This window comes from Glycine max, chromosome 6 (genome assembly GCF_000004515.6).
Source record: "Glycine max cultivar Williams 82 chromosome 6, Glycine_max_v4.0, whole genome shotgun sequence".
Lineage (NCBI taxonomy): Eukaryota > Viridiplantae > Streptophyta > Magnoliopsida > Fabales > Fabaceae > Glycine > Glycine max.
In genome coordinates, this window is record NC_038242.2 from 11,342,134 (window position 1) to 11,484,295 (window position 142,162).

The following is a 142,162-nucleotide window of genomic DNA, read 5'->3' on the forward strand; positions in this document are numbered from 1 at the left end:
ATGCCCTTGTCAGACACAACAAGAATGAAACAAGCGTGGATGTCTTGTTGAAGCATATCTTTGAAACAAGAAATTCCAAATCAAAATATGTGATTGGTACCATGTGATAGTTCAAAGCAACATTTTCCGTTGTCTTGTTTTCATGGATTGATTTGTGTTACGCATGTCAAGGAAGATTATATTTTAGGAAATAATTTTTTTTCAGAAAAAATAGAAAAAATATTTTCAAAATAATTTGAAAATAAGTACTTAATGTGTGGAATAAGTATGTAAAAAATATCATTTTAATAATTGTTTATATTTTTAATCGGTTATATAATATAATTTTTATGTTTAATTATGTAACATAAAAATGATTTTAAAATAATATATTTTGTAATTTTAAAAATGATTTAAATGTTTAGAGACCCAGTTACAAACTTTTAAAATACAGTAACTTATAAAAGAATTAGAACAAAGATATATTCTAGTACTAATATAGATGGAAAACAATATATAGTATATCATGTTGCAGTCACTAAAATTAATCGGAGGATTGTCCACTAGTTGAAGCTACTTAATTAGCCTTTATCTTTAAGGAGAATGTTTACTAAGCAAGATTTTAGTAACTTCAGACGAGTATGAAAATTTTGTGTATTTAAAGAAAATATTTAGTTAGCAATTTTTTTTAAGATTCCTTTTAATATTTTCATGAATAATACAAGACAGTGGGATTTGTTCTTCAATGTAACGAAGGTACATTGGAATTTTTACAATATGAGAATTTAACTTTAGCATCTGAAAAACAAGTTAAATATAAAAATGTGACTTTATTAACAATAAAATATATCCAAAAATATATTTTCATATCTTCGTTACTTGCATGAAAATAAATATTTCACCTTCATTTTCATAGAAATGACTATTGTTATATTTAAGATAAATAATTAAAAAACAGGGTAAATATTTATTGTGGTACATGGAAATATGATGCCATATCAATTTGAAAATTTAAAAAATAAAAAACATAAATTTAGGCTTATAAAAAAACAATAAATTAGACCATCTAATAATAAATTAATTTCTAAATTTTAAGACTTAGTTATTGAAAAAGATAATTTATTATCAAAAAGACAATTAGATGATAAGTGTAAAAAAGACTAGCAGTAGTAGAAGAGTGAGAAAAGAAATAAAAAAAAAAAAAAACTAGTCTCATCAGACAGTGCTGTAGAAGAAGATGGAGATTCTGAAAGCTGCAATTCCAGAAAACCTGAAGCGAGCGATAGCGGATAGCGATGTGGATGACCTTGGCAGCACATGCTCTTCTCTTCACCGCTTCTTTCTTCACTTCCACCCATTTCACCAGGTAAGCTCTATCCTCAACCAATCCCTAATTTCTTTTTCCGACACGTTCTTGGTGGCTGTGTTGTCAGATGATCACTGAACTGGCTGATCCAAAGTACGCTCTGTCCGGTAAGAATAAGGACGCTGCGTTGAAATCCAAGCAGCTTGGCAATCAGTGCTTCTCCAACGCAGATTATGCTAAGGCCTTGGACTGCTACACTCAGGTTTTTTTCTTCTTTTTAACTTTAACTTTCCTTCAATTGTTCTCTCTCTTGTAGGTGATTGAAATGGGCTGTGCATTCATCGTCGAATTGAGAGGGTGCTGATAATGGCTTTGCATTTGCATGTTGCACCGTTTTGGTCTCGATGAAATTACTTAAATCTAACTCTAATGGCGTTCTTAAAAGTTAAAACTGAACTTGAAGGATTCTTTTCTACGTCCAAACCTAATAGTGCATGCTACGCTTGGTAGTATAGAGTGACAGGAACTGGAGACTGGGAATGATAAGCTTTCTATTTTACAACGGAGACTTCTAGGCTTCTAGCATTCTTCTATCAACCATAATGTAAATGGAGACTGGGAATGATAGCCGTTTTACTATTTTAACCTAATATAAAACCTTTAAATTGGGCACTAATTTTTATTCTAATTTTATTTCGTGTTTTAGTGAAGAAACTTTGTTAAACGTGCTCTATCAAAATGAAGAATGGATAGATACAATATAACTCATTTATAGCTTTCTTCCTTTATCAAGAAAGCTTGAACATATTGTCTCACTGTCTTTATAACCGTTCCTTACTTGCTCTTCTTGTAATATGATGGATAGGCATTGCGTGAGGCTCCATTAGACACTGGTGATATGGAGAGTAATCTTGTTGCAACATTGTATATCAATCGTGCTACTGTATTGCATGTAAGTTTCATTTTAAAGTTAGCCCCAAGTTCCTAACTACACTCGCATTTTTATTTAAAAAAAATAAAAGGCTTGATATTGCAATAGAGTATTCATGCATGCATGTTTCCTGCAGAAAATGAGTCTTTTAGTTGAATGCTTACGGGATTGCACTCGAGCTCTTCAAGTTTGTCCTAGCTATGCAAAGGTGAAAATCCGCTCCAGTAGTTAACTGTTTTTCCTCTGAGCCTACTTGTTTTATGTAGTTATACACCATTATAGAACCGGTTGAATCCTTGCATTTGTACCAGGTTTGTTTTGATATGTGCAAAAAATGTTTGTAGATCCAGTCATTCATGAGTGGTTAAAGAAATATCAATATCATATTTTTTTCTCAATACTTCGTGATGGAAGTATACATAATACAAAAAATGAATTTAGCAACAAAAAAGGTGATTAGTTTTCTTTGCATTTTGCCTTATTGCAATATTTGCAATTTTATTGGGGTTGTCTTGGGATTTCAGTTACTAACATGATAATTCAAAGTAATGTATATTTTGACGTGCTTTGTTTCTTCTTCCTAATGATCAATTTTTATTGTGGCGCAAATGGAATTTTTAGGAATGTGTTGATATAAGTTGTTGTGGCAAAGAATATAGATGCAAACTTAAATTCTAGTTTCAGTTCTTCTTTTAATAATTTACTATTTTGGCCTCAGGCATGGTACAGGAGAGGTAAGGCAAATGCTTTGTTGGGAAATTATAAAAATGCAATCTGCGATCTAAATGTGGCCAAGAGTGTGGAACCTTCAATGGGTGGGAGGAGACAAATAGAAGGTGAACTTAAAATTCTTTTAGACCAATGCAGAAGCACAACTGCAGTAGTACAAATACAACATAAGGAGAACAACTGCAATACTGTGGGTAAGAAGTTTTCTTTGTTAAGAACTTGTACTGCAGACTCTAGTAACTATCCAGTTGGTGAAGTCAAGGAATTGTTGAGTGTAGTTTCATTATGTTTATAGCATTAAAATATGTGTAAAGTGACATCTTGCATTCTGAATTGTTAAGAGTATAAGCTCGGGCCTTACTTGTATACCTAATGTGTGAATAACTTCTGTTGGAAGCTTCTAGAAAGCTCTAACTTGTAAGGTTGAAAAGAAACTTACAAAAGAGTAAAATTTGGAAAAAGGCAATATTGTTAAAAGAAGCATAATTACAAAATATGTTCTTTCTTCTATCAACATTAAAAAAAAATTACATAATCTCTTTGTCCAAGTCAGATTGTCACAAAAAAAAGAAGCATCACTAACATTCAAAAAATCATGCTTCAATTTAGCCACATATCAAGTAACTTTCTGTTGAAGTAACTAGAAGACTTCAATTAAAGATTTCTACTCTGTGAATCCTGTTTGGAAATGATTGTAGGTTGATTTTATTTTTGCCCTGCCTGCTGGTCAATGTTCTTTTAACATTTGGTGTAATTCGTATGTAATTATGTGTCATAGTGTTATTGTTAGGAACCTAGATATGCAGAGAAAGTTTCAAAAAACAGGGAAAGGGAAGAAAAAATAATGCTTTAGTAGTGCTTATTGAATTAAACAAAGAACCTAAGCAGAGAATTCTCCTTCCAAGGTTTTCCCCTTTCTTAGAAGATAGAATAGAGCTAATTCTTAGTCCTCAAATGATAACAAAACAAACTGAGTGATCTTCTACTCTAGCTATTTAAGCAAGCTACATGAATAATTCTGTAACTAACTACTTTTAACCAACTCTATCTACTTTGCCTTCTATCCTTTTATTTTTTTTATCATGTTCATGGGTCCTATCACCAGCTATCATAGTATATATTGAAAGAACCTTTTTTTTTTCACTCTTCCTGAGATAATATGATGGTAAAGTGAATTTGTGGCAGGTGAGATGCCTCACATAAAGCTACAGTGTGTCTCCACACCTGATAAGGGAAGAGGCATGGTGTCATCATGTGTCATTTCACCAGGTTCTTTGGTTCATGTTGAAGAACCTTATGCTATGGTAAGAAACAACTACATTCTCTGTAATATCATGAATTATAAATGTATTTATTTGTCTAATGTCCAATTTTAGTGATGTCAATGGCTTCATTCTGCTTGGATGGTGCACACTTAGTTTTTTAATTATTTTTTTTCTGGCTAAAATATACATGACCCCCATCAACTTAGGTTCATGTGCTATTTTCCTTATTTGCTTTCAGTTGAATCCATTAACATCCTAAACCTATATCATTGCTGTTTTGTAAACCGAACATTCTGTTTAAATAGTTATAAAATTCTGAATGCTTTATATACATGATAGTGCATTTGACCTACCGTAAGCAAAGAGAATTGTCAGGGAAAAAACTTACTGTTCTTCTTTCTTCTCTTTTTTTATGAGGTGATATAGGAGTGTATCTACTCGATTTAGTCTGTTATTTTCTTAAGCTACTGTTTATAGGCTTAACTATGGTTTTCTGTACTTTCATAGTTAGTTAACTAACTGACTAGAGTCAGTTGACAGTTACAACTGTAACTGCCTATATAAGCGGAGGTGTAACTGATTCTCGTTTGGGTTGAATATCACAATCTTTCACCTCAATTCTGTTTGTGTTTTTCTCTCTTCTGAGATTCGTTTAGGTGAGATGATGTTCAAATAGAACTGATGTAAAGGAAGAAATTTTACTGGAAATATAAAAGTCAATTGTTTTTTGTTTCTAGTTGCTAAGATGGAGGGAGCTTAAATGCGTGTGCCTGTGATTGAGAGAGAGTGTGCCTGTGATTGAGAGACATTGTGAGTGTAAGATATCAACTAAAGAGATTCTTTGGAAACTATTCTTTCTTCTTTATTTAGGTTTATTGTAAATATCAGGTGCATGTCACATACTCACATTCACAATTCTCTTTAGCTATTTAAATAGAACGGTAGCAAGGTTTGATTTACACAATCATACTAGTTTTGGGAGTTGGTTGCTTCAATTGGAAGCACGAGGGGGTAAATTGCAGATGAAATAGGCTTCAACTTCTTCGTCTTTTTAAATTTCCTTTTCAGAGAACTGGGGACTCCTGACTGCAATTTACAGCTCAGATTTTAAAATTGATTTACACCCAAGTTTTATTAAAACAAATTAATGCTTGTCATCTTATTATATAGAATTTACTTACATTCACTATTTTTTGAGAAAATAAGGACATTGTTAAAATATGTATAAAAGAGAAAATTACAGCAACATCCCCTAAGCTTTTATCAAATTGCACATAACCCCACCCTTTTTTTTATTTTCCTACATTAACCTTTGAAAACATTACACTAACATCCCCTTATGTATAAAAATATTACACCAACACTCCCTCAAATCTTGCACTAACACTCCCTACAAAGGAGGTGAATGTAATGGTTAAAAGCAGGGAGTGCTTGTGTAGTTACATGAAACCTCAGGGCGTGTTGCTGTAATTTGCTTTATATAAAATCATCCATGTGTCTTGATCAAAGAACTTAAGCTTTGTTCTAGACATGGCGTAGAGGTTGCCGGTGGTAAGACGACAAGCTGAGAGGTCCACCGAGGACAGTAAGTCTCTGGTGGAGAACGACTTTTGTTATGCCTATGTCAAGAATAACCTAAGTTCTGATACCACACAACGTTACACAGTAAACACTGTTATATTTACGTTTCAAGTCCAAAGGGCTCTTGCGTGAAGGGGTGTGTTAGAAATGTAATTCTAATATGAAATCATTCATGTGTCTTCACCTAACAACTTGCTTTTGGGATCGTTGGTTAACGTAAGACAAGATTTTTGTTGTCACTAGCTTTAACTTATAAACATGAGTCCTCAGTTTTCTTGATGTCAACGAATTAATGGTTTTCCTGTTCTGTATATTTGTATTACTTTAGGAAAACAAACTTATTCTAGGAAGTTAACTTGATAGTTTTTTTTATCGTGCAGATAATATTAAAGCAATGTCGGGAAACGCATTGCCATTATTGCTTGAATGACCTACCTGCTGATAGAGTTCCTTGTATATCATGTTCAATACCATTGTATTGCTCCCACCAATGCCAGACACGGGCAACTGGGCAAATGTTCAAGATTTACCCAGACTATAATGGCTTTTTTAAAAACTTGCCCAGTGATCTTGGAGAATATGCTGCTGAAGTTATTCAATGCAATGATTCTGAACAGGAAATTGGGGATATAACTGAACATAAACATGAATGTCAAGGTGTACATTGGCCTGTGGTACTGCCGTCTGAGATAGTTTTGGCTGGTCGAATACTTGCTAGGTTTTTGCTAAATAGCTCACCTGAAGATATTATAAACTTTGTGGAAAGGCTGGTATATTTTAAATGCATGCAGTTTTTCAGTTCAATTGATTGTGCTGTTGTCATTTGATTCTGAATAGCTGCTTGCTTATGGCTTTTGTTCTTCTCGTGCAGGAGCTTTCTCATTGTTACAAACAATTGCCATCTGAAAGCAAATTGGATTCACATATATATGCCATTGTATTATTATATTGTCTTCAACATTCTTGTGGAACTATGTTTTCCATAGATGAAGTCTCCATATCTCAGGTTGTTTTGGCACTCCTTTGTGTGTGTGCATGTGGATGTGTCTATTTGTACTTCTATTCATAACAAAATTTAGAGAACCATCATACACCATGTGTAGTAGAACATTTTTACAATATGATGTGTTGGAAAAGTCCTCTAAATTGTGGTCACCCTAGATAGAGAGGGTGTGTTGAAAGTCCCACATGGTGGGTAGCCATGAGCAAAAGGGGATATGTTGATATCTCACATCGACTAAAGATAGTGCCGAGATAAACTATATAAGTGGGGAGCAAGCCTAACCTTACAAGCCTGTCTTGTAGGATTGAGTTAGGCTCATAACCCACTTTTTGACATGATGGAGCAAGTATTTGTTGAAAAATGTAATTTATGTTGTTACTTTCTTGTATTTGTTTAATTGAAATAATCAGGTTTCATCATCTTTTGTCGATGCAGGTTGTCATAATTATTTCTCAAATTAAAGTGAATTGTATGACTGTTGTTCGTTTAAAATCAATAGACGCCCATGGATCAGGTCATTTTGGAGATTTTCCATTTCAATCTGGTGCTCATTCAACTAGTAATGTGGAACAGGTAGATATTTTGCTCACGTATATTTGAGAATTTAATTAGAATGCATTGATAGCCTAAGGGTTTTTTACATTGTCTTTCAATTACAAATTGCTATATATAGTGAGTTTGTTGACATTTATTATAACTGTGAGTTTAATGTTTATGCACTGATGGTGTAAAACAGTTTTACATTGTCATCCAATCACTAATTACCGTTTGAATTACTTTAAGATAATTATTTTAAAAGTCAACAAACTTACCATACATGGTGGGTTGTGATTGGATGACTGTGTAAAACTTTTTACACTGTCAGTGCACAACCTTTTTTCTCAATAACTATTATCTACTTTAAAAGTCATACTTTCATTGCATCATATTTCTTCTGATATGTTTTTTTGCTTGTGCTGTAGTTACTTGTGAACATTATTGCAGGTCCTACAATTATAATTTAGACATTGTTGGTGATGGTAATCTTTTCTTAGTGAGTATTGTATCCTTGGTGATTCTAAGTCATATTCTGTTATTTCTCTTAGGTCAGAGTGGGTAAAGCTATTTATAAAGCTGGCAGTTTATTCAACCATTCTTGCCAGCCAAATGTTCATGCATATTTTCTTTCACGCGCTCTTTATTTACGAACCACAAATGTTGTAGCAGCTGGGAGTCAGCTAGAATTGTCTTATGGTCCACAGGTAACTTCCTTTTGGTAATTAAAAGCTGTATTTAACATTGCTTTGCTAGTCAACCTTTTTGTTTACGGGGTCTGGAATTGTATTAGTATGACATGTGGGTTCAAGTCCTCCTTCTCCTCTACATCCAAAAAGAAAGCATAACCAGGAAAGAAAAAGTGATTTACTCAGGCTTTCAAATGTCAAGTCTGCTGTATAAATGTCATTGTTCAATTATTCAATACACAGTTCTGTTTTGCAGGTTGGGTTGTGGGATTGTAAAGATCGGCTTAATTTTCTCAAAAACGAGTATGCGTTTCATTGTCTGTGTACTGGTTGTTCAGAAGTTAATCGATCTGACCTTGTCCTCAATGCCTTCCATTGTGTCAATCCAAATTGTTCTGGTGCAGTGTTAGAAAGCAGAGTACTTGATTGTGAGATGCAGAAAATCAAGCACTTCCCTATTCCTGACCATGTAAGCCATTTAGAGGACATTTGTAGATACTGAATTACCATTGTTCTTTGCATTATAAATGTAGGTAAAGTTTAAATTGTGTGGTTTTCCTTAAGTGGTGTATTGATTTTCTTGAAATCACCTTAACAAATAACTATACGGAAACCATTCTTGTGATTGAGACACATAACATTATATAGAAAAATGAATATTATTTCTGATGATCTTTACTGAAGCTAAATACAACATATATAGAGACCTAACAATAAATGCTAACTTAGTTTTAGGCTACAAATCTGTACATAATAGAGGGAATAAGGAAATAAGGGAAGAAATCTGTGCAAATAAGGAAACAAATCATGTGCTACAGCATAAGCGAATAATTCATGTATAACAACTCTTTTTCCTATCTGAATATCAAGCAGCCTACCTCCACCTTCTATTCATTTTAGGCGGTGTTCTGAAAATGTCTACCAAACCATGAATTAAATACAGTTGAAGTTTGGTATAATCGAGTCTTCTGATTCATCCATATTCATGGAGATGTTTACCAGAAAATAATATGGATTGGCAATTCTGTCAATTAACATTTTAAAACAAATCACTATCATTGAACGACTTAGCATTTTCCTGCTGACCTGTCACGGAAGTTGCTCAAGGGTTGGAAAACTTGGATAGATGACATTTATGATGCATGTTTTCACTCTTTCAGGAATGAAATATTTTTTCCCTTTAATAATCCTTCACTCTTTCAGGTTGACAAGAATGATGACATTTATGAAGTATGTCATCATGTCTTCAAACAAAATGGTAAATCTATTCATATTCAACCTGGATACTGTTTGAAATGTGGTTCTTACTGTGATTTGGAGTCTTCGCATGCTGCAGTCGGTAAAGCTTTAGCATGCATAACAAGGTATGCACTGTTCAATTTGGCTCCTAGTAACCTTGTCCTTAAGTACACCTTTCCTTTTACTCTGAATATAATCACAGCTAATCTTGAATATTTCACAATTTGAGGCTAGCTTGATAAATCCTCTGATTTTTAATTCTGCATGAGCTCATTGTAAATAGTTGATGACAGCTTAATTTTGAGCACTTTTCATTCTGAAATATGGACATTACAGGTTGCAGGATGCAATATTGTCACAACAAATTTCAAGTATTATCATCTCTGATGCGTTGAGATCTCTAAAATTGCTAAGATTAAATTTGCATGCATACAACAAGCTCACTGCAGAGGTGAGTTTCAGCCTTCTACACTTAAAAACTCCTCCATTTTAATTCTAGTTTTCTATGTTTCTGCTAATAGGGGTGTGTGTTGGGTAGTCTTGGAATACCCAGTATTCAATAACTTCATAAGCATTGAATTTATCGATGTGAAATTAACATAATCATGAGATAGATAGGCCTTTAAAAGTTTTAAAACCAAATTGATATACTCCATTTTAATATACAACCTTGATTTTTCAAATGCCATTTTTTACTCCCATCTTGTAGCTCTATCTCTTTTTTTTCATTTCCCCTTACAATTATTACTTTCTCTCTAGCTTTCTCTTCCCCCAAGGATGTATACACCCCATTAGGGGTGTGAAAGCATCATTTTTGTTTAATATATAATATGTATTTCAAACTAGGTACAAATGATTATGACAGTAATACTACAATTCACATGCCTGGACCCCCCCCCCCCCCCCCTTTCTCTTCCCGCCTCAAAAACTTGATTAATCTTTTTTGAACACAAAATAAGCTAATCCAAACATGCACTCAATTATAGGATTGGTGAAAAATAACTGTCTGTAACAAACTATTGAATGGCATATATTGGTAGAGAAACAGCGTCTTGTGTTTTTAATACGATTGTTTAACTTTCATTCCATGAACATATGATGCATGCAGGCAGAAGACAGCATTGCCCAGGCTTTTTGTTTAGTGGGAGAATTACAATTATCTTTGGATCATTGTAAAGCATCTATCCAGGTAAAACATTTATTAATAAGCCTACTGTAGTACTGTCTTACAGGTTGGCTTGTTTCTGCCACTCGGCAAAAACTAAAACACAAGGGTTGGGAAGGATAGATTTGTTTCTGACTTCTTTATGGTTTGCTAGTATCCGTTTCTGTATAGCTAGGACCTATCAGTTATCAATATCGTTTTTCCAGTGGCTGAAATATAAGTATTTTTTAATGGAACTAAGAAAATTGTCCTACTACAATATGTGGTGTAGCACTGTTAAATCATGATTATAAGAGTATACTGTACCTCAAATATTTTTACTTAATGTAGTTAGGAGTTTTTAGTCTGTTAGCTGTGTCAACTAACTCTGGTTAGTTGACAGTTAGGTTTGTTGGCAGTTACTCGCTGCAACTATATAAACTCTCTTTGTAACTGTTTTCAGTTAGGTTGAATAACAACAGATTCTCAATTTTCTCTCTCTCAAACTCTCTGAAATCTAATAATGATGCGTTGCTAAATGCTATACGGTGACCTTGTGCGTCTAGAAATACAGATATGTGAAAAGGAAGAAAGCAGATCATAGAGAAACTCTAATATGATTGAATGTGTCAGTGAATTTCACTGTGCTCTAATAATCTATTTATAATTTACAATGAATAAAGATACATTGAATCTTTATGGTGAAATATGTACATAAATGAGGAAACAATGAGAGTAAAGAAAATAAAAGTTAATAGACTTTGAACACTCCCCTCAACATTTTGCACATAAAGGAATTATTTGTTTCCATTATTAACTTGATGTATATACTGCAAAGAATTTAGGTGGCCAGAGTTGTCATTACATAATGGTGAAGATGTTTGTGAATTGCTAAATGATGACAGCTATTTATGGTAGACGTATTTTGTAGTTCTGGTTCTAAATTTGCTTAGATGCGATGAGTGGTAGAAATGAGATGTCCTGCAATGTGCATATTAGTTAACATTTTTTCTGAGGATTTTATTATGGTAATATTGTGGCTTGGGTGGTGAGATTTGTTGAGAATGATTGCAATTGCAGATTTATTGTGGTGAATGAAGTCTTCTTGTAGAGCCATGGATATAGATATATGCTTGCTGAAACTTGTTTGTGTTGATTATGTGTTGTTGGGCGCTTTAACCATTCAACCATGGATGCTTAGTGACCTCAAACATCAAACACGGTGAATAACCAACTTCCAATTGAAGTGAAATCTTTTGAATTAATCAATGCAATTTAGGAGGATTTGATGGAAGCACATCAATTCAAATCCTGAATTTTTTAATTGAGAGATCAAGAACCCTTGCTATTTCTTAGATTCATGGACCAAATTCACACACCCAACACCATAGATAAAATAGTGGAAGACAAAATTTGTGTTGGTTTGGCACCTCTTGCTTATGTCTACTGAAACACTTCAAATTCTTAACTATCTCAATCAAGATTTCAAGTTTTGTGAAACATGAAAAAAACTCACCAGGTAGTGTATCTCCCTACAAATCCAAGCATCCTATTTAAGAGTTACAAGGAATGGTAAAAACACTCACTCACAAGAGACACTCACTACTTCAAGTGATCTCTCACACTCACTTCTCTGACTTGAGTGCCTCAACTCTTCACAAGACTTGTAAATAATGCATATTAGTGACTTCTCACCCTTCCAAAGGCACTGGAATGTCATTTCCTTTTTCCAAAATGGATTGTGCGCTCCTCCATAAGTTAAAAAATAACTTCCAGAAAGCAATTTACATGCATTTGGAATCACTAATTAAAGTTTGGAAAATTAAACTGTTATTCCCATAATTGATGTTTTACTTGTGCATGAATGCATTTCAATATTGTCTTGTTATCAAATTTATAAGTCTTTCCAAGTAATAGGTCTAAAGTATTCTGTTCTTTTGTGTTGCAGATTCTGGAAAAGCTATATGATACTGATGATATTGTTATTGCTTATGAACTTGTGAAGCTTTCTTCCATCCAACTTTCCTTGGATGATGGTACTGCTGTGGAAAGTATAAGTCGAATAGATGATATCTTCTCACGTTACTATGGACTTCATGCAGACTTGGTCTTCCCTTATCTTCAATACCTTAGGAGAGAAGTTGAGAAATTTTCAATGAAGGCTCTCCAATAAAATGCTTTTCCAACAAAGTGAGCTATAAAATGTGAGGTATAATGTCAACCACAGCTTAAATGACAGGTCATTTGATATGAAAGATATACTATAGTCAATGACCTCAAGAAAGATTACTCAAAGCTCACCCAAGTTGTTTGATAGTCAAGACATATTTCCCTTGAATATTCTCTGATGTGATTAGGTAAACTCAAATGACTTTTGCCTTAAATAGCATCTATCACGAGCCTTTAAAAATTGCCAGGTGAGACTGTCTTGAATAAGTGCCCAAATAGGCTCACTTAAGCAAGGCCTTCAAATATGATATTGGCCTCTAGAACTTCTCTCACTTAAGCGAGGTTGCACTGCAGCACTGGTACCATCTCAATGCCTCAATTAAGCCCCAGGATGACTCGCTTAAGCGAGGCTGCATCTTCAAGGAGCTCGTGCTCCACCCCCTTGTCCTCGAAGTGGTTAGTCCCCAGGCATATGAGCCATCCTACATGAGCTACATAGTCCTCCTGAGATGGGAAAGGATAGTCAATGGCTCTATTGTTGGCCAATGTGCGTTAATCTCATAGAGATCACATCTGGCCTCTCATCTACTCTCGCAATGGCATGGTGCGAGGTGGTGAAGGAGGTGTTGGAGTCACTGAGTCATCATCATCTCTTGGACATTGTTGGTTTGAATCTGATGCATGGGCGGGCAAAAGCAGCATTCACATCCACTTCATTGTGGGCACACAAGACTGTGATCGAAGCTGGGTAACCAGTGAGTCTTAGTGGTGGAGGTGACATTATTGTGGAGGCCCTGAGAAATGATGCCTCCAAGATCAATGGACATGCCTTTGATGATGGCATAGAGGAGATGAGCCTTGTCAGTTGGAATGTCTTAAGTATGTGAATTAGGATAGATGTTGAAGAGCAGAGTGATCATCCAAATCTGTGACAAAGTGATGAGTTCAGATCTGAGGATCCATTGGCTTGCCCATCTCCTTAAAGCCATTAGTCAAATTATTTGAAATTTTAAAAAGTCTCAAATTTTATTCGATACGTCTGTTGTGTAATGCATCGAGGAATGTAAGAAAGAGCCGAGTGAAATCTCATGTTGGTTTTCATTAAACTGGAAGCAGGAGTTTTTTTTTTTCAGTTCATACAAAGTTGATAAAAATAAACTTATTTCTACATAAGTTGAACTATACAGAGATTCACATTATGAATTTTAAGACTATTTTGTGTGTACATTTACACTAGTATTATAACATTAATGACTTCATGGAATATGATTTTTTTTTAATCAAACTATTGAATTCTTGACTATTTATGTCAAATTTGTAAAAACTAAACAATAAGATATTCAAATGATTTATATTTTATCATTTTTAAAAGTATATATTACATCAATTTTAACAATTAATTAAAGTAAATTTTATCATCAATGTATAGATGAACTCTTTTCACTAAATGTATTGTATATAATTGTTAAAATACTCATTTTAAAAAACAAGTGTATATATTTACAAATTTCAGAGATTTGTGCGACTTATATTAAAGGAAATATTTTATTAAAGTAGAGTAAGTATATTATAAGAAAATCAAATTTATTACTACTATCACCCGTAAAAAAAAATTAAAAAAAAATATGCGTTAACAAATCCCCGTATAAATAGACATAATGATTGGGCTTACGTTTCGGTAGAAGAGAGGCATTGATAAAAAATAGAGTTGAACTCGATGAAAAAAGATTTGTTGTAGGTTTAAATTAAATATTTTTTAGACTTAATATTTTTTTCATTTTCTTCCTTAAAATATTTTAGATAGTGTTTTCTCATTATTTAAAATATTTTTTTACTTTTCAAAGTGTTATCTAGAGCATTTTAAGAAAAAAATAAGAAAAACACAACTTATAAGGATTAAAATGAAAAAAAAAAAACAGGAAAATGAAAAAATATTAAAAATGTATTTAAGTCTTTTTCATAATTATTAACTCTAGTTTGACCTGACAAAACTGATTGAATAATTAGATTGATTTTATTACACCCGACTCAGTTTATCATCAATTAGCTTTTATTGTTTTTATTTATTTATTTTGTCAAATTGAATTTAATATTCTCCCTAAATATTTAGTCTTATAACAATGTTTTAATATAATAATCACTTTTTTAAAAGATAATTTAAAACCCATCCAAATGTTATCATGTTTGGATTTTTATGTTAAAAATAATTCAACCCAATTTGACCGATTGTTTTCAGTTTCAGTATTATAAAGTGTTTTTGACGAATTTTACTTTTGGAATCTGCTTTGCGATGATTAGATGTTGGAAATCAATGCAATGAAAGCATGTTATTTTTTATTATATAAAAAATATGATGCAGAACTGTTTTAATACTATATTGAAGCATTCGTCACACTTTCTATTTTTTTTTTCCTTCTCTTCGTAGCCACCAAGGGTCACGGATAAAAGCTACGAATTCAGAGTGAGAAGGATAACTATAATTCAGTTATCTACAATGATCAAAATTTCGAAGTAACAGCACCATATTCATGAACGTTTGGGACAACATTACAACAAAGAATCCAGCTATAGGAAAATTTCCTAGGGAAAGCCAGATGATATAAATTATAATTTTTGAAATACCGCGTCACAATTTAATGAATTTACAGCATTCCCACCAAACCCCACATTGCCATATAATTTATAACATCAACGCACTGAAATTATTTCTGATTTAGCTGTAGTTGATGCAACTAGCAGAAGAAATAGGAAGAACTCCATATTAAACCTGACAAAATCCATGTGCCGGGATGATGGCAAAATTAATGGTAGTTTCCCATGGCACTAATGAAACTTTGACTCGGAGGGCTTGCTTCCCCTAAAAGCTGAAAGAGAAAAGAATGACCTTGACGCTGTAACATGAACATGCAAAACAAAACAGGAAGGAATTAATAAGGATCACCATTGGTGAAAAAGAAAATGTGGGATTCCATGGCATATAGGAGCACTAAAATCATATTTACAAGTCTTGGGGTCATGGAGTGAAAGACTGACCTCTTGTGGTTGAACCAGCACCTAAATCTCGTCCATCTCGCATCTTGTGAGAACCCTTGCCATCATCTCTACCTGCAGCATGGCACAAATCTATAGAAGATGAGAATATTATTGACATGAGGAATTAGTAAAAATACAGCTTACTGACTCTCAAGTCTCAATCAGTTGAGAGTAACATAAACAACAGCATGAAGAAACAAGCATAAAATTATGATAGCATTATCTTTTCGAGTTGACTTACAGTCCCTGCTAAGTTCCTTGTTCCCAAGGGTGCTATAGTTCATTTTCATAAGTTTAGCCAAGATGTGCCCCATATAACTGAACCAGAGACTTCCAGATAATATTAAGCATTAACTAAGTAGGGTATCACTAATTAACTACGTTGCAAGCAGGTATGCAGGCAAGAGTTTCACCTCAAGACAGATAGGGATGAGCACAAGGGAAGCATCTAATCTTTGAGCTTTTCTAGAATATGTTAGGAGAAGAAATAAAAGAGAAAGGTGAACAACATTGATGGATACCAAACTTTATGGCAATGGCATCAGGTTCGAATCAGAACAAAGCAAAAGGGGGAAATGTACTAGTACCTAAATTTCTTTCATATCCTTCATGTACTGAATTTTTCGGTTGTCCGTAGCTTTTCACATTTTGTGCGGCCTTTCTCAGTAGATTATCAGCATTCCTTTTATTAGAATTTTTAAATTCCTCAGCATCATCCTCTCCTTCAGAAAAAACAGATGGGCTAGACCAGCCAGTGGAACCTGTATCGCCCTTGCTCTTCCGAGCAAATTTCAGGAGTCTTTTCAAACCTTTGGGTGCATTTTTTTGGTATATCATGGCAGGAGGATTCTCAGCATTTCCCCACTCACATGTGTCAGGTTCACTACTTTCTTCTTGCAGCATCTGTGACAGAGAATGACGAACACGAGGACTAGCTGATCCCACTGGGGCAGCATTGGCTAGAGATGCAGATTGGAAGGTGTCATCCTCACATGGCTTGGGCATTTCCAGATCCTCTTCTGTCTCCAACCAGGCAGAAGGTGATATGGTTGATTCTTCTTCATTCCTTATATTTATGGAAGACTCTCCTGTGTATGTTAAGACCTCACCATCTGTAGGATTTTGGTCCAAGTTTTCTGTCTCACCGCATTGCAATTGGTTATGTATCTGTGGGTCTGGTTCTGTAGCAGCATTCTGATGAATAGGTGTCATTGTGTCCCCATCTGAATGCTGACTGACCAAGTCAGAAGCATTGACAACCAACTCACTTTCTTGATCTTCAATAAGATCTGCACTTACTCTCAGAGATTTGTCCATCTTAGGAGGACCTTTTTTCTTGTTAAGATCAGCAGTTCCATGCCCCATTCGAGAACCCTTGCGTAGAAATGGTTTTGATTCCAATGGCACCACACTGCTTTTCTTGGTTCCCTTGTTACCAATGCTAGTCTTTGAAGGAACAGAGGCTTCTTCAGAAGCTTTCGTCACTTTTGCTTTGACTGCCTTGCTCTTGTTTGGGACAGCTGGCTGCCGCTTCTCATTCATGCTTTTGAGGCTCCTGGCATTATTGGTCTGAGGTTCTTTCTCATTTCTGTTCCGGGGCAGAGATTTTTCCCTTTGGGTGCTTGGTTGGGGAACAGATGTTGACACTGGCTTACGATGTGTTGGGGTGCTGTTAGCAGATGAAATTCCACCACGAGCTTTGGCGGGGGATGTCCCAGCTGCCCTTGGTGAAGGTGTTGCTGACCAAGACTTACGTGTAGCAGGCATGGGAGATGTTCTAGATGATGTTTTTTTCATAGTTGAAGGTTTAGAGGTTTCCTTTGGGGAATTTGCAGGTGGAGTTGAATTTCTAAGAGAACTTTGGGGCAACCTTGGAGAACTTTTTTTACTTGCACTCACACTTTTGGACATTTCAACCTTCCTCTTATCAAGTAGTCGCTGCATTTGTCGAAATTGTGCTTCTTTTTCTACTTGTTTTCCAGCCTTTGCTCCTCGAAGTTTTGCATCACGTTTTTCCTTATAATTATCGTAAGACCCTCCTCTCTGCTCAAATGAAATATTCTGGTTTCTGCTGGGCTGGGACTTCCCAAATAAAACAGGCTTGCTTTCGACCATTTTTTTAAGAATTTGGTTGAACTCTTCTTGCTTTCGTTGATTCCACTCTGCTGATGCTGCTAACTTTTTGTTAGTTTCCTGTTTTACTGTTGGGTTGGTTTCATCTGGATTATCTACAGCAACATAACCTATATTTTCCTGTCTTTCTGGTTTTACATCATGATCAGTGATCTCATTATTATTGTGACATTCCGAAATAAAATCAGACACCACTCCTACTTCTGAATTTCTAGGAGCCTCAGCATGTACCACATCATTAGAAGTCACTGGAACAGGATCTTCAGGAACATATTCTGGCTGGTCTTGAACAGAGGTTTCCCCCATACCGGCACTCCATCTTCTCAATACAGATTTATTTGTACTAACAGAAACATCTGCTAATGACTTCCTCTTCTGAATATCTGTAGTTTGATCCCGCTGTTTGCTTTCAAAAAGACTGATGGCATCTTGTACAGTTATCCTCTTTACATCAATTTCTGACTTTTTATTGGGTAGTTCAGATACTTCCCCTTCAAAGTCATTTTCAGCAGCATCTTGTACAGTTATCCTCTCTCTGCCAGGAAAATAATTGAGGCTCTTGATAGTTAATGCAGCAGCTCTGCGGGGTCCAGCTCTTCCTATTTGGACCCTTCGCATTGGGGATGCTGACCTTCTGGGTGTTGCAGATCTTACTAGAGAACGACTTCTCTCGGCAGATCTTTGGTCCTCATCACTAGAGTTAGAAGATTCCTCACTTTCTGTTGAACTGTGTCTCTCAACTTGGGCCGCTTTTGCTGGTGAAACACCATACTTAACTGGTGTATCTGAAGGTAATGGTTTGGAAACCTGCAGGTTTTTAACAGCCTCGTTTGCATCATCTTTGGTCACATCACATGAGTGCAAGGTTGTTTCTTTGCTCAGGGGGGCAACATCCTGGCTCTTTTGAGTAAGTTCTATAAACTTGCATAAAGAATGCCTGAGAACATAGACACAATGCATAGAACACATGCTTAGCAATGTCTTAAATAAAAAATACACAAGTCCAATCCAGAACTTGCAAGTCTACATTCTTAGGGCCAATGAACATATTATATTAAATCAGTCTGAAATTTACTCTATATTAGTGGCACCAAAATGTTGAGAAAATTTAGCTAAACAAGTCAGATCTTCCGGGGAGCATGTAGCACCAGTGGCCTTGCTAAAAGTTTCAGCTAACTTGTCGCTCAAAGCTGTTAGTCTTAGGTCCATTGCTCGTAACAATTCATTCCTGGCAGCATATTTTCAGAAAGCTTAATAGTGGGTGCAGCCAATCTATATCTGCTAAATGTAATGTAACAGTCACAAGAACATACTTTGAAGCATCGGATGACACAATGTTAACTTCAGGCTGTTCATATGCAATAAATTGTTAGAGGAAACACAATGTAAAATCAAGTAAAAACCTGACAATTAAATAAGTTGCTTTTTTTATAATAGACTAATAGTGTGAATGAATTTGCAAAATGAACCCACTCTAAAGCATTGGAGAAAAGGCATTACTTTGGAGGTTGGTGCTTCACCATGAGAGCTATAGGTACCATCTGTCAAGTGGGAAATACAATTAAAATCAACAGAAACTACAGAGAACAATGATGAAGCTATTTATGGCAAATAAAATATTATCATACAAAAGATATCAGAAACCTGACACCTAGTCCCATTGGTTGGTGGTAACAAACAAGAATCAAGAATCAAGAATCAAGAATCAAACTACATAGAATTTAGTTAAAATTACCTTTTTCCCCACTTTCAAGATGATCCTGATTGCCCTAATTTCAGAAGACAAACACTAATCAGAAACTTAACACATCAAATTCCAGTATTGATTTAATAAAAGACAGAGAATCACCTTCCCATACAAAGAAACATGAAATTCCTTTGAATCCTCCAACTGAGACATCTCATCTAGGATACTACTGATGGCATGTATCAAATCTGGTGAACTAGCAAAATGAAGGAACCTAAGAAGAAAAATAATATTAGAGCTAGTAAGCTTTTCCTATAAGTAAATGCAAAGGAGAAATAAATAAACCATTCTTTGATAGAAACCTTTGAACAGTTGCTTTGGAAAACCATTCAGCACCATGCAGATTTTCTGGTAATTTAAGATCAAAGTTTGTATCAAATCCTTCAGCATGTAAATCATTTATTGCAGGTAAATGAGGCAACAAATGTTCCAAATGTCCAGCTGCTACTTTGTCGGATTGTTTCCCCTTACAGACAAATGCCTCATACCTATCCCACCACCACAGAGAGAAATATGTAAATATCCAGTAAAAAAACAAAATTTATAACATTCACATAGGGAACAGATTAAGCATAAACTATTTAATGCACAATTGATAGTACTGAAGGAAGCTAATGATATAATCTATTATTGATTTAAAAGTGAAAATTATTCACGTTTTATTTTACAGGTCTCTTTTAACCTCAGTGAAAATTGATATTATCCTTTTAAATGATGGGGTTGGATCTAGAGGTGGAACTGAACAACAACAACTACAACAAAGCCTTATCCCACTAGGTGAGGTCGACTGCATGGATCACACGATGCCTTTCGGCACGATTAAAAATCAAAGTTTCAAAAATATTATTAAGTCTAAGATCTCCCTTGATGATTTCCTCCAACGTCCTTTTCAGTCTCCCTCTTCTTCTTTTCCCGGGCTAAAAAACATGCAATCTACTCTTCTAATTGGCGCCTCTTGAGACCTTCTTTGTACATGCCCAAACCACCTTAATCGATTTTTTGTCATCTTTTCCGCAATGGGTACTACACCAATCTTCTCTTGTGTAACGTCATTCCGGTTTCTATCCTTTCTAGCAGGACCACACATCCATGTTAACATTCTCATTTTTGCTGCTCCCATCTTTCTCACATGTTGTCCCTTTAAGTCCAGCATTCACTACTACCATATAGTATAGCTGGGATATTTCATTTCATTTTATGATTAGGTTTTCATTTGGAATTCTCCCACAGAATATATTCCATTTTGAAATTCTTTAAAGGACATCATAAACATCATCTTTTACAATTAGAGGAAAATCATGCCCTTTGTTCCTTCATTTCTGCTTTCTACTATTAAAAAATAGAAATGTACATATACTAATACTATTTCCTCAAAAATATGAAGTTTTTCCAAGTTTTTAGTTCAGCAATGTCACATTTTGCAATAAAAGTCAAATACCGAGAACGGTTTTTACTTTAAAATGATAAAATGATAAGGGTTTTTTTTTCTCTGGATATAAGAGAAAAACTATCACAAAGAAGAGAAGGGAGGAAATGAACATCTAAAAGGAGGATAAGAAATCCTTAAACAACTTCAAAATATAATAATAAAATAAGTTCCCATGAGATTATTACAAAATGAAAAAAGCATGTGAGGCCCAATTCTAACAACACGAAGCATTAAAGCTAACCTTTTTAGGTTAGGAAAAATCTGAATTGAAGCATAATCCAAAGTTGCAGTAGCATCTATCGCCTCCTCCATTTCCGAAAATTTAGATGAAAAACAAAGGAACGTGAACCTGAAAGAAAAACAGCAAGTAGAGAAAATACATGCTCAATTTCACTCTGAATTTATTCAATACTCTGAGAACAATAATAAACAGCCACCATATTCATGCAACTAAATAACACTTCACTATCTTAAATTATAAAATTTTAAACCATCCTTAACAGTAACACGGAAATTATGCTACAATTAAACTAAATATAATATAGAAAAAAGGTCGATAAAGACACAATGTAAATAAAGAGTGCTTAAAAAACTTACGAAACGTTTTCTTTTCAAATATGACAGTCTGATTATCAGCAAACTCTTCTGTTTCACATCATTACCATGAACAAAAAAACAAAAACAAAACAGAAAATTCTCATTTCAGAAAAACGAACCAAAAAAAAAAGAATAATAAACAGCACAAGGAAACAAACAAAGGAAAACAAAAAAAAAAGGTTCCGAAACACAATAAAACGACGCGCGGTTACAATCAAAAGGCGATATTCGGATCAAGAGAGAAAACGAAACAGCTAGATATGCGTGCATTGAAGTCAGATCTAGCACGACACCTACCATCTCTATCAAAAAAACAAAAAACAAAAAGATAAGATAAATCGCAGAAAGCGTAAATTGCAGAATAGCGGATAAGCGAGCAAATCTTGGATTCTTCAAAAATGACCAAAGCGGGGGAGCGAGTTTAAAACCAATGGCAATAGAACAAGAAGATGATGGAGCAAGAGAAAGGTGTTCGAAACTCTCACCTCTCACCTTGCTCTTCTAACTACCACCGTTTGAGATCTGAGAACGAGTTTTGTTGTTCATATCAGACAGAGAGAAATGAAGAGAAAGAGAAAATGATTTTCGAAAAAACTGTGCTGAAACTGAGAGCGAGAGTTAGAGACTGAGGCGAATTTGAATCTGCGAGATGAGCAATGAGTGATGAGCGAGGTATGTAAGAAGAAAGACACAGTGATGTGTGTTGTGGTCCGCCAAGGTAACCACACTACACTAATGCTCAACACGCTACTCCATAGTGTCAAATGTGCTTTCTTCTTCCCGCGCGTGCCTCTCACGCTTACTACCACTTTTCTTCTCTCGGTTTTTCCTTTCCCTCCTTTCAATAAAATAAAGTAGATCAACTTATAAGATTATTTTAATTTAATTAATAATTTTAAATTTGAATTATACTATTCAAACGTATCAATAAAGAGTTTGGTTCTAAGTCGGTGATTCATGTTTTATAATAAATTCACATGCAAATTTACAAAATAACACAGAAATTAGAATTTTTACTTCCTGACTTAAGACATGTCAATTGACTGAATGTCCAATCAAACACGTTATAAGTATTTAGAGGAAGATTTTTGTCATTAATAAATAACTCTACTCAAGTTAAACAAGATTAGTTCTAGTATCCATTAAGGTAAATCTAATAACTGAGAGTTGGATAGACTCATTTTAAATTCAAATTTTATTGTAATATTATTAAAAAAAGAAAAAAGGAACTCCAATAAAAATAACTTTACTTTTATTTCGGCATTCCTTTAATTAAATTATGTTGTGGGGGTTTATCTTTGCATTGATGGATGAGAATGAGATGGGATGAATACATTTGTGTGAGTAATTTAAGTATATTGTGTGTGGGCGTTATTCAGCAACGGGCAGGTGGACAAATCAAGAGAGACACAGATTGGGTTTGAGAAATGAGAATAAACGACAATTCTCACCGCAACCAAATGCACAACACGCGTGCATTTGGGGTTTCCAGATCCACACATATACACGTTCCTCGTCAAATTTGAAATTTGTATCTACTCCCATAAGATAACTTGTCCATTGTCGGTAATTTACGTGTGTGCAACATGCATGACCCTCAAATTCAACAAAAATAAATGTCTCTATGATAATATATTTTGGTACAAATCCGTCTAATTTCTTTTTATTTAAGATACGGATATATAGGGACAACAATCACAACATATACAATTCCGTCTATTTATCTTGTCCCTCTCTCGTCTTATCCTCGTCACTCGTCAGAAAAAGGTACGCGCTCTACGAAGTAGACAAATAGCGAAAGCCTTTCCCATATTTATTTATCTACAACAAACGCCTAATTTACTCTTTGAAAAATCACTTGATTTAATTTAGTTTTTTTTTAGAAAAAGTTTCTAAATAATCATTTAATATTACAAGCGTAAATATTTTAGCTTTTTAATTATTTGTTTCTATTTTTAATACATGTTTTATTTCTAAAAAAATAAATGAGTATTAATTTAGCATTTGAGAAAATTATTGATCAGCTGAGTTGCTTCTTGAAGATATGAGTTGAAATGATAAAGAATTAAAATGTCACACATTATAATTTTTAATTTTAGGGGACTATTCAATGATTTTTTTTCTGTAACAACTGAGTCAAGTAATTTTTTTATGAATCGAATTGATTATTTATTCATATATATAGGGGTAAATTACATGTGTATCGCTTAAAATATAAATACTCCAGTTTTTTACATTAGTTTGACTTCCTTTAATCTGTATAACTGCATAAAAAATTATAGAATGTGTTAATTGGAAGGGTATACGGTATTATATTTTTATACAAATTAAGAGAAGTTTGTGATGGGGAAAAAACTATAAATTAAAAATTTGTTAAATCTTAGGGGTGTGGATGAAATTTGCCCATTATTTATTTACGCTGAATTTGGTTACTTTGTTGTACGGTGGATAATTATTATAAGCATTTTGAAACTTTAAACTATTATTAAGTTACTTGTATTTTATATAATTTTAAATTGTTTCACTATCATATTTTTATTCTATTGAATATGCTCGAACTTTCGTTTAAATGAGATGAGAACAAAGTAAGAGATTAAATAAAGAAATCATAACCTAATTTTTGTTTGTGTCCATGTCGCACATGTAACACAAAATTTGATTATATCAATCAGTCTAGGATCCGCTTAGATGATTAAACGACTGCATGAAGCGCAGAGGCAGGGACCAGATCCAAGATCTGAATCATTAATCATATCAACTTTTCCTCAGCAAGAGAGAGAAAAATGCACCGATTCTTATAAATTTTAAAAAGTAAAATGATTAATTTTAGCGAAAGAAAACAAAATCACACCGAGCAAGTAGCCTGGCAAGTAATTAATTTTACGGATCTAATTGTACTTTTAATCGTGTGCTTCACAAATAACTTGATATAGATAACCCTAAATTTTCTGATGTAAAATTTGAATAATGCTATCCGTAACAATTGTAAAATTATATATACCTTCCTTCCTATATCACTTCCTATCAAATGTCGTAAACCGGCCCACGACCAAGGTGGATTCCACTTCATCCCTAACCGGCCGTTCAGTGAAAGTGGAAGGCAAAGTTTAGTGTGTCAGCTTTTCCTAGGACTAGATGGTAGCTGGCAGAAAAGAAACTATAGGAAAAAGTAGGATAGAATAGAACACAAAAAAGTGAATTTGATTGGAGTACCGGAAACTTGAGAAGGAAAGGTTAGCAAATCGTAAAGCTACCACTCTACTGATTATTGATTGCTTTTGGACTTTTACCTCTTGTTTGGCATCGCGGCCCTTACAATCCATGTGATGTGTGCAAAGGAATTATGAATCAATCCACTATGCCACGAGGGGCAAAAGGAGAAAAAGAAGAAAGAGATGGGCAGAGAATACAGGTTAGCATAATTCACATGCTAAATTCCATCGAAGCCGCTCCATTAATGTAAAAATATAGATTACAGCAGAAGCAACATCCGGTGAGTTAACAGCATCTTCATACACCTCTTACAACTACCGAACAAACTCGCCTAAGGCGTAAATGTCAAGAGAAAAAAAAATGAATGATTCAAAGGCACTTATAGTTACATCCCCCCAAAAGTTCTCAATAGCAGATCAGAATAATCAATGTACCCACTAAGAAAAACAAAGTGCAACAGAACATTCAATAATATATCCATTAGTTGGACCAGACATGAACTAGTCCATGCCTGTTGCCTGTATAGATTTCATTGCGCTCTTCATCATAGAAGAGAGCAGTAATGTCTTCCAAGGCTTCTGCAACAGTGCTCCTCGTCTTGGATCCATGTTTTCGCTTCTTTGAATTACAACAACAGCTACCTGAAGGATTGTCACTGCAACTGTTATCCACTGGAAAGCTGTTACTTGCTCTTATTTTGGCCAGACACTTGCCAGTTAAGATGTTGCTGACGTTGATGGAACCTGCTGCATAAAAGAAACAAATCCCATCAGTAATGCTCCTTGGCAAAATATATAGAATGATCACTGACGCATTGCAAATTATATTTATTTAATATGATTTGCTATCATGTTTTATATTATGACGTATTAAGTCAAAATGTGAAACATATGCTCCTTGGCAAAATATATAGAATGATCACTGACACATTGCAAACTATATTTATTTAATATGATTTGCTATCATGTTTTATATTATGACGTATTAAGTCAAAATGTGAAACATTTAGCTAAACTTAGGTCTGATGATTCTACAACTGGCAAAAAATATCTCTCCCTTTGTATAAAGTGGGCAGACCGGGGGAAGGGGGGTACCATTTCCTTCAGACAACGAATCATCAGAATCAGCTTTACAGTAGGATATGATAAGATCCTGGTCACTGGTTATATATATATTGTTGGTGTTGCAGTCAGGATGCCACAAGAGGTGATCCTCAAAAGAAGTTACCAGCTCTCCACGGAAGTTCCACACAGCCACAGTACGATTTCGAAATGTTAGGAACAATTGGTTCTCATATAGAAAAATAAATGCAGACGGTGTCATAAATTCACTTCTGCAAACTTCCGTATGTTCAAAAGTCCGCACCTAAAATTAATTAAAAGTCAGATGACTGGATGTAGAATCATGTATACACAATACACTTAAAGGAGAAAATTGCTTACATCAAGAATTTGGAGGTTCTCGTTTTCTTGCTTTACAAGTAGCTTTTCGTTGAACTGTTCAATAAAATCTACCTTCTTATTCCGATAAAGGAGATGACTGAATGACTTCAAAATAGTACCATCTTCTATTGAAAGGATTTTAAGGGGGACATGGCTACTTGCTTTAGCATAAATCAACAACATGATTCCCGGGCTAAAACAAAACCATCAAACAAGAGCAAAGGAGTGTAAAGAAACCAGGATCACCCAAAGAAACTATAAAATGTAGAAAAACTAATATATTCTTAAAAATTTAATAGTTAATGTGATATAATTTCAGAAAGTTGTAAAAGTGAAAGTAATACAAGAACGTCAAGAAAAATTACCTGATCTTAATCTCTTGGACATTTTTATCCGAAATAGAGTACAGCATCGTATAGTTTTTCAGGTCAAATACCTTGTATATGCTACAGGATTAAAAGGAAAAATAAGTATTTCTATCAAGAAGCCTTGACATAATAATAATTATATCCCCATGCAAAAAATCAGAACAGTAAAACACAAACCTGTCTTGAGCAGAGTACGTTAATACCTTCCCATTTACATCATCAAACTCAACAAAACCTGGCCACTTCAGAGACTCGGATTCAAAAAGAGCAAAGCCAGCATCTGGTGTACCCCTCCTTATATATCTGACAATGACACAAAATCTTAGCATAGAACACAACTCAAACCTGGACATCCAACTAATTCCATTAACTGCTTTTCTTTTAGTTATTGTGCAACATGAGCAATTTTGTTTTCTCTATCCTTCTCTTTTGAGAGTGGGGAGAAGGGTTTCAATAGCATGTTATTGCGGTGGAGCAGTGCAGAGTGGCCCCTGAACACTGTAGCAGACTAGTTTAGTGTAGTGGCTACAGCCAGACCAAATAGCAGGCTGAATAACAGCTGCAGTGAACAGGATAGCGGCTCTATGTGTTGGTTCCAAAAAAAGCCCTCTGAAGTGAGGGCTTAGGGCTTTTGGGATTTCAATTTCCAATAACAAAATCTACAATAGTGGTGAAAATGATAAAGAAAATTTGGATTTAGAAAGATCGTGATTGACAATTCCTATCTAGAAAAGAAAGGAGAGAAGAAGAAAAGCAAGCAAAGGAAGAAGAGAAAGAAGGAAAATGGGTTTCAGCCTGCAGGAGTGGAAGAGGGGGAAAAAAGAAGTGGGTTGCCGGAAAACGGAGAGGATTGCTGGGAAACGGAGTGGGTCACCGGAAATAGAGGCTACATCACACGCACAGGAGACAAGGAGGGAGAAATAACTTGTCGAGGGTATTTTCCCCTTTGAAGGCTCATGCACAACTAAAATCCCCAAAATACCCCCTGGCAGTCACAAATTAAGGGCATTTGGGGGATTTCCTTCAAGTTTCAGAGTTGTGCCCACTCCACCACCGCAATTGCGCCCACTATTCCACTCTGGGATAGGCGGATAGCTGCTACAATGCCACACCAGTAAACCAAGACACTACTACATTCTTATTGTCGCGACTAGGGAGCACTCCGGCACTATAGCACCACTATTTGTCACTATTGACCACCAATACATTATATAAACTATATAAAAGATTTCAGAATAGCAGCTATCGCACTATAACGTTTTTGCGGCCCACTGCTACGCACTGCTATCCAGGATTACTGGGAGTAAGAGTAAATGTTACAAAAAACAAAGAACAATACATACTCAATCCTTGTGCTTCTGCACTTCAAAGAACTGTAACTGTCTGAAGCATATACAGAAACTGTGATAAGTGAGTCGTTATTTTTGTTATAAAACAGACTTCTTATAACTTCATCAGGACTAACATTCAAAAAGCATATCCGTTGATTGGTCTCTGCATCAAACAGTTGGACCACATCAGTGACGTCACATATACAATATATCCATTTTAAAGGCACAAATAGAATTAAAAAGCATACAATTAGCAGATATTAATACTACCTCGGCTAAATGCCGCACAAACACCCGATTGTGCAAGAGCAAAAACAATATCGCGTGCTGCTACAATCTCAATAATCTTTGATCTTTTTCTCAGAAACGGCAACACCATAGATGAAGGACCTTTCGGATCATGCGTATCATATTCTTCCTGTAAACAGAACCATCAGACATGTCACAAGTGCAGGGAAATGGGCATACGTACATACAGTAAAGTACACATCTCACTATCAAAAACAGAAGAGTCTTCAACATCAATTATTTAAAACAGAACAAGTGATGCAGGATTGTTATACCACTAGAAACAATAATTTAAAATATTATACCAAACACAAGCCTAGGGGGATTGATACAAACAAAAACGCCACAACACTTTTCTAGTCGAATTATCCCATGTTGTTTCAGGCAGAGGTATCGAAAACAAAAGCAAGCGGCAGGGTGAGAGTAGTGTTCTAGTCCTTACCATCTATCAAATCACCAAATACAAATACAAATATAGTACACACCAAGAGTTACTAAAATCAAACACAAACTTTGTCTTAAACACAGTCGACATGGTCATTCTGCATCAAAGATACAATGCTTCAATCCATCAATAATCAGCAGGCCCTAAACTCACAAAATTTACCAAGATTATGCTAATTTATTTAAAACTGCAGCTTCAAAATTAGGGCAAAAGGCACCACACAACACAAATACACGACATTCTAACCCGATCCAACCAGATTTTTTTTACGCTGAGCCCTAACCAAAAATTCCATTCACGTTCGGAGGATTCAAACACAAACTTTTAAAAAGCGAAACAAAAAAAAAGTTGGGGAAATGGGACCTGCAAGCGAATATTCCGGAATCTCTCTTGAGCGTCGCTCATGGTGAAAGCGCGATCACGCTTGGAGCTGATTTCGCGTCTCTGTAGTTTCTTGACGCTGTTGACGAAGCCATCGTTCGCACGCGGTCTCTTCTTCGCGGCAACGATTCTGCGGCCGCAGCAAGGTCGAGGGCTCACCGTAATTCTCTTGCCACCTTCCATTTTTTTTCTCAGAGGAGATGCTGCTGCATCTGCCACCTCAGCTCAATCTAACCCTAAATCTTCGCTCCCCAGAAGAGGAACCACGAAAAATTAGGGTTTCGTGAATCAGTGGGGAGAAACGATGGACAGGAGTGTGTGAGTGTGTGTGACAGTGAAGAAGAAGAGGAATGGAGTCGATCCCGTTTCAAAAATCCGAATTTGGATTCTCTCTCTCCCTCTCTCAAGTCTTCACTGCTTTGCGAGCGCTTATAAATACGTAAAATTAAAATAAAGAGAAATCCTGCCCATTGAATATTTTACCAGGCCTTGTGTATTTTTATTTTTTTTAATCAAGTCACTATAGCTTTATTCTTTATGTGTTTATTATTTTGATTTATTTTCTATATTTTTGTTGATTTCATCGGTGAATGATGGAATTTTATATATTTGAATCTAGACATTTTATTATATGGAATGATTTGTGTTTTTCTGTAAAACGACATGAGTAGCAATTTTTATCACATAATAAAATAGAAAAGTAACTTGAGAAAGATGGCAATGAAAGGTAATAAAATGAAAAAATATTTTTTTTTAAATGATTGGTTCCATCAATATAGATAAAGTCCACATGTGTGAGATGTCATTTTTGCGCAAAAGATGATTGCATGGTACATGACGAAAGAGATAGATTGTTGCTCAAGGTATTTTTGGATGGTCAAGTTTTCAAGGAATTGTGTAATCCTTATATGATTCATTTGTGATTAAAGTCTTGTGAAAGATTGTTGGTTTTAATACAACGAATGATAGGCTGAAAAATGACGACACTTACATGATTTTTAATATCATGCATCTGAATAAAGGTTTTTATATGATAGAGTTTGATACAACAAGAGATTTCATCCGTCACAAACTAGAGTCCATATTTTTGTTTGTCCTATAGTGAAGGTTGACTATACCATGGTGTGAATCAAATTCTCTAGTCTAAGGCCATGTTTGGCAAAACCAACTGAAAAGCTAGCTAGTAGCTAAAAGCTTAAAATTGGTAGCTGGGAGATGAAAAGTTAGTTTATTAAATCAAAAGTGTTTGGTAAAATTAGTTATTGAAGTAACTAAAAAGTATAAAATGATAAAAAAATAATAAAATCATTATTTATTTTAAAAAAAGGTAATAAGAAAAATGAATAAATATATTAAGGATAAAAGTGCAAAAAACTATAAAAAGTTAGAAACCAACGCTTTAAAAAATGTTGTTTCAAGTAGTGTTTTAAAAAATATTAGAAATTACTAAAAATAGTTTGTTCACCGAATAGTCAAATGAGTTTTTCAGCTAGTAAAAAAAGCTATAAGCTAACTAAAATGTTCTATCGAATATAACATAAATCTAGTGTAGTATGATGAAAGTTATTTGCTAGTCATGACATTAGTAACGAGGAAGTCAATAAAGGTGAAGAGGAAGAGATTCGTTAGGGTTTATATTGAAATAAACTTGACACATTCAATTGCAAGCAATGTCTAGTTGAATAGGCATTGGTATAAGGTTGAATGTGAAGGAATGCACATCAATTGCACCCGTTATGACTACCAGGATCACGTGGCTCGCAAATGTGTGGTGGAGGTAGTGGCGACTTTCTAGAGAATTAGATGCTCTGCTTGAACAAGCTTTTTATTTGGTAGGTAATATCGATGAAGTTATTGTAAAAGCTACAAACTTAGAAATGGAAAACAAATGTCCACCTGTAAACTTGAGGAGACAACACAAAATCATAATGAGGCGAGAAAGAAGGCAGCAACACTTAATAAAAAAAAATAAAGGATATATCCATAATTAATGTGTGTGCCAATAACAAGAAGGGAGATTTGCGTGGTGATTGGCTAGTTATACACATAAAGATAAAAATGAACCTCATTAACTGGCAAGAATGGAATTAAAAAAAAGGAAAGAAAATTCAAATTATAAATCATTTCAATGGGAATGATTCTGTCACTAATTAGGTTGTGAGTGGTTCAATAATTAAAGGAAACAATCTAAACATTAACTCATGTGTAAAATAATTTGATCAAATGCCTCTACAACTACATCATCATGCAAACCAATGATGTGGACTAAGAAAAAAATAAAATGTGATGAATAGTTTAATTCTACAAAGTTAAAGGACATGGTACTCACACATCATGACCTATATTTATTCACACAGGGATTAATAATGTTGTGGTTGATGGTGAACATGAAAAGTGTTACATGTCTCCCAAAACTATTTCATACAATGATGTACATGTTACAAGCCACTTACGTCCTACATCTAAAGTCAAACTCCTCAACTCAAATATTTTGAAATGATGAATGTTAAATATGTAGAAGGTAACCACAATCTTTTATTGGTAAATCACCACCACCAATTTTTCCATAAAAGGATGAAATAGTCAATGCCTTTTGCAAAAAAAAAATGGTGGTAAAGACACCATGAATATGAGAAATAAAGATGGAGGTTCATGCATAGCATATTACTTATTGGGTCTTTCTTTTATTATTAATTTCTCATGAAGGAATTGAAGAAGAATTTATCTTCCTCTGGAATGTCATATGGGCAAATAATGGTCGAGCAAATAGGCAAATGTTGGAAATTTTACGGGAAACAAAAGCATTTTTCTCAATGATCATGGAAACCCATATTTCTTATAGGAGAACAATAACTTTTTGAAATAAACTTAGTCATAACCCAATATCTATTGTGGAGGCACACAGACATAGGGTTTTGGTGAAAAAAGGAAATAATCTTAGGGTTATTATTATTGATATAAGGCTAGTGTTACACTGAGGGGAAAGTAGTGAATATATACTAGTTTATATGCAAGCTCTATGTCATCTTATTATGTCCATATTTGGAGTCACAAATAATCTTAACTCATCTCTACAATTACCTTGGATCCTAATTTCTCTCAAATAAGGTTGAGACGCTAATGCGAGTCATGGATCAATATGATTTGATGGATTTGGACACACTAGGGAAGGTTCACGTGGCAAATAAATTGTAGAGGTGATTATTCTTGTGCCAATAACTTAGAAGAGAAATGGCAAACCTACAATACCATATAGCAAACCCTAAGCCATATATTTTTTAAGCAATATTGACACCTAATTAATGATGACATTTGAAAGCTTATTCATGATCCCTTTGCTATGAATTTATTTCCTTCCTACTAATTAATACTCAAAGTATAGTACACAAGGGTAAATAATAAAAGAAATTATAAGAATTTTATTACTATGATTATGGTGAATAAATCACAATCTTTGCTAAATGACATCATTTGTTCCTTCCAAGCTAGGTTTTTTTTTTTACAAGAAGAGGAACCACTAACAATGCCATAATTATTGAAGAGTTCATTCATGATGTGCACAAAATTCAGTAGGAGAAGATAGGACGTGGCCCAAGAATTCACTTAAAGAAGTTATAAGATAATGTTGATTAGATGTTCTTTAAAATTGCTTGGTTGATTTTAGTTCCTCGTTAGTACAATTAAGCTAGAAATGGTGAAAAATTACCTAAATTTTTTTGCCTACAAAAGGTTTGCATCAATATGTTTGTAGGGGTTATCAACAAAATCAAGCAACCTAAGGGAAAAATGGACAAAACGGTTAATTTATGACAAGTCATCAGGTGAATAAAAAAGTTTGATTTAGATAAATATAGTCGGGTTGAAGTCTAAAATTTTCAACTATTATTGCTCAAACCAACTTGAGTATACTAGTCTCAAGAGAAAAACAACCTTGATATAAATAAAATATTTTTTTATTTCTTTCTTTCATTTTAACCTTAACCCAACCCTAATAGCATCACAACTCTTTGCCTCTAACTTTCTTTTGACTCTTGGGTATTGTCTCCCCAAAGCAAAAGTCATTGTTGAGTAAGTTCTATCCCCTTATTCCTTTGAGTTTCAACCTTTGCATCTTGTTCCTCTAAGGCTTCAATTGTTCACTCCCTATCATCCTTGTCATTCGTTCATTTCCACCTTTTAGCATCATTCTTGGTTGGTACCTTCATTGTCTTTCTTTCTCATTCTATTTATGAGCATCAATTTTTTGTGGGTTTTTATTTTTATTTTTGGGGTTTTCAATTTTTTTGTTGGTTTAAAGGAAGGAATAAAGCCCAAACAAACTAACTAACAATAAAATACTATGAGTCATAGGGAGATCCATAACATTTTCAACAAGAAACAAAAAAGTACCCACGTGAGGGGTCCCGTAAAATGTGTAAATCAACACTATAAACATGAGCCACATTGACTAAGAAGTCAGCTACATTATTATGTTCCCTATACTCATGGTCAATTCCAACATGTCAATCCTTCAAAAGCCACCAATGAATGGTATCAACCATTGATCGAAAAGAACAACCAGCTCTAACTCCATGGATCACAAATTTCACCATAAGACTAGAATCATAATCGATACAAAGATGATTCATTTTTACATGTACATTCCCATAAACCAATTCTTAGTGTTTTAGCTGATGATGCATAAAAGGTCAAAATGGTTAGGTGAAGGTTCAAACTCCTAGTTGTAGGGTAGGCTTGCATGTGTCGTGTAAGTTTGTAATTTTCATATAATTATTAGTAGTGTTATTTACTATCTCAAACATTTAAAAATAGTAGATGCTAGTTCAAAAATCTATTTATCCTTTTATGATGAAATTTTGATTCCTTTGAGACTAATTGCATGATAAGTAATATAATTGTGTTTTGTGTAGTTTCACCATCTTGTGTGATTGTTTGACCTGACATATCTTTGAAATCCAAAGGTTTATTTGATGAAATGAAATTATATTTTGTTTTGTTATTGATACATTTGAAGTAACATTACTAGAAAAAATATATTTGACGACGATTTTAGGAGTCATTCGACGACGATTTTGAATCGTCTTTGAAGCCAACGTCGTGAAAAATCAACACTTTTCACAACGGTTCCCAAAAATTGTCTTAGAAAGATATAATTTCTAAAACGGTTATATTATGAAACCGTCTTAAAATATTTTTTTTTAAAAAATAAAAAAATTGAGAAGTTTAAAACAGTTTTTTCAAAAATCATTTTAAAAACTCTATTTTCTAAGACAATTTTAGAAGACCCATTTTAGAATTATTTAAAAAATAAATAAAAAATTGAGGATTCTAAATACCGTCTTGGAATCCTTAATTTTTTTTTATAAAAAAAATCATTAGAAAGTGTTTTCATTTATGATAAGAAAATGCTTGAAACAAAAAAAAAAAGACTCTCCCGTCCTTTTTTTATGATAACAAAGTTATTAAAATTTGAAATAGTAACAAGTGTATTAAGTTTGCAGGGAATTGAATGTGTCCAAAAGTGATAAAAGGTATAGTCCTCTATCCTAGACGCACCCAACGTTATTGAAATCAATGGCGTCCAAACACATAAGAAAAGTGTCCAATACCTTATGTGTTTTCTAAAGCGTCCAAAGTTTCTTTAGTGTATGTTTGTTTCGTTAGTCAATCTTACATACCTTGTAAGTCTTAACCTCATATAATTTGAAAACTTTGTGATATCCTTTTTTAAATACTCTAATGTTTTAAATATTTTAGCATTTAATGAAAAACATAATATTATGTTTTATAAATACCATCATGAGAAAAAAGTTAGTCAACTTATCACGACGTAAGATAGAAAGACATAACAAAAGAAAAAAAATTAACAAAGGAGCATGTCTATGCATCAGAAAAACAACTATCTTTTGGTATAAATTGTTAGAAGATAAGACAAGTAACTTATATTTGCTCACTTTTTGATCGAGACACGTATTTTGGAGAAATGTGAAACTCTCCTATACATATTAGATGAAGATTCAAAAGGAGAAAAATAAAATAAAGATTGAAACTCTCTCTCAATATATCATTTGAAATTTGGAAAATAATGATGCCTCTAATAAATCCAAATAATGTAAAATTGGAAAATACCATTTGATTTCAATGAGAAACTAACTTTGATGTGTAAGAGTGAGATTAGTAGTATAGTAGTATTATTTTTTTTATTAATTTTTGTCAAATTCTTTCATTAAGTAAAATTTATATCCGATTCACTAAACTATTCTAATTTTACTTCTTATTTGTTGTGACGTAAATGGAATATATACAACAATAAAAATATGCTAATGTGCCAAAAAATATTTTAATAGCGTTGATCATATGTTCAAACTGCAAAGTCATTCAAATGGTACAAGCAATTATAATATGCAGAAACCATTTTAAACAAAGGCATAAAATTTGGACAGAGATTATTTAAAGGGTGAAAGACTATAAATATATAAAAAAATTCTTCCAAAAAAAATGACACAAAATTATTATGTTAAAAAAATTTAAAAACTAAGAGAAATGTTCACACACCATTTTTTTTGTATTGTGCAGAACAAATGCCCAAAAAACAGATACTACACATAGATCACACGAGTCACAGCTCCCATGACATCAAATAAAAGCAACTGATAAAATTAGCATGTTGATGCTAAAAAAACACCAAGTCTTCCTCCATCTTCCTAGCTTAATTGGCCAAGGCATCAACACTCTTCTTAGCTTCTCGATAAATATGACCAAATTAATCTAACATTCAGAGTTGGGCCAATTATACAAAGAATGACCTAAATAATACTCCACCCAACAACACCTTATTCACATAAGCTCAAAAAGATAACTTTGGAGTGAGTATGACAAATAAATTCATATCCACGGACACCACTCTATCATAAGTTTGACGAAAACTTCCTCCTTTGATCAAAGATGGTAGGAAAACATCCGATTTTTAGAATGGTATGAGGACGAAGATGGATATGGATATATCCGTCCATTAGCTAATATGTATAATAACTAAGTTATTTTTGTTTTATGTAACGTATATCACTTAATTAACTTTTTGTTAATAATTATTTTGTAATTGAAGTGTAAATCCATGACACATTAAGATTTTTATTACAATAATTATCAAGTCATGATTGATTCTTCCGTTTATTTGATGATAAGACTAGAAGTTTAAGATCAAATATGCATATGGTGAAATGATAAAATATTTTTTTCTTCAATATATATGGTGTACTTAATTATATTTTTAGTCCTTTAAAGTTTAGTGATTTTTTTTAATCCTCCAAATTTAAAGTTATTTTTTTAGTCCTTGAAATTTACAATATATTTTTTTATTCCTTCTGCACAGTATGAACCAAAGATGGAATAAGAAATTAGCAATTTTTGATAACTTTTAACTGTCAAAATTTAATTTTCTATTTACATTTTAAAATAAACATCTAAAGGTTTAAAATTTTCATAATCAAGTTAGTAAAAAAAACTTTTTAAATTCGAAGGACTAAAAAAACTCACATTTAAGGGAATAAAGATACATTGAAGCTTAAGACGATATTATTTTATAGAAAATCAAAATATTGTTGTTTAGTTTTTTCTTTCTTTCTTAAAATTAATTTTTAATGTTTTTATTTTATTTTTAAACTATATGACGGGTACGGTTTGGAGACAAGCATGCCCGATACCCTCACGGGTGAGTGTGGATCCTCTCCATTACCGGTAGAAATTGAAAACTCCATTTCCTTTCATTTCTATGAAACACGTGTCATTAAAACATTTTAAAGGCTGAGATTCAATTTCTCTGTTTTTTTTTAAAAAAAAAAAGTAAAAGAAAAAGACAGAACCTTTTTTCCTCATCTTTTCCCTTCTAGAACTAGCCCTCTTTCTCTTTGTCTCATTGATGTTGGACAGAGAAGTTGAACTCTTCCTCACCAGCTAGGCAGCTACCCCTCTTTCTCTTTTCTTCTTAATTCTTTTTCATTTTCCGTTTTCACTTAAGCTTCTCTTAGGATTATGGTGGTTCTGGGAAATTTTGGACCAGAGTCCATAGGAGAGTGGGAATGAGGAGGTAACAACTAAGAGTATAAATATTTTGATTATGCAAACTTTAACACAAGGTTCTGCATTCATCTGTAGGGTCAATAATTAGTAGTAAAGGCAGTGGAAACAAATATGGTTAAGCCAAAGAGAATTAATTTCAGAGTTTCTTACATGGTACATCCATCGCCATTAGTATTTTTTTTCTTTGTTCCTGCGTCCCTAATGATGTTTGAATCATGATAGAAGTTTCAGTCACATCCTCAAGAAGGCACGTTGGTTTCCATTTATTGCTAACAGTGATTCTCTCTCGTTCCGTTATCATGTTTGTCTATTCATGCACTTTCCCTTTGGCTCACGGTTCCAAACTTATTAAGGCTATCCTTATAAACTTGCATAAAAAAATTTCCATAACACTAATCAATAATTTTTTTTGTTGAAAACGACCATTCGATATGAAAATCACGCACAGGCAATAATTCGAAAGGTACCGTACCAGAGATTATGTATAGAAACTGTTTTAAATGAAGGGAAAAATGACTTGACACTCCTATAAAATATATATCTTTGGAAAATAACAGATGAAAACAAGAAAAAATAAATAGTAAACATAATAATAAATAATAAGTTGTAAAATAAAAAACACAAATAACATAAGATGATTGTAAAGCATATATAAAAATGCAAAATAATCATGACGTTTGGATGGAAGAAACCCCCTCCTATTTTTCTCTTAAGTGGGCTTCTTAAATAAATAATGTTTTTAACTAGTGTGCACCAATAAAAAAAATATTTTTAGTCACAAAATTTAATGTGATCATATAAGCGAAGCACTCATTTTAATAATTTTAGTAAAATTTTGTAATTTTTTTTTTAAGTTTATGTGAAATTAGAAGATTCACAAGTTTAAGATAAACATTTCAGGTAAGCATTCACATATTATACTTTCTTTTGTCTTGAATATAAGTAGTAAATACATCTCATTTTTTTTGTGTGATATAAAAAAATCTCAATTAATAAATTTTTATTTAATCAGGTTATCTTCAAAATATCATTCATTTAATAAATTTAATTTTTTATGTTTGATATCAAGTTTTAATGAGAGATAATTTAATAAAAAATGTCAATTTTAATTCAAAAAAAATTTTTAAAAATTAAATGACCAAATTAAATAAAAAAAATTAGCGGATCAAATTAAAAAAATAAAAAAATCAAATTAAACTTAAATAAATAAATTAAAAGACAAAAAATTAATTTAACCTAATTTGATACATGATTCATGAACCAACTAAATTGAATTTGGGTTAAAAAAAAGCTAATTAACAATTAACATGAATCAACTCTCTCTACATATGCATTAAATAATATATTTAATATTATTAAATCCATATAAATTTTCCGTTAATTTCGTATTATTCTTATTTTTGTATGAAATAATCAATCAATAATTATATTAAAATCATTCGTCCTCCAACTGAATCAATTTTTATCAAGTCAAATCATTGAATTCAACTCGACTGAGACTTATTTCATGTCTTAACAATCGATTTTAAACAAAGACATCAATTTAAATTTTAACCAATGGAGAGTGAAATACCGTCAGTTTAGCAAATAATTCATTTTTTATAGCAGAAATAATTCCTCTAAAAAGGCATAAAATATCATGCTCTGAAAAATAAAAATACCTAGAAGAATTTACACAACAAATTTCTTTTAACGAAGTCAAAGTGAGGAATCGAGAAAAAGATCCGAGGTGTTGGGGATATGAACTTCCTTTTTAGAACACACCAAAAATCGTCAGAGGACAAGGGAGGTGTCATCAAGCAACAAGTTCATTAAGTTTCCCCACTTCATAAATAAAGCATCACATATCATTCTTTACCATTATAATATACAGAAACTTATCATAGACAGAAAAATAAAGGCTAATAGGCACGATATCTCTACATCAAGTACGTCGGTATCTCTTTAGCTTTAAAGCTGAAAGGAATATGCTACCTATATAGTGTCCATTGTACTATATGCGAAATAAAAGTTATTAAATTCACATATCATAAAAAGTATATAAGTTATATATAATATACTTTTTAGTTTTTTACACCATCATTAACTTCTTTCAATGCTATATCTCAGATCTTATTTAAGAATATTGAACCAATAACTTATTGGTTTGGTAAGGTATATCTTATACTAATTTTTATTACGTAAAACATGTTAATAATGCATCATATAAAAACAATATAGCTTGTAAACATCTCCTTGTTACACATACTTATAATTTAATTTAATGAATAAACAAATGCTTATCCCTTTAAATTATCTGACTTGTGGTCCATTAACATTGGAGTTTCCACTAATGAAAGCATATGCACATATAATATAATATCATATACTGCATTCATTCATGCATATATGAAAAGCTTTTTGCATATGTCACTGGCTCCTCCTGTTGCAGTCCTTATTCTCAGCTTGTTGTCTACTTTCCTAGTGGTGATTCATTCCCCGATTGCATTTATAGAATCTTTTACCACCCCTTATTGGACAGAAAGACACTTCACTCTTTCTCTCTCCCATCCCTTTCTCTATGCTCAAATATATATATAATAAAACTCTACAACTGGCCAAAAAAATCAGCTTTTGCTCCCTGACATATTAGTATATAATATATAGTTTTTATGTGTTGTGTAGCACTTTAGATTACTACTTACTAGAGTGAAAAGCGAGAGGCAGAAGAGAGGAAGGGAGAGATATGGAGGAGGTGTTTGTAGCAATGAAACTGGTTTTTTCAGTTGCTGTAGTGGGGATTCTAAGCTGGATTTTTTATGTGTATGGTAATTTGTGGCATGAGTCTCAAAGGGTGAGAAAGAGACTACAAATGCAAGGTATAAAAGGGCCTCCACCTTCTTTTCTACATGGGAATCTGCCTGATATGCAGAGAATTCAATCTCAGGCCAAAGCTGCTTCCACTTCCAACTCCAACCATTCTGATCAGTTTCTAGCACATGACTACACTGCAACCCTCTTCCCCTATTTTGAACACTGGAGGAAACAATATGGTACCCTTCTCTTCTTCTTCTTCTTCTTCTCTTACTTTTGGTCTCATCAATCTTAACCATTTTTTCTTAGAAATGTTTTATGTATGTAAACAAATCTGGTGCTGAGGATGTTGGACAACTACAAACCTGGTTAAAAATTCTGCATTTTTTATTTATAGATTTAGACTTGTTTGAATAAATTCATAACAGAAGAAAATAAAAATTGAGTTTCTTTTGTAAATTAAAAGTAACTCATGGACTTTTATTTATTGAAGCTTTCCCACCTAACTTCTTAAAAAGTTGAGGCGTATAAGTGTATGTTTGTTTACACGTCTAAGACGTGTGTATCCTATGATTTTTGCATCAAGAATTTCAAAAGACAGAGATGTTATACGTTTTTTTTTATGAACCAATATTAGTGAGGAAATTGGAACCCACGACTTCTCGTTATTCCTTCAACCCAATCCTTAAAATCCCTCTTCTCAACCATTAAACCAATCTTATAATTCCTCCAAACATTAGTTCACACCTTCCAAAACATAACGAAAAAAGAACAACACCAGTTGAGTGAAAAAAAATAAAATTGGTTATGTTCAACACAATTATAATCCAAATACACTCTCAATTCATTTTAACTTCTTATTTTCTTTTGTTAATAAGAACTCAGGAAGAAATTTATCCTAAAGTATGGAGTAAAAAACTATGGGTGTGTCAAATAGTTTCAAATTTTGGCAATCATGAATTTAAAGATAGGTTATTAACTTTTGCCGATAGTCTAGCAAAGTATATATGTGCCTAACTGTGCAACTCTGTTGGAGCACTAATTTTAACAAGACTTGGTGCTATCACGTTTTTTAAATTTTTGCCATGTCTTCTTCTTTAAGCCCCGTGTTTATGCATTTAGTGGTACCGACTTGGTTGAGTTTTAGACATGACAGAAATCTTTTTGAACATTCCTCGTTCGACTCGTCTTTATTGTGTATATAGTTTGCAAGTGGGGAAAATTGAGATTGGGATTGGGATGGCAGAGAAAAAAGCAGAGATTTTTCTAAAGTAAACATGATTTTGACACTTTAAAAAGCTAATAATAGATGATGGACCAGAAAAGACATATCCTTTAAATCTTCTTTTAAGTAATTATATATGCATTATGGTTAAACATTTTCATTTTTTTTAACTAATCTACACAATACAATCTTTCATTTGTAAGTTGTAATTGAGGATTGCTTATGATTTCAGTTATTATATCCTTCCTATTTGATCATTTGTATAATTTGTCTTGCCTGCATTTGCAGCTTACGGAACAAAAAAACAAGAGGTTTCTTCACTTGTTGCTACAATCCATATTCTGTTACAAAATTTGGATTGAAAATTGACAAATCCTATAGCATTTTTGAAATTTAAAGGTTTTGGAACTACTATAGAGAAGCTTTTTCTTCCCTTAGCTTCTCTCTCATTCAACTATTGATCAAAAAATAATTGTGCCAAAGATTTTAGATTTTTGTATATGCATAGCAACTCTCTTGAAATTTTATTCTTAAGATATATGCAATTGAATTTAAAAGAAGAAAAATAAGAAAAAGACAACAAATAAACATAGATAATAAGTTTGACCAACGTGAGATCTAGAAGATACATGAGTATCTTATCTTCTATACTTAGAATGTTCTGCAAAATTCTTATTATCTAAATAATGCAGAATATGGCCAACATCAAGTTGTCTTCTCCAGGCAAAAGTCAAGCAACCTCTATGGATGCATATCATATCTTAAACTGTACGACTAAATGTTAATTTTATATACCAGCTAGTGCAAGCCACAAATAAATTTGTAGTTGTTAACTTTACAGCTGTTGTTGTGTTTCAATTTGGGCACTCATGGGCCTATGAGTCTATATAACAAGTCTAAGATTTATCTTATTTGTTATCCTATTAATTATTTTATCTAATATTTTCTATTTTCTCTTTCTTTCTTTATTCAACAAAAAAATTATACAACAAACAGATAAGTACATATGCAATTTTGAAGAGGGCTAATAAAATATCTTTTTTTTATCATATTTCTTTTAACACACTTTTTATTATAAATTTATTAAGAACTAAAAAATCACAAATAAGATACATTAAATAAAAAATTGAAACTTAAACAATTTTATAATTATCAATAAATTTAATAAAAAAAATAAATCATTCATTAATAATATAAAATAATTTTACATTATCATTCAATCACATGATAATATATAATAAATTTATTAACTTTTATAATAATTATTTTTAAAATAATACCAATGATAAATTTTTTTAATGATGGACAATCTGAAAGTGTTTTATACCTTTAATTAATACTTCATTATTAAACTAAAAAATAAAAATATCTTAAAGAATGTGTTGATGCTCTCCAATGGGGAGAGCGTAACGTTGGGGTTATCTAAATGGGGGCTCATTTAATGACATGACTAAAACAAAGTGTCTATCATTATTACATAAGATCAAAATTTGTACAAAATGGTGTTCATTATGCATCTAACAATTAATGATTAGGAGACATGAATATGAATATCTGGTCATGCAGGTCTACTGTACACTTACTCCACAGGGATGAAGCAACACCTGTATGTGAACCAACCGGATCTAGTGAGAGAAATGAATCAGTCTATCACTTTGGATTTGGGTAAGCCTACTTACATAACAAACAAACTTGCACCTATGCTTGGCAATGGCATTTTGAGAGCCAACGGGCTCAGTTGGGCACAACAGAGGAAACTTGTCGCAGCTGAGTTCTTCATGGACAAAGTTAAGGTATATATAAATTTGTAACTATCTGTTAATATCTCAACTTATCTGTGTGTGTATAAGTCTTATTTGTTTTGGATATATGAGTTTATGTATTTGTATTAGACATTTTAGGAACAATTTAAATACTTCTAATTATATATTAATGTAATAAATAGGAATACCACAATAATTAATTAAATTTATTATTTTACTATAATTATAGTAATTCTTATTTTTTTAAATACAATTTCCCTCTTCTAATTTAAGATTTATTTATGTTAATTTATGCATTGTGTTTATATTCATTTTTTTTTTTTATCATATAGTAATTTTAAAATTTGGTATATATATCTGGTATCATATATTCATGTCCTCGTGATGTCTATAGTTTCTAAAGTACACTTTTCAAGTTACACTAGTCTAAACGATAATTTTTGTGAGCCCCTCCTGTCTTTAAGACAGCAATTACCTTATTTTGTTTTTATGCAGTCCTTCTTCTGGTAATTTTGCCTATATTTGGTACCTAGCCTGTTCTCTGACATATTTCTAGAAGAGTATAGTAATACATTATTTGCACATGCTGTGTAGTAACTTCCCTACATTAAAGATTATCACCAGCTAGTAGGAATTGTACCTGCGCTATCTAGAAGATGAAATCAATTTTTAATTCAATTGTTTGGAGGAAAATGAAAGTGAATCAAAGGATAGATAGGGATGTCCCTCTCCACCTGTTTGCTTTATAGGAAAGTACCCCACCTGAACCGCCCCAGAGCTTATAGTAAATCAACCCCAAAATCTAGCTAGGCTTTGAATATATGTGTTTAACTAACATATCGTTATGCAAAGGTATAAGGGAGAGTCACAAGGCCTAATTTTATCAGTGTGCTAAGGCTCGTCCTCTGTTTCAATATATGTGTATAATTAAATAAATAATCCATTTCAGTAGGGTCGGCCTAATAATGAAGAAGTTTAGATAGTATCTATGAAAGTTTAAGCTTGATCTTCATTGTGGTTCTTGTATAAAAGAAAAAATTAAATAAATGATCCTGGTTGAGCAGAAAGAACACGTGCTAGTACAGTGAATCTGAAGTGAAATTCATCACTATGGCAGGGTATGGTGGGGCTAATGATAGAGTCAGCGCAGCCATTACTACTAAAATGGGAGCAACTTATCGAGAGCCAAGGAAGTGCCACTGCTGAAGTTAAAGTTGATGTAAATTTGAGGGGCTTCTCAGCTGATGTTATTTCAAGGGTTTGCTTTGGCCATTCTTATTCCAAGGGAAAGGAAGTCTTCTCAAAGCTTAGAAGCATTCAGAAGGCCATGTCCAAGCACGGTGGTTTCCTTTTTGGACTCAGCAGTTTCCGGTATGCCAATGTTGTATTATGCTAAAATGTTAAATGTGTTTAGGTCACTCAAGATTTGTCAAAAATAGTTTTAGTTCTTACATTTCAAAAATAGTGATTTTAGTTATTGTATTTTAAATTGTTAAATGTTGTCTCTAGTCAAGTTAAAATAAAGTATAGGACTATGGAACATATCTACCACATTTTCAAATATGACAACCACCAAAACCACAACTCAATCGAATGAATTTTTCAAGACTCCGGAGAGGGAATCATTGTTTATTTTTAAATTGTAAGAATTGAAAATAATTTTGACCAGAATTTGAGAGGCCAAAATACATTTTATCCTTTTAAAATTCTACTATCTTATTGTACAGCTCTTACATTCAAACACATGAATCTACATAATTGCATGTGTGACACTTGAATTCAAGTGTGATACTTAAATTAAACCAAAAAGCATCATATAATGCGTGTCACAAAAAGTAAGTTTCTAATTGGCTTTATTTAAAATCTATATAACTTTGGGTGTGTCTTTAAGCCTTATACATGCATACCAAAGGAATCTAATTCAATTGATTGAGTATGATGCGTAAGTTGTTGTAAATCTCCTTGTATCTATCTTTAATTCCTATGGATAAAAAAAAACTTTATACATGCATGTCACAAAGTAACTAAGAATGGTGCATTTAATTGTATCCTGAAACTTACTGATTGTTAATTAATGACAGTGACAAACTGAAACATTTCTCGTCAAATAAGCAAAATGAGATAGCAGGTTTGGAGAAAGAGATAGAGTCACTGATATGGGAGTTGGTGGAGGAACGCAAGAGGGAGTGCTCAGAGACATCCTCATCAGAGAAGGATTTGATGCAGTTGCTGTTGGAAGCAGCAATGACTGATCAGAGTCTGGGGAAGGACTTCTCCAAGCGATTCATTGTGGATAACTGCAAAAACATTTACTTTGCTGGCCATGAAACCACTGCTGTTGCAGCCTCATGGTGTTTGATGCTTCTTGCTTTGCACCCCGAATGGCAAACTCGTATAAGGACTGAGGTGGCTGAACTTTGCCCCAATGGCGTACCAGATGCAGATTCTGTCCCTCTGTTGAAAACGGTATATATGCAGTATGATTTTGTGGAAGCATATAATTTGTCTTGCATGTCATTGATAATATGCATCATTTTTTTTATACTTACTAAATTTTCTATTAGTTTAAGTTCTATTAGACAAAAGATTATGTGTGTTTGATCTGTAGTTGGAAATACTGTGATGCACGTTCCCATGTAAATCCAACTGATAAAAGCAAAATGAACGGAAAAGCAAGGGTGCTGATCCGTTGACAAAATTACTTTTTACTCAAACATAATTTTGCAACTGCAAAACAAATATGTATGTACATGTTTGGTTTGCTGTTAAAAATGCTGCCACACACATTCCAATGCAAATCCAACAGACAAAAGTAAAATGAACACAAAAACAATGATGTTCATCCGTTAGAAAAATTACTTTTGCCTCATATGTAATTTCGCAACAGCAAACCAAACATGTATATATGTTAATAGAGATTAAGTCAAGTCAAGTCAAATTGTTAAAGATATATATTTTCTTTTTTGTAACGTGCATATCTATTGTTTACTAAGAAAGAGATAAACACAAGTTATGAACATAACCTTCTCATGTTAAAGGAGGAAGAACTTGGCACAAATCCCTCTTGAGTTCACATCTTTTGACAATTTATAAACCCTTTTCATTCTGGTTGATTACTGTTTACAGGTGGCAATGGTGATTAAAGAAGTGCTACGTTTATACCCACCAGCAGCCTTTGTTTCAAGGGAGGCATACGAAGATATCCAAATTGGAAACCTCAATGTTCCCAAAGGCGTTTGTTTATGGACTCTGATCCCAACACTGCACAGAGATCCTGATATTTGGGGACCAGATGCAAATGAGTTTAAACCAGAAAGGTTCAGTGGAGGTGTCTCCAAGGCTTGCAAGTTTCCACATGCTTATGTGCCATTTGGATTGGGTACTCGCTTGTGCTTGGGAAAGAACTTTGCCATGGTTCAATTGAAGGTTGTGCTAGCACTTATCATCTCCAAGTTTAGCTTCTCTCTGTCTCCTAGTTATAGGCATTCTCCGGCATATAGAATGATTGTAGAACCGGGACATGGTGTACATATTATCATTCAGAAGATTTGACCGGCTCGTAGCTGATGACACAAATAAACCAACTTTAATTAACGTGCAACCATTCAGTTTTTCTTATGACACAGATTTTACATATGTATGTATGTGTATTGTAGACACTTAGGTTACAGATGTACGTATATATTTATAATTAAGTTATAGCTAGTAATCTAGTATATATCACTGTTTGATCACACACATATATATATATATATATCAAGTGTCAAGTGGTGTCCAACCTATTAGAGTACAAGTGTGAGATAAAGTCTCATACACATAAATTTGAGTCTTAAGATTTTAAGTTAAAGTGTGGTGTCAAGCTCCCTCCTTTATATGGTGACTCCTAATCTATTAGGATAAATCTATTCCGTGTTTACACTTCCCTTTACAAAAAAAATTTAATAGTACAATATATTAACATTAAAAATATTAAAGACATTGTTAATTATATATTGACCATTATCAATATTATATTAATGATTAAAAAACTTCTTTTAGAATATTAATATTTTAACTACCAAAGAACAATAACCTACTATCCTAAAGATTAATCAGCAACCATGAACAAAATTTCCTGATTAGCAAGCCCAACCTTGGAAATTTTGCACCATCAAAATGTGGCATTTGAAAGTGTAATACAATAAATTAATTAAATATCCTAGTAAAGAAATAAAAAAGACAAAAAATCAAGCATTGTGGAAATTACTGAAAATTTTGCACCATCGAAGATGTGACATTTGAAAGTGTAATACAATAAATTAATTAAATATCCTAGTAAAGAAATAAAAAAGAAAACATTAAGCATCAGTGGAAATTAGAGTCCCACCTGGCATTTCTAAAAAGGATAGCAAGTAAATCCAGTTTGATTGGAGACCATCCTGGGTTATTGACATCAAATTTTGGAGTAACTTTTTAATTAGAGTTAGAGTTTCTTTTCGTAGAGACCACCATAGGTTATTGAGGTCAAATTTTAATTTTGATTGAAGAATAATATAAAAAAGAGTAAATAGAATGACAATGTAGAACATTTTAAATTGCCATCCGATCACAAACGATCATACATGATAAGTTTGTCGACTTTTATAATAACTATTAAAAATCAAACTAACAATGATTTTCAAATGGTTGCTAATCATACTTTTATAATAACTATTTTAAATGTCATAATTATACCATAACTTCTTAGAAAGTCATACCACTGATGATTAATCACATGATATTATCATTTTACTTTTTCTTGGCCATGGATAGACCTTTTGTTGTATAATGATACTTGCTATTTTTTCCATTACAAATAGACACATAAATCTTGAAATGTCCTAATGACTTCTTCCTTTTGCAGAATGCTTACAAATAGAGACTATCACATAGCAGCTCTTTGCTCCGAGAATGAAAGGTTGCTGTTCATTGTCCTCTAGAGTGCCTGATCTTATACCGTTGTGGACAACACATTATGTTCTTAACTTTTGTCAAGTTGTGTATTGTTCAGGGTCCACAAAATACACGTGACACCATACATGACACTCCAAGATACGTGTTAATTCTCTATGTCCTAGTACAAGAGCACGAACGTTCAATCCTAGCAGCCGGACTCACTAGCTGACATGTTATCTTTAACCTCTTAATATTTGAATCTCCTTATCTTTTGGCAGATATTCAATTATCTACAAACTATACATTATCTATAAGATACAATTATCTACTGGCTTTTATCTTTAAGCCACGTATTATCTTTAACATACACTCTTATATTTTCTCTCTCTTATTCTCCTAATTCATATACTTATTATTGAGCGTTAGAGTCTTTTGTTTTACAGGTCATCCCTCCTGTTCTTTTAATAAAGGTACCTCTCAAAGCTGACGTGTGAAGTCTGGGAGTCCACCTTAGTCTCGTCTATCCTGGCGTGTGCCAACTCCGAATTTTGGTAAGTACAAATTGTTTTTTTGAGGCATGTGGATTTGGAGATGACATTTTGAGCTCTACTACCATGATGTACAAGAGAACTGCTCCATTAATAACCCAGGAAGGTGAATAGGCAGTTACACGTGCAGGCTGAAAGGTATTGTTGATTCCACCTCTTATTGAGGAACCCTCCTACGAATCTTCAAGGAATAGGGACAAGCTGCATTGTATAAACAATATGGAACAATGTTGTTTCTTGATCAGCTAGAGGAGGCTCGACATTGGCATTTTTTAAGTGATTCATTATATATGTAAATTCAACTGATAGATAGGTAAAACCTGTAATTGCAAGATTTTTCCCCGTGCTTTCAGTGCAAACGTGGGAAAAGTTGTGGCTTCTGGAAGAACACATTTTTTGTACAGAGGACATCCGAATATAGAGTAAACTGCCAAAATTGTCTGTCTAAAGATTTGTGTCTTCACGTCAATCCGTGAAAATTTTCTTTCTCATATCAATCTCTTGTGAAATGTATCTTTATAAAAGACTAAAGTAGAGTGACAAATAAGGTTAAATTTGATAACGGATTTGTGTCTTTGAGAGACAAATTTGTTAAAAAAAAATCTTTATAGAGAACTATTGTAAAGGTGTTTGCACTCTATTCCCTATTTTTCTGAGGCACTAAGTTTTAACTTTTTACCTTTGCATAAGCCCACCTAATACGAGTGTAGAAGATTCCTGTCTGGCTGTGATACACTTAACAAGGGGGGGGGGGGGGGGGGGGGGAAAATGTTAGTAACTTGGCATGAGCCATGAGGGTACCCCCAAACGGAGTTTTGGTATAAAAAGTTTTCTGATATCAAAGTAAAGTATACCTTGAAACGTAAAACACATTCATTTCTTTTCCTGCCCAACTCTTACCTAAAGAATCTTACAGGAGACATCATCCGTTGAACATCTCGTTTTTTTCTTTCCTACACTTTCTATGGGGATTATATGGGTGGAGGTCTGCTTGATATCTGCACATGGACTCCAGCTTTCAACCTCACTTTGGAAGCGCCAATGGTTTGCTGTTGGGTGGATTGATCATAACAGCAAATATTGCACCAAAGTTGTTGATTCCGGAAGAGCAAATCCTGTATGGAGAACCAAGTTTGTCATTCCTGTTGATGACTCAGCGTCAAACATCCAAGATTTGGCACTGAACGTGGAAGTTTACAGTATAGACCCTGTATTCTTCACAGAAAAACTTCATGGGTCAGCAACAGTTTTTCTCAGAGAGTTTCTTGTCATGAAGGTAAAGAATTCTGAGGGGTCAAAGCCAAGGCAAGAGGAAATTGGAAGCTACCAATTACGAAAGAAGAAATCCAGCAAACCAAGAGGTTGCATTGATATTTTAATTCGCATTTCTGACAAAAAGAAAGAGCCAAATTCCCAATCAGGTATATGATCATTTCATATTTCACAACCTATCAATGTAGCTGCTCTTCATTTACAATCATATTTTGTTTCTCTGCTTTCAGGGAGCTCTTATTTCTGTATACTTACAATGGGTTGCCTAGATTGATAGGAAGTTGAGATGCATGCTTTAAGTTTAACAGCCTTCTTGGAAAGTTCTTGACATTATCTGGTGCTGTAAATTTGTTCTGTAGGTAACAAGGAAGGGATTTTGCTCTTAGATGATGGGGATGGTACTCGATTGACCATAGAGGAAGGAATAAGGCAAGCCTATCCACAGAAGCCTCAAGTTTCAATTCATCAGCCAGAAAAAGATCATGTACAAACAAACGTCCCAGACTACCATTCACTACCATCCACCACTACAAACTATTATGATCCATATGAGGGTGAAACAAGCTACCATGAGGTGGATGAACCAAGCTACCGTGAGGTGGCTGGACCAAGCTATCTACTGCCTAGAACAATAACGCCTCCTCCACCACCCCCACCATCAAATGTTGGCTATATTCCCACTTTTCTCCCAAGAAATGATGGCCTGTCTCCAAGCTACAGAGAGATGTCAACATCCAGGGCAGCCCTTGGTCAGAGGGTACCTGCAGGAGTTGCAATGGGGTTAGGTGCTGGAGCACTCGCTGCGGGTGCTGTAATATTTGGCGATGACTTCATGTCAGGATTTGATGTTCCTCCGGACCTCGGAGATTCTGGTTTCAACCTAGAAATGGATCCCCCTTTCTGAACAAGCATTGATCAGTTTTAAGTAATTATATTTGGCTGCACACAGCGTACCAGCAAAACCTACATGTCATTGTATATCGGTTCCACTTTCATATTCTTACGTGTAATTCTGATATAAAAAAATGCTGAGTTTCTTTGATAGGGCTGAAAGATAAAGTTGTTTACTACTTTTCTTTGTGACTGGCAATATTTTCTTTCAGTGAGAACTTGTTCTCTTTAATAGCATTTTTGACACAAGAAAAAGGTAGCTTAATATCAAAATTATGGATCATGAACTGCCCGATATCCTGTCTATTAATATGTTTTATTGTATATTAAATTAAAAGAAAAACTGCAATTCAAAAAATTGAATGGCTCGATCATGAACTGCAATGCCTGCAGTTATCCACATCCCAACATCAAATAAACAATTTAGAGATCACTTGTTAAATGATAAGTCTTTTTACATCTGAGAGACGTCTTTGCTAGGTTCAATGGCCTACGATATGAACGTAGTTACAGATCATTCATTCAGGTAAACATAAAGAGGATTTCTTCAAGTACTATAGCAAGCTAGCAGTAATATAGTGTAACAATGAGTTACAGGTTATTGCTTATCAGCATTTTTCCAACTTCTAGATAGAGATCATCGAGCTTGATGAATTTAACGCGTGTGCATCAATATGCCTTCAATGAATTTTGTCCATTTTATCAAACTGCATTAGCGTCTGCCTATATTATATCTTCTATGCAGTTGCTTCTTGTAGATATTGTTCGTTTGAATCACTCACTAATCTCCTTAGGAAGTTTTCAACAATTGAAATGAACTCCTCCACTTTTTCTTCATGGGGCAGATGACCACATTGCTTAATTACTTCAAAAGATGCTCCTGGTATGACTCGTGAAAGTCTCTCAGCATTCCATGAAGGGACTATTCGATCAGTATCACCAGTTACAATCAGAACTGCTTATTCAAACAACCATCACCAATTATGCTCAATATTCAACTCAACTATCAAGCAGGTTTAGATTGCTACTGGAAAGATTAGCATCATTCAACATGAATATGGGAACAATAACACATCAATAAATCAAAACTATGTGCTAATTGATTTTCCCAGTTTATAGAAATTCTCTAGTAACAATGATTGACATTTAGCAGTTAGATTCTTTCAACTTAACATTCTAATGATCCAGATTTGATTTTAACACAGAAGTATCAAGTGGATTGAACAGAGAATAAATAAGGTGCGAGCCATTGAGCCTCACTCCATCTTGATTAATTTCTAGTGAAAGCATAGACCAGCTAACCTATTCATTGCAGCTAAAACTCACTGCATATTGCCAATCTAAGATGTCTTAGTAATCAGGTATTCAAAGACAAAAACAGCCAAGGACAAGTGAAAAAAAAAGCAAATGAAAGTGGGTATATGTAGGATTAGTGACATTACCAGGACATGATATTTCATGAAGCCTTTTAGAAAGTGATGGCTTTGTTTTAGATTCCTCATCCAGAAGCATTGCTGCAGTGTATTCCACCAGTGCCCTATCCCAATTCTTAATCCTTAAAGGCTGCATTTAGTGCTAACAACCAGTTGAGAACTAGCCATTTGAGTATGACAGAAATGAAAAAAAAAATTAAAAATAGAGATAAATAAGAAAATAAGAAACCACAGTGAGATTACCTTTATATAACCACTAAGGACATGCTCAGCAACCTGCTTTGGGTCATACCATGCATTTCGAACTGCAGTAGTACCGAACTTATCAATTGCCATTCTTACCTGAGATTCATGTGAAGAAAAGGGCCATCAGTTCTGTGGGCATGATTCATCCCAAATTATTGATCATGTCAGTCTAAGAACTACAGTCTAACAAAACACAGAAGACAAAATATGCAAAAGAGTCATCTAACAAGAAACAATCTAACCAGATTTTATTTGTGAAGCTTACTATATATATGTACATCAAATTTACATTCAATTTATGAATTATTAAAATAAAAATTGGTGAAAAGGAATTTACATGGAATAACAGCTCAATGTTTTTCACAAGTTCAACGTAGTTGTGTTTGAGCCAACAATTTTTTTTCCCAATAAATATTGAACCAACAAGGTTGTGATAACTCAATTGAATATTGATACTGCATTACCATGAACAATTTTATTACCAGCATTATAGCAAGGGAAGAACGCAGGATAGCTGATAACAATTTTCTGTACCAAAAGTTGAGGATATCTATTGTCCACTTCATCATCTGTGATATTGCCTCTGCAATGTACTTGGTAGTCTTGGACAACATCTTGTAAAGCCCCAAAATTGGATTTTTTCTGATGGAACTGTTGTCTTCTTCCGTTTGGTTATCATGTCCTGATTGATTTTCTTTAACAACTTTCCGTGTAGTAAGTGGGGCAAAAATTGCTGGGGCAACTAGAATCAGAGCAGCAACACGTTCTGGAGCTTCAAAATAAGTATTAACTGCTACAAGTGAACCAGCTGAGTGCCTGGCATGTCATTTTGGGGACATCTCAGCTTCTAGAAAAGAGACTATGGTGCAGAGGCATATAAGAATATATTTATTTACATTGTTAATAATCTATACAGCACTAAGATCTGCTTCAATGGACAAAGGTTAAGATTTGAAAAAAGGAAAACATCACTAGAAATATATGTAAGTTTTATTTGCCTAGGGAAGCATTCATGTTACTAATTTCTGATTTTGTATACCATAACATTACTACTACTTCAGAATGGTGAAAAAGGAAAGCTGATTGATTTAACATTTATGATTTGAAAAATGACAATCACATTAACACAGCAATTTAGAAATGTAACTTATGTAAGATATTCAAACAAATACATATCCAGATGCAGGCATGCAACTTATAATCACCTATTCAGTTGTCATCTTATAATACAGTGGGAAGTATGCTTTATTCGTGTTGTTGAAAACTGCCTGATAACTGAGAAAAATAAAGGACTTAACAGAACAGAAGATAGAATATTCACATACCCCACTAAAATCACCTTCTGAGCATTTAGTAATTTAATGAAGTGCAGGGTAGCAAGCACGGAAAATGCCATTGAGTATGCATTTAGAGGTTTTGCGTCTTCTGTTTCTGAAGAAGGATGCCTAGATAAATTTACCCTTGATGTCAATCCAAAGGCTGGCCTATCAAAAGCAAGAACTTTTGAACCAGCAACCTCGGCCAACGGCTTCATAACCTGTTTCCATGAGAAAACTGAGGCACCAAATCCATGTAACAAAATCATAGGATAACCTAGCTTCTTGATTTGATGAGAAACAGTCCGACTCTGGGGTGTGCTTTGTGCTTTTGATTCGGCATCACATATCTTGTGGTGTATATGCACTCCTTTGAACTCACAAAAACAACTGTCTAGATCAGCTAAAAGCTTTGGATCCACTAATTCGTCCTGATCTATGCCTGCTATACTCTTCTTTTTCTTTTTTGCTCCCACATCCACCATCTGCTCTGAAGAAATGGGTTCAACATAAAGCACTTGTGTAAGTAACCTAACAACCATAATGACTTTTCCCTAATTAAAAAAAAAAAAATCTCAGTTGACAATTTTTCATCGCCTTTTATTTTTACTAGTATGTTCTAGGAACTAGCATAAAAAATACAGAAAATTAGAGGACTTAGGTAGGCCTTTTTCTTCTTCTCTCCTATAATTCATTGATATTTCTTCCCATCAAATCAAAAGAAAAAGGAAAAGAAAGGCAACAACCCCTTAAGGGTACTGACAAATAAACATTAAATTACATAAAAGAAAGCAAAAAAGAAAAACAGAAATGAGGACATGGTGAAGTATTGAAGAGAAATAATATACCGGAATATTCAGCACCTGAACCGCTAACTGATGGAGCTGAAGAAGCAGAAGCAACTAATCGTTTGTTGTGAGTGTGAGTAGCAGCATAGTTTGGAGATATTAGAGGAGAGGGATGTTTGTGTATATGTGAAAGTGTAGAGTTATTGCAGCGATGGGATAAACAAAGAGTAGAAGAACCCAGTTCCCCATAAAACATCCCTATCCTTACCATCATCATCATCTCACCCCAATCGCTCCTCCAATTTCCTATCAGCTTAAAGCTTTATGCTTTACAAAACGGATATAATACTACAATACAACTACCAGCAACACTGAAATAACTAAACAACAGTGCCACGGAAAGCTGATAGTACGACACTAACTAAGGTTTGGACCAGAAACAAGATATTTAATTAATTTAAGGAAAATGTTACAAATTCCTTTTGGATTAAATGATTCATGCAAGTTTTATATCATCGTTCAATAATAATTTTGTTAACTTTAACGATAATTTTGTATAGTTTTATCATTAGTTCACACTTCACAGTCTAAAATTTTAGCAAGGTAGGACATTAAGGACACCGGTTAAAAAATTAATTTTTTTATTGAAATATATAAAATTTTGTTGTTTGTAATTTTTTTATGCTTTCATGACTTTCAAAATAAATATATTTTTAAATGTTTTTTAATCAGTTTCTATAACAAGATCCTAAGATTTTCGTGGTATAGAAATTAAGGTTTTTTTTTTAATTGACTTCTATTATGAAATCTACCAACAAAGTATTGGACACGTTTCTGATAAGTTTTTTTTATTATATAATTATTACTAATTACTATATCTTTTTTGTTTTTTTGTATACTCCCTTGACGTCATTTTCTTTTTCTTGTTTTTGTTCTTAGTTTTTTTTACATGAAATAATCCTCTGGTAAATCAAAGACAGCAACAACAGAGAAAAAAAAAATGGAGGCACTGTTGTGCAGAAAACTGGGTGATCCAACGGTATCTTTGGAAGACAACGATGATAGCCCAATAGTTCTGTCAAAGAATCATCCAATTCCCCAACTCGATTCTCCCACTGCAGTAAGAGTGAGAATCAAAGCCACAAGCTTGAACTTCGCCAACTACTTGCAGATACTGGGCAAGTACCAAGAGAAACCCTCTTTGCCCTTCATTCCCGGTTCGGATTTTTCTGGCTTCGTCGACGCCGTTGGATCCAAAGTTTCCAAATTCCGAGTCGGCGACGCCGTTTGCTCCTTCGCCGGCCTCGGCTCCTTCGCTCAGTTCATCGTCGTTGACGAGTCCCAGTTGTGAGAATTCGGTCCTGCTAGTACCTTTTAATGTTTTTTTTAGGGTAAATAACCAAATTTGTCCGGAAAGTATGATGTGCAAAAAGTGTCATAAATTAGTTCTAAATTTGTGAGACCATTTTCTCAATACCTTGCAAAGTTTAGGGATTAATTTGTGGTACTTTTTTTGTACAGATAAAATTTGAATTTTCATCAGGGACCAATTTTCAGCACCTCACATTTTTTCGGAGACTTATTTGACTATTTGTCATTTTTTTTAGAATTTCTAAATGCAAATTTGTATGCTTTCAAGGTTTCAAGTGCCCCAAGGTTGTGATCTTGTTGCTGCTGGGGCACTTGCTGTGGCGTCTGGCACTTCTCATGTAGCACTTGTTCATAGGGCCCAATTGAGCTCCGGTCAGGTATCTGTGTATGTATCTATGCTTTGAATTTGATTCACTTGTTGTTGGGTACTCCCTCTGGTCTCAAATATATAAGAAGAAAAAAAAAATCACCTTTTGTTGGTCTCAACTCCCTCTGGTCTCAAATATATAAGAAGAAAAGAAAAATCACCTTTTGTTAGTCTCAAATACAAGCTAATCTCAACTAATTTTACCTTATTACAGTTAATATCTCTAAAATGTCCTTCATTTAATTGAGGTGGTTTTAGCTCCAGTGACTCTTATTCTTGATATGTGTTCCAATGAAGGGTAAGTTGGAAAAAAAAGATTGGTACAATTAAATGTGGTTAATTAACTTTCTTAGTCGGTGTGAATTCATTTAATATCTCTAAAATGTCCTTCATTTAATTGAGGCGGTTTTAGCTCCAATGACTCTTATTCTTGATATAATGATATATGTTCCAATGAAGGGTAAGTTGGAAAAAAAATAGTTTTTAATTGAGATTGGTACATTAAACGTGGTTAACTAACTTTCTTAGTAAGTGTGAATCAGTCACCCCCACCCCCACACACCATATTTGAGACTGGAGTGTGAGTGTGCATGTATGGTAATGGTTATTGTTCTGTCTCTGTGTGGTTAAGTGGGTTGTGGAATTGTGTTGTAGGTGTTGTTGGTTTTGGGTGCAGCTGGAGGTGTGGGACTTGCTGCTGTGCAAATTGGAAAAGCATGTGGGGCCATTGTCATTGCTGTTGCTCGGTAGTGAATTTTTTTTACTTTTTTTATATATGGATTGCATATGCATAATGACATGATGACATTTTACTAGTTATCTCCTTCTGCTTAGGGTGTGTTTGTTTTAGCTGGATTACACTTTCTGAGATATGCTGAATGTGAATCCTTTATCTTTGTCTCATGTTGTATTCACATTTGATGTAGTTTAATAGAGATACAAACAAGTATATCCCTTGGAGTTGAGTCTTTTTGTTTTGTTTTGCATGATCTGGTGTCAGGGGTGCTGAAAAGGTGCAGCTCTTGAAATCTCTTGGTGTTGATCATGTGGTGGACTTGGGTAATGAAAATGTTACTCAGAGTATCAAACAGTTCCTTCAGGCTAGAAAGCTCAAGGGGATTGATGTCCTGTATGACCCAGTTGGAGGCAAGCTCACCAAAGAATCTTTGCGGCTTCTGAAATGGGGAGCTCACATTCTCATAATTGGGTTTGCGAGTGGAGAAATTCCTTTAATCCCTGCTAACATAGCTCTTGTTAAGGTAAGGCAGGAATGATGTTTCAGACCATGAATTTTGCTTTATTGCTAAATTATTTTATGGTTGTTGCTTGAAAGGGATGTGGGGTAAGCACAAATGAGTGCAAGACATAATTGGCTGCCACATTGGTTGGATCCCTTAAACCCAAGAACTTTGGATCTTTAAACTTATTTCTTGGGTTTTTGCTGCCTGCATTACATATTCACATTAATTCTGCCATAGCTGGTATAAGTTTTTGGTTATGATTACTTTTATTAAAAATTATTGTACCAGAATTGGACAGTGCATGGCCTTTACTGGGGTAGCTATAAAATACACCGCCCAGGTGTTCTCGAAGATTCACTCAAGGAGCTACTGTCTTGGTTGGCAAGAGGCTTGATTTCCATCCATATTTCTCATTCTTACCCCTTGTCAGAGGTCAGGAATTTCTTTGTTAAAACTTTTTTACTAATTTGTGTCTCTCTTTCTCTAATTCTATACATATTCCAAGACTTGGCCATTTATTTTAAAGAGATTTTACTGCTGCTGTAACCCTATAAAAGGAAGTATTCACTATTTACTATACCTAAATCAACATATTTAGTGGCCATATTCAGGTAATCAGGTTCAACACTATTGTGGTTTGAGCGCTGGGTCAACGCTACTCTTTCAAACAGCAGTTGTTGTGTTGCTCATTTCCGTGTTATATGATTCGTGATATGGAATTATGTTGTCATGAGATTTGCCTAGTTTATTCACTTATACTGAGACACCATCAGAGATTGTAGTATAGTTATTGAAAAGAGACTTGGTCACTGGGTCATTTAGTTTGAGGTTAAGTCTTTAAAAAGTATTAAGCTAGGCTAAAGTCAAGAGAGGAGGTGAAACTTTAAAAAAAACATGACGAGTTCTTAGAGAGGAGAAACTAAATCCACATGTTTTTAAAGTTTGAGAACCAAATTCATCGATATGAAAGTAAAGGGTCTTTGACTATGTTTGACCGAAAGTATAAAGACTAAAATCACATTTTTCCCTTAAATCATTTTCATACATTGGTTGATCACTTGCAACTTGCCTCATTGTCTATTTCTGTGCTTCATACATTCTTAATTTTAATGGGGGCTAGTACAATCTGGTGTGAACAGTTTCTTATTTTTGCAGGCCAACCTTGCCTTTTCTGCCATCAAAGATAGGAAAGTTATTGGGAAGGTGATGATTGTTTTTGATGAGAAACCTACAAGATCTAAGCTCTGATCCTGCCAAAATTATGCTATATGGTTGAATAATTTGTTATATTAGCAACCAAGAGATGTTAGTTTACGGAAACAAAATAAAAGGAGCAATAATTGCCAAGTTATGAGAAAAAAATGTTACCCTTGAAGCCCTCACATTGTTATGTGGAATCTTTACGTTGGTGCTAAGATTGATTTTCTTTTTTCAAGTTTTTGTACCTGCTTACACGAATTTTTCTTTACAATGTTTCAAAGCTGTTTGCTCCGAAGTGAAACCTTCTGCACAACCCCCACCCAGATCCGTCACCAACACCCAGGTTTTGACACCAACCCAGATCCACCACCCGCCATTGTGCCATGCCACCACAACACCTAACTAGCCACCACCATACAAACCTAGATCTGAAACCACAGATCCTCCACCAAAGAAGGTGCTGCAATTTCTACACCGCCATTGCCACTGTTGGAGGTTGTAAGCGACAAGGGCATTGGAGAGTGACTCGACGATGGGGAGGATGAGTGAGGTAGGGGGGCGGTGGTCAGAACCTCGTTATTGATTCAGATTCTGACAATGAGGAGGCAGTGACGCTGGAGGAACCAATCTCGAGGATGATGATGATACAAATCTTGGTTTGCATCATAGATGCGAACGTTTGTTATTTTCTGGTGGCGTTGAAGGAACACGACCATCGACCAGGTCCGACGAAGGAGAGGGGATGAGTTTGTACATAATAATTATAAATGTAGCAGTGGCTAAAAACACTACTAATTGCAAAGGAAAACCGTCGAAATCTATAATGCTAATGGTGTTAACTTCAATCGATGGAAATGATCTAATTGATGCACTTTTTCACAGCATCATCATCATTGCTATAACCATTCGGAGGAGAGGAGCAATGAAGTGTGTCCTATCCAAAAACACAGTCGAATACTAAAATCATTGCAACAATACTGATCAAAATCCCAAAATTCTAAAGATTCCATTTTTTTTTCTTACAGTCAACTCCCTAGATACAAATCATAACCAATTCACGGTCCAACACAACTCTTGAGAGCTGCTCTTTGAGATGACAAATGATTTTAGTTAATTTAATAAAAAGCAACGGTAATTAAGTTGCACCATTAGAGTTATTTGAGGTGATGATTGTATACAAGGGACACTTATTTAAGCAACGGTTGATTAACCAAATGGAATACTTACACTGTACAAAATGTATGGTAGTATATAAGTTTCAGTTTCTTTATATTATCAAACCATATCCAAGTAAATGGAATACTATTGAGAGTCCCAAACGCAACTATATACATGTGAATGAATGGAGCCATGTAACATGACAATATACTCCAGCAAAACATCCCATGCGACTTGATATAAAAAGCCAGAGATATTCAGCAAGTGATTTATTTGTGATGCAGCTGTTGCTTCGATATTTCTCCTTTTTACTTTCAATTTCCCCCCCAAAATATACAAGATATACAAAAAAAATGTCTCCAGATCCTCCAATACAGGGGAATCGTATTTACACAAAATGAGAAGAGTTTTATTGCCTGGTGCTGGACACATATTTACATGGCTTGAGGATAATTGCTGCTTGGCAAGGATGTTGAGCAACTTGAAATGCTTTTATCTGGGCCTATTTTCAAATTTTAGGAAACGAACATACTCCTGTTGCACCATCTCTCCCCCATGTACTTGATCAAAGCTGCATTTGTAGAAACTGGTATCAAAGAAAACAAGAGAGCTAAGGTTGCGAGTGAGGTTAAGAAGAATTGCGAGAACTAAATAAACTGATATCAAAGAAAAAAGAGAGCAGAGGTTGTGCGTAAGGTTGACAAGAATGACAAGAACTAAGTTCCTTAAGTGATCTTGACAAGGTTATAAGTGATAGAGAAATGACATAAACTGAATAGTTATACATTTAAGTATCTCATTTTTAGGCACAAAAGAAATCATAACATTAGATCATCTTCAAAGTAAGAGGGAAGAGAGTGTATGAAAACAAATTATAAGAAACAATAATTGTATAGAAGCAGCTCCTGAACCTTTCTTTGTATTAATGTATTTGAAAGTACATTATATGTGTATATGTGAGAATCCACTAACTCCGTAAATAGCTTTTTGTAGAATTTCAAAATCAAGTGGAACTTGTTAATCTAATTAACAAACAATTAAGGGCAACTTGGTGCATGAGGTCCCCACCTAGTGTGATTTGGGAAGGGTAGATATATGCAACCTTACCCCTACAAGTGGACAGATTGTTTCTAATATTCAATCCTGTCACAAGGCAGCAACCTTACGATTGTGCCAAGGCTCACCCTCATTTTAACAAACAATATACTTTAAAAATATAAGTAAATATCAACTATTAAATTAGAATTTGAGTCTCTGCTTTATAAGTCTTACCTGGATCACCACAATATATTATCTAAATTAGCTATTAATCTCAACAGCATGCATCATTAAAGGCATGTTTAGAAGTTTGGAGCTGCAAACGGCAGTTCACACATTCCCCAGCATCAAACAGAGAAGGAGAAAATTGTATCATTGACCATTTAAGTGCATTCCAATGGTTTTCCAAACACGCACTAAGATATTATGTTTATCTCAACTTTATATGAAAATTTTGAAGATAAACAATTCAATATCTCAGAAAAGTTGACAATAATAGTAGGACAATGATAATATACATACCTCCCATCCATACCAACAATTATCACAGAGTTCTGAGATCCAAATGCCACAATGAAAGGAGTGTATTCAGGCAAGTGGAACTGTGCAAATGACCATTCTGAGCTAAAATATTTTGGTAAAACTCCTACAATATAGTCAAGGAAAAATTGTAAGCATAAAAGAAAACATGTACCATGAATATTGTGCAATATCCCATCTTAAAAGAAAAGCTTAATAACCATGAGTAGATTTAAAGAACAGAAACCCTCTATCCTTGAAAGATATGGGTTGTGTTAGAAAAGATTATGTTAATACTGCAATGCTTTACGAGGATTTGATTCTTAAAAAGGATATAATGCCATGTCAACAACTGTTATATATAACCCCCCAAAAGCATAACTAATGTGCAGAGCCATTGATTTCATGTAGATTTGTGCAAAAAAGTATAACCCTGTTAAAAAATGAAGTTAAATTTAATGGAGCTGAAGAAATTGGCTTTTTGTGTGTCATAAAGCAATTAACAATCAGAACAGGACAAGAATGCACACACAAGTTCTGAGGAGGTGGAGAGGGAGGTGATCCTTTTTCATGAATGTGCTATCACATTTTACACCTAGCACTTATATAAAAAAATAGTAGATCTTCATATACACGATTTGAAGTGAATCTAGTAATTCCATCAAGTTTTCTAATCTATAAAAGGGCCTATAAATCATAATTTTAAAAAGAGAAATGCTAGTAACACTCTCTTTACTATTGGTTGAAGTTTATTGAAAATTACAATTTTTGGTGGGTCCCACTTCTCAATTAATGACCTTCTTGCTTGATTTAGAAGTGAGACCTTGCAGAGTGTTGGAGAGAGTGTTACTAGCATTCCTCTTCTAAAAAACCACTGGATAAGTATTCAAATGAGTAAACTGGATAAAATGAATGAATATCCAAGTTATGATAATTCCAACTGCTCAGCTTAATACTTAAGAAAATTGATCTTACCTCTCATGAAAGATAATGATGAATTGGGGTTGGCACCAGTATTTGGAGAAATCAAGGGATCTAAAGAAGATGAAGAATTCTGATGAAACAGTGCAGGCCCTTGAACAGCATTTGGCTGAGTCACACTATCCTCCCCAAACACTCTCACTCTCAAGCTGAATACATGAACAGTGCCTTTGTCACTTGATGCTGCTAACCACTGGACATTTGGAGACAAAGCTATACTGTTGATTTCAGCTCTATCTACCCCTCTTCTTACCTACAAGCAAGAGTAAATGGATCATAGAACATGAAAATAAAGAAGGAATTTTGATTGAGAAAATCAAACCAATTCCTATGAAAAAAGAACTTTTGGAATTTTTGTGCACAACCGAAGACTATAAAGGCGTAAAAGCTTCTTTTTATAAGCAACACAAATAAGAGTAACTACAAAACATGCTAAAACATTATTATCGTATGGAGTGTGCAAACAAAACAATAAATGGTTCACAATAATGAATGTACCTAATATACAAGATGTTTAATTCTAGAGTAAGATAGTTTGTTTTGTTTTCCTACTTTCATCAATCATAAGAGGAATATGGAAACCTTTCAATAAAATGGCGTTACAAAAGAAGAAAGTAATTTTTTAGTCAATCCGTACTATACTATGCAGACATGAAAATTAAAATTCCCAAAAAAGAAAAATACAAAGCAGGAAGTTAGACATAATAAATTAATAGTTAAATGATAAAATCCACTTTGTAGTAACGTACTTCTTGTAAACGAGACCCATCCATTGTATTGAAGATTCTAATCAAAGTGCCCTTTACACTAGCAGTTGCAAGAAGGAGCCCATCCAATGTCAGAGTGAAGCAAGCAATTTGAGAATCATGAGCATTGATCAATTTTGTCACGTTCAGTCCGAAGTGTTCAACTCGAACCTGTCCCTTGTGAAGACCTGGACAAGCCAAAACAAATGTATTTGAATAGTGTGAAAGACAGCACAACCCTCTAGGATTTGCCAGAGTCTCAATCTGATGAAGAAGCTTCAAATCTGTGAAGTTATAAACATATATCTTGTGCTCAAGAACAACCACAATTCGATCGCGTCTTAATTTCACTCCACGAACATCAGACCTAAATGTAAATTCACCAATGCACCTGCTCTGATGATCATCCCATATCAAAACTTTATTTGGTGGATAGTGAGAATTAGCTACAGCACCAACAAGTGCTAGAATATTGCATCGGAACAGCATCTCTACAATTTTAAAACCACCACTTTTTAAATCACGTCTGAAAGTTTCTTTGCAAGGCTCACAATTATAGATACGAAACCCATGACTTGTGCCAGCAGCAAAGCACCCATAGTCCTGATTCCATGATATTGAGAGCAAGTCTGTTTCTTCATTTTCATTCATATCTTCCATAGGCTGGGTAAAAGAAGAAGAGGCCCCACTATTGGGGGATTCACTACTTCCAATTCTTGAAGTTGTAAATATTCCTTGAGATGTTAAGACAGACGAACTCATATGAGAAGACGGGGAACCTGCCAGCATTTGCTGCACTCAATAACCTCAGTAGACCAAGGTGTAGAAAATAAAGTGCCAAAAGGAGATTTCTGTTGTAACAGACAAGAAAATTTTGTTGATGTTACTTGAAACAACTTATTGATCAGACTCTGTAATTTTACAAGTTGCAAACTGTGGGATGGAATTAATCTGATACTATCAAATGCAAAAAATTATATTATATTTGTCTTCATATATATTCAGTAGTTGAGTGTTTGACTTAATGGTTATTCAAACTGGCTAATAATAAATAAATAGGAAGGTTAGGTAGACCAGGAGATTATAGGGAATTCACATTTTTTATGTTTGGTATGAAATCAAAAACTAAATGTGATTCAAGAATCAAAAAGTGATAAACTGCAAATATAAGAGCATTTCCATTATTTAAATATATAAGTCAACCAAAACTGAGCTTCTCCTAGACAGCTAAAACCCACCTTTGAGCCTCAACACAACCTTTCAATTAAAAGAATAACACACACATCAACTCAGAAACACACACTTGTCATACTCCTTCTGCAGCTCAGTCCCTTCTGGCCTCATTTTCCTGATAATATATCACATATATTCACGGTCTAAACTCTAAACCACAATCAGAATTTTAGTGTAGCACATTTAAGCTCATTGCTTGGTCATTATTCATAACTTCCATAAATCTATGTACCTGAGATTTATTTTATAATTAGTTGCAAGTCTGCAAGCTCTGTTTTCATGCACCAGATCCCATAGCTTCTATATCTCACTTAAAAATGACAACTTCCCAAATTCATTAGACTTATCTAAGCAACAACTAGGTCCTAGATTTTGATGCCCATCAAAGTTCAAACAAACCAATCGTTTAAGTGTTATAGAAAGCAATTTTAAGGCAATTTATCTAGTGTCCCAAATAAGCAAAATGACCATAAAACATATTAATGTAAAGCAACCTTATTACGGAAAAAGAAAAATAAGATCAAGATTTCAATCACTAAACATAAGTTGAAACCAGATTTATTTCTTATCACATTTTTATGGTTATACAGGGTTTTGTATAAAAAAAAGCCAAGACTATGCAGTATCCAGTCAAACTGTGATTCTTCCAACCCAACAAAAAATGCTCATTATAAGTGTTTGTCAATAAAAATGCATCATATTGTACATCTTGAAATGTTTGCAAGTAAGGGTAAAGATGTGATTGGAACAAGAGAGTACCAGGGGAAGCGATCACTCTGAGCCACTCTGACCAAAGACAGCAAATTCTCACTATTTGCAGCAACGAAATTTCACTTCGTCGCACCTACACATACCCCATAATCAGAAGTTTCAAAATTGAAAGGAAAGATTCAATCTTTAACAACAAAAAATGTGATTCTTCCAACCCAACAAAAAATGCTCATTATAAGTGTTTGTCAATAAAAATGCATCATATTGTACATCTTGAAATGTTTGCAAGTAAGGGTAAAGATGTGATTGGAACAAGAGAGTACCAGGGGAAGCGATCACTCGGAGCCACTCTGACCAAAGACAGCAAATTCTCACTATTTGCAGCAACGAAATTTCACTTCGTCGCACCTACACATACCCCATAATCAGAAGTTTCAAAATTGAAAGGAAAGATTCAATCTTTAACAACAAAAAATGTGATTCTTCCAACCCAACAAAAAATGCTCATTATAAGTGTTTGTCAATAAAAATGCATCATATTGTACATCTTGAAATGTTTGCAAGTAAGGGTAAAGATGTGATTGGAACAAGAGGGTACCAGGGGAAGCGATCACTCGGAGCAACTCTGACCAAAGACAGCAAATTCTCACTATTTGCAGCAACGAAATTTCACTTCGTCGCACCTACACATACCCCATAATCAGAAGTTTCAAAATTGAAAGGAAAGATTCAATCTTTAACAACAAACAAGGAAGAATTGACGAAAACATAGCAAAAATAAAATAAAATTGGCGAGTGGTTTTGGGAAAATCGATTTGACAAAACCAATGAAAATTGAAATTCCCAGTAACGGGTGTCTGAGAAAAAGGGCAGCATAAAATCAAGAAGAAGAAGAATTAAATTGCATGAAACGTGTTACAAACAGCGAAGAAGTGGAGATCAGAATGGTAAGCGTGAGGCAGAGGGTTCTGTTGAGAAATTCATAATCATATATCTCTGCCTCTGTTTCTTTGTTTTTTGGTTGTGATTCGTCCACTTTGTTTCGTTAGCTGTTTGTTTGCTTTCTACGTTTTTTATAGAAGAATTTCAGGGGTCTGTCCATATTCATTTTGTTAACAGAAGGAAGGAAAATAAATATAAAAATTATTAAATAACAATATATTGATAAAAACATGATTAAGGAATAGTACATGCAACTTTATTAAATTCAATTAATAATTTATAAATAGGATGAAATTTGTTTTAGTTCCTTCAATTTTTTATATTCAAATCTATCCTAATTTTTATTTTATTTCTTAAATTAAGATTGAGCCATTAAGTATTATTCGAGTTGAATCGTGTTGGATTCTCTTTTTTTTTTCAAAATGAGAACAAAAATAGTTTAATATTTTCACAAACAAAAAATTATATAAAATTTAGTAAAAATGATGATAAAAAAATTAAAAACAGTGAAATTTAAAAGGATAAAATGGGAATCAGCATCAATTTATTTTTTATTTTCTTTTATAACTATTTACATTCATTTCTTTTAAAAAAAATTATCTTGTAGGACAATATCTATTTTTTTATGGAAATGAACAAAATACTTATTCAAGTAAAAAAAAAATTCTTTGTGGTAAAAATTGCCCCTCTTATCCTCCATGTAGTGAAACTCTAGATCTGTATTAGTCTGAACTTTTTTTTTTTTTATCAACAAGAGTTTAAGAACAAATTTTTTTTTTTAAAAAAAAATGATAACTTTGACGTTTGTATTAATAATTGATGGATTTATCCTTTTTGTAAAACTTAAGATACTGAGTGAGGTACTAATTCACCGATTTTAAAAATTTAAGAATTAAAATTGTTTTTAAAATATAAGAATTAAAATCAATTTGAATTGAGAACTAAGAGCTTATTTGGGAGAGTGAAAATAGAAGAAAGGGGAAGATAATGAAAGTGGAAGAATTTAGATTGTTTTATAGGATGAAGATGAAGGAAAATATTTTAAAAAATTAAGTGAGACCCACCTTAAAAAATATTATAAAAACAAAAACATTTATTCAAATTAAATAAATCTTATTAATTAACTCTAATTATGATTGAGTACTAAAAAATATTATACATGGTATTGATAAACTTTTGATTTCGTTATTATTTCTTCTATTTAAAAATAAGTGTTATGTTAGCTTTTTAATTTAATATTAGTTGTTTTTTTCATTAATAAACAAAAGGGTCTTAATTACAAGTGCTCAAGACTATTATTGTCGATCTCATTGACATGGCTTTGGCTGTGTTTAGCAAAATTATTGTTGAAAAATTAGCTGAAACGGAGAAATAATAATTGGAGATGAAGACTGAAAAATTAGTTAGTTGCTGTTTTTTTTTTAACAACAAAGGCAGACACTTATAGCATCTTATAATAGTATATATGCTTACATACACAACAAAGGGTCTGTGATCTGTAGACCATTCAAAAAAAGAGAAAGGAAAACCCTCCATTTTTCTATTCCACTTTTAAAGATATTATTATTTCTATACAACCATAAAATTTGTAGTGACATAAAAATTATTAAATACTTGCAGGAAATGACGAATGGAGGTGGTGTTATTGAGGATAAATTGGTTACTTTGAAGGGTGTTAGAGGAACTTTCAGGCCAGGTGTTCTCACTGGTGCTGAAAAAACAACTCTGATGGAAGTTTAGTATCTGAATCTCATGCATTTCCTTGATTTTTATGTTTATTGTTTTTAGTTTTAACATAGAATATTAACTAGTTTGAACATTTGAGATTGCCATGAATAGCCATTGTTGCTTATCCAAAGTTTCCAACACTTCCCTTCTCTGGATTGAGATGCTGTGACAAATTAAATCCATTCATTTGAGTGCCAGTAAGTTTTCTCAGTAGCCGAGTGTGTAAGCACCAAAACTAGTGTTATTATTATTATTTTTCCATTCCTGATTGGTATTATCAAGTCATCAAGTGAGTGCTACAGGGAAAAAAAAAACCTGTTTGCTAAATCAACATTGCCAAGTTTAAGTGTTTCATTGTCGCAGTTGACTTGTGGCAAATCCTTCTTTAATATTCATTGATGGGCCAACTTCTGGGCTAGATGCAAGAACAGTTGTCTGTACCATCCATATTCAGCAAAGCATAGATATATTTGAATCTTTCGATGAGGTAAAATAGGCAGAATTAAGAAAGTAGCAATTTCTAATCTTTTCATCACAATGAAATGCAGCTTTCGCTAATGAAGGAAGGAGGGCAAGAAAGATATGTAGGGTCACTTAGACTTGGACATCATTCTTCCCATTTAATTAGTTACTTTGAGGTAGAAAATAGAAATGCAAGAAAAAAATAAGGAATATTGAATTCATGTTTTGCTAGCTTCATATCATTTATCTTTAATTTATGTAAACATTTCACTCATTGGATATCTCACACCTTTATCTTCAAGGGAATCCAAGGTGTCAATGATATATGGCTAGAATCCGGTTGGAAGTCTCAACCTCAGCAAAATAAATGGGATTAATTGGAGATTGATTTTGCTGAGGCATAAACAAAATTTCAGTTATACAGGTTTTTTCAGTTGTGTGAATTTTAATCAAACGATAGAACTAAACAATAATCCATTTGAAAGAACTTAATGATAGGAATGAACCTAGAGAAGTTCAAATAGGCTAAAAGATTTAGATATATATAATTTTATATTATTTATTTTAATTTTATATTTTCTAAAAATACTAAATTGCGTTACTTGTATGTAGTGATTGATATTCTTTTGTAAATTCCTATTTAATAGAATATGTATTGTTTAAGAGATTATTGATGAAGAATATCAATTTTAAATTCTCTTAGTTTTGGTAGAATGATAGGAGTAATGATATCATTGAGTATCTTGCGCTTATCACTTAAATGCCAAAAGGTCAAGAAGATTTTTGTTGTAAGTGTTATTCACTCCTGCTCCTTCACAGGACTCGACGTCGTACGTCCTTCCTCACTCAATGCATGATTTGCTTATATATGGAAACAACATTGGAATTACTGTTACTAGCTCAACCCGCTATATACACTGCCATAAAATTTCTATGCTCAATTGCAGTTCTCAATGCTAATGCACTCAATGCAGTGGTAATTGCTTGCTGTTGAGCGAACAGTCTTTTATAGGGACTAGGGAGTGTATTCAACTTTGCCATATGCTTTTGCTCAGGCAAGCAATTCCTTATTTTAAAAGCTAGTTTGAGTGTTGCTTTATCCTCACAAAATTAGAACATCATCCTAATAATCTTTTTAATACTTAATAAAGAAAATATTATATATATATATATATATATATATATATATATATATATATATATATATATATATATGTGCGCGCACGCGCGTGCGCTTTTACTATCTTAAAACATAACCCTTGCATTCTTTCTAATATTTATTTCTTTTGCATGTTCTAATTAAGCTACCATATGTTATAGTACAAATTGTGGTACATGGAGTTGTAATTTATACACCATATGTTACAGTTTTTTTCTGGTACTTATTCTTCATATATGTGCTCAGCTTCCTGACCTTGTGACCTACTACTATGGTTTGATGTCAGTGGTAGTGACCCCAACCCAACACATTTCTTCTCTATATAGCTTCCTCTTCATTCTATGCAGTGTGGAATCTCTTCTCAGGATTCATAGTCCCATGACCACTAAGTTTTGGCTTCTTTTAATATTTATGCATTGTTGCTAGATTTGCACTTTCCAAGTATAGAAGTAGATCCTGCTTTATTTTATTTTACCCTTTTCTTTTATATATAATAACAATAGAGGATCCCAATGTATAGTTAGGAAAATCCAGTAGAATGGAGTTTTTGTAGATTGGTGGCTTCCACAATTTGGAGATATATATACAGCGAAGCATTGAATCCAGTGATGGGAGAACAACAGTTGAAGGCTTTGCAAGAAACAACTTTGGTAACAGATTATTTTTATTTTTTTATTGATAAATGTTAATTTTATTAAAAATATTAATGAAATGATTCTAACCTGTGACATCTCTTATCTTCTTTCTTCCTTCATTCTTTTTCAATCACGGTATCAACTTATATCTTCTTGGTAGCACATTATGTCCTAAGGGTAAGATTTATACTTTAAAAGCCATCTCTGATCATCATGAATTCATCGTAATATTTTGTTTAAAAGTCTCTTGCTTCTTTGCAGGGTTGGGCCAACGCTACGTTTAAAAACTAGTGCAGCTGATAGATGCCACCAATCTTTTATATATATTGTTTTAAAAGAACATTGTGTCAACACATAACGTTGTGACACTAAATTTATTACTTTACTATAACCAACCTATTTCAATTCACACTCTTCGATCTATTGGATTTGTGCTACACATCATGATTCATGACCTATACTTCATTGTTATACACTACTTTCTTATTAGACACTCATATATATTACAAATTTACTTTCTTCATCTATCTGCAAAAAACATTGCTAAAGGTGGGTAGGGGACTAGGGGTTCAAGTGGTAATTAATATAAAGCCCGTAGGAATCACTTTCTACAATATAGTTACGATTTTACAGGGAAAGCACTCAAAATCAGAAAGTAAGTTCCAGACTTCCAACTTTGTGTAATTTTTTTTTTTGTGTGTGTGTGTGGTGTGCACCCACATACATATGTGAGGGAATACATTTTACATAAATTTTATCATGCGAAAATTTCCATCATCAAAATTTTCATGTTTTCCTTTTTTTATTATTTATTTTCTTTTTCTTCCTTTTAACTAAATATTGTGACAAAATATATCACATGTGGGAATCCATTCTCGCATATAAGACACAACGGACTATTTTTATTTTTTTACAAATGATGAGGTATATTTTTTATGCGAAGTATTCCTACTTCAAACCGGGTGAAATTATAATAATTTTTTTCACCAAATATTTAATGAATGTTGTATATCTAGAGTTTAAACTCAAGGTTATTAATTAAAATGAAACAACAACGTACTAATAAATTCACATGTTTGATAGTAAAAAATGACTACATTAAATCCTATCATGAAATTAAGATTATAACACATAAGTCATAAAAGTTTTTCAAAAAGTCACATTATTTTTTAAATTATCATGTGACTTTAAAAAAATTATTCATATTTGATATTTATATATATATTTATATATATATATATATATATATATATATATATATATGATTTAAATTTATTTCTTTCAAACTTGTATAAAAATAAATTTCTAACTAAATATTATATGTATGTCACCACTCATTTTTTGGCCTTATTGAACGAAGCTCATATTTTATGTGGACAGTCCTAGCTAGACAAAAATTAAGGCAAATCCATGAAGAACCAATATCAATAATGATACGAAATAATTAATAAGAAAATTCGAATCAGGTACTTTTGTATAATTTTTAATTTTATATGTAAATTTTGAATAATATACAAAGTGTTAAATTTTTATGCGTGAAAATATACATTACTGACACAAGATTAAAATAAAAGGAGTGCATGCAGGTTCAAAGTTATCCAGGAGAAAGAGGAAGAAGCGGTGTCTCAACTGCAAATAGAAAATGATTGCCATATCAATGGTGATATAGTAACCACCATTGGTAAATTCTCAATTATGAATGGTCTTCCAATCCATATTTTTGTGAAATTTCAATGCAGTTAAATGTGCGAAAATTAATAATAACTGCAATTATATTCATTAGCTAGTATGATCATGTCTCGGAAAATGGAAGGAGGAGTACCTGGCGCGTAACAACTACTCTCATTTTTTTTTTATGCAAGTGCTGTTTAAGGTTTTGATATGAGGATTAATTAAGAAAGCAATAATAATCAGTAAAAAAGAAAAGCAATAATGAAACACTAATGAGTAGTGCAGTTTCGCTCTTATTATTGAGAGATGATGAAGTGATGGTTACCAAAAAATTTAGTCTTAAAAAAATGAAAATAAAAAATAGTGTGTTATCATTTAAAAAAAAGTGATTAATTTAATTAATTACATTCAACTTGTCAATTATTTATAGTTTGTTAGGATAGAACTAAAAAAAATCTTAATTGATATTTTAAAATGTCAAACAAATTAAAAATAGAAAAATTTCCTAAAACATCACTAAGAATGAAATGAAGAGTGTCAATTATGTTAAAAAATAATTTTTTTACACATCAAAATCCTATATACCTTAGCCATACAATATTGATGTATTTGTGTCTGAGAAAAGATGGAAGTTTTCTTTCTTTGGGCCCCAAAAATATACGTAAGGTGTAGGATTTTCGTGTAACCAAAAGACCAGAGTTCATATTGCATGTATTGTCACTGCTTTTATCTGACATCATAATCTACTTCAATATCTTGTCTGCTGAGTGTGTCTAATTATACATATTTATATGTTTAGTAATATTATACTTTACTAGGTTCTGATTCACGACGCTTAATTAAATATGTCATGTTATTATGCTAAGGAAATTGAATAGAAAATGGAATATCTCATGCATGTGCACTTAAATTAGGAATGGAAAACAATTAAGGTTTAGATTGATACCTTCAATTAACTAGGCAAGTTTGGAAAGATCGAATACAAACAAGTGAAGTGTTGGACCCATGATCATGTCCTAAATTTTGCTTTTTCAGCCACCAAAAAAAGAATTGGGGAAAGTATTGGGGGAGATAGAGAGATACAGAAGCCAAGCTTGTACAAGAACCGGAAAGGAAAGTAAGAAACATGCATGTCCAGTAGTGCTGATTCGCTTCCTGAAAAATATGTTAAAGTAATCACACACAAAGTTATATCATTTGAGAGCAATCATTTAAAGTTGAACAGAACAAATTAAGTACCACATGTAATGTTCATCGGAAATATTTTTTTAGAATCAAAACGATCGTGACATTAAAATCATTTTGTCACTTATAATATCTTATGGCATGGCATATTTAAATTGTCTACTGATCAAAGACATTTAGAACTATATATATATATATATATATATATATATATATATATATATATATATAACAGTAACTGTTTAGAATTATTTTTCATTCTTATCATTTATTTTTTTTAAGATTTAATAATTAAAATTAATTACTTATTATATCTATTACAAGAAAATAAATTATAAAAATGAGTAATATCTCTTTGAAGAATTACTCTTAAAGTAATTAAATCTCCTCTCTCTATATTAATGTCAAATATATATTGCTAGGTACGTTGGACAACATCATGATGATGATTTTGATGGCAAGTGAAAAAGTACTAGGTGGGGCATGGAGCTATAAAACTCAAATTGCAGTGTTGCAGATGTTTGCCGAATCTTGGGCAGCGCTAGTGGTGAAATGTTAATACTTACAAAGACCTAGAAGACGATAAGTTACATCAGCTACAGTGGCTGTGGCTAGGCTAGCTGCAGCACCCTTTCTTAGATCATGTATATTAAGAGATTAATTACACTAAGGTATTGTTGGAGACAAAGATCGAGAAGACAGAGATTATTATTAATTAATACAAGTGGAGGCAACAGAAAGAAGGAGCTCCCCTTCAGTCCAAGCACAGAGAAAAGAGGGGTGCAAAATATCACCTGCTTCATTCACACAATTACACTAGCAATTTGAAAGCACTACGTACTGTGTGTGTATGAATGAGTCAGCAGATACTCCAGCAACCCTTTAATCCCTTGAATCCATGCATGGGCTGAAGGAAGCTCCTTCACTCTCTTTCTCTCCCAGTACTGTGCATGTCAATGCATATCTTCATCTTGTTCTTGTTGTATGTGCACACTTTTTAGTTTCCTTTCCGAGACAGGAGACATGACATTTGATGAGGGGTTGAAAGAATGCACTGTATATTTGGTAATATTGTTGCTGGCAGCTGAGAGATGATAAGATAAATAGTAAATAAATCAATCTAGTTAGCTAATTAAAGATTCTTTAAATAAGGGTAATCAATCGCTTTTTGTGTTAATAAAATACATTAAGAACTAACATGTGTATATATGCTTTCTAGCAGGAAATTAATAAAGCTATATATATTAATCTAGGTTTAGTGAAAAACGAATAAATTGTATAGCAACAAAATAAAGGTTTCAATTAATGAGAAAATGGACAATTATATATATACTTTAAAGTATATACATATTGATCAGATTCTGTCAAATGAATCAATGAATAGGTCAGATGACATAATTGTTTGCTATAAAGTTACAAAACCCTTTATCCTGATTCTGAACACAAATTAACCTACCTAATATGCAATTGCAAAGCCAATTACTAACTGCTTATTAATTCATATAAAACTAAAAGAGAAAAAATAACCGGAAAAGGCACTTCTAGCTGTAGGCCCAAAATAAGGACAGCGTTTCAAATAAAAGAAAACTTAGAACTAGGAAAAGGAAAAGAGGTAAACTAAGGAGGTATATATATATATATATATATATATATATATATATATATATATATATATATATATATATATATATATATATATATATACTTAGAACTAGGAAAAGGAAAAGAGGTAAACTAAGGAGGTATATATATATATATATATATATATAAGTTTATAGGAAATATTAGATTGATTTAATGATAAAGGTGAAGAAACAAAAGGATAAGTCAAGAATTCCAATCTTTCAATAACAAAAATTAACAACTAACCACTAATATTTATCTATAAAAACATGTAAGTTTATGAATTCAGAATAAGTTTCCTTTGGAAAACATTTTGGTGAAAGTTGGTACCAAATATAATTAAGGCTATATATATAGTCATATACCATCAATTGATAAACACCTAGAGAAGAAAATAGACAGTAGGCATAGGACAACGAGTGCAGGGAACCCTAATTTTGAGAATTGCAAGATGGTCAGCGAAGAAGAAAGATTAATCCTACCCAATATATATAGAATTGCCACGGGAAGCACATACACAGTAATTTAAATTTTTTAAAGATAAGGGCATATATATATATATATATGAATTGAAAGAGTTGTTAAAGAAGTGAAAAGTGTGAGTAGAAATTGAGTAGGAAGCAGGATTGAAGGTGAGAGGAGAAGCAAGCTTAAGGTAGATGGTGGCAGAAACCCTAAATCAGGTACGTTTTTTTATGGATATCTGCGCTGAACTGACGAAAGAAAACGAGAGTTATAAAGAAGTGAAAAGTGTAAAGACGAAAAAGGACTCGTAGGTAAGTGACAAAATGGCAAATAATGAAAATAAAAAATTATCATTATTTATTTATTATTTTTGCAGAATTCATCGAGTAGGGCATGATGGATCACTGTCCCCATGAGAGTCAGAGACAGGAAAGTAAGTCCAATATCAAATCTCTATATTGATTTATTAATTGTGTTGCACTAACAACCAAATATTGATTTATTAATTGATACGAAACAAACTCTAATATGTTTGATTTTTGTTGAGAATCTTATTTTTATTGGTGAATAATTTCTGAGTTTTGTAGTCTATCTGGAACTGATGAGCCCCTAAAAGCTATTTTACCTAATCTTTTTTATACCAAAGGAAAATTGTGTGACACTAGGGCAGCAGAGATTAATAGGTTACGACTTTACAATTCAATTTCACTTCCATTAATGTTACCGTAATATATTTTTTCTTCTTCAATTTCTTAAAATTTCTTTTTGAGGTGTTAGATGTTGATCCTCTCCATATCTATTTACCTTTTTTTAAAATAAATTTGTGTAAATTTCACTAAGAGTATTAGATCCTAATTTATGCTTCCCTAGTACTTGGATCCCCATCCAGGGGAGGAGGGACACGTTGAACTATGGGGTCGTCCCCTCACTTCTTGTGAATCAATAATATTGTTATAAATAATTGTCAATTAATAAGTAAAATATTATTGGTGTATACTTGTGCAGTCCATAATACACTTAGAATTCCTTTGATAGAGTGAAAAAAATGAAATAAAAATAAATTAAGATAAATGTTTTAGTTTAAAATAAAATATAAAAGTATAAGTTTCATATCATATAATTCATTTTCTTTTTTTTCGTTTTCTTTCCACTCAAGCAAACATATCCTTATGTTAGAAGAAAAATGTTCATGGTGTCTGCCTTGAAAAATAATTTTATATTTCATATTAATTACTGTCAACATGATTTTATTCTATTTAAATCAAATAGGTATTACTATTTGACATTATAAATTATAATTATTGTAAGAGTCGGAAGCAATGTACGTAGCTAAAATACAAAGTGGCCAGTAAAATAATCATTTTCTAATATTTTTGTCAGTATTGAACTTGAAAGAGATGTTTATATCTTTTTTATCATATTGTTCTAAGTAGACTATTAGTTGAACTTGTAATTTATTAAGTTTTTTTTTTTATTGAACTTCCTTCAGTTATCATGTATCCTTAAATCCTCAAAGACATATAATAAAGTTCAAAGCTAAAATGAATTTGGTTTTTTTTTTATCAGTCTTGTTAATGAATATCACAAATATTCTTAATTATTTTAATAAAAAAAAAATCCTCAATAATGAATGTGACAAATCTTCTTGATTATTTTTAATATAAAAAAACTCCTCAAACATGTGTTTTCTTCATTAAAAAGATTGTCATTGTGTTTTTCTAATTTTGTTGTTGTAATTTTTTTCTTTAATCCTTAATTTGAAGGAAATTTACTATTTCTTCTACCAACTATTATGCATGTTAGGTCCAACAATGTTATTCTTGTTTATGATTATTATTCATTAAATTTAATTATTTTAGTTTTAGTACTGATAATTATTTATTGAAAAGCAAAATTAGCCTTCTGAATTTGTTAGCAACAACAACATACTATTTAACTTCTCTATAGTTAGACCAACCCTAATAGGTCCTATGCATGTATTTTGTCGTTATAATTCTTGGGACACGAGCTAGAGATGGTAAAATGTAAATCAAACACGCAGTTTTTTTTTTTTGCACATAAACAGGCAGTTTATGAATTTGCGCATTTCGCGTGTTTTTTTTTTAAAAAAAATTATTGCCATTTCTTTTGGAAAGATTTATTACCATGTATTTAAAATTTCTTTGATGCCTCTTTCGGTCGAATTATTTAGATCTTATGCTTTTCCCTCTCCTTGATATAGTCGCTTGACAGAATATAAATCTTTCTAAAATTAGATCTGACATTGAATCGATGAGGCTATTTATACGCAATCAATCATGATTAGGCAATAATTAAGTCGGTGAATGGTTGTAAATATAACATATATTAAAGGTATTTTTTTTTCTTATAGTCCTAAAATTTAAAAAAATAATTAGTCATAACTTTTCACATTAATCCCAAACATAATAAATTGATAATTTAAGACGATTTTTTAATACTCTGTGATATTTTTTTAAATGCAAATTAAAATAATTAAAAAATAATAATTAATTTATGATAGATAAAAATTGTTGTAAAATATCAATTTATCATGTGAAAGACTATAAAAAAATTGTCAAAATTCAGGATAAAAATAATTTTAAATTCTAAGGACTAAAAAATACATATATTTCAAATTTAAAGACTAAAACAATAATTAACTTACATTAAATAGTAAATTACTTTGTTTTGTTTCTCACCGAGAATCTATCCGAATTCAATAAAAGATATTTGAGGTGGTCTAGATGAAAAAGAAAACATGAATTGTATTAACCATAGAGAAAATGGTTATTTAGTAATTATATAAAAGTTGAATATCCAATTATAATCTAATTTATCATGATAAATTTATTGATTTTTAAAATGATTATCTTAAAATAATTTAAATAATATTTTTGATTGAATAACCATCTAAAAATATTTTATACCATTAATACATACACATTAAATTCTTAATGTTCTATATAAAAAAAAATTAATCAAGAAATATAAATTATAATTGTTAATAAAAATATAAAAATATTAACTTAATATTTATTATTTAAAGTGTAATATAAAAATTACAAAACATTCGCATTTATCATAAGCATTAACTTAATATTCAGAGCTAGTTACTATATATTGATTGGTATAGACAATTTAATCGATCTGCCTACCTGATAAAGTTTTTTTTTTTTTTTCAAAACCTGATCAAGTTTTTGAATCATGTGAATTTAATATTACAGAACCAATTTTTTTCTATCCAAAAAAAAAATTGTGCTCCTTATAACTTTTACACTGTTAGATTCCCTCCTATTTGTTCATGTTTGTCTTCGCATATAATTTTTCACAAGTTTGTGCTATACGAACAAGGTGAGGCCCCACGAATTCATAACCAAACATATTTTTAGAAACGATACTTGCTCAAATAATTGCTACTATCTTCATATATTTTACATATGTGAAATTAATTAATTAACTGTTAAAGTAGTTTAGCTAACAAAAAATGTATTTATATATCACAATTTAAATACAAAATACTTTTTTTGTCGCTCTCTTTTGAATTCTATTATTCAATTGTTATATATATATATATATATATATATATATATATATATATATATATATATATATAATTATTTAAATGTATTTGATAAATATATAATCAACTATATGTAATATATCTCTATCATTAAACTCAGAATAGGATACTATTATATAATAGTAACTAAAATGATTAAATTAATTCATAATTAATTTAATATACGAAAGGCATGAAAATAGTTATGTGTGTACGTGTGTGTCCTATTAGCTTATTTTATGTTTAAAATAGCTAATGATAAAAAAAAATTATGTAAAAATTTAGAAGGGGTGGTTTTCCCTCAAAATTAAGAAAGTGTGTAGTTACTAGAAAAATGGAGAAAACTGGGAATGCACGTGATGAAAATATATAGCACGAAATTTATTCATAATCGTTGAAGAGCTGCTATACATTTCACAATATGGTTCCTTAGCTGGTCACTAGCTATATTCTTCCTTACATCATATGGAGACCACCCATATATGCAATGTATGTATGCATTATTCAGCTGTGCTTTTCCTATAGTCTTATTCCCCATCATCAAAATTCCATAAACTGTGTCAGAGAACCTTATCATCACGTGCATTGTGCTCCACGACATCTTTGCTGCCCATTCTCTTGGCATATATAGTCTGTCTTCCTTTAATTTCCATTGGGATCTAATGTTTTAGGTACATATAAGTCGTTGAACTATAACTATTTCAACATTCCACCTCACTGGGGTAACTAGCTAACAGAACAGTATAGCTATAAGATTCTCAAAAGCAACAAAAAAAATAAAAATGAAAGAGCAAACAACAGGGTTCAAGTAGAGTAATATTAGTACTCATGTCGGAGATCTCCATGTCTATAAGTGATATGACGAAAGTAATATGCATACAAAATATAGATTATATACAGATATATGTAAAACAATTTTATATCTTCATTTCGTTGACTTTTATAAGTCGGTTTTGTAACGTTGAATTAAACACAAATTCAAAATTCCGAGAAAAATAAACAATGGAAATTCAGTGCTGTGCTAACTTTGATTGCAGTGACATTAAAATATGGGAATGAAAAACAAAACTAGTAACAGCGAAGCAGGGAGCAATGGAGTACAAAACTGAGAAAAGAAATGGACATTTCGAAGAAGAAAAGCGAAAAAAAAGGCGATGATGAAGATTATGAGTCAAAAGGGGGAAAGAAAGTCATTATGGAAAGGCATGAAGGGTTGGCACTTTTAGTGAGCGGGGAGTCAAAAGTTTAAGTGATGCAGTGAATAATGTGTTTTCCCACAATGCCACAGTGGGGAGCAGCAGCCAGACCACCATTGGACCACCAAAGATATCCCTTCTTAATCTTTAAATCTGCTCAGATTCTGTTAAGATTTATTTCCACTTTTCCATAATTTTTGCACAATCCTCTATTTCTCGACGTGCACCTCTTCTGCTTCCTACTTTACTTATTAATTTTCTGTTACTTCCCACATTCACTTTTGTGCATGTAGTATATACTGTTTGTTTTTATCTTAGCCGTCTGAACTAAAACTTTTCCCGCACTTTCATACAAGATAGAGTTGCCCGGAGAAAAAACAAAAACTGCTTTGCTAGTATCACATTCTTTTCACATACATTGATTGTCAATCTAAGTTCTTTAGATAATCCTATGTATACAACCTCTTTCCTTGCATAATCCTATGTAAACAACACAACAAATCTAGGACCACTTCGGATTATTTAAGAAAAACAAGAAACATTACATGTGCAGCCATCTCGAATATGTAATAATTATGCCATCAAGATAGATATTGCCTAAAGATTTAACTTTAGAGCATATAAGCCATAAATAATTAATTTGGAGTAAAGAAAAAAACATAACTAGAAATCTATCTATATTCTATAATAAAAAAAAAAACAATAGGAAAAATCATGTGAAGAATTTCTGCTATATCAAACCTTTATGTTCAAACTTCAAACTTTATGTTGAATCCAAATCTAACCAATAGGCAATATTTACATATGTTAAAGAAATAGATGTCATAAATCATAATAAAATAGTATATTCATCACCAAAACAAATTTTAAATTGTCTAATTTTTTTTAAATATCATCTACCCAGATAAAGTTTTCAACACTGGTTATGTTGACAAAATTCAACGTTGATAAACATTTATTTAATAAAATATGTCAACTTGCTCAAATAAATTTACCAACGTATACGGTATACCTGTAGAAGTAATCCCTACAGGTTAGTATGGGAGGAAGAGGGAAATTAATTTGAAATGTAACATTATAAACAAGAGTATCCATTGTGTGACGTGACGAATATCAGGTTAAGAGATCCACGCGGATTTCGGTATAATGTCAGCTGTCTATAGCCCTCTGAACATCTGACCTCATTACACTAGAATGAACTTGTATACTTTGGCCATATATATATATATATTATATATCTTCATTCTTTTATCGATCTCAATTTCATTAATGGAAAATTTTACCAAACCAGAGGTGACATTTTCCAGGAAGATTTTGACTCAAAAACATGACCCAACAAGCCAAAGAAAATGAGCTTAAAACAACTGAAAAAACAGACTTGTTGATCCATCTCCAAAGGTCCGCAGATCAGCTGGTTTTACCAATGCCCTGCATAATGGGCAAGTTCGTTCTCTCTCAAACCTGAAACAAATGTATCTTTGTTGGTTAAGAGAGAACTGATAAATACGACTATGAACAAATCAAAATACAATCTAAATTACTCCTGTACAAGTCAAAGGCAGTTATTGATGGGTAGAACATTTGATGAATATAAACGTTGAGAAAATAAAAGCTTTTCATAGAATCAGAGTCCTAAATTTTGAGGAAAGTACTTCTGGCCATAAAGCACGCACAGAATAGTAGCAGAGTGAACTTTCTAGAAAAATTTCATTTCCATCAATAACAAATTTTCTTCACTCACTAGTATAATGCAGGAGAGCACCTCCCTTTCCCAAATACCCCAGTATCGTGTTTCCATACAATTACAAGCTAAACTTACCAATGCAACACTTAGATACCAAGGAAAAGCATAAAGAAAGAAATTGAAAACTGTGGGGAAAAAAAATAGCAGGACAAAAGCCTAAAAAAAATAACAGACTAGAGTTTCAATTTTTACTAGTGAATAATTACATAGCATGTTTTATTTTTTGAATTTATTCCATAGCAAGAATATTATAGGCCATTGAAAAAGCTAGTGAATATATTTAAGAGAAAGAGATATGTAAACCAATAGCCAAGATCAACAAACTCTATCGAATTTATGGAGAATTAATTGATGCAGCTTATGGGATAAACTCTTGACAGATAGCTAGTCCACCCTAAACAATCATCTATTACTTATAAAATCCTATTGCTCATTTCTCTTATGTAGTAAGCTTTCAATTTAAGTTTAAAAGGTCCAAACAAGGAATAAAACTATTAACTGACCATTCAGATACACACTCCTCACAGAACATGTGTTTACAGCTCAACAATATGGGAGCCTGCATCTTCTCCTGGCATATAGCACACAAGTCACCAGCAGCATTCACCTGAATTTAGATAATCACTGTTAGAAAGGCTGCCAAAAAAGATTCTTCGACAAATCCCAATATTGGTATAAAAAGAGTTTTTTCCTTAAAGGAAGGAAAAAACAGCCAATAAATGAAAACACAGCATCGGATAACAAAAGGTCAAAACAAACATAATACAGAATAAAATTATAAAATCCACGTCAATGTGTCAAAGACCACCCAGCTCTGCTGCATAATCATATATAGAAACCATTAACCAAGCATCATAGTAGAAAGGATAAGAATCACTCTCCAACAAAACAATGCAAAAGAAGGAATTTATCCTTGAAATTTTTAAACTTTTCTCCTCAGTTGAAAACTCAACAAAACTGCAAACAAGGCATGACACAAAGATTATGCAGACTTATCAGAATTTGCTCCAAATTTGAAGGCAGGCCCAAGACTCTCAAAAGACACCAACAAGCTTAGTGTATGTTTGGTTCAGCTTCTTTTGGAAAAATAATTGGTTACTTTAGTCAACTTGGGGAGCTTTAAGAAAAACAAGTATTTACCAGAAACAATCTCATTAACATGCACTTAATCTAAAGATACATATTATATACATATATATATGTATGTATGTATTGAGATAGGTGAAAAAGGGTAAACATATATGTAAAAGGGAAACTCAGTGAACAAGGCTTCCACCTAGATGTAGCAGCCTTACTCCAGTGTGCGGAGATTGTTTCAAAGTTTGAACTCGTGACTTTCAAGTCACAAGACAAACCTTACCGTTGTACCAAAGCTCCAACTATGGTAAAAACAAAAATAATTCACCAAACCAACAACTATGACACTGGAAGAGTGGATAAAAAAACGATAGAGCATCCCATAAAATACAAAAAATTTATGTTTCCCTTTCCCTTATTAAATTTAACACTTCAAAATTTTTTCTGAATAAAAAAATGGGGGCAATGAAGAGAATACCATCCAAAAAATAATGTTTTATTTTAACTACCACATGCAAGCAAACAACTAAATAAAATATATGAATGACATGAGATTGTATTTAGGTTTAACATGTTTCCTTCATTTACAGTCTCCATGACCTAGATTTTTACTATTTTGACTTCATATTTTGAAAAGAATGATGAGCTTAGCATCTGCAAGAAAACCCCAAACAACAGAATTGGTCCAATGTTCTTAAATTTTAGAATAACAAAATTCAGAATTGGTCCAATGTTCTCAAATTTTAGAATAACAAAATTTATACTGATTCTCATCCTTTTGCACTTTTTTTTCTGGAGGTTTGGACTGAATAGCTAGTAACATTGTGTCTAACAAGCTAAGAATCTCCAGGTCACCTTTAGGAACGAAACAGAACCAAGACCAACAAACAGTTTAAAAAATGGGAATATTGTAAAGATCACCTCATCTGACACATCCAACGTGATTGCCCTATGCACCACTGTGTACAATGAGTGCCTCCCATTCAAGGGAAAAATGCAGCCTACTATGCCAATATCTCCAGCTGGTAATTCGGATTCATTATTTGTAATATCATACTGTTTTTACAAATAAATTGTATTTGACATAAATTATGTTTTACAAACAGATTCACATTCTTAATTCTGTTCTCTCTGGAGTCAGAACTCTGTTCTTTGAATCCAAGCATGATACTGAAATTCAGTTTTCTTCCTCTCTTATAGTTCTCAGTTATTTACATTTTTTTTTTGCTTCGTCTGTTATTTACATATTTCTTCTCTGTTCCCTTAATTTTATGAATTTTGATACTTTTAGTATTAGTTATTTCATTAATAATAGTATTATGCAGCTTTTTAGTGTGTGTGTAGCCTCATGCTTCTGCTATAGTCCGCAACGCTGTCCACCATTAATCACATTGCAATTGAATTAAGTAAAAAATTAATCAATCACATTCATTACACAATCAACATTGTATACTCCTATGCATTAAATTCTTAAATAGTAATGTTATCAGCTCCATGATACATGATTAATATGCAATAATTTACCATGATACATGTCCACTTCACTAAAATTCATAATCCATACTATAGTAATTATATTTTAAGTAATATGATAGGAAACAGTTGCATTAACTTATATTACTTTATCTTCACATTCATGCAACCTATTATAGGAGAGAGAATAGTTAAAATCATTGAATTATATAATTCATTTATTTTATTTACAAATAAATAAATTTAACGGTTCATAAGAAATTGTACCAATATATCAAATTTAGCACAAGAGAAATGCAAGCAAACACAAAGGCATACCCAATTTTAAATATATTTTTTGTGCATTTACAAATATAAGCTAAAATTTCCAACAACCAAAAAAAAGCATATAACAGTAACAATATAAAGCTTAGTAACAAAGGAGAGAGAAGCATTACTTATAATTGCAATTACAAATTTAGACTTAATCAGAGCATTTTATATATTATTTACCTGTTCCGTTGTGGCATAAACCCCATAATGAACTTCCTTTTTTGATAATGCTTTTAAGGCAGAAACAAAGCATTGGACCTAATAAATACATAGAAGGTTGAGAAAAATGGAATAATTTAGGTTCATGCACAAAAATTGTTAAATACAGCACTATGAAGTAAGAATGCCAATTTTGAAGAATGAAAACATACCTTCTCAACTACTGATGTTAGCTTGAAAGTTAGATACAATCCTGTAGTCAATGAGGAAAAGAGACTTCCATAATCCTTGTTCAAGAAAAATCGGTACCAAACTGGTGTTGGCAACAAAGCACGATACAGCAGCAGAGTATACTCAATCAAAGTTAACATTTGACCCTTGAAATAAGTTAAATACTATCAGATGATTGTAGGAGGAAACTATACTTGAAAAATATATGCTATTTTGTCTGTCAGAAAAAGAAAGGAAGCTACTAAAACCTGCCGACGGAAGTTATGGCCTCTTCCATTTTTGTAGTAAATAAGCAACAAACATTTGAAAGCCATCGCTGCTTGCCGCACCAATGTATCTAAAAAGTCAATGTATATTGTGACCATCAATACGAACCAAAAAAATAAAATAAAATTGCTGCACCTAAAATTAAAATGATTATATGCCGGAAAAAATACCAATATCAAGGGATAACCAAGACACAGAGAAACAATCAAACAGGACACCCAAAAACATATTGGTATAGCATTGAAGATATTTACAAAGATACTACCCATTATCGGTCTTGAACAATATCTCACTAATGCAAATAGGCGGCTACATTTTTTCCCTCCAAAACAACATTCAATGAAAGAGAACTAGTGGAGTATGATGCAAACAACCAAATTTGAGAATTCTTCTTTCAGTAGAACATTGAAAATACATCAAATGGCACATACTGGAAAACCCACAAATCTTGGTTCCACTTTTATAAGCTTAATCAAAAACCTTCAATTTGATTTTCAGCTTAAATACTTGAGTGTGATAAGATAAGCTCAAATAATAGCCATAAAAGCTCTTCCTGAAAGAGGCCAGAAATGAGTGGATATACAAATTCGGAGTTCAAAATCAATCTCACTATGGGATTTGGAGCTTGAACACAATTTCAGTGGTAATATTCTTTCTTTGTCCCAAGGAAGTACTGACATATGGGCAACACACGTGATCAAGCAACGACTGTGCATAAGCACAAAAGGGAGACTTTGTCTCTATGCCAAAGAGGGAAAGCAAAAAAAGAATGGTTAACCTTTTTGATTGGTAAAAGTTTAGGGTGATTAAGGCTCTCCCCATTCTAAGGCCAAGGAAAACCACCTTCAATGAGATTATAGATCACCCAGCAATGAGGGACCCAAAGATTCAAACCCAATTCATGCAGCCCTCATTGGAAACAAACTGTTAGTTTTATCTTGAAACAATTTTTATTCAATTTTGGTCCAGGGCAACTGATTAAATACAAACTATTTCAAAATAGAAATGTGTTATGAAGCACAAGAGAAGTCTTCAATTTCATCATTATGAATCAAGCAAATAGCCCTACTATTCTGCTGAAACTTTCAAGTCCCTTGCACATTAATCAAGCATTCAACAATTAAAACAAACTGCTTAGTTATTCACTAAGGAGCCAATTTTCTGTTTCAAATTCAATCATATACTATTAACAGACATTTGATGTCTCTATGTCCAATAGAGCAAATAAAGCTGTCTAGTGTAAACAAACTATAGCAATGCAATGATCACATATAGAGTGCACATAGAATAAATCCATACCATTAACCAAAATGATGAATATTGTATGCCAGAAAGGTGGTGGTGTTTTTGGTGGAAGCATGGCCAGTGGGTATAAAAGATCATCATTTTGATACCACCAGTAAATGCTTATCACATGCAGCACAAAGGCAAAAGAGATACCAAGAAGAACAGAGACTTTCCGATCTCCCTGCAAAATAAAACTTAAATTGAGATCTCCAATTTTATATTCATCTGTTTATGAGGATGATGGGATTCTATATGTGGATACTTCATATGGGAAATGAAACTTTAAAGGACTTGCAAAATTCTGGGTATAGTACCTTCAGGGCAGTCTGCTTCTTAACAATTTCATTTGACTTGAACATCACAGCTGATATACAAATTGTGACAAAGAAACCTGCAAGTTCCCAGAAATGAATATCACAAGTTATGTGGAAAGAGTCAAATCAAAACTTGAAATTCAGAACAAACTGAAACTATACGTGAGAGTCAGTGTGCCACTCTCCTAGACTGTACTCAACCAATTCAACATAAATAACAGTATTAAAAACAAAAAAAACTAACCACATTGCGTCTTTCTCTATTCAGAAGGGATGAAGTTCAAAGAAGACAATAAGATACAGTCACAGTCACAGGGAACATATAAAGCATGCAGTGCGGTATTCTTCATTAAGTAAAATTTTGACATAATCAAATAGTATCATAAAAGAAACACAAGCGATCAACATTATCTCTGAATTAACACTACATATTCATCTTTACATCTCTTATGATTAGGAAAGTCCAATTTCCTTACAAAGGAGAGGCACCTCCAAAGTAAACAAAAGACAGGCACAAGCACAACCCTACATGATCCTCAGCAATTGTTTCAGGTAATTTTTTCTCTCACTCTACCTCTTTCCTTGGCGATAACATAGCGTGTTGAAATCCACACGGCAGCAAAACATAAAAAATTTATTCATAGTTTCCATCCCTCCAAAAGGCAAGCAACCTTTCTTTAACAAACTAGGGTCTGTTTGATTTGCTAAAATTTACAGTACTGGACAGGACAAATATTTTTGTTCCACGTTTGATTTGACAACAGATTATGGGATAGCACAAATTAATCAGACAAGGACAAGACAAAAACTTAACTTCTTGTTACTCAAAAAACCATGGGACAACTTTTTGTCCCATGTACAAAGTATTCAAAAGACACACATACCCCCAGCTCTCTCTAGTTTCTCAAGCATTATCTATTAGCTGCAACAACCATATCATGCCATGTATTTTCAAATTCACATTATCTGCTAGCAAGTAGCAACAAGAACCTTATCATGTCATTTATTTTGAATTCACATTATCTACTGGCTGCAACAACCTTATCATGCAATGTATTTTGAATTTACATTATCGACTAGCTAGCTTACTTGTATATATTTTGTATTTTGAATTCTCATAAAATATAATAATAATGTAAATTATATTAATGTCTGTCACTCAAGTATTTGTCATGTACTGTTCTCAAGCCATTATATCGAAGCAAAAATATCCATATCAAGAGAACAATGCAAAAAAAGCATAGCCCCAAACAAGTTATAACATAATGAAAGTCTTGCCAACAAGTCAAGCATATACAACCTCTCTAATATTTCACTGGCATCCTTGAACTCTAGCATATACAATATGAATCAAACAATCCAATCCAATGGGTTGGGCACGCACTTCGCATTTGATGCAAAAACCAATTGTAGAGACGAAACAAAACTAAACAAGAGAAGCAGTACCTTGCAAATGTTGGCGGATGAAAACAATCAGCAACAAGAGAGAAAACGGTAGAATCTGCTCAATCCACTTCGCAACCTGCTGAATATCATACCTCTGGTAAGTAGAGGACGATGAAGAAGAGGAAGAAGAAGAAGAAGAAGAAGAGGAAGATTCCCTAACGCCACCAATCCCATCATCCAAAGACACCAAAGGCACCCTTTCCTCCGCCATTCGCCGGCGAGCCTCCGACGAAAGCATCCCACTCCTCCCAACCACCGCCTCCTCACAACCCGGCTCCCCTCCCCGGCCCCTCGACGACGACGATGGCGACGAACCGCTCTCCTGCTCGCCGGCCCCAATTATGCGTATCGCAACCTCCTCAGCAGCGCCGTTGCAGGCATTCTCATCGGAATCAGAGGACGAAGCAGAGGCGGATTCGGCATGCGCCTGAAACCGAGGGCGCGTGCGGGGAATGATAATCACAGGCTCCGCGGAATCCTCGCGCGCGCAGTAATCCATGACGAGAGATAGCGGAGAACGGAATGGGAAACTCATCCCGAACCACGTGACAGCGCCACCACCACCACCACCGCTGGTATCGCTTCCAGACGACGACGACATCGACGATGACGAAGACGACGGTGACGATTCCATCTCGTCGAAACCCTAACAAACTAACTTACCTCTTTCGCTTTCGCTTCACCTACCGCGTGTGTTCCTTTTTTCCGTACGGTGATCTCCAATTATACCGATCGCAAATATTGCGAAAGCAAATGCATTGGTGATAATATAAGGGTTTCGGTTTTAGATTAGATTATTTGAAGCTGAATTAATTGTGAGAAAGGGGATGAAGTTTTGTGAATGAAGGAACAAAGCACGGTGTGAGAGGATTAGTGTGTGATGAGAGGGTTTAATGTGAACGCGGATCGTGCGATGGACATGGTGGAAGAAGAGGAGAAAAGTCAAGGTCAGGAAGCTGAAGGCTTCTCTTTCGATATTTAGTGTGTGACTACTGTGTCGGAGCGTGAGCGTGTGTATGAGAGGACACAAGGTTGAATTCATGATAGACAAACGCGTTTGATTGGATATTATTATTATTTTTCTTTTCCTTCCTCCTTCAATTCCAACGGATATTGCCTTCGCATCACCTCTTTCTTATATTTTTTTTTTTATCAATGTTATGATTAATTTTTGTTAACAATAAATCAAATCTGTAATATTCTTTTCTTAACCATTTAATCAATCTTATATTTTCATTTGTTTTCGTCGGATTATTTATGATGATTCTAATTTCAAGTTCATTTGGGTAATTATAACTCAGATTCTATTGGTAGTAAATTTTAAGCATGTCATTTTAAAAAAATTAAGCATGTGTGATTTTATATTATCAAGTTTTTGGGTTAATTGATTTTTTTTTTCTATTTTCAACATTAAAGAGACTGATCTGTTTATGATTTTAATTGGCAAGTGTTTTTTTACCGATTAAATTTCTCTGCTTTTTAATATTATGCAAATGTGATTCTTTTGTCAATTCTTGTTTTTATTTAAACATTTTAAAATAATTATGATAAATTTGATATAAAAAAATAAAGGACTTAATTAGTTAAAAAATAAAAAGCCAAAGTGACACCTAAAACAAATTATAAGAATCAAAAGTGCTATTAAAAAAAATACTCAAAGCTTTATTACAATAATTAACAAAAATCACCATTAAAGTGTTTTTTTTTTGTTTATAACACATTATCTTTAAGTGGGGAAAATTGTGTTCCAATTGAATAGGAATCACGTGCTCGATTATCACATTTAGAATACACTAACATTAAACATTTTTTCAATAAAAATATTTCCCTTTTAATTTAGAGTAATAGTTAGAAAATTGGTTACAATTATAATTACTAAATTTGTCATGCATGTACGAATATTTGAAAAGGAACAAAGTGTTGGATACAAATATATTAGAAAAATAAGATTTTAAGAAAGGTAATCATTTTAACCGAACACTAAGTAATTGGAATTAAAAAAAAAATCACCTTTTGTGACAAGTATAATTGATGAAATGGGATGCTTGTCTAATCTTGAATTAGAGTCAGGTCAGATAAAATTAACTTTTTTGAAAGTTGAAAATTAGCTTATACTTAAAAGTTAAAAAATTAATTTATTAGATTATGTTTCACAAAATTAACTGAAAAGTTAACTAAAAATTAAAAAATTATTTACAAGTTGAAAATTTATTTATTAAAATGTAAGTATTCAATAAAATTACAAACTTATTTACGAAGCCAAAAAAACTGGAAATGCAGGTAGCAAAATAAAAAAATAATAAGTAGTAACTTGAAAAAATAAGTATATTTGAAGTGTTGAAAAAACATATTTAAGCCATAATCATCTCAAACAAGATTGTCCCTCATATCACTTTAATTAGATGATCAGGATACTTCAAATGTTAAGTTTAAAGACATAAATGCTTCATAGTTAAGATCTCTCAAATAAAATTGTTTTCGGTGAAGAAAATTTATGATTTAGACAAAAAAAAAATACAAATGCATAATCAAATGAATAATAAAGTTTAATATATAAATTTTCAATCATTTTAACTTAAAAATGAATGAATAAAATTAATATAATTTTAAAATAAATTGTTTTACGGATATCAAGTATGTCCTTAAAATTTTGACATAATTTTTAAAAGTTATGATTAAAGTACAAACAGTTAAAATTTAGAACAAGAATAACTAATAATTTAAAAAAGCTAAAATAATAAATTTCGGATAAAGGAAAACAATAAAATATTCACTTTAAACTTTATTTATATATAGAATACTAATATAATTAATTAATTGCTGACTTGAAAAGTTGAAATCACAGTGGCACCGCCTCAGCAGTTGCACAAGCGTTTTGCCACTATTTGTAATTAATGTCCACTGGTCTACGTTTGAGCCACGCTTACGCCAACCAAAATAAAAGGAGCCCCACAATCACCGCACGAATTAATTATCCATTTATTTTTTATAATTCTTAAATTTTCTCTTTTAGTCTTTTATGTGAATTTTTTATAATTGAAAATTTTTAACGACATAAATTTTTTAGAAATTAAAATATAAATTTTAAGGACAAAAAATTTACTTAAAGACTAAAATGAATAAATTTAAAAACTAAATAAGTAATTCAATCCATCAAACAATAACCAAAATAGTAAACATTACTAAGTTACTAATAATAAAAAAATTTTGTATAATCAAATACGTATAATTCACTTAGAGAGATGATACCTCTTTAAGTACTTCCTTGAAAAAAAAAAATCAGTAAAAGCAGGCCATTATTTTTTATGACAACCACATATAGAAATAAAATCATACTTGTATTTCTGTGCTTGATTTTATTAAAATTTTGCGGGTGAAAGTTACTTGGGGCAGAGAGACAGAGGAGAAAATAATGTTTTTCAAGTTCACAAGCATATGGCATGAATGAAATGGAACATCTTATAGTATTAGACTAACCAACGTGTCTAGATGACAATACGTGGAAATTTTAATCACAATCCACTCCCCTAACATGACAAGACAATTATCTCATATCTCCTCTTCAGTTTCAGCAAGAGTTACAAGATGTATATGAAACACCTACACATGGAGTATGCAGTAATTAGTTAATTCCATTACCCCCTTCCACTTGTCTTTCAGCTTCCGTAACTCTCTTAAAGCTTCAACGGGGAGACTTGCACCCTACCTTCTCCTACAAGGATTTTAACATTTCTCAGAGTATAAAACAAAGAAATGAAAATGTACATCTATGCCCATGGTTAACATAGGTGACTGGAACTTGTGATTCTTAACTAAATAATTCAGGTTTGAATCCTAATTGATTCTTAAAAATTGAAATAAATCATATTAAAAGGAGGACTATCCACATTATGTGCGCTCACCTCTCCTACAAAGATTTCATTACTTCATTCAATCAATTTGGACTCTCTTAAACATACTCTTTTGAAAGACAAAGATTTCATTACTTCACTCAATCAATTTGGACTCTCTTAAGCATACTCTTTTGAAAGATAAATTAGTAGATGGTCCTAAATGACATAATCTCTAATTAATTATCACATAGCATAGTGTTACTATTTTTTTTCGTATATTAAAAAAATTAAATACATGTCATGTAAAGATTGAGACCATGAACACTTAGTCCTGAACGACCTAATTGTAATTTTTTTTTCTTCTGAAGAGTTGGTAATAAGTGGGGTGGAGGCAAACCTGAATCTCAGGTAGGTTGACCCTCATAAATGGGTTGGTTTCCATTTCTTCCTCAATGGTGGAGGGAATTGTAGATTGGCCAGCTTGCTGCTGATTCTTAGCCCATGTTAATTTTTGTTGTATCCTCAAATTATCTGGCTCAATTGTCAGAGCAAATAGCAAGTTCCTCACTGCATACTAGAGACACAACAAATTCAAACTCTTACTGTTGATTAATAATGTAAATTATTATAAGAAAGGGGCACATCATAATAAATGAACAAGAATTCAAGCTTTTGTAGGTGAGAAGTCCACAAGCACATAATAAAATAATCTAGAGTATTATCCGCTTCTCTTCCCTGGTATGTTTTGAATGCCTCGGGCTATTAACTATTGATTAAATCTAATAAAATTAAGCATATTGTACAAATGGTTTGGTACAAATGTAGAAGCAAATATGTCATGAAGTTTTGATGATGCCAAAGAAACACGCTTCTCATGTTTGATCCAAGATAAGACTCCAAAAAATTCAAGATAAATGATGAATCTAGTCTCTAGAGTCTTAGAAAGAGTTTCTAAATTGATGATGCACAAGTTATGGTTAAAGGATTTTTTTTCAAAAGTTTTTAAGAAATCATGAAAATGGTATTTACTCTTTGGTAATCGATTACCAGAGGCTGTAATCGATTATCAGTGGCCAAAATGCTTTCTAAAATGTTTTTAAATATTTTGAAAGCTTGTAATCGATTACACTAGACTTGTAATCGATTACCAGGAGTTTTGAACGTTTTAAAATAGCCTTTAAAAATTTGAATTTAAATTTCAAAGTCTGTAATCGATTACAGAGTGTATGTAATCGATTACCAGAGTTAAAATTCAAATTTCAAATGTGAAGAGTCACAACTCTTCAGAGAAAAAATAACTGTGTAATCAATTACACCATTTTGGTAATCGATTACCAGTGAGGAATTTTCAAAAATAACTCCTGACAGTCACATCTTTTCAAATGATTTTGAATGGCGATCAAAGACCTATATATAGATGACTTGGGACACGAATTTTCTCAGAGTTTCTACTGAATGAGAAAAAGTCTATCCTCTCAAAAATCAAATTGTCTTATTTCCTCTTCTTATTCAAAGAGAACTGGTTAAGGTACCGGTCTCTTGTTACACAAAGGAAGAGTTGTCCTTATGTGGTTGAAACATTGTAAAAAGAATTTTACAAGATAGTGGAAATCTCAAGTTGATTGCTTGGGGACTGGAGTAGCCACAAGGCGTGGCCGAACCAGAATAAACTGAGTTTGCACTTTCTCATCCCTTAAACTTCTTTTAGTAATTGTTATTTGTCTTTTGCATTAAAAAAGTTTATTTTGAATTGTCTTTTTAGTAATTCATAATAAGGGTACATTAAAAATTTTAAAAAGGAAAGTTAAAATTTTAATTGAGAAAATAATCTTTGATATCTTAATTCAATCCCACTTCTTAAGATATCTGAGGCCACTTGTCTAACAATAGATGTACCTGTTATTTACATTCATTAAGTAAGAAGCATCTAGAAAAATCCACTTCCTTTTCAAATTATAATTATTATGAAGCTGGCTATTGGATCTCCAAAACCCTGTGTCAAACTCAAAGATCCATGGATTGTCATGCTTAATGATTCCTTAACAAAATGCTTTTCAACAAAAAAAAAAACTAAGATTTTACACACATGAATAGAGGGACTCCTGCATTTAAAATTTTTGGAAACATTAGTAGTCTTAATTTTATACCTAAATTTGTTACATGGATCAAGTGTCAATGGGGCTCAGCTTTTTGTTCATTTACATTCAAATCAATCTGACTAATCCGCCTAACCAAGTGGAGATGTAACCCTTGGCTTTCCAAGTCTACAAGTATGGCCTGGCCCAAAATGATTATTGAGGATTATCAACAATAACTTTCACAACCAACCATTCCTAGGTTTGGTCACTATGCATCCAAAATATCTTCATATGAGTTTCATAAATGGAACCATGATGCTAAATGAATTCTAGGAGAGGGGATTTTTTGTACTATATTACCTCATGGCCACAGTAAACTCTGGTTGGCTTTGGTAATGAACCTAATGTCACACAGAGTGACTGATATATCTGTTCTGCAGTTCCTTCAAAAAATTTCCCACAACCAGCAATAAACTATAGAAAGCGCGTGCAATAACAAAATAAATATAGGATTTTAAAGTAGGACCTCTTCATAATATACATAAAAGCATAGACAAAAAGGCAAGTCATATACACAGATTCCAAGCACTTGGCATAGCTTTTAGAATCAATTTATTGTATTCTTTCCTAAGAACTCTTTTCTTTTGAACATGGTTCATGGCAACTCAATAAATGAAAAAGATAAGACTGATCAATCAGCTTACCAGTGTATCTCCAGTAAAAACAGCAGGTTACTCCTCCTCTTTGCCAGTAACACAATAGCTTATGTGACCTTTGGTGTGGCTGAAGTAGGTCAGAAAAAATGGTTTATGTTAACAAAAGAGATGGAAATGTGTAGGTCCAACCACATCAGGAATCATCAAGCAACATGTATTTAATGATAATGACAATGAAGCAGGGTAGTGCCTCATTGGTGGCTTATAACAAAATTCAATGCATCTATTGGTTTTCACTTTCAGTTTTCACACATAGATAGCGCTATTGCTAGGAAACTCTAATCTTGCATTTGGAGTAATATAGCTTTAGAATTAAAATGAAATGATTTAGGACCTATCAGAGGTGTGAAGATGTACATATCATAACACCTCAGAATGATTTGTGTGAGTTGGATTCTTAAATGAGTATCAATCCCTACAACTTTTATACAACAATTCATTTATAAACAAAATCACTTCTTTCATTTTAAGGATTCCCAACTCAGGCAAGTTTGCTACGGAGGACGAGCACACTAAGCAGCAGCATGACACAATTCAGTAAGCAGCGCTGCAGCAGTACACAATTTGCTGCAACAGTACACAATTTCCAAACCTATTCAAGCAGTGCATTATAAAGGGACTAATTAACAACAATATCCAATTGACAAGTTAATAACCACCATACCAAGGTGTGTGAAGACACAATATATTAATATCAGCCCCAAGTGACATCTTATCCCCATTTTCAACCTTATCAGTGCAACCCTTGATGTTATCCATTGAACCACCATAGACCTTCATTCCAAGCACCAATTGCTTTATCTTTTCATTTCCACCAGCATGATCCCTGTCATAATGACACAAAAAGTTATTACTATGCTTCAAAAGTTATAGGAAGACAAAGTATATGAAAATTACTAAGCTTCAGAATTTATTATAAGCCAAAGTATACAGGTGCTACTAGCATTTATACTATCAACTGTAATTCTGAGCCGAGTAATTCCATTTATATTATTCGTACACAATTTTGTATTATCAACACAAGCAGAAATAACATGGAAAAATTATATATATGAAAAAGACAAAGACAGTCTACAGTCATTTTTTTAGTATAAATTCGGATATTTAAATGCCAAAGTGGCGATATTTACCACAGTTCTGAGCTAGGGAAAGGCACAAAGCTAATTTAGAAGTAATAAGGGCCCTGAGTTAAACTATTTGGACCTAATTAAATTGCAGCATTTATCTGAAAGGTGTCTCTAAACAAATAAACATGATTCAACATACCCAATGAGGTGTATTTCAACTGACAATACACGCAATACATACATGCTGAGTTTGTGGAAAAAAACCTGGGTTTGATCTCTTGGAGAGAATAAGGAGCCTTAAGTGTGACTAAAGACCGAACCGAGTGATTAGGGTTATTGTTAATAAGAAAAAAAACATGATTCAACATGACCAACCAAAATGAAATTAAGTATGGTTAAAAAAAGTGGAAACTAGTAGCAGCAGTACCCGTGATGATGTGTGGTGAGGACAAGCTTGAGATTATTGACCCCATGAGAATTGGCAGCTTCTAGAACTTTCTGAGGCTCTACAGGGTCCACCACCGCACCTTCTTTGGTGCTCTCGTCAACGATTCTGCATAGCAGAGCAAAACCGAATTATATTAAAGGATTGCCTAATAATAATAATAATAATAATAATAATAGTAATAAACAGTGAAGCATATATCATCTGCAAGGCCAGAACTAGAATATGCAAGCTGTGCTGTAACTATGTTCACGTGTGCTTATGTTAAATTTGTTTAGTATTGCAGAGAAAAACATATTGAAGACAAGATGGATTTTCATGGTTTGTTACAAGTGTGTGTGCAGTGCAGTGTGTAGTGTAGTACTTTTACTTTTATTTTAGAAGCAACGAAAATCACTATTACAGTTACTATACAACGTAGCTTTGGGTTCTTTCTAGTTTACTAGTTTTTGTTTTTTTTTTGAGGTGGAAACGCTGCGTTGGTTTGGTCATAGACTGCCACGCTCCTCTGACGGCAACGTAACGTACTTGTAAAATAATCGTTTTGGTTTCTGAAATTGAAAATACGTAGTACCTTCTACTTTTAGTCTTTATTTTTCATTTTTAATCATAATATTTTTATAAAATAAATTGTTTTTAATTTTTAAAATAGATTAAATTACATTAATTTTTTTAAAGTAAAATGTTCGAATAATAATTGAAAAGAGTCAAAACTTTACAACCACAAATATATTTAAGTTTAATTTTTTTTAAAATGTTAATTAAAATTAAAATAAATCATATTTAATAAAATAAATTTTATAAGCCATTTTAAATTATGCAAGTAATGAATTTTAATATTATTGTGTTTTATTGACAAAAAAAAAAAGAATACTATGTTTGACCACGCAGAGAGATTTCTTGAGCCGCAAGTATTTTCAACAAGGTCTGTTTTGTTTGGGCCAAAATAGAATTCGGCCCATAAACGAAGATAAAATTACTTTATGTAGCATCGTTAGGAGGGTTATTAGATTTAGGTTTCTCTCTTCCGTACACAGCTTGAACCCACCGCGTTTCGGAGAGAGAGACGTCGCAATGGGGAGGAGTAAGCATCTGTGTTCCTTGTTATCTATTATGATATTGCATTCTTACTTGCGTATGCGTTTTGAATTTTTGATGTTCCCTTTTAAAGAATACCTAGATTGAAATATGCTTTGAAAAACGATGTATTTATACACAAGGCAAGAAAATTGTAGCCGTTTTAGCTGTTTTGTTTAAATCTGTAAGCTCCCTTACTGCATTTGGTTTGTGGTTGGTGGATATTATGATAGGCAGCGCGTAAATGAAATTTATGTTATGTGCAGTTCCGTTTACCGAGGAATTCCATGTATTTGGTTTGTCTTAGAAAACCAGTTGATAATTTGTTTGGTGGTGTGATAGTTTTAATTTTTTTAAAATTGACATTACTTGGAGGTTGTTGTTTGTAACTTGAACACATCGTCCTGTGACCATAAATTGTTTGTATCTAATCAAATGTATTCAAGTAGATTAATTGCTTTCTTAAGATTTTGAACGCATATTTTGTTATTTCTAAATTCATTGACCGAAGCTTGTATGCTTTGATTTTGTGTTTTTTCATCCATGCTTGGCATAACCTTGCCTGAAAGTTACATTGTCTATTGTTATGTGCCTGCTGTTGCTTATGGGTTCATTGTTCAAGAACATGTCATTTTTTAATCCTTTACAGGGTTTTTATTCTCTCCTTGAAAAACCACTATCAATTGTGTAGAACTTAGTCTTACAATTGTTTATCAATCCTTGTATGATTTATATGTTTTGCTCAATGTTATTTTTATTGAGAGCTTTATAGTATTGATTTAGGAGGTCCTTCTTTTTAAATGTGTTCTCTCTGCGACTACAGTCCAGTCCTATGTAGCATGGTTGAATCATGTGAATGATAATATATATGTTTGTATACTAATTATTCAAAATGGCGTCAGAATGAAATTGATTGGCTTTTTATGTGCCATATTCATGGCATGATGGTAATGACGAGTGGTGTATGATTTTAGGGCCTGCAAGGTGTTACCGGCAGATAAAAAACAAGCCATACCCCAAATCACGTTTCTGCCGTGGTGTTCCTGATCCTAAGATCAGAATTTATGATGTTGGTATGAAGAAGAAAGGTGTTGATGAGTTTCCCTTCTGCGTTCATCTGGTTAGCTGGGAAAAAGAAAATGTTTCAAGTGAAGCATTGGAAGCTGCTAGAATTGCATGCAACAAATATATGGCGAAATTTGCTGGAAAGGATGCTTTCCACTTGAGAGTCAGAGTACATCCATTCCATGTTCTTAGGATCAACAAAATGCTTTCATGTGCTGGAGCTGATAGGCTTCAGACTGGAATGAGAGGTGCATTTGGAAAGCCACAGGGAACATGTGCTAGAGTCGCCATTGGTCAGGTTCTTCTTTCTGTCCGCTGTAAGGACAGCAACAGTCATCATGCACAGGAGGCTCTTCGTCGTGCTAAGTTTAAGTTCCCTGGTCGTCAAAAGATCATAGTTAGCAGGAAATGGTATGTATTAAATATTAATTCTTTTGACAGTAAGCTTTTGCATCTGAACATGAATACTTATAGATCAGTTAAGGCAGTTTTAGACTTGAGTAGGGTTTTTGCCATAATACCTTGATTTGAATTATGAACAAATATATTTTATATTTTCTGGAAAATAACTTGTATTTTTTATCGGTTGCCATCCTGTGATTAATTGGGTTGTGATTAGATTACTTCCTGTTTGGTCAAGTATTTGATTCTAGTTTCTTTATTTTGGTCCTTTGTCGTGCGAGATTTTTATGTATTTGGTTTGACTGTAGTTGTTTTAAATGCTTGTTCAGGGGTTTCACCAAGTTCAGCCGTGCTGATTATCTCAAGTACAAGTCAGAGAGCAGGATTGTGCCTGATGGTGTGAATGCTAAGGTAATGCAAAGCAGCACCTGCATGGGGATAAAATTTTACTGCATGTTCTGTTCTTCATGCTTGAAGACATTTATTTGTTTATTTATATTCAAACTTGGATCTGGATTTGTTTGAAGCATGTTATGCATTCAATTGATCTATTTTTGAAAGTTATTTTTAGCTGTCTAATTTACTAGTTCCTTCTTGTGGTCTTGCAGCTTCTTGGGTGCCATGGACCACTGGCAAACCGTCAACCTGGACAAGCTTTTTTATCTAGTGCTACTGCTACTGCTTAGATATGGCTTGTTACTTGGAAATAGTGGGCTTTGACCACAATAGTTGTGTTCAACTAAATTCGAGTTTCTTATTTGCTCTACTGGTAGTATTAAACTATGTTGAGTTTATCTCATCTTTTGTGAGCCATCTTGAATGGAATTACTGTCATATTTGGTTTGTATTTCCTTGTTGTTGATGGTTTTGTTTGGCATTTGATAATTGCTTGATGAGAAATTTAAGACCCGATCAGACAGCTTACCACCGGTTGCTCATCCTCTTTGCTAATTAACACGATAATGATCATTGATGTGGTGACCCAGCAGGTTAGAAAAAACAAAAAAGTGTGTCTGGAAAAACGAGGATGAAATTCGGGTTCTAGTCCACATCAGGAATCATCAAGCAATGCCACAATGGTAGTTTTTATGATAAAACTCAATGCATCTATTGGTGTTTATAATACACAGTGGTATGAAACGGATACAAATCATGAAATATAAGGCAATAGTTAGTTGGGTTCTTAAATGAATATAATTCCCACAACTTCCATACACAAATGAAATAAATTCTTTCAATTCCAAAGTGCAAACGTAGTTAACAGAGGATGAGAGCATTTAGCACGACAAAAATATGAAATAGTTAGTTGGCTTTCTACAATCAAATTAGTATGCTCAAGCTCAACAATAGTTAGCAGGTTGCCTGGACTTAGATAAAAAGAACATAAAGTCAATCAGAGTGTAATTTATTTTTGCATTGGTATTTTATCATGCATGGTTGACTACAAAATTAAGTTAGATCATCACAAGATTTAGTAGTTTATTAAATTAAAAGCTTACAGTTTCTTTTGTAATATGAAGTTACTTAGGAACTAGTCCAAGAGATCAGTGAAAAATAATTACTACTTCAAATCTAATTAATTGGTTACCAGTAAAAAAAAATATTTAAACTAAGTTACAGTCCCACAGTAGAAATGCACGATTACGAAATAGTTCCGTCTTCCTCTGCACGTTTTCTTCCAGCTTCATTCATGACCATTGACTGAAGTTATTAGTAGCTGTTAACGGGTTGGGTCGGGTCGCGAAGCCGGGGATGTTGGTTAGATAGAAAGGGTTGACCCGACAGAAGTGGCGTTGTGAAGTGCACTGCGTTTGCCTTTGCGTTTAATTGAAGATCAGAAATGCAAATGTCAAGATTCACCCAATTCCGAGCTCTACTCCGCGGCACCACCAGCCACCAGCGCTCCCCTCTCCGCCACCCCGCCGTCGCCGATTCTTCATTTGCATCAAAACCCTCAGTCTCTAATGCCTCCGCGTTCCGCCCCTCTTCGCCGGTGTTCCACCCGCAACAACGCCTCGGCAATAGCACCTTTCGATTCTTCTCCTCCAATTTCGACAAAGGATTTGCGCAGAAGGTGTTTGATAAGCCTGCGGCAGCAGTGACTTCGGCCTTTTCGCGGTACCGCGAGGCAATTGGGTTGCAAATCGAGGCGTTCTTCAAGAGGAATACTCTGTTTCTTTGGGGCGCCGGTGGAGTTGTGCTCTGCGCCGTTCTATGGAGGATCCTTTTCGGGATCGCCAACCTCTTCGTTGGACTCTCCGAAGGCATGGCTAAGTATGGCTTCCTTGCCCTTTCATCTGCTATCGTTGCTTTTACTGTAAGTTAACTTCTTTCACATGCTCTAGGCTACCTCAATTATTGTTATTGTTCAATACAAACTGAAGGGGGCGTTGGTAGGGAATAAGTTTTTTAATGCCCAGGAATAAGTTTTTTGCAAACCAGTAAAATCTGTTTGATTGACCATCGAAAATATTTAGACTAGTTTCTTAGGAATTGAAGAGTTACTAGATATTTTTATCAGTTATTTTAATTATTTATCACATCACATTAATGAGAGTAACATGATAATTTTATCGTAGTAAAAGAAAAATTTAACTCACGAAGTAAGATTCACAACTCCCCATGGAAAATTTTGTAGGAAACTTGTTAAAAAATGTTCCCTGAAAACATTGTTTCCCAGAAATCTTATTTTCTTAAAATGGATATCAAACATGGGAAACTAAGATTCCCAGAAAACTCAAAACTTCTCCCCTACCAAATGCCTCCCTAGAGTTAAGAGTATAAATAGCAGCTTAATCTGCATTTTGATGAATAATGCATTGCTCATTTGAGATTGAAAGTGCTGCTGCTGGTGGAACTTGTGATGAATGAATGAATGAATGGTGTATGGGATGGAGCATTGTCTAATTATATGTGTTGTGTCTTTTAGGGCTTGTATATTCGCACGAGGCTCACAATCAACCCGGATAAAGTTTATAGAATGGCCATGACAAAACTTAACACGTCAGCTGGGATTCTTGAAGTTATGGGTGCTCCTCTTTCTGGAACTGATTTGAGAGCATATATCATGTCAGGGGGTGGGCTCACTGTAAAGAAGTTCAAGCCAAGTGTTAGAAGCCGACGGTGTTTTCTAATTTTCCCCATAAGAGGGTCTGAGAAAAAGGGTCTAGTCAGTGTTGAAGTCAAGAAAAAGAAGGGTCAGGTAAATCAACTCACCCCGGTTTATGTTAGTGAATCGCCCAATAAAATTTGTTAGTCTTAGGTTGACATTTGCTGTTTCTCTTATCTGTCTCAACATCATTACTGACATTGTTGATTTAGGTACATTTTGTTGTTCCATGTCTTGATAATTGTTACTTATACCCAAGGCTGTTTTTATGGAAAATTACATACATATCTTGTGATTGGTATTTCCACCTTCATCTGTGTGGTATGATATATCTTTTCAAAATTGTGTCCTCTTAAAATAACCATATCAGGTTTCGTTCAGTCTATGAATGCTGATGATAAACTTCCCAACCCAAGATCTATGTAAGCGACCAAATACAAGCATACAATATATCTCGCTTTGAGCATGTCAGCATGTATAGAGAATCTCAGCTTCTAACATTTTTACATAGAGTTTTTACTTTTATTTTTCATATTGTAAATCAATAGACTGATACAATTGTTACTACTGTAAATAAGGGGTTCTTTTCTGTATGTCCTCACAGGAAGATATATATATATATATATATATATATATATATATATATATATATATATATATATATATATATATATATATGTATATGTATGTATGTATGTATGTATGTATTTAGGTGGTTTATTTTGCAAAAATTGGCTTGTTGTGGATGAGTATGATGCTGCATATTATAATAATATTATATGCTTTAGTGAACATACCATTGAACTAGATCTTTAAGGTTATGTGCAATCTATGCTACTTTTTGGCACATTTGGTTGGAGGCTTGGAGCATAATGCTCATGTTTGGAGGGGGTTTTCTTTGACACTGCAGTTGATTAGAGCTTCACTAGGCATTTAGCTTCTAATTTGGTGTAAAGCAGGTTTTGTTTGAAGGAATTTACCTAACAGGTATATGTGTGTGTCTGTGTACACCAGCAACCAAGCCTTTTCCCACTAGGTGGGGTTGGCTACATACTTTGTTTTTTTGTTTTCCTTTTTAGCTAAGGAGGATTCCTTGTAATTTAGTTCTCTGTCTTTATAAACTTCTTTTATATCCAAAACAAAAAAGCATAGCAGTACTGCAGTAGTATGGTTGGTGGCCGGCAACTTGCCCCACATAGCATAGGGATAGCAGACGAGTTTGCTGCACAAGGATGCCATGCGTTTTCGGTTGCTCTATTCTCTAATTAATATCTCAATTAGGATGGATTCATGAAGAAATAAGTGGATTTGTTATTAATGAGAAAAGAAAACATGCTTTAAACCTGAATCTTGCATTACGGGCAGAAAGAGGGGAATCTGGTGTTCATCAAATCACCCAGAGCTGAGAAGTAACACTGACATATTTAGATATCTCTACAACTATCATGATGTAGGCCATTTTGGGTTGTAAATAGGACTTGCTTCAATTTTTTCGGTACACATATGTCATGATGTTTCTAAATAAGTGAGAGCAGAGCAGAAGTTAAATGAAAATTAAAGCTTTGAAGTGTACACTAAAAGACTCAACTGCGACTAGATTTCTATTTTGAAGTTACATTCAAAAGGGTTCAAATGCAATGAATGATTTCTGATTTCTATGGATTGGTTGATTGTTTTTTAAGTATATCTCACTTCTCCTACCAGGAAATTACTACTGATGTCAACGTTTCTGTTGATCTTTGCTTGTTGTGATTGTGACATTTTCATGGTACAAAATTAAATTCAACAGCTACTATTTTGTGGTTATTAAATCCTATTTATGGTTGAATGATTAGGATGGACGAAACAGTGTTTAATTCTAATCTAAAGTTGTTTCTGAACTGAGTACAGTCTAATTCTTTGAAGCTAAATGCACGCTCTAGATATTTCCCAAGAAGTTAGCTATATGTGCAAATAACAACATGGGTTTGTTTCCATCTATGTCCCCCAAGTTACTTTAGGGCAGGTTTAGGTAGTTGATATCTGATCTTCAGTATATCTTAGTTCTCTTTTCATTTCTGAAGTAGGATTGTGCTTGGCCTAAGAATATGAACTGAAACCAATAAGCTTATTTATCTGCTCTGTTTATATAGAGAAAATGAAAAGCTAGCATGGGCTGGTAATGGCTGCACTCATAATTTAGGATTGACTTAAAGGACTTTGACAGTCCTCCTTCCAGGGAAAGATACCTTTTTTAAGCATCTAACAAGGCATTTGTTTTCTGATTGAGGAATTTCGTCCCCCCCTACTTTAAATCTCTTCTGCATGCATGATGATATCCTTCTGGCTTCTACTGATGATAGTCGTGCAATGTCCATTTTTTTTAGTACGATTAAGATATATAATTATGTTATTTTAGTTCTTCCCTTCAATTCAAATTGAAAAACTTATTTAAATCAAGTATATTTTAGCTTCAGCGTTTATTTTTAATTTATTTTCTTATTATGATAATAGTTTTTTTTTTAAGTGATGCTAGTGATTATTAAAACAGAGAAAATCTACCAATTATAGAATTTGAAAGGCTGCATGACATTTTGTAGTGTTCAACTTTGACTCCCCTTTCAACTGGGTTCTTCTGGTTTCATCCTCCTATGTAGTTACTTATATTTGTACCCATCTCTTTTCTAAGTACTAACAAGATATCAACAGATAGAACTTTTGTTTTGTTTTCTGCTTAACAAAACTATCCCTTTTCCTTCCCCCTATAATTGTTATGGTGGAATTATTAGCAAGAATTAGTCTGAAGAGAAACATAAACGTAAAATGTAAAGAGTTAATTGGTGCTTCAGGGTTTGCTTACTTAGCCTTTACCGTTATGTTCATATGCAGTATGATATGAAGCTGCTGGCTGTTGATGTTCCCATGGCTTCTGGTCCAGACCAGCGGTTGTTTCTAATTGGGGATGAAGAAGAGTACAGGGTCGGTGGGGGGCTAATATCTGATCTTAGAGACCCAGTAGTGAGAGCAATGGCAGCAACCAAGGAATTTGATGATCTTGATGAGATTGAGGAAGAGGAAGATGCTGAAAGAGAACGTCAAGAGACTGAAAGAAAGGAGCGTGAAGAGATTGAAAAGCTGGAAAAGAGTAGTGGCACCTAGTGGATAGGCTTTCGAGATGTTTCTCTTGTGATTTATTCTCTTGTTGATTACAGGAGGTTGATGTTGTTTAAACACAATTTGTTTTGTATCAGTTTCGAGTTTTCCCTAGATTTAGAAACCCTTGTACCACAAATGGCCAAGTTTATCTGAAAATAAAGCTGACAGGGATCAACGTGCATTGGAATGGACTCGGCGTTTGTTGGTTTCGATGTTGCCTTGTCTCAAGTGGATTATCCTTGTCTACGATATAGTTACTATCTGCCACGGTTGTATGTCATTTCAGGGACCTAAATTTTGACCCACCTGCCCCCTTCCCCTTCCCCTTGAATGGAAAGTTGTTTCTAGTATTCTTCTAGTTTCCTCCAATTTTCAAAGGATTCTCAGTGTGCCTGTTTGGTGTCTCTTTACAAGTTACAGACTTGCAGCTACTGCTAAAATTCTAAAGTAAAACGAATAGGTGCTCAAACCAGTTCGGTTGCAGCGTTAAAAATGTAGCTCACATTTAGAATGGTACAACCTATGTTTCGGTGTAAGGCAAGAAAATAGTAAAAGAAATTTTTTGAAAAGTTGGTGACTTTTATAATAAGTATCTTATTTATATGATTTTTTTTATTAATTGATGTTATAAAAAGTTTTCTATTGATAATACATGCTTATTAAACTTTATACTTTTTTTTGTTTCATATCTATTCATGTCTGACTTATTCATTTTGTTTCAAAACTTGATGTTTTGTCAACAAAAAAAAAAAACTAAACTATAGACCTAATGAATACTCCACTACTATTCAGAATAAAAAGAATTGATGTTACATTGCAATTTATGATTTAGTAGGAAGTTAAAAAAATATGAAAATATGAAATGCAAATTAAGATTTAGTTGGAAGAAGACTAAATAAAGGTATTTTAGACCAAATACTTAATATATGTCAATTAATTATTTCTTAATTTTTATGCATTAACTTTAAATATCCCCTTAAAAAAGAACTTTAAATATCAAAAATTGAACACAAAAGAAAACTTTAAATATCAATAGATATGAAATAAAGCGAATGATGAGCAACAGCTTCATAGGGACAACGCATAAAAAAAACTTCATAGGGGCATGTACATTGAATGACCGTTTTGTTAGGAATTGAAGAATTTAAGAGAGCCCAGCCTTTCCAGTGTGTGTGATTGTTCAAATATTCCGTACACCACTGCCACCGCGTCTGAAATGGAAGTAAAAAATGGACTAGTCAAGTTGCTTTTGATTCATGTGAAAGGGATTTCATGCCCAATTATTCAAATTCCAAATAGTGGTCTCATAGCTATATTATATGTGAAAGGGATTCATGCCCCTCAACTATCTGTCGAGCCTCACATCCCTTCTTGAAATTCCGTTTTAAAAATTATTGCTCTTCAGATATTTGAACACATATAACAATGCCAGGGTTAAGTATTAAGCATTAGCATGGTAATGCTCAATAGATAATCAGGAACTGATTGGATAAATCAAAATTTTCTATAGAAAAGTGTTAATTAGTTTCACTTTCTCACTTTTACAAGACAGGTGTCTGACTCATCATGAGAAACTTTTTGAGATATCATCTTTTCAATAAAATAAACTACGAGGGTAACATTGAACTTCCAAAAACATATCATCACTAATTTTTTTGTTTTTTCCCATGAAATACAGGTAATTTTTATGTGATTTATTCGAGTAGAATAAGATTATTGTAGGTGACAAATTTTTTTCTTTCAAATATTAAAATGGTTACATACTTTAAATTCAAACTCAAATCCCTAATTAAACTAGTATAATTTCATGCTAGTTTGATCGACAAGCTATAAATTGTTAATATCATCACTATCGTGATACATGCAATGTAAAAATTGCTGCTTAATTATCAAAAACCTCTCTTAATTACCCAATTATTCAAATTCCAAATAGAGATGTGTCAACGGTGATTCATGTTGATACGATGAGTTATGAGTGACAGCCTACCTATAGCTAAAATAGCATTAACATTAGTGTGGAAGGGAGAAAAAGGATTTCAAATGGTTCTGTAACAGCCAACTACCTTCTTCGTGTTTTTATGAATAACTCATTGCACGGTTGGCCCCATAATAGTCAAGTCCCTCTCACAAACACAGCCAATATGTGCCAATTTTAAATGTTTGGTTTCTGTTCAACACCTTTATCCTATTCCTAGTTCATGAATTACTTCTCTGTTGTCAAACCATAATACAATACACTTTGGAAGATGACAAATAAGTAATCATCAAAATACTCATAATCAATGGGCAGTAATGAATTTTAGCTGAGCTCATTCCCCTCATTAATACTTTATCATGGCCTATACGATAATTAGTAGTGTGCAATGCTAAAGTGGTCACCATGGTGCCCCTATTGTTTTAATTAGTTAATTCTCATGGGGGACCATTATGATGGATTTTGATGTTGAATAAGAATTCAAAACATGCTATTATGTCAATCATTTTCCCCTTTATGAACCTGTAATTACTCCTTCACAAAAGGTTTACAACTCAATCATAACCATTAGGGGCAATCCTTGGTGCTAGTTTTGACAAAGAGTATTAATGGCTCATACCCCTTGCCAAAAAAAAATTGTCCCCTATAGTTGGAGTTGGAGTACTCTGAAAGTTTGGACTGTAGATAGAAAATAGAAGAATTTAATATCTCAGTCTTGTTGAGTGAGGGTAATAATGATGCAGCAGTGAGATTTTTTAAAGTACTCTACTATACGGTTCTTCAGTGGTTTACTCACACATGTCAGCAAATCCTTATTTATGCTCCTGTCGCCAGGGTACTTCTTTTCATACTATTAGATCTACACAATCCATGCATTGTTCCTTTTATGTTGGGCCATTTTCAACAGCAACAGGTGGATATTAATGTACTAGTACTATAGTTAGTTAGATAAAAGACTTTTCTGGTTAACTCCCTCATTATTGCTGTCATTGTAGTATTTAGTAGGAAAGTAGTATTTTTCGGTTTTTCATCAAGACATATTCAGCTGACCCTTTCTTTTCTGTTGCTGTGTGTGAATCTCTTGAAAAGAGAAGAAATCAGATTCTTATTTTTGGTATATCTGTAATGCCAAGTCTGATGCCACCAACTTCAATTGTGCTGAGTTGTAAGTAACTTTAAGAGAAACTAAGCTCCCTCTCAATTCTGAAGTTACAAGTCATACTAGATTTTTTAAGCGCAAATTGTCAAATCCTATTGAGCTCCATTTCATACTGTGCTTTGCTTTAATAACTTGCTTTCTTTCTTCACCTCTATGATATCTCCTTGCTCATTTTTTTGTGCAGTGATGCTTCACTCTATGATGTGTTCTCAGCCTCTCAGAACTGAATTTCATGCCAAGGTAATATCTCTCACTTCCTTCAAATTCCATGTTGAATACTTGCATTCACTAACTTGGAACACTTAATTTGACAGTATCCATTATTAAAGATAGAAAAAATCCGGTTATTACTGTTGCTCATAGTTTTTAACCTTTAAGTCACCACATAACTGTTCTAGGATCCTGATCCCTATAAAGTTTTTATCCTTCTTCATAGTTAAAGTTTTAAGTCTCTTTCTGGCTATATATGTCGTACAAACTGGAGGAATTTTTCTAGTGTGAACAGTTATGCCTTCAATTCCTTCTCTAATGACTTTGTTATTTTTAATATTTTCTTTAATTGGGATGATGGACAAATCTTTTGTTTTGTTTACTTTAAGTGGAGGAATCAGGAAGTTGTTTTTGTTGAAATGCTGATGCTATGCTAGCTTTGAGTTGTTTAAACCTGGTTCCTGGTTCCTTTAGTTACCCCTTTAATTATCCTTGGTTCCTGTGCGTGTCTAAACCTGGTTCATCAAATAGTTTTCTGTACTTCGAAGTGACCTTTCTTCAGTTTTCACTGACCAGATAAGGTGGCAAAAATGAGAAATCAACACCAATGATTTATGTTGATCTTTTATAAATTATGAGAATGAGGGCTACTTTATGGAAAGAATGCTTTTCTTTATAAAGTACATTGGAGAACCAAACTTTAGCTTTTTCTTTTCCAGTTCTATTTTTCCTTGGATTCTCAGCTATCACAATGCCCTTTGTTTTCTTTTTCTTTTTTTTTTCAATTCTCCCTTCTTGGTTGTTTCTGAAACTTATAAGCACCGATTTGTGAGGCAATTTCTTTATTCTCAGTGAAAAATGCACTTTGGTCCTCCATTATTTAAAGTTCATAGACAAACCTTTGGCTTTTTACTTTTTCTTTTTAAAATGGAGGAGTCAGCATAACACTTCAAGTATTGAAAGAAAGAAAGAAAATGCCTCGACTGATGCATCTGAAAGAAGGAAGTCCCTTCCTTTCTAAATGGTAAGCATGAATGAGTCTGTGTTATTTTGTTTTATTTTTTTTTCGTTTTTTTTCTTCTTTGCAAAAGCTGCAATAACTGATGTTTTCAGTTTTCTGCATAAACAACAAAGTTTTCATACTAAAATTCAATTTTTCAGAGATAGAAGTTAGTTCAAATTTTTGAATTCAACCCTCTATGATTTCTACATTCGTAATATGTTCTTCCTACCCCTTTCATCCTGTAAACTAATCACTTCCTGTTTGAGTGCTGCTTCAGTTTAAAAATTTAAATATCACTTATTTTAGACTAGCTCCTATGTTCATGCAATCATGCTTATCCCAAATGTCTCCATCTGTATGAAGCTAATTTTAACTTTGAATATATTATACTTTCCTTGCTACAGGATCAGCTAACAACTTGCTCCAATTTCCAAAGCTAGACAAGGAAAGAATGAAGAACAGTTAAGCTCAGAATCTGGAACCATCACTTGCCTTGATTTTGCACCAAAATATACCCATGAAGGTGCAGTTCTCTATTGTTGCACTTGTTCTATTAGGCTCCACACTGTGTCTTTCTGGCCTAATTGTAGCTGACTTGAACTCTGACCAACAAGCTCTCTTGGAGTTTGCTTCAAGTGTCCCACATGCCCCAAGGCTCAACTGGAAGAAAGATTCTGTTTCAATTTGCACCTCATGGGTTGGTGTGACATGCAACTCAAACGGCACACGTGTCGTTGGCCTTCACCTTCCAGGAATGGGATTAATCGGTACCATTCCAGAGAACAGCATAGGAAAACTAGATGCTCTTAGGGTCCTGAGTCTTCATTCCAATGGCCTTATAGGAAGTCTTCCTTCTAACATTCTCTCCATTCCTTCACTCCAATTTGCATACCTTCAGCACAATGGCTTCTCTGGCATTATTCCTTCTCCTGTGACCCCTAAACTCATGGCATTGGACATTTCCTTTAACAACTTTTCTGGCAGCATTCCACCAGCTTTTCAGAACCTTAGAAGACTCACTTGGTTGTATCTCCAAAACAATTCTATATCTGGAGCTATTCCTGACTTCAACCTTCCAAGTCTCAAGCATTTGAACTTGAGCAATAATAACTTGAATGGCTCAATTCCAAATTCCATAAAGACATTTCCTTACACTTCTTTTGTAGGAAATTCTCTCTTATGTGGTCCACCTCTCAATCATTGCTCTACAATCTCCCCTTCTCCATCTCCTGCCACTGATTACCAGCCCCTCACTCCACCAACCACACAAAACCAAAATGCTACACACCATAAGAAAAACTTTGGCCTAGCTACTATACTTGCTCTAGTCATTGGGGTCATTGCCTTCATCTCTTTAATAGTTGTAGTGATCTGTGTGTTCTGTTTGAAGAAGAAGAAAAACAGCAAAAGCAGTGGCATACTGAAAGGAAAGGCTTCTTGTGCTGGGAAGACTGAGGTTTCAAAGAGTTTTGGGAGTGGAGTGCAAGGGGCTGAAAAGAACAAGCTCTTTTTCTTTGAAGGTTCCTCTCATAGCTTTGACCTTGAGGATTTGCTGAAGGCTTCAGCTGAAGTTCTTGGAAAAGGAAGCTATGGAACAGCATACAAGGCTGTTTTGGAGGAGGGAACAACAGTGGTAGTTAAAAGGTTGAAGGAAGTTGTGGTTGGAAAGAAGGAGTTTGAGCAGCAGTTGGAGATTGTGGGGAGAGTTGGAAGCCACCCCAATGTGATGCCCCTAAGGGCTTATTACTACTCCAAAGATGAGAAACTTCTGGTTTACAACTACATGCCAGGTGGCAGCTTGTTTTTCTTGTTGCATGGTACGTTCTACGTTATGACAAAACTCTTCTCATTTTCTTCAAAAGTAACATGTTTTATGATTTCTAGTTTTCTACATGAGCCTCAGTTTTAACTAAACTATGATGAATCAACTTTACTCAGTAGCAATCATTATTCATCAAATTCAAACAAGAACTGGAACTGGCAATGACAGTATAACCAACTTGTGTCCACGGTGTCATAGGTGATTTCATGCCAATATGATTAGATACCCCCCCTTTCCCCAACAAAGATTATAAAAGCGTTTACTTAACTCTTGATGTTAAAATAGGTCATCAATACATGTTTATACTTGCAGCAATTCAGGTAGAGTGGTAGTAAATATATTTATGTTTAATTTCTATGCACTGTCACTGCCAATCAATCAGAAATCATCATTGATTTATTATTATTATTATGACTTTTAAGATAATTATTGTAAAAGTCAACAAACTTACCATATACATTATTTACTCAACATACTTAACATTTTCGAATTATGTGTTTAATTCCTTGCTTATGTTACTGTTGGAACTAAAACTAGTTGTCACATGTACTAGTTACCAACTCCAATTGTAACAATACTATATCTTTGGTTTTCCAAACAATAGGAAACAGGGGAGCAGGAAGAACCCCACTAGACTGGGACTCCAGAGTGAAGATTTTGCTAGGAGCTGCCAAGGGAATAGCTTTCATCCACTCAGAGGGGGGTCCAAAGTTCGCACATGGCAACATCAAGTCAACAAACGTGCTCATAAACCAAGAACTCGACGGCTGCATCTCCGACGTGGGATTGCCTCCTTTAATGAACACTCCAGCAACCATGTCAAGAGCCAATGGCTACAGAGCTCCAGAAGTCACTGACTCAAAGAAGATCACTCACAAGTCCGATGTCTACAGCTTCGGGGTGCTGCTGCTAGAAATGCTGACAGGGAAGACCCCTCTGAGGTATCCTGGCTATGAGGATGTGGTTGATCTTCCAAGGTGGGTGAGGTCTGTTGTCAGAGAGGAATGGACTGCAGAAGTGTTTGATGAGGAGCTTCTGAGAGGGCAATATGTTGAAGAGGAGATGGTTCAGATGCTTCAGATTGCATTGGCATGTGTGGCTAAGGGGCCTGATCAAAGGCCTAGAATGGATCAAGTTGTTAGAATGTTGGAGGAGATTAAGCATCCTGAGTTGAAGAACTACCACAGGCAATCCTCTGAGTCTGAGTCTAATGTGCAGACACCAACACCATGATCACGATGAGATGCATTTGATGGGAGACTAATAAAATTTTCTCTGCAGAATGGGGTTTGTCATCATTAGGCTCATATTGTGTTTTGCTTGCATGCCCTCAACCAAATAAGCATGTTTCATTGTAAAATACTACTAATGATGATGTTTTTTTATTTGTGTTGGCCATAAAAGGCTTCTTTTCATGTTTCACATTATTTTGTTGCGTTATGACACTTTTAGCTATTGGCTAATTGCTATTCAGTTGGTGGAAATAATTCAAGTTTCATTTTTTTTTTCCTTTCAATTTCCTTTTATATTAAATTTTATATGGGTTGCAGATGGAAAAATAGAGGCTGCAGGAAGCAACTCCAAAAGAAGTGGACAGGTTTGTTGGGCCTGAACAAGATGAGCAGCTTTCGGATGTGGAGGCACAGCCGGAATATGACTAGAGGGTTGAGAGTGGGCCTTTTCTTCCTACACCGTATAAAAATCATTTTGCACCCCTTCTCATTTAAATTTTCGTGTGATTTCCAAAATACCCTGCATTATTTATTCCGGATCACATGTTTCGTAATTATTTTTGAATATATTACAGAATGCATTCCAGAATTATGATATTTAGTTACGGAATAGGTGTTTCAGAAAAATTACACTTGTCTGTAAGATGTTCAGAAATGTCCCTTCCATAATTATTTTAAATGTATTGCGCCCTTCCTTCCTAAACTATAGATATTTTAGTATTCTAGTTTTGTTCCACTAAAAATAAATAAAATTTTAGATATTAATTTTTTTAAAATTGTATAATATTTATGCCGTTTTTTATAATTAGCAGTATTCTAGTTGAAACTTTTAGCTTGAAAACAGGTTCTTAGTTTTTTTTTTTTAGAAATATAACAAAAAAATTTAAATAAAATAAAAATTATAAAAACATTTAAAAATTTAATGAAATAACTAAATTTAGAAAGCAAACTAACCTAGCTATATAAAAGTGCAGCCCCTTGTACAAGACATGAAAATAGTAATGCGGATACAGAAATTGACCTAGTAAAAAGATAGTTGATTGGAATGGCCTTTAAAAAAATCATTGCGATGATAATATTCAACATTTGAATGACTTTTTGTTTTTTCTTATTTACTCGTATGCTCACATCACATCTCCATGTGCCAAAAAGAAAAGATTACATAATTCTAGTATTTCCTTACATGATTTTTTATACTAGTTTCGTAAACTACCAGAAAAGTTATTATTATGGATATTAAGATAAGATAATTCAGACCATTCCATACTTATGAATGAGATTTTTTATCAACAAATATTCGCATTGTCAGTGAATGAGATTTGGATCGTAATAAGGCCTTCTCATTGCTAAACAGAATGGCCCATCCCTCACAATCGATGGCCAACATACCACATGGATTCTGGAGCTAGTGGGTCCTAAGCTGAAGGAACATAGCATCAACTCTAAAATATATCAATAATTTATGTTCAAATGCTCGTACCCTATTATCCCAGTATAACACCAAAACACCAATTCCTTTTAATCTCCTATTGACTACGATCTACGAGTAAATAATTCTCTTCTCATTTGGTGTTTACTAATATTGAGAGCTATTCATGCTTTTATGTATACCCCCCCTCAAGAAGAAGAAGAAAATGTAATAAGGTGCAATTTTGAAAAAAAAATACTTCCCGTTTTAAATTAAATATCTTTGCATTTATCTTCTCTTTTAAACTCAATCATAGTTATTCTTACATACTACTTTTGAGGTACTCTCTAAATCAATTTCTAACAATGATCGAATCATCTATTGGACGATGGAATTCAGCATACCAAGGTGATCAAATTGCCATTGGAGATCGATCTAAAAAACACCTCAAAAGTTTGTAAGAGCAATAGTAATCTTTAAAGTTTGTTTCAATTCGTTAAAAGAATGGATTATGCAAGCAGCACCTATCAATTTTAGTCACATAAATTCTCTTGCATGTGGCGTCATGCAAAGAACATGTTCTCATCACAAGGATTTTAAAGAACACATGTGGTGCATGTCATGCATAGGACGTTTAACAGAACTTGATAAGGATAGACAGTGAGATTCCCTCTATAAATCCACTGTGATGTTACATGAAATCCCAGAGACACTTTACTACTTTAGCCATTTTATATTTTCCCTTTCTCCACAAATCCACGGGATAAGGGGAAAATAGGATGGCAATTAGTTTTAGATCACTTTGTTTTCATCCACACTCCACTGTCCCCGTATCAGTCGACAGCTCATGGATGTTTCTTTTTTTTTTTTATCGAATTTGATGCTCTACTCATTTCAATTTATTCTGATTTTTTATACCACCAGAGTTTTTTCTTTTTTAACTAAACGAGAAAATGCAAATGCCTAAATTCTTCAAGTTCCTCTTTCACTTCAAAACTATATTTGTCTTAATAAGAAGTGCATCTTACTCAACTTTTTCAACTATCCATGATTAATAACTCATAATAAATAGGTCTGTACGTATTTAACAATTAAAATTTATTTAGTCATTTTTTTACAGAAAATTAGTAATGATGTTAATTGTTTGAATTTGTAAATTGGTCCGAGGTGGCCAAAAATACCGAGCCCACTCTTGAATATATAAGGGTTTCTTGGTAAATTGCTATTATAATTACAGTTGAGAACGATGAATAAAGACAGGGATACTTGTAGTTGTAGAGACTTTATGCTCAAGTTAATAGAAATTTCAACAAAGTAACAATATTTTAGGATGATGAAGATTTAACTATGAAGAGAGTTTTGGTATTTATAGGTGCGAGATGATAAGGATGGTTACCAACTAGCTAGGGAGGTTTTGTACTTGTCACCTCATCTAATTCTAAACGTGAAAGGTGGTAAGTCCTTGGATGCCTACAAGCCTCTCATTGAATTAACAGTCACAGTTGAACTTCTTTTTCCAAGTGTAGTATGTGATATTCTAGGTGATGTACTTATTACATAAAGAAATGGTGAATGCGAAACAAAATAATTTATGAAATCATGGTGAATGTCAAATAACATTGATTTCAAAAAATATGATAATATCATGATTTTAAAATACTCACCATAATTTTAAAAGCCAAATATACTAAGAGTTGGCCCAGAAATAATAATAATAATAATATAGCAGTTGGCAAGATTCAATTAATAATTTCTTAATTTGACTAACAATTCATCAAAATACTAACCGAGTCAATGACTCTTTTAAGTTTGATAGCATCTTCTATTATAATACTCTTTTTGTTTTACATAGGTCAAGAAAAACAAATAGATAAAAAAATAATTTTATAAAATTAACTTTATTTCAGCATAAATTTTGTAGTCTACCATTAATATATTATAAGAAATATAAGTGAAAAAATATAATTAATATTACGTTAAAAAACTAAAATATAATTATTTTAGAATAATTTTTTCTTTGACGACAATTATAAATGAAATGTAAATTAAATAAATTAAAAGGAAAAGATACTAGTTAAATATTTAATATTTTATTAGCTAGTATTTTTCTATTCTTAATTATTTATTTTTTCTATATAAAAATCACATATATTTGATCATTCTTTTACCAAAAATAATCCTATTTTAGCCAAGTAGAATTATTATATCTCCCATTTTTAATGTAATACAAATCCTCCGAGAACTACATAGAATAATGATTCATATATTATTCATTATAATTACAAAATCAATGTAAATAGATTTTATGAATCACCAAATTGATTTCCCACGTCAAACTTTTGGGGAGCAAAGAAGGTAAAAAAAAAAAGGTTTAATTAAATTTTTATTCTTTAAATGATGAGATTTTGAATGTTTGGTTCCTAAACTATTTTTTTAAAAAAAAAATTGATCCCTACACTATTTAAAAAAAAATTGGTTCCTGAAAATAATGTATGTCGTTAATGTCTTCTGTTAAGTGATGAATAGATTAAAAGTCACTTGTATGTCACATGCATGCCATGTAAGTTTTATTAAATAATTAAAATATTATGTTATAAAAATACAAAAGAAAAATAGAAGAGTTATTTTTGAACCTTAACACTCCAAGCACTATGAGTACAACAATCACTCATGAGGAGATTTGCGACATGGAGCAGTAATTTATCATCCTCTATAATTTATAGTGATATTTATGACCATTTAAGTAGATAACTCAATACTTAAAAGAGATTATTAATGACAGAGACTATCTTTAGCGACAAATTCTTTAAGGATTAATTTAAAAATATATATATAATTTAAGAACCAAAAATTCAAAATTTCTCTGAGAACTAAAAACTTAATTAATCCAAAAAAAAAAAAAACATATGCATGGAGGCCCCATGTCCTCAACTAGTTAATTGCATCCAATCCAACATCCAAAGCTGCAGCTTTGAGAAGCAAGCCGAAGAGGAGGAATGGGGTGGAGAAGAAGGGGCTATGGTCGCTGTCAAGTTCATACGAAGTAGATGGTGGCCACCTCTTTATCATGGCTTCCTGTTGCTCTGGCTTCACCACCTTGTCATGCCTTGTCCTTATGTACACCCGGCGCACCTTCTCCACTTCATCTCCATCTTCTCTGAATTGAGCACTCATCAGTGCCAGCAATGGCCCTGGCCTCAACAGCATTGCAGCCAATGTCGAATCCTGACCCATCATTTGCACTATTCATTCCTTACATTGGTCACAGTTAAATTGTATATGGAGCACATGCATATGATGCACATGTTCACTAATAAATTAAACAGCTTAATTAAAAGTATAAAATAATTTTATACTTTCAATCAATTAAAAATCTCAGATGATATTACTTTTAAGATATATAACTATTGTAAAATCCAACAAAGATAATAATTAAATAATAATATGTTAAGACACAAGTCAAAAGTATTTTTAAGAGTTTTTTTTATTGAAAATATAAAAAGTTTCTAATAAAGAAACCATCAAAACTCTCAAAAACACTTATAATCTTGTTTCACCTAAAAATTATCGGTTAATAGTCTATTATCTCAATAAGTAAATTTCTCTCAGCTTGGGATAAGTGGAAAACTACAAACACTGGCCAGGAAAAAAAAAAGAATATTTGCTTAAGTTGTTTTCATTTGGAAGAATAATTTTCCGTGTTTTTCATCTTTTCGCAAGAAAATTGCCATAAATGGTCCTACATATGACAAAAGCAGAGGATGAGATTAACGATTGGGCAAAGCATGTCATGTGGGGTACCCTACGCCCTAATAATTCCCAGAGAAAGTGACAAACTGTTAAACAGGTTTTTTGGCACTGCATGCAACATAGCATAGCATTAGCATGTCCTTTTTATTTCTTTTGTAGTGAGAAATAATTATACAGTATTTGTGTACCTCGTGAGGGCTCAAAGGATAGATGATTTTGCGTTGAAATTCTTTCTTCACCAAAGCGCTGGTTGGAGGCTTATCATGTCCCAATCCAAATCCTAGCTCGTACACATCCCCATACTCGGATAAATCAGGCACACCCTGCTTCATACAAACCAGAAAAAAAAAAAAAAAAAAAAAAACTTTATATTATATCTATTATTTACCACTGGCACAGAAAAACCAGCTACTCTACTACTGTCATAATTCTAGTCTAATAAATTGGGTCGTGAATTTTTTGTTACTAGTTTTCAATGATTAGTGGTACATTGAACACAGTGAAAATTTGCTGCTGCTATTTATTACCTCCTGAGGACAAAGTAGATCTGTGGAATAGACAGGGTTGTCGGATTGAAGGAACGAAAAGAAAGCAAAGAGATTTGACCATTTCTATTGTCTCCAAACAAAGATTGGTTACAAAGATTAATTTAAGGATTGCTATATTATAGGAGTTTAGATGACACACAATTATTGATGATGATAATTGATCAACCAAACTAGATAGTTAGAAGAGAAACTTTATTGAAGTTGCTATAATAATTTTAAATAAAGACAATTTAGCTTTGTTCGGACACATTCTAGTTCTAGGCTTTTAGGAGATTGGGTTAGCATTAGATTTCTTTTTCATCATTTTTCAGAATTAAATAATAATTCTATATAATATAAAATAAACCATGAACACCACAGATCAGAATGCCTGCCCATTTTACTGACCATTATTAAATACAACTAGTTTGTTGTCAAAGTCTGAAAAAGTGGTAAGCTGAGTAGAAAAGGCCATTATTGACTAAATTGATGACTACTTTAATAAGGTTAAAAAAAAGAATTGTGTCCTATTCCTATACAAAGGGGGATAACATGAATAGAGAAATGAATGGAATTCCCTATTAAAAAAAGAAAAAACAAACAAACTCAGCTATTGCATAACAGCTGCAGGTTTGTTTGCTTATGGTGCTATTCTTGAGGAAAATTTTGGAGTAGGTGGAAGCATAATTTAGTGAGCCTCAGAGTTGGCTAAGAACTATAATCTGTTTGTGAAGACAGTTGGCAACCAATTATTTCGACGGAGAGAGCATCAGCATCATCCTTGCTGGAAATTAAGCCTTGAAGATTCCAGACACTGAACTAACAATAACAATGGAAGCCAATACAGAAATATAAGAAGATTGGTCTATTAGTGAAGAAAGGAGGGAAGGAGAAAGAAGTCGCAAGGCTCAAATTTTTTGGTTAACAAAAAATAACAATACTAACAACTAATATTTACCGATATAAAAACAAATGGACCCAATACACATCACAGTCATATCTTATCCTATATCTATCTCTAGTCCCAACTTTATGGCACTCCCTTAATTATGATATTACCAAACTGTCAAATTTCAAAGAAGAAGCATGCAGGGCAGAATGAATTCAAATAATCTTGTTACTGGCAAAGTAACACAAACAAAGAATAAGAACAAATTAACAAAAGAGTTAGTGAAAAGGAAAGGAGTCTCACATCTTTATGATCTTGATCGGTCAAGAAACCGAACTTGAGCATAGTTGCTGCCACATAAACAGCTAAACGGATCTTGTTTGCAAACTTGTGACAGGCCTGAGTAATGCTCAACCCTCCAGCGCTGTGCCCCACCAATATAACCTATAGCAACCAAACCACATCACTGATACACGTTCAGTTTGATTTGACGTTACAACTCTACGCAATCACATATAACCGAGGTTTTAGAAAAGGTCCGAGATGGTAATTAGGACCACAACATCAAGATTTTTTAACTGTTTTTCACTGCAATTGACACCGCATTTGTTTGCGATTTGCTGCCATATCAACAAACACGACGAAATCGCAATGCTATCGCGACTGATATTTAAAATCTTGCATAAAACATAAGGTCCAGAAAGAGACAAAATTAACATATATAATACCATATATATTAGCACCTGTTCATTCTCAGGCAAATCAGACATGAAATCCATTAGTGGTTTATTGTAATCATCAAAGGATAGCACGGAATCAGCATCAGATTGATCAATTCCAGCACTTTTGAGGTCTATGCATGAGACCTTATAGCCAGAATTCTCCATAAGACACCGGATTTTGTACCAGCACCAACTTCCTCCACCTATGCCATGTACAAGCACAAAGTGCTGATTCAAGGCAACAACTCCTTCTTCCACTCTCTCAGGCATGGTCACTATCATTTTGCTTTCAACCTTGCTGGTGAGTGAGAATATATAGGATAAGAATAAATAGTACTAAAGTATGCGTTAAAGGGTCAGCAGAAGTAATGACGTTTATCTTTGTAACTTTCCTTCTTAATGTTATTCGAATATTCAGAGGTTTATATATATATATATATTGCCTCTTGGCTTGGGGTCATTTACATTCATCATCAGAACTTTGAAAATGTCAACATTGATAGCTTACATCTGTGGTGCATAACTCAAGTTGCATAACACTGCCGTAGTTTAAATTCAATTTATTATCTTGAGAAAAAAAAATTGACTGATGTCCTAAGGATACCAGATAACAAGATCCAAATAAATAAAAACTCTATCATCATCTAATTAATTTAATTAACTAAAATAAAAAGAAAGGCATTCGTGTAGGATTTTAGCTTTGGAAATGGTGTTTCGTCCACAGGACGGCAAGAATTTTTGTTTTTTTATTTAATGCATACTAGTAAGCGTTTGATAGTGGAATCGGTCGGTCTTGACACATTTACTTCATTTGTTTTTTTTGGCACATACATTAATTAGCCATTTTATTACGTATGTTGCTATGAGTATGAAACATTGACTTGTTTTATACCAGTTATCCATAATTTTTTTTATCAGGATATTGCTGGCCGACAATATCCTTCTTTTATTCATAAAATTTTGGCTATAGTTATACTTATAATGGACATTTGTTAGCAGATCATTTTTATTATTATTTTATAAGCGTAAAGTATTCATCAATTTACTAATAATTAATATTTCGTGATATTAAGTCTTCTCAGTTCCCTTAAACTTTAAGGAGAGTTTTACACAAAGAAAAAGACAGTCAATCAAGTTGTTCATAGTTACCATATCTCATTTTCATGCTAGTGTTCAATCTTATGATTATATCCCTTATTGTATCTCTGATTTTATCCATGATGAAATGAAGTATCTTCCTCTCCCAAAAAAAAAAGTCTTATCAGTCCATTTGTATATTAAAATTGCAATTTTTGTTGATTATGCCTTTCTATCTTTCGTGCAACAAGGTTGCTCATAAATGGAGCATTTTCTGCCTATCAAACGACAAGATTTAGCACTACTGTTAACAAAGTATGGAAGCTTCAAATCAAGGGGAAACTAATAATTTTTTAAAAAGAAACTTTTTTCATGATTTTCAGCGACTGAAAAAACTAATTGGTTCACCATGAATGGCCAGTGCTAAGCTACACGAAAGGTCAACACCAACACAACCCGTAGCCACTACGATATTCATAGGCTGAAATAGTTGAGTATTTTTTTGTTCACCGAGACAAGATAGTTTGAGTTTACAGTAAAATCGAATCTAAACTGATATTTTTTTAATTTAGTTGGCTTGATTTAGATTTTTAAAAAAGTTGGCCAATCCAAATCAAGCTAATCATACTAAAATCGAGGTGAATTGGTTCAAATTAATTACTTAAGATAAAAAAAAATTATAATTTTCAAATTTCATTTTGATATATTTTTATTTTATGTAAATGTTTATTTTACGCTAGTAGAAGATAATAAAAAAATATAGTTTAAGCTGAAACAATCCACTTCCATACGGTTGATATTAATATTTTTTTTAATGACTAACTATATATTTATTTAATATTTAATTTTTTCTATAATAATTAATTATATATATCATTAATGTTTTACACCAAAAAAATGTTTTTACTAAAATATAACCCAAATTATATATATTGAACATGATTAAATTAAGACACTTGTTAACAATGTATATAAAGTATGAACATAAAAAGATCAAAAGAAAAGAAAAAAAATAAAAACAGAAGAAAATTTAAAGTTTTAAAGTCTAAATATATTTAGAGATTAAAAAAATAAAATTTAAAAATAAAATTTTTGGTTTGATTCATATGTAAAGCAAAACAAAAAAACAATTAATATAAAATTAATTTTTTTTCTAAAAAGTAATTGATTCAAGTGATTTTGAATTATTTTTTTTAAAAATAATCTCATATTTAAGTTTTATATATAAATAAATAAATATATTAATAAATATTTCATATCAGTAATATAATAAAAAATTATATTTTATTCACTTATCAAATCAATTTAATTGATTTAATTGATTTAATACGGCTTTCGAACTCTCAATGATTACAAGTGTTTGGCCTTCCTTACAAAACATAGGACATTAATGGTTTGAGTTTGATCCCTATATAGCTAGAGTTGTAGTCATTGGCAAGTCTTGTTACAATAGTTTAACATTGTGAGATTTCTTTTATCAATAAATATCCCTACAAGTATAATTATGAGTTCAAATATTTGTTTAATTCACAGTCAGTTTTCCACAATTTTTTTGAAAAAAGTAAGTGTTCCAATAATCATTAATATCTCTGTATCTAATTATAAGCTCTTTTCAAAAATTTATTTCTCTTTTTTTATAAGATTATTTCTAATTTATAGATATATTAATTTTTTATATATACATTTATTTAATTATTCTATCTCTAAACATTAAAAAAAATAAAAAAGAATAATTTTTGAATGATAAAATTAATAATTGACAAATTTAATACAATAAATTAAATTAATTGTTTTTTTAAAACGTGAATTAATTAAAAAATATTATAATTAAAAATGAATGCAGTATCATTAAATAGAGATAATTAATTTTTAAGGATTAAATTTCTCTAAAATAGGATAATATATTTTAAATAATAAAGTATAATAATAACTATTGAATAATAATAATTAGTGGTACTAAATTTGGATAATTTGTCATCATTGTAAGTAAAATAAAATAGTAACTATTGATTACATTTTTAAATTATAATAAAATATATCTACGCTCAATATAGATTACAAATTTATTTGAATCTTAATTTCCAATTTTACAATTAATAATTATTATATTTTTCATTTTTTATACCAGTTAAATCTAATTTTAACAGAAAATAATTTGGGTAAAAAAAGCATATAAAAAATTAGGTTATTTAATACTCACATTGTGTGTTTATAGTTTTCAATGAAAATTTATTTTTCCAACAACAAAACAATTTCATATCAATATCATATCGAGAAAAAAAAAAGTTATTCAAGATTTATTTATTGTTATTATTTTTTTAAAAAAATATTATAATATTTTATTATTTACTCACTTACACACATTCTTGTAGAGTTTAGCATCATCCACTTTTTTTTATTTAGAATAAAACTCTTTTTTTTTAATTTTTATAACAACATTAAATATTGGACAATGATGTCTTTTACTTAAAGTATAACAATAATTTATTCTTCTTTAGTTATCTATTTCTATTTTCACCCTTTGCTTTCCTTTCTCACTTTGCAATGTTGTCAGAACAAAAAATGAAAATGCCTCACCACCAAACAGCATCATCTTGTTAATTTCTTTTACCCCATTTCATCACTTGTTACACAAACCGACTCTTTAATAACCCATACATAAATGGCTAGAGTATAGGCACATTACACATTTAAAAAAAAAAAAATTGTGGAAAGCCCTTTTGTTGGGGCACAGTCTGACTTTGAAATTTCTTAGAAATGTATATTTTGTTCCCCAGTGGACTCTGGTATATTGTAATTCATCCCAAGCATGCATTGAACTATCAATAACATGATTCTTCCCAGAATTGAAAGATAAAGTTCCGTCACTTTAAGGTAGGGGAATTTTTTTAAGTGATTTTTAAAAAGTGAATAAATAAACATTAATTTAATTTGACTCATGCCTTTTTAAAATTTTGCAATAACAACCCCTCCCCAAAAAAAGGGGTCCAAGTACATAGGAAATTTATCTCGCTTACATAAATAAAGAAGCTTATTTAGGAGTCTGAATTTTGGTGATTTTGCTGTCACGTTTTCAACCGGAAAAGTACAAGCTCAAAAAGTAGTTGAATTCTAGTTGCGTATATAGTGATTAGAAGGTAAAGTAATATAATCTTTTCATCTGCACATGAATCAAACGGGTGATTTAAAAAAAATGATAGATTAAAAAGAAAACAAAATTATGGTCGGATGGTAGGGTAACTATTGTCATTGGAAAGTGAAACCAAATAGGACAGAGTAAAAAATAATTTTGTAAAATCAACATCAATAAGATCATCTAAAATAAAGTTGGCAACCACTCTCCCATATGCATTGTTTTAGTTGTGTTAGTAACATACAAACACATCTTAAATGGTGTTAAATATGTTTAGTTAGTTTTATTCAAAATCAACTTTGTTCATAAAAGTATGTTGGGATAGAAAATATGCGTGTATTGCTTTGTGTGTTGATTTAATAATTTCATAGTACAGTATGTATGTGCTTAATAAAGTATTTTTAAGAGATATAGTTATTTATTTTCTAAATTTAAGAATCTGATATTAAAAATAATCTGAATCAAATTAACACACATTAAGTTGTATTATAAACTTAATTTAGAAATAAGTTTTCATACATAAATCAATTCACTGCATTCAAAACTCTTTTTTTATCAATTTTTTTTATAAAGTAGTCAAGATTATGCAAAACTAAATTTATATAGTTACCTATACAATTATAGTAATATGGTTCCTATTCTCCCTTTCTTTCTCCTAGTTGCAATGCATCTTCTTTTCATAAGCGAGAAAACAGAACAATCAAACCCACATTGTCATAAACTATTATCAAAAATTCAAAAAATCAAACTACCTAAAGTTGATAACAGAGGCCCTAAAAAATAACAGAAAAAAAAAATACTCTACCTAGCTCCGTGCATGCTCTATATTGCTCTTGTTCTGACTGCATAGTCAAACAACTCATCTCACACACAAATTATGAACCCAAGCAATGAGACACTCAATAGTCCATCCAAAACAAAACCAGGGTTATGCAGTAGTAGAGTGATTAGAGATGAGAGAGAGAGAGAGAGAACAAATAAAATGCTATTATGACATTTTGTAACTTCAACTTAATAGTTAATATGATTGAAGGGAGAAAATTTTGGGTCAAAATGCAAAATTAGAAAAATGTGTCAGCAACATCTAGAGTGGGGTGAAAATGAGCTAAAACAAATGAATGTATGATGCAGAATCACCAAACAATCATTCCATGAAAAAGAATATAGTGGCCATTAAACATTGATTGCAACCTTTTTTTCCTTGAAATTAACATTTTTTTTTATAAAACAGTATTGCTCCTTACATACATATTTTAACTGCTTGAACATTATGTGCAAAAATGTAAATAAATAACCAGACAAGCTATCCAAACTTATGAAAGCCTATATAAAAATAAAAATAAATTTTTAAAAAATGAAAGCCAAAGCAAATATATATGTATATATATATATATATATATATATATATATATATATATATATATATATATATATATATATTATGACCTTTTGGAAGCAGCATACTTCTACTTCTCTTATTTGTAACTTCAACTTCATTGGATTGAAGGGATAAGTTTTCACTCAAAATGCAAAAAAAAAAAAAATGGAAAATGTGTCAGCAACATCTAATCTTCAAAGGTTTCAAAATTTTGGAAGATTAAAAATGAGCTAAAACAAATGAAAGTGTGCTACAGAATCACCACTATGTTTAGTGCTGCATATATAAAATAATGGACTCGAGGGGAATGGTAAGTCACTCAAATTTGGCAATTCGAAAGTGGGCAGATATGAAAAAAATGGCCCGCTTAGTGCCCCATATAAAACATAGTTGGACTTGATAGTATCAAGATGAAAGTGGAACGTTCAACTTATGTATCTTTTTTTTTATCATGTTTCTTATAAGGCTTTTTGAAGAGTTAAAGCAAGGATTATCAGGTCACAAGAAGATAATATAGATTCATCTAATTTAACCGTATGAATTGGAACTTCAATTGCTTGTTGAAATCAGATGGTATTTATTTATATTATCAAATTCTCGCATTGAGACTAAGTAGGTTTAATGTAACTTAATTAGTTGGATATGATGTGTGATTTGATATAATTTTTTTGTTTTTTATTTTTTTTATTTCTACTGATAAAACAAAACCTCCTGTTGGGCGCACATCATATATTTTCAAATCTTATGCCATGAAGTATATATGATTAAAATTGGTTTAGAAAATAAGTCAAATGTTATATATCATATATTTTCTTTTTGGCTTAAATGATATTTACAACCATAATAGTAATTAAGTTCCAAGATGCCTAATTGTTATTTTTATTAATTATGAAGAATACTCAAAGGATAAGGGAGTTCTATAGCAATTATATGTAGCATTCCATTCTTGGTAAAATAAATAAAAAGAGTTTTATTTACAAATTAATAGATTTTTTAGAAATTAAATAAATGAGAGAAAAAAGTTTTTGTTAATCAAAATAAGGATTTCATAGTATTAGAAAAAAAAATAATGTTTTAGAAAATAAATGGATATTTTAATTGGTTATTTATTTAATGAAAAAATAAAATAGAGTTCATTTTTATAAAATAATAAAATAAAGAAAACATAAAGTAAATAATAGACTCAGAATACCCTAACTATAAATAGAGACATATTAAGTTAGTTTTTATAATTACGATATGTCTCTATACTATTTATTTCTCCCAAATTTGTTGTTCCTTCTTCCTCTCTCAAAGTCTTCTATTTTCTCGCATACACTCCAATTTGTCTTGGTAAAACTATGATTCCATATTCGTTAACCGTTGGATCATTCTGAAATTTGGACATTATTTTTGAAACTCATTTGCGAAATAATGTCTATAGAGATAGAAGAAATTTTCCTCGCATGGAGACAGTGAAATTGAGACTCCAATCCCTCCTCCTTCTCTTTCTTCTTCTTTCCAACGCTTGGAAACCCTAGTAAAACAAATAGAGGAAAAATTTGAGGAATCTTAAGAAATCACTAGAGACGCTGCTTTCACTACCGTACTGCACATGTGAGTCCGCTTAAACGTAAGGGATGAGTTTATCGCAACTGAGGTTAGAATGAACATGTGTATGGATCCTTAAAGATTAAATTAGGATTTATTTTTAGATGTTTACTGTATTGTAATTCTGTTTTTACAATTATAATTGTTATGTTTGACGGACCAATTGATGCCTTCATGCGAATTTGTTGATAAAATTGAGTGTTCTTGGTGTTTTCATGTTTTTGAGCCTATGATTTTGATATAATTGTGTGAAATTATTTGAGGGGTTTTAATCCTCATGTTGTGAGAAGCATTTCCCTATAATTCGTTTGTGTTTTGGACAAGATTTACTATATTAACGTGAAAATTAGATTGTTGGAAACGTTTTTTGTCGTATTCTAGTCTCATAAGCTTATTACGTGTTGATGATTATAACACATATATATGTATATGAATTGTTAAAATAAATTAGGAATCAATAGTTCAAATAGTAAAATTAAATTGAAGGAAATTAATATATTAAGATTCAACAATAAATACTTTCAATGCATTTTTAGTTTAATTATTTATCAACTCTTTTTAATTGAAAATAATATAGTTCGATTTAATATATACATGTTTTGTGTCATGTAAATATTAATATTGTGTGATGTTTATATGATTCACGAGGTGTGGTGACATGCTGCGTTGGGATTATAACATTGTGATTGAGATTGTGTGTATGTGATAAATTGAGTATGTGTTGAATTATAAGATACATGTGTATTGAGATTTTGTACGCATTGAGTTATGAGTTATGAACTGTACAATCACATCATTGTAAGATCATTTATGGGCGACGAGTTAATGCGCAACGAGTATTGTGATGAAATTTACTATGGAAACCAGATGAGTTGAATTGCTTGAGGCGCGACGAGTTAAAATGATAATGAAAACAATTGAGTAATTATGCGTATTATATAGTTCAAACTCCAATGACACATATATGATTTTAAATGCCTTTTTTAATGAGATGACTAATCATATGAACATAACATATTAATATTATTACTGTGTGATATGTATGTGATACATGAGACGTGATAACATGCTGTCTTGGGATTATGAAAATGTGATGAATTGTGTGTAAGTGATAAGTTGAGTATGTGTTAAATTGTGAGATCACACGTGTATTGAGATATTGTGTGCATTGAGTTGTAAGATATGAATTGTACAATCACACGACTGTAAGACCTTTTAAGGGCTACGAGTTAATGCGTGACGAGTTTTATGATAGAATCCACTGTGGGAACCCGATGAGTTTAATCACTTTGAGGTGCGACGAGTTAAAATTATTTTGAGAACAATTGAGGAGTTGTGTATTTTATATAGCTCATAGATAGAGTTTGCGTGTTAAAATATTTTTTGGGTTGGACTTGAATCAGGAGGGAGAGGTCCTAATCGACTCTTCGGAGTCTAGGCCTTGGAGTAAATACACCTGATTTGAGTGATCATTTAAGCTTGAGCCAATCCCACATGGTTGAAGTATTCTCGCAAAACAGTGTGACCTTGATTGGTCTCCCTATGATTTTATCTAGTTAGAGTGACCTGAATTACCAGCGTGTGGTCTGTCTTATCATGTACTCCTGGACACCCAACGAGATTTTTCATTGACATGGTACCACATTGAATTACATATAGGATTAGATCTTAGTATATCTGTTGCTAACGCTTGTGTACTAATTGATATTGATTGATTGAGTAATATTGTATGTTGATCCTTGAGTACGTGGATGATGTGAAAATGTGTGAGACATGTTGTATTGAGATATGATATGTGTTTAAGTAAGTTGTATTTCATTTATATGATATGTATATCTACATATTATCTCGTTTCTCTCTATTAGTTAGGAATGTGATAATTCACTCCCTGTGTGTCGTCTGTGTTTGGATTATGTGATGATTCGAATCTTGTGTTCATGAGAGTAGATGATTAGGAGAATGACTATAGAAAATCTCATACTAGAAGATGTTGAGATATAATGCTTTGATAGTATGTGACATTGGGACATGAGCTCATGTATTAATTGCATGAAGTTCTAGACATGCAATTTTTATTATTTTGTTTTACATGCTGAGTTTTTAGTTCATTCTTTAGAGTTTTGGACAGTCTTGTTTTGAGTTGTAGATGTTTTCATATCCCTAATTTGTAAGTTTTTTAATTTAATAATTAACACGAATATGAACTTTTTACTCACGTAAAATTCTTTATGTTTATTGAATAAAATTATTTTATGTAATTTAACATCTCTTTATATTTTATTATATAAATATATATATTGTGATAGAGGAGGATGTCACAACCATACACTAAATGTCAGCGTGAAATCATTATGTTTTTGGTGATTACATGGGTTATGGACCTTAGAGATGGATGGTACGCACAATTTTCTTCTCCAAGAATCAGTGTAGAAATGTAGAATGTTCACACCTCCGAAAATAGCGAATAAGTGGCGTTGAATGCCAATTTTGGGTGGAGTATTTGATAGGGATGGTTAAGCTATATGATACTTATGAATGAAACAATACTATTTTGTTGTGTTGCATTGCCAATAAATTTAGTGCTGGTCTGGGATTTGATTCGATCAGCTTCTAGACAGTGAGTATCCACTCACAGAAATAGTTTGTCCCATCACATTATTTTTCACTTTTGAATTTTGATGCTGGAAAGCAGGAATGACCACTTGAGTTACGTTGTGTGAATTTACAATAAGATTGCTATAGTATTCATTTGAAAAGGTTTGTGAAAGTATATTTAAGTGAACGTATAGAGGTGAAAATACATTAAAAAACTTTCAAAAGTTGATAATATTGAATTCAAAACTTAGAGAAATAAGAATATGAACTCAAGAGGTCAGGATAATCACCTAAAGAACCAAAAGTACTCGGTACAGACTTACATAAGTGACCATACCGAATTCAAAAACACTTCACAGAAGTCTGAGAGAATTCTATAATAACTTAATAAGCCTCTGAACTATTTAACTATTTTAATTAGGTACCTAAATGATTTTCTTTTTTCAATTGAATTCCTAGTATTTATTTTTTAATTACGTTCATCTGGTTAATTTTTTGTCAACAAAACTAATATAATAGTTAAACAAAAGGACTCAAATGAAAAACAAATAAAAAAAAATTCAAGAACTTAATTAAAAAATATTTAAAGATCTAATTAAAAATTCTCAAATATTCAAAACTTACGCAATAATTTAATCTTAACTTAATTAAATACATTTTTTTAATAGATACTAGAATATTCATTGTTACGAAGAGACTTAATTATGATTTTTAATTTTAACCAAATTTTTGTGATTTTCAATAAATCGTGAATAAGTTGGTGAGTAGTTTTTGCATTTTTAAAACATGAAGATATCAAATTGCTTAACTTTAAATGGGTATTTTTGAAAAAAAAAATCCTTTCTAATATTTATAAAAAATTAGAATATTTTAATTTATTAATAATTGATTCGTTTAATTAGTTTTTTAAATGATTTGATTATAAAATTATTGCAATTAGCTTAATGTGTGAATACTGCTTTCATTTTGTATTTTTAGTTATGAAATATTTTTAGGATTAACGATATCTTTGGTTCCTGAACTTTTTGAGATTTTCATTTTTAGTTTTTAAACAAAATTTTGATCACTCTTCATTTTTAACATTTTTATCGGTTAACATGTTTAATCCTTCATCAAGTTTTGATGAACTCATTTAAAAGTATTAAATTATTTCTGACTATTAAAAGCCGTCAAAAATTACCCCTAGTTATAAAACCACTCCTGCATCTGCATTGTTATAAACACATAGTGAAACTAATTGATAAAATAGAAGAACTTTTGAACAAAGTTAGATCTATCAATGAGGTGCGTAAAGCAACATTGAAGGAACAAGTATTTTTAATACCTTTACATGTAATAAAATATTTGAAAATGATAAATATTTATTGAGAGCATTATCTTTTTTGTTGAGAACGAAAAGAAATAGCAAGACAAAAGAAATAAGAATTGAACTACAATCGCAAAATCAGCCGAATGCAACAAGCCAACAACATTCTATGATCTTAACAAAAATTACTCAAATTAGTGTAACTAATGATTCTATATCATTTTCATTTAGATTAATTGAGAATGATGAACCTAGCTACACAATTAACCCAAAGTGAAACGCGACTTTGAAGGTTCTTCGTCTGCCACTGGCGCTGCACGACGATCACAGAACCAACAGTACTCGAAAACGCAGTTGTTGAGGTGCAGGTGGGAGAACTATGATTTGATATTGGGGCCAATGGTGAATAAGGAAGCAGGTTTACGTTTTTGGAACCGTGGGGATGACATCGCCGGTTTGACAAACATGAGGATCAAGAATTAAGAAATTCCAGCGGTTTTTAACCTCCAAAAAATAAATACACAGAAAAATAATTTGAAATTGTTTGTCAGCTCAGCGCTTAATGAAAATTTTAAACTACATGGACGAAAATAAGCAAACGTTCCTAAACTTTAGGAAGTAAAATTGGTCACCAACTTTTTATTTAAGGAGTAAAAGTAAAAATTTTAAAAAGTTTAAGAATAAAAATATAATTAATTCATATTTTTATAAAAATATGTTTTAACAATTTTTTTAAATAACCCACATTTTGTAAGGGCTAGTTATTCAATATATTAATTTAAAATTTTACTTTTAATACAAATTTTTTTATTGACATTTAATTTTATATTAAAAAATAATTTAATTATAACTGAATTTATTTTAAAAAAATATTATTCAATATAATTGCAATTTTAATACTAACAATATGCCAAATTTAAATCTAATACACTATTAATATTCTTCCATACTCATAAAAGAAAAAATAGAAAAATCATCTTAAAAATTTGCATGAAAAATTATTTCTAATACACTATTAATATTCTTCAATACTCATAAAAGAAAAAATAGAAATCTATTTTTTCTAATCATACGTATGATTAGAAAAGAAATATGTATGAAAAAATTATTTCTATTGTTTAGATTAGAAAAATTATTTCTAATATATCTATTTTTTCTATTGTTTAGATTAAAAAAATAGACTAGAAAGAGATTTCTATTTTTTCTAGCATGAAAAATTAAGAGATTACGTATGATATTAGAAAAGAAAAACATGTTAATTTGCATGAAAAAAATAAAAAAAATATGCACACTAAATTTTTTCTATTAAACTTTTTTATGAAATCCGTTAAAATTTATCTTAAAAAATATTCTATCGAAATATGTAATAACATAATTTTTTTTAAAAGTTGTAAAAGATCACGAATTTTATTAAATTTATAAAAAAATTCAATAATTTTAATTAAATTTCATAAAACTTATTTATATTATTTTAAAATATCAATTGAATAATTAAAGATTTTTAATTTTTTTTTACCATCGTAATTTAATACGCCCCTAAAATGACAATGGGAAATTTGTCGTTTTTCTCTTTGGTCATATTAAAATCCCATTAGCTCCGAAAAATGGAATAGAGACTTGAAGCCGAAAGAGAAAGACAATTACAAACGGGCCCACTGGGCCAGTGCCAATACGTACCCCCGACATTTTCGAAGTTCTATTTGTTTCTTTTCCCGCCAGAATTTTGATCTTTCGAGGCCACCGGACAGTGTGGGTCGGCAATGACCCACATTTTAAGGGCAATTTTTCGGATGGGTTTGAGGACAATTTAATCTATTAATAATTAATCGTATATAACTGTATACTACTTCTGTCTCTAAACATAATATCTATATAACTATTTTTTTATAATGAAAAAATTATTAATTTAATTAATAATATTAAATTTTGTTAATAATTTTTATTATTTTTAAAATTATTCTTAAAATTATTAAAACTTATTATCTCTCTTTCACTTAATTTACCTTATACTTAATGAATTAATGTGTGTTAGTCATATTCTTCCATACTCATAAAAGAAAAAATAGATTTCTTTATAAAAATGCATTAACTTTTTCGTTTAGGTATTTTAAAAAAACATTTTATGGAATTAAGAGAAAATTAATTTTAATAACTTTATCCTTTTTACATTTCTAAGTAAATCAATAAAAAATTAATAAAGTAAAATGATAGTATAGCCAAATAGTTTTATATTTTCTTAAAATTTAAAACATTTAATAACTTTGTTTATTAAGTTTTAACTATAATTGTTTTAAGAGAAAGGCGTATTTATTTATTCATTTAAATGGCACTGCATGGTTTATTAATTATAAAGTAAAGATAAAAGATAATTGATGGGGTGATATATTTGGAAGAAAATGTGTAAGTTCTTTTTTTATTTGAAGGAATTAAACATAATATTATATAATTTATAAGATTCACTCTCACACTTTTTCAATCAATTAAGTTAGATCTCTTTTATATTATGTGTAAGTTAATTCTATATTTACTTTAACTTAAAAGTATAAATGACGAGAAGCAAAATTTTAAATTAACCAACTTAATAGAATATTTAATAAAAAAATCCAAATAATTTATGAATTACTTAATCCATTTACACTGCTATGTAAATAGATGGAAAATTATCTTGTTTAATTATTATAATTCAACATGAATAAATAATGTATGTACTAATATTATATAAAGAGTTTTTAGATAATATTATTTAATTACAAATTTTTATATATGATTAATTTATTGATTTTAATAAAAAATTCCTTAAAAATAATATTGATTATATTTTTTAAGTCATGATAATATTAATATAAAACATTTGAGTAGAGTAGAATAGTAGATATATTTTTTCCATGGGCATGACTCAAGCCTGAGACGTAATTTAAAGAATTTGAACCCAAATTTTTACACTCACAGTGTACAAATATTAAATTAATTAAAAAATAGAAAATAGAAAATAGAATAATTGAAATTGGTGTGGGTTGAAGATTGAATTGAAATTTGAGAAGAGGGAAGGCGGGAGGGGCCACGTGGCTCTGTCACTCCTTTTTATTTCCGTCTCTCTTTGTCTTTTAAATCAAGATTCATTCAACCAGCCAGCCAGCCACTTTCCTTTTTTCTCATTTGTTCTCTTACTTTTGTCTCTCCAAAAACCATTCTCTTTCTCCGATCTCTCCGCCATTTCCTACGGTACGATCCACTGAATTCCATTTCCATCTTCATCTCCGTTATCGCTTTTTATCTTTTTCTGCTTTTACGATTCTTTCTTCATTTTCAATTATTTCTGTTTCTGGTGATTTGTTTTTGCCGATTCGCCCTAACTAACTCCTTCGCCTTCTGTTTCCTACGCTTTTATTATGCCTTGCTTGATTTTCTTTATGCTCAATTTTTTCAATTCACCTTTTCTGCGTTTCTGCTTCCATCGTAGCCTCCTTTGTTTCAACTTTGATAACCTTTTTTCGCGAAGTGCAAGTTGACTTAGTTTATTCCTGTTGAGGTTGACATTAGGTTTTCTTTATTCCTTTATAACTCACTTTCTTTAATTTCTTGTGGAATTCGAGTTTGGATCGTTTGTATAGCGTAGATCGTGGTTGTTCTTTGTAAATAAACATATTAACATGTATGAATTATGTGTAACAATATCAACAAGTTGTTTCTTGTGACTGCATGATGTAGGGCTTAAAATCTAGAGCGAGTGTGTCATTGTGTATGTTCAATGTATGATGCGCGTAGGTATGCTGTGTGCAAGTTGCAAACATTCAGATAGGACTAATAATTAATATGTAATTCAGTAACTTCCACTTGCACTAATTATTTGTGTGTGCTCAATAATGGAATTAACCGTGGAAGGAAGAGAATTCAAAGTTTGTATGTTCATATATTTCTTCAAACACAGTGGTGTTAGTATGTAGCTGGGAAGGTTATTTGACTAAGTCTAAGAAATGCAATCTTGTTAGGAGGTGTGATTTTCTGTAACCTAGGACACCACCTGCTAATTTTGCTCTTGGAGAGTTGAGATTCAAAGTATGCCCTGCCAGATATTTTACTTTTGCTATGTATGTTGATTGAAGGATTTTGAAATTTCAGCAAAGAGTTGGTTATTACTTATTGCAAGTTGTAGGATATTGTTTTATATTTAATTCATATCTTGGGAAAATAAAGAGAAAAATGGTGATAACTGGTCGCTTAGTGGTTTTGCAATCCAGATATATAATTCATGTGATTTCTATTTCTTTTTTAAATTCTATAATTGGAAAGAGTTGTTCCTTGCTGATTGCTGATGATTAGAGTGGAGTTTTCATACCTTTTAGGATTTCAGTTTCCTTCTAGTGCAGAGTTCTTATCATTGATTTTAACCTCAGAACCTCAGATGGAGGACTCTGAAAAATTTGATGCAGGTAGTGACCAAGGGAATGCATTGGTGACTCCATATTATACCCCATATCCGAAGCACTTGTTACCGAAATCTGGCCTTCAACCTGTCAATATAGAGTTTTCTCCTAGCTCAGGCGGTGATAACTCTGTGGCCTCTATGAAAGAGGGCCCTGGATCATCTTCTTCATCATCCTCATCATCCACAGACTCAGAGCAAGAAAGGAAAATAGTTGGGGAGGAAAAAACAGATAATGTATCATTGGAGAGTGAGAATAGAAGTTACAATGAGTTGCTTAAAGAATTCCTTAAAAATAAGGAAGAGCTGAAACTTTCCAACATCAAACTTAAGCTCTCAGAAGAAAAGATAGTCAAGTTGAATGTTCAAATTGAGAAAAGTGAGGGTGAGCTTAATAATGTGTTGGTAGAATTAAAAGTGAAAGAAGAAAATCTCGAGTATGAAAAAGGACAGGTACTGGAGTTGCAAAAAAAGACAGCTGATTTGGAGACACATGTTCCAGATTGCAGCCTCAAAATAGCAAAGTTAGTGGCACAGCTGGAGTTGGCTGAAGAACAGCTTAAGATATCAGATGATGAAATTGCAAGATTGAAAGAGGAACTTAATAGCAGGTCATCTGGTACTCATGAATTGCAAGGTCAGCTTGAAGTAGCACAGGAAATTGTGGCCGCATTAGAGAGCCAACTTGTCTCAGAGAGAAAGCAGATTCATGACCTAGAAGGCAGGGTTACATGGTACAAAGCTAATGAAACCAACACTGAACATGCGGTGCAAAAATTGAAGGCCAAAATGCTTGATGCCCAAGCACAGTTCTCATTGGAGAAAGATCTTTTGCATTCTGATATTGCTCGTTTGTCAGAAGAGAACAAACAGCTGGGCTCTAGACTTGAGGAATATGAGTCTAGAAGCAACATAATAGAAAACAAATCAAGGCAACTTGAAGCGGAAAAACTGAAACTAGAAGAGCTGCTTGCTACCCAACAAATGGATTTGCAAGGTGAAATCAGTTGTTTGAAGGAAGAACTTGATCAGAGAAGACATGATGTTGAAGCTGTGAATAAGGAATTTGACAGGCACAAGCAGAAGTGTGATGTGCTCATGACTGAAAAAGATGAGGCCAATGCTAAGATTCATAACCTTATGGCTGAGACAAGAGACCGAAACAATTACATTGCAAATCTGGAGAGAGATATAATCCTGCTACGTGGACAAGAGGCAGAGCTGAGCACAGGATCTGCAGCTACACTGAGACTTGTAAAGGAGTTGAAACTAAAAGCCGATGGGCTCGAAAAAGAGGTGATTCTGAAGAATGCTATGATCTCAGACAGGGCTGAGGAGAAGAGGGAGGCAATCCGACAACTATGCTTTTCAATTGAGCACTATAGGAGTGGTTATAAAGAACTTCTTCAAGCATTTGCTGGGCACAAGTGTCATGCCGTTACAGCTGCCTAAAGTTGCATTCACCTGTGTCTCATCGTTTTATTGTGTTGTAGATCTTTGCGCATTAACAATTTTGCATGTCGTTTCCCTTATTCTTGTTGAGCATCTATACATTGCATAAAACTGTCTTCCTATCGAATTAGGTCAAACATTTACATTGGTAATTGACCTTGATGAAATCTCTACATTCAGTTCTCATAGTCTTGGTTTCTGCTGTTGGTTTGAAGGACACCATTCTATATTCATAGTCTAGACTTTCGGGGTGAAAATAAATTACATACAGGGTAATGTTCTGTGGTGTGAAAAGGGAATAAAGAAGAGAGATAAAAAGAAAAAGTATGTAAAAAATATAGCATGTGTTTGGAAGTGTGTTCACGACGTGTACACATTGGGAGGAAAACGCAGGAGGCTAGGAGAGCAGTCAATAGCCATATAATGAATAAAAATTGTTGATTTTACGTATTTAGTAATTAGTATTGATCCCTGTTAGACTATTTGGCAAATATATCCTTATAGAGAGAGTGAACTAACTTCATTGTGAACGAATATATTTTGCAAATTATAGTTTTTTGCTTTGCATTACCTGTAAGTTATATCTGAAAGCAATTAATGTAACTTAATAATGTAGAAATATGATTTACCCATCTAGTGCACAGCTTCCCGGATTAGAGTTACATGGTTTGGGTAGATGACCACATCTTTGGGTGTAGGAATTGTGTTTGAGGATTATAAGTTATATCTTCGTAGAAAATGAAGGCGAATTGTTGTCCATAAAAGCCTCGATAGAAGGTTTGGGTAAACCTAAACAATTTTGTGTTGTGTATATATGACAGAAAACGGATCATTTGAAAGAATAATGTTAAGAGTTGCTGCTTTTGGAGGCATTTTTTATCCCTTAGTGTCCCTAAAGGGACACGCAGTTAAATTTACAGCAAGGCTTGTATGGCATAGAAATTGAGATGGGTATCAAGTATCAACATCAATGCAAACAATGTGAAGTTTTTATTTTTTATTTTTTATCAAAAGCATAAACAATTTTTGGAAATTAATAGATTAGTTTTGAAGTAAACCAAAAGCTGTAATAATATACACTACAACAACGATCTACTTTGGTAAGCTTATAAGCTTTGTTGATTAATTTATAAACTATTTTAATTAAAATTGTTTATTACACGAGTTTATTTTCAAGTAGCTTATGAAAATAAATTAGCTTATAAGTTATTGATTTTTTTTTCTCAACTTTATTCTAACTAATTTATTTGAAATTATATTTTTTTATTATTTTATTAAATTTAAAAATCATTTTACCTATTTTAATATTGCAATTCATTATGGAAGGAAAACTAGACACTAGACGGCATATTTATTTTCTTAGTTATCATGAAACTTGGAATTCCATTTTTTTGTTTAATGTGAAACTATTTATTTTAACAAGTTATTAAATTGTTTATTTTTATTTAAAATATTTGACCACTAAAAAAATGTTAATAAAAAATCAAAATTAGAAAGAAAAAATTATTTTTATTTTTTATTTTAGAATGATATTATCAATGAAATATTTAAATATTGAAAATTAATGTTAAACGACATAAGTTTATTTAATTCTACCATTTTATTTAAAAAAAGGAAAAAATTGATTCGAAACAATATTAGTTTACTAAAAAATTGATTTTAAACAATGCCTAAAATGATCAAATATTTATCATTATTTTATGATAAAAATTTAAAAATTATTGTCCTACTATTTAAGATAATAAATTATTAAAAATATATTTAAATATTAAATATATCTTTTAATATCATTTGACATCGATTAATCTTAGGGTAAATAGTCACTTTTGTCACTTAATGTGTAATTTGCTAAAAAATACGTCTCTCAAAGTGTAAAAAGTGCGACAAATATATTGACTATTAACTTACGTCCGTCACAATTAATAAAATAGCTTACGTGACACAAAGAACAAATTATGAAAATGCAAAATTTAGTCCCCAAAAGCATAAAAGTGAGACAAATATATCCAGACGTTAATAATAGATTGTGACTAATTATTATAATTTTGAAAATTTTATAATGACTGCGACAAAGATTCAGGAGAGTTATATCACACCGCTAAGTGTTTGTTTCCGTTATATAATTTTTAAGTTTCATTAACGGTTGAGACATGCATAAAATATTATTAATAGAAGTGGATTTTTATTGCTTTGATGAATTCTTCTTACTTTTCTTTAACTACAAAAAAATTAATCCTTTGATAGTTAACTCTTGAATAAATGCTATTAACATAGAAAAAAATAATTTTTTTTACTATAAAACAATAAGAAAATCATTGTTTCTGTTTAATCAAACACTATTTATTTATTTATTTTATAAATTTCTCGTAATAAAATATGAATGCCTATTAGTATATGCAATAACATCAAATTACAATAAAAGTTTGTTGATTTTTAATTTTATTTTAAATCATACACAATTATTTTTTATTGACTGATCACTTAGAAAATCACAACCTTAAAAAAAATCATTCCAAAGAAGGTGAGTGTTTTTTACAAATTAAAAGTGTCATTGCAATTACAATTTTCCCTAAAAATTATGTATGGACCTAATTTAACTATAATCTTTTATAATAAGCATTTTTTTACTTGAACCTTTCATCAAACATGAGAGAGTAAAAAAATTATTTATAGTTTATAAAATGAGTATTCTTTTTTCTTCTAGACCCAATTTAATTTACGAGTTTGTTAAAAAATTTGTCACAATCATTATAATTTTTTTTCAAATTATAATAATTAGTCATAATCTACTATTAACATTTAGATATATTTATTGCACTTTTTAAACTTTCAGAATCTAAATTTTGTATTTTCATCTTTCAGGGACATGGACGTATTTAACAATGGAGTGAAAAAACGAAAAGTCAAAAAATATTATATGACAAATATGCTCCTTAGTCTGATAATCAGAGATGATTACATTGATAATTATTTCAGTGACAAATTTGTCTATCTATGACACATAAGTTATTTTATTAACGATGACGGACAGAAGTTCATGACCGGATATATTTGTTGCATTTTTTACACTTTCGGGGACTAAATTTTATATTTTCATTTTTCAGAAACGCATTTATTAGCGAATTACACATCTAGAGACAAAAATAACTATTTATCCTTAATCTTATTAAGCACTTTCATGAAAATGAATATTGCCACGCCCTACAACACACAATGACCAAGCACCTAGACATAAACCAAGTCCACCGTCATCATGGCTCGCAACTTTGATTCAGAACTGCCCTTATTATATTTGAAGTCCATTCATAGAGAGTGTCGAAATCCTTTGCCTTTGCCTTACTCCACTGTCATGCACGCATCTTGACCAAATGAGGCCTTTTCCAAAACTAAAGTTGTACCTGATTTTAATAATTGATGAGGGTAAATTAAGTTTAAAGAAAAATGTGTTTATCCATGCTTTGAAGACATTGCGCTTATTTTAATTTTCTTCTACTCTCAAAATTCCTTTTCCACCAAAATTTTAATTTATATGCAGAGCATTGTCAATTATTATTTGCCAAGTTGTATAATAACGTACGTGTACGTGTTTTTGGTTAAATTGATGAGATTTGGTGTAATTCTTGTGATCAAATTCAATAATGTGTGCTTAACATGAACACACAGTTATAAAGCTAGTTAACTAGTTTTGGTCATATGTTTAAGTGGTTATAAGTATAGAATGAACACACACATTCAAAGAAAAGACACTCTCAATCTGAAGAGTAAAGTCTCCATCACTTAGCATAGGACTTTGTCAAGGTCCATTGTCAAGTGTCAACGCCGTGGTAATCAAACTTCCGTAGCCATTGGTGAAGTCCTTTTACTTCTTCTGGCCACAAATAAATGAGTTAAACGTCAATAATAAAAATATAGCTTATGTCTGATATAATAATAATTTTAAATTTTCTTTTGTCATTTTAATTTTCATTTAAAATTTCTACATATGATAAAAAGTATAATTTCGCAACACGTCCTTTATTTAGTTCATTTATTCTCCTCGTAATTGTTATTTATTTTATTAATTCAAAATAATAATTAATAATAGAATCTCTTTTTAAGAAGAGAATATGACTAAAAATATTAATTCTAAATATCTTAAAATTATAAAATAATATATTTGTTTTTAAAAAAGTGGCGGGTAAAAATAGAAAATATTAATTTTCTCATTTATTAGATCTTCTTAAGCTTCTGAAATTTGAAAAAATATTGAGTTTTTATTTAATATTTTCAAAGAGTATGGTGTAAAAATAAAAGCACAAAAAGAGTAAATATTGGATATTAAAATTAAAATAAATGGCCAGGATTAAATTTTTGAAAAATAATATTAAATATTCATATATAATTGTATAGTTAAGATTCATTTTTCACACCTCCTGCGCTCTTATTGGATATAAGTATTTTTAAAATTAAAAAAACAGACAAATATAATCTAAATATTTTCAACAAAATAGAAAGTTATTTATCCAAAACACTGTGACACTTAAGCATCGACCAATTCATTCTATTATTACTTCATGATCAGTTTAGATTGAGCTCGTATGTTCTTTAAAGAATTTGCTTATATTAAAGGGAAGAAAAGGAGTTATAGTCCTTGTTGAAATGTTCCACTTGAATAATTCAAACGTTTTGTTTTTCTATGATAAAAAAGGTTATTGTGTTATTTTCGTATGTTTTGTATCATACAACAAGGAGTTATGTGATGTCAAAGGCTTTAGGGAGATTTTAATTGGGAGAAACAACAGCAGCATAACGAGGGCCACATATCTCAGATGACAAATGGCGATTCACCCATCCATAGACTTTCTTCCTTCCCTTGTGTAAGTTGACCTATTCTCAAACTCATTTTTCTGGGTTGTTTCTCGTTGTTTTCACCCTCTTTCCATATTTATTACTACAATTTAAGATTTATCATTACTTCACGAGTTACGTTGTTGGCGGGCATCGTGGTGAGTGTAACAGCATGGTCAGTTTACTAGAAAAATAACTGCTTGCTGCTTCTAAAAATCATAGTAAGTTATAGTTAATATTAAACACACACTTCATCTATTTATTTCAATTTCGCAATATTAAGCCGATCCAAGTGAGTTTCTCTCCTGTGTTTAACATAAGAGTGTTCATGAATTATTTTCATATACTAAATCATAGTATTCTGATGAATAAAACAATTAAATTAATGTCTAAAATTATAATTAATAGTTATTTTTTTAAAATTATAAAAAATATGTAATTTTAAATTATTAATTATCAATCATCTTAATCTTTAATGTTTAAAATATATTAGTTTCGTCCGTAAATTAATTGATTATAGTTATTTTGATACATTAGCATGGAAAGTGAGTTCTTAAAAAAAAGCATGGAGAATGAGTGAATATTTTATTTCACTTGGTACATTGGGAATAAAAAAGAAAACAAACAGGGAATATATTATTAATAGAATTTATAATAAATTAAGAATTAAGAATATATATTTTTAGTAATAATAAATTTGAAAATAGGTATATATTTATTGTAATTATGACAAAAAATACACTCATTAATTCTTTATATAACGATTTTTTAATAAATTAAATGCTTCTTTTTTATATCTTATTTATAAAGATAAGATTACGCATGATATATTTATATAAACGAGAAATAAAAACAGACACTGTTTTTTTTTATAAATAATTAAAAGTAAACATTACCATAAACATCAAAAACATATTTCTCTCAAGTTTTTTAATCCTCCAATTTGATTTAACCCGTAATTAGAATTTTTAAATCCTCGATAAAATCCTAAATTATTCCCATAAGTTTCAATG

At 32.4% G+C, this 142,162-nt stretch overlaps 15 protein-coding genes and 1 non-coding gene across 40 annotated transcripts; 8 read left to right on the forward strand and 8 right to left on the reverse strand.

Moving 5' to 3' along the window:
- The first annotated feature begins 1,133 nt into the window (after positions 1–1,133).
- Positions 1,134–13,778, forward strand: LOC100783548 (SET and MYND domain-containing protein 4). The gene is made up of 15 exons (XM_003527962.5): positions 1,134–1,345; positions 1,413–1,547; positions 2,151–2,237; positions 2,353–2,424; positions 2,935–3,139; positions 4,131–4,249; positions 6,172–6,561; positions 6,663–6,797; positions 7,230–7,367; positions 7,880–8,035; positions 8,274–8,486; positions 9,221–9,381; positions 9,593–9,707; positions 10,365–10,445; positions 12,349–13,778. Exons 1-15 carry the CDS (start codon positions 1,217–1,219, stop codon positions 12,571–12,573), a joined length of 2,361 nt encoding a protein of 786 aa, XP_003528010.1. The 5' UTR covers positions 1,134–1,216; the 3' UTR covers positions 12,574–13,778.
- Positions 13,779–15,073: 1,295 nt separating this feature from the next.
- Positions 15,074–22,373, reverse strand: LOC100784082 (COP1-interacting protein 7). Of its 7 annotated transcripts, none has more exons than XM_041016471.1 (12): positions 21,994–22,372; positions 21,509–21,556; positions 21,153–21,260; positions 19,785–19,970; positions 19,585–19,696; positions 19,471–19,504; positions 19,209–19,276; positions 19,049–19,083; positions 18,811–18,963; positions 16,190–18,672; positions 15,603–15,674; positions 15,074–15,460 (listed from the first exon to the last, which is right to left on the reverse strand). In XM_041016471.1, the coding sequence occupies exons 3-12, from the start codon at positions 21,221–21,223 to the stop codon at positions 15,393–15,395; spliced, it is 3,282 nt and encodes a 1,093-aa protein (XP_040872405.1). In that variant the 5' UTR covers positions 21,224–21,260; positions 21,509–21,556; positions 21,994–22,372; the 3' UTR covers positions 15,074–15,392. The 7 variants fall into 7 exon arrangements, with proteins under 7 accessions (XP_040872405.1, XP_040872408.1, XP_006581700.1 ...); XM_041016474.1 differs by having other exon boundaries at positions 19,236–19,276; positions 21,994–22,371; XM_006581637.4 differs by lacking the exon at positions 21,509–21,556 and having other exon boundaries at positions 15,074–15,433; positions 21,994–22,373.
- Positions 22,374–24,943: 2,570 nt separating this feature from the next.
- Positions 24,944–29,440, reverse strand: LOC100814724 (uncharacterized). Its single transcript, XM_003526735.3, has 8 exons — positions 28,959–29,440; positions 28,133–28,280; positions 27,875–28,025; positions 26,709–26,834; positions 26,529–26,609; positions 26,164–26,356; positions 25,816–26,086; positions 24,944–25,467 (listed from the first exon to the last, which is right to left on the reverse strand). The coding sequence occupies exons 1-8, from the start codon at positions 29,157–29,159 to the stop codon at positions 25,202–25,204; spliced, it is 1,437 nt and encodes a 478-aa protein (XP_003526783.1). The 5' UTR covers positions 29,160–29,440; the 3' UTR covers positions 24,944–25,201.
- Positions 29,441–39,444: 10,004 nt separating this feature from the next.
- Positions 39,445–46,454, forward strand: LOC100815776 (cytochrome P450 714A1). The gene is made up of 5 exons (XM_003526737.5): positions 39,445–40,087; positions 42,640–42,866; positions 43,954–44,207; positions 44,918–45,302; positions 45,963–46,454. Exons 1-5 carry the CDS (start codon positions 39,781–39,783, stop codon positions 46,386–46,388), a joined length of 1,599 nt encoding a protein of 532 aa, XP_003526785.2. The 5' UTR covers positions 39,445–39,780; the 3' UTR covers positions 46,389–46,454.
- Positions 46,455–49,064: 2,610 nt separating this feature from the next.
- LOC100816832 (protein SRC2 homolog) lies at positions 49,065–50,640 on the forward strand. The gene is made up of 2 exons (XM_014776426.3): positions 49,065–49,719; positions 49,930–50,640. The coding sequence occupies exons 1-2, from the start codon at positions 49,263–49,265 to the stop codon at positions 50,472–50,474; spliced, it is 1,002 nt and encodes a 333-aa protein (XP_014631912.1). The 5' UTR covers positions 49,065–49,262; the 3' UTR covers positions 50,475–50,640.
- A 231-nt stretch (positions 50,641–50,871) lies between these two features.
- On the reverse strand, positions 50,872–54,775 carry LOC100816311 (uncharacterized). Of its 2 annotated transcripts, XM_003526738.5 has the most exons (6): positions 54,305–54,775; positions 53,466–53,946; positions 52,623–52,956; positions 52,138–52,236; positions 51,904–52,024; positions 50,872–51,416 (listed from the first exon to the last, which is right to left on the reverse strand). In XM_003526738.5, exons 1-6 carry the CDS (start codon positions 54,522–54,524, stop codon positions 51,199–51,201), a joined length of 1,473 nt encoding a protein of 490 aa, XP_003526786.1. In that variant the 5' UTR covers positions 54,525–54,775; the 3' UTR covers positions 50,872–51,198. The 2 variants fall into 2 exon arrangements, with proteins under 2 accessions (XP_003526786.1, XP_040872410.1); XM_041016476.1 differs by lacking the exons at positions 50,872–51,416; positions 51,904–52,024; positions 52,138–52,236 and adding an exon at positions 52,250–52,595 and having other exon boundaries at positions 52,675–52,956.
- A 397-nt stretch (positions 54,776–55,172) lies between these two features.
- Positions 55,173–58,658, forward strand: LOC100815246 (quinone oxidoreductase-like protein 2 homolog). The gene is made up of 6 exons (XM_003526736.5): positions 55,173–55,591; positions 55,884–55,992; positions 56,637–56,728; positions 56,983–57,241; positions 57,512–57,655; positions 58,379–58,658. The coding sequence occupies exons 1-6, from the start codon at positions 55,245–55,247 to the stop codon at positions 58,469–58,471; spliced, it is 1,044 nt and encodes a 347-aa protein (XP_003526784.1). The 5' UTR covers positions 55,173–55,244; the 3' UTR covers positions 58,472–58,658.
- Positions 58,659–59,663: 1,005 nt separating this feature from the next.
- On the reverse strand, positions 59,664–65,910 carry LOC100817377 (autophagy-related protein 18c). Of its 10 annotated transcripts, XM_041016481.1 has the most exons (9): positions 65,733–65,890; positions 65,408–65,492; positions 65,133–65,217; positions 64,858–64,942; positions 64,104–64,213; positions 62,869–63,644; positions 62,114–62,372; positions 61,142–61,265; positions 59,664–60,167 (listed from the first exon to the last, which is right to left on the reverse strand). In XM_041016481.1, exons 6-9 carry the CDS (start codon positions 63,625–63,627, stop codon positions 60,074–60,076), a joined length of 1,236 nt encoding a protein of 411 aa, XP_040872415.1. In that variant the 5' UTR covers positions 63,628–63,644; positions 64,104–64,213; positions 64,858–64,942; positions 65,133–65,217; positions 65,408–65,492; positions 65,733–65,890; the 3' UTR covers positions 59,664–60,073. The 10 variants fall into 10 exon arrangements, with proteins under 10 accessions (XP_040872415.1, XP_006581705.1, XP_006581702.1 ...); XM_006581642.4 differs by lacking the exon at positions 64,104–64,213 and having other exon boundaries at positions 65,733–65,910; XM_006581639.4 differs by lacking the exon at positions 64,104–64,213 and having other exon boundaries at positions 62,869–63,716; positions 65,733–65,906.
- A 7,416-nt stretch (positions 65,911–73,326) lies between these two features.
- Positions 73,327–73,521, reverse strand: MIR319O (microRNA MIR319o). The gene has a single exon (NR_126794.1). It is a non-coding gene; the product is annotated as a microRNA MIR319o (primary transcript).
- Positions 73,522–80,491: 6,970 nt separating this feature from the next.
- On the reverse strand, positions 80,492–88,786 carry LOC100784614 (E3 ubiquitin-protein ligase RNFT1). Of its 2 annotated transcripts, XM_026128890.2 has the most exons (9): positions 87,899–88,786; positions 87,745–87,820; positions 86,299–86,375; positions 85,997–86,165; positions 84,679–84,767; positions 84,412–84,576; positions 84,221–84,298; positions 81,682–81,785; positions 80,492–80,895 (listed from the first exon to the last, which is right to left on the reverse strand). In XM_026128890.2, exons 1-9 carry the CDS (start codon positions 88,376–88,378, stop codon positions 80,790–80,792), a joined length of 1,344 nt encoding a protein of 447 aa, XP_025984675.1. In that variant the 5' UTR covers positions 88,379–88,786; the 3' UTR covers positions 80,492–80,789. The 2 variants fall into 2 exon arrangements, with proteins under 2 accessions (XP_025984675.1, XP_003528012.1); XM_003527964.5 differs by having other exon boundaries at positions 87,745–88,784.
- A 2,403-nt stretch (positions 88,787–91,189) lies between these two features.
- Positions 91,190–96,014, reverse strand: GLYII-3 (putative hydroxyacylglutathione hydrolase; the record flags this gene model as incomplete). Its single annotated transcript, XM_014776429.3, is given in 6 exon segments — positions 91,190–91,456; positions 91,975–92,151; positions 94,016–94,129; positions 94,360–94,438; positions 95,036–95,197; positions 95,866–96,014. Coding segments are annotated over 6 exon segments (711 nt in total), but the record flags the coding sequence as incomplete, so codon positions are not given.
- Positions 96,015–96,929: 915 nt separating this feature from the next.
- On the forward strand, positions 96,930–99,260 carry LOC100499685 (uncharacterized). Its single transcript, NM_001251403.2, is given in 4 exon segments — positions 96,930–96,967; positions 97,935–98,436; positions 98,757–98,838; positions 99,036–99,260. Coding segments are annotated over 4 exon segments (672 nt in total). The 5' UTR covers positions 96,930–96,957; the 3' UTR covers positions 99,114–99,260.
- Positions 99,261–99,896: 636 nt separating this feature from the next.
- On the forward strand, positions 99,897–105,021 carry LOC100819345 (uncharacterized). Its single transcript, XM_003526743.5, has 3 exons — positions 99,897–100,744; positions 101,357–101,629; positions 104,405–105,021. The coding sequence occupies exons 1-3, from the start codon at positions 100,268–100,270 to the stop codon at positions 104,672–104,674; spliced, it is 1,020 nt and encodes a 339-aa protein (XP_003526791.1). The 5' UTR covers positions 99,897–100,267; the 3' UTR covers positions 104,675–105,021.
- Positions 105,022–107,151: 2,130 nt separating this feature from the next.
- On the forward strand, positions 107,152–112,338 carry LOC100818444 (probable inactive receptor kinase At5g58300). Of its 8 annotated transcripts, XM_014776430.3 has the most exons (6): positions 107,281–107,481; positions 107,736–107,811; positions 107,990–108,045; positions 108,949–109,039; positions 109,423–110,835; positions 111,445–112,338. In XM_014776430.3, exons 5-6 carry the CDS (start codon positions 109,536–109,538, stop codon positions 112,071–112,073), a joined length of 1,929 nt encoding a protein of 642 aa, XP_014631916.1. In that variant the 5' UTR covers positions 107,281–107,481; positions 107,736–107,811; positions 107,990–108,045; positions 108,949–109,039; positions 109,423–109,535; the 3' UTR covers positions 112,074–112,338. The 8 variants fall into 8 exon arrangements, with proteins under 8 accessions (XP_040872422.1, XP_040872419.1, XP_014631916.1 ...); XM_041016488.1 differs by lacking the exon at positions 108,949–109,039 and having other exon boundaries at positions 107,152–107,481; positions 107,741–107,811; XM_041016485.1 differs by lacking the exon at positions 108,949–109,039 and having other exon boundaries at positions 107,212–107,481.
- A 3,832-nt stretch (positions 112,339–116,170) lies between these two features.
- LOC100819876 (methylesterase 17) lies at positions 116,171–119,777 on the reverse strand. The gene is made up of 4 exons (XM_003526744.5): positions 119,390–119,777; positions 118,950–119,090; positions 117,419–117,553; positions 116,171–116,705 (listed from the first exon to the last, which is right to left on the reverse strand). Exons 1-4 carry the CDS (start codon positions 119,648–119,650, stop codon positions 116,412–116,414), a joined length of 831 nt encoding a protein of 276 aa, XP_003526792.1. The 5' UTR covers positions 119,651–119,777; the 3' UTR covers positions 116,171–116,411.
- Positions 119,778–133,514: 13,737 nt separating this feature from the next.
- LOC100820407 (protein NETWORKED 4B) lies at positions 133,515–136,474 on the forward strand. Its single transcript, XM_003526745.4, has 2 exons — positions 133,515–133,669; positions 134,842–136,474. The coding sequence occupies exon 2, from the start codon at positions 134,850–134,852 to the stop codon at positions 136,320–136,322; it is 1,473 nt and encodes a 490-aa protein (XP_003526793.1). The 5' UTR covers positions 133,515–133,669; positions 134,842–134,849; the 3' UTR covers positions 136,323–136,474.
- The last annotated feature ends 5,688 nt before the right edge of the window (positions 136,475–142,162 follow it).

Bases quoted from the DNA above. Each gene is read 5' to 3' on its own strand.
- LOC100783548 (XM_003527962.5), top strand. From the start codon at position 1,217: ATGGAGATTCTGAAAGCTGCAATTCCAGAAAACCTGAAGCGAGCGATA. The intron at 6,562-6,662 runs GTATATTTTAAA...CTTCTCGTGCAG, and splicing joins TAAACTTTGTGGAAAGGCTG to GAGCTTTCTCATTGTTACAA. The intron at 8,036-8,273 runs GTAACTTCCTTT...TCTGTTTTGCAG, and splicing joins AATTGTCTTATGGTCCACAG to GTTGGGTTGTGGGATTGTAA.
- LOC100784082 (XM_041016472.1), bottom strand. From the start codon at position 21,223: ATGGAGGAGGCGATAGATGCTACTGCAACTTTGGATTATGCTTCAATT. The intron at 19,277-19,470 runs GTAATTTTAACT...CCCACTTGACAG, and splicing joins TCTTGAAAGTGGGGAAAAAG to ATGGTACCTATAGCTCTCAT. The intron at 15,461-15,602 runs GTCAGTCTTTCA...TTCATGTTACAG, and splicing joins TGCTGGTTCAACCACAAGAG to CGTCAAGGTCATTCTTTTCT.
- LOC100814724 (XM_003526735.3), bottom strand. From the start codon at position 29,159: ATGGAAGGTGGCAAGAGAATTACGGTGAGCCCTCGACCTTGCTGCGGC. The intron at 28,026-28,132 runs GTAGTATTAATA...TGTTTGATGCAG, and splicing joins TTGTGCGGCATTTAGCCGAG to AGACCAATCAACGGATATGC. The intron at 26,610-26,708 runs GTTTGTGTTTTA...TTAATCCTGTAG, and splicing joins ACGTACTCTGCTCAAGACAG to CATATACAAGGTATTTGACC.
- LOC100815776 (XM_003526737.5), top strand. From the start codon at position 39,781: ATGGAGGAGGTGTTTGTAGCAATGAAACTGGTTTTTTCAGTTGCTGTA. The intron at 40,088-42,639 runs GTACCCTTCTCT...CTGGTCATGCAG, and splicing joins ACACTGGAGGAAACAATATG to GTCTACTGTACACTTACTCC. The intron at 45,303-45,962 runs GTATATATGCAG...TACTGTTTACAG, and splicing joins CTGTCCCTCTGTTGAAAACG to GTGGCAATGGTGATTAAAGA.
- LOC100816832 (XM_014776426.3), top strand. From the start codon at position 49,263: ATGGGGATTATATGGGTGGAGGTCTGCTTGATATCTGCACATGGACTC. The intron at 49,720-49,929 runs GTATATGATCAT...TTTGTTCTGTAG, and splicing joins AGAGCCAAATTCCCAATCAG to GTAACAAGGAAGGGATTTTG.
- LOC100816311 (XM_003526738.5), bottom strand. From the start codon at position 54,524: ATGATGATGATGGTAAGGATAGGGATGTTTTATGGGGAACTGGGTTCT. The intron at 52,957-53,465 runs GTATGTGAATAT...ATGACATGCCAG, and splicing joins CAGAAGGTGATTTTAGTGGG to GCACTCAGCTGGTTCACTTG. The intron at 52,025-52,137 runs GTAATCTCACTG...CACTAAATGCAG, and splicing joins TCCTTAGTGGTTATATAAAG to CCTTTAAGGATTAAGAATTG.
- LOC100815246 (XM_003526736.5), top strand. From the start codon at position 55,245: ATGGAGGCACTGTTGTGCAGAAAACTGGGTGATCCAACGGTATCTTTG. The intron at 57,242-57,511 runs GTAAGGCAGGAA...TTATTGTACCAG, and splicing joins CTAACATAGCTCTTGTTAAG to AATTGGACAGTGCATGGCCT. The intron at 57,656-58,378 runs GTCAGGAATTTC...TTATTTTTGCAG, and splicing joins ATTCTTACCCCTTGTCAGAG to GCCAACCTTGCCTTTTCTGC.
- LOC100817377 (XM_006581639.4), bottom strand. From the start codon at position 63,654: ATGCTGGCAGGTTCCCCGTCTTCTCATATGAGTTCGTCTGTCTTAACA. The intron at 61,266-62,113 runs GTAAGATCAATT...ACTATATTGTAG, and splicing joins ATCATTATCTTTCATGAGAG to GAGTTTTACCAAAATATTTT. The intron at 60,168-61,141 runs GTATGTATATTA...CTTTGATACCAG, and splicing joins ATTGTTGGTATGGATGGGAG to TTTCTACAAATGCAGCTTTG.
- LOC100784614 (XM_003527964.5), bottom strand. From the start codon at position 88,378: ATGGAATCGTCACCGTCGTCTTCGTCATCGTCGATGTCGTCGTCGTCT. The intron at 84,577-84,678 runs GTTTTAGTAGCT...ACTTATTTCAAG, and splicing joins GCCATAACTTCCGTCGGCAG to GGTCAAATGTTAACTTTGAT. The intron at 84,299-84,411 runs GTATGTTTTCAT...TGTATTTATTAG, and splicing joins TAACATCAGTAGTTGAGAAG to GTCCAATGCTTTGTTTCTGC.
- LOC100819345 (XM_003526743.5), top strand. From the start codon at position 100,268: ATGCAAATGTCAAGATTCACCCAATTCCGAGCTCTACTCCGCGGCACC. The intron at 100,745-101,356 runs GTAAGTTAACTT...TGTGTCTTTTAG, and splicing joins CTGCTATCGTTGCTTTTACT to GGCTTGTATATTCGCACGAG. The intron at 101,630-104,404 runs GTAAATCAACTC...GTTCATATGCAG, and splicing joins TCAAGAAAAAGAAGGGTCAG to TATGATATGAAGCTGCTGGC.
- LOC100818444 (XM_041016488.1), top strand. From the start codon at position 109,536: ATGAAGGTGCAGTTCTCTATTGTTGCACTTGTTCTATTAGGCTCCACA. The intron at 110,836-111,444 runs GTACGTTCTACG...TCCAAACAATAG, and splicing joins CTTGTTTTTCTTGTTGCATG to GAAACAGGGGAGCAGGAAGA.
- LOC100819876 (XM_003526744.5), bottom strand. From the start codon at position 119,650: ATGATAGTGACCATGCCTGAGAGAGTGGAAGAAGGAGTTGTTGCCTTG. The intron at 117,554-118,949 runs GTGAGACTCCTT...TGTATGAAGCAG, and splicing joins CCGATCAAGATCATAAAGAT to GGTGTGCCTGATTTATCCGA. The intron at 116,706-117,418 runs GTACACAAATAC...ATGATGGGTCAG, and splicing joins ATCCTTTGAGCCCTCACGAG to GATTCGACATTGGCTGCAAT.
- LOC100820407 (XM_003526745.4), top strand. From the start codon at position 134,850: ATGGAGGACTCTGAAAAATTTGATGCAGGTAGTGACCAAGGGAATGCA.